The following is a 120,637-nucleotide window of genomic DNA, read 5'->3' as shown; positions in this document are numbered from 1 at the left end:
GAGGTGTGCTCCAGCCCCTGGAGCTGCAGAAAGGCAGTGCCAGCGTGGCATAGCAGGGGAGTCATAAGAAGGAGAAAGCAGGATAAAGGAGGCTGGTGTCACCGAGCCAGGGCAGGAGCAAACCCCCTGCCTGGATGAGCCCCATCCCATGGAGGGGTGGCTGGGGAGCCTGTGGGAGCTGTCACCTTGTGGTGGTGGGCATCAGGCCTCGAACCTTCCCTGACTGGTGTGACTTGTGGCTTTGGCTATGTGAAGGAGCTGGGACATTCCTACTAGGCTAACTCAGTTCTAAAATGACCAAGGTAATGCAATTGTAACCACTGGTAAATTTCTGGTGAACAGTAGTACTCATGGTCCACAAATCATCAGGCTACTAGGACAGTTTCAGTTAATTTCTTGGGGAACGAGTCTCCTTTCTGTTAAATCATTGTGGCTTTTCAAAAGTGGGTGCAGATCAAGACTATGGTCCCTCTGTGTAGCAAAGTCAGCTACTCTGCTGCATTCATAGCTTGGCGTAGCCACTTTCCCTCAAGGTTGCACCTCCTCCAAGCGTCTCTGCTGCTGCTAGGATTCACTTAACTTCTGTAAAGGTCACAGGTCTTGCTCTTCCTGTGCAAAGAAATAATATTGCACATTCAAAATAATTCTCTCAACCTCTATGGTAATAAGCCACCACACTTAACATATTGTTGTATTTTCCTTTGCTTATTGCACCTTCTGACAGAGTCTGGTGCTGGCTGTACCTGGAAACCCAGGGCTGCCTCTTGTCCAGTGTTTGTTCTCGGATACTCTAAATCATCCGTGATGTGAAGTTCAAGGACAGCATAAAGGCACAGAGATGTGTGGAAGGACTGATAATGAAATCATTGCTGGAAGTGTCATAGAAAGCAGGACAGAGAACAAATCCTTTGCTGTGATTTATTGTAATCTGGTTTTGTGGAGGTAAATAAACCCATCAGAAACTTGGGCTGGAATGCATATGAATAAATTAGGATTTAACTGTACAGCTGAGGGGGAAAAGGGATCTTCCTAAATCAAGGGACTGATACCCACTTGACCTTGGATCTGAAATACACTGTTTCATAACAACTTTTAGATGTTTTATGGCAAGTACAGTTCGAGTCTGACCTACCTGCACAGCTTGCTGGGTGAGTACTTTTAGTTAGTGGAAGTTTTGGGGTCACCTTTGGAAGCTACTCCTATGCTTATTAGCCTTGGAGTACAAGATAACCAAGGCCTAATGCAAACCTCTACCTTTCTTTTCTTTTGGTATTTTTTCCCCCCACCACCCAACCCAGTATTGATATTTTGTGGTGAGGGCAACTAGAGGTGGCAGGAGGCCTGTCACCCCTCATGGGGGGTGGCAGTGGCGAGCTGCATCTGCCAGGGAGAGAGGCAGCTTGCGCCCTTCCATAGGAACCACTGTGCTCCAAAATCACCCATGCCTGATGTGAGAAGCTGTGGTTGCTTGGGATCCTGAAATGAGGAGGGGTAGCTGTGACTACTGCTGAAAATGCCATCTGGGACCCCTCACTTGCAGTCAGGGGGTTACGGGGAAAAAAGTTTTGCCCCCACCATGTAAATTAAGTAAGGACTGACTGTGCAGGCTAACACAGTACATGGAAATGCAAGCACTAGGAGACCTTTCTCTCAGCTTTCCCTTAAAAATATACAAAAGCATCAGTTTTAGCACAAATATTACAAATACATATATCTAGTGTATGACTGGAAAAGGAAGAATAACAAGAGACAAGAGAAATGTTATTTAAAAAATCGTTGTCTGGAGACAAGTTTTGGTGCATGTTCGTAAGTCTCCTTCCAGGATCAGACTCTCCACATCCAAGAATGAGATAAGCTCCAAGAAGTATTGGACTACATGGATTTTATTGAAGTTTATGACTTCTTCAACTTCACACAGGCACAAAAATTAAATCCATATAGTTATGCCCCAGGGCAAAACATCTCTGGATGAAATAGCCAGCAGGATGACAACAGCAGAATGGAAATCTTTGCATTTTAAGGGACCGTATCTTCCTCTTTGGTACCTTTCCTGCAGCAGACGCATAGCTGCCTAACTTCTGAGACAGTCAGTCGGGGAGCTAGAGGTGAAAGAACTTTCTTTGCTTCCCTGTATTATTTATTTAAAAGTAAAATTACTTACTTGAAGTTCAAAAGTGGGGGGAAAAAGAAAAGTCAAGGAAAAAGAATCTGGTATTTTTCCCAGAATCTCAGAAAGAGAAAAATGGCCTGAACAGAGGAGATACTTGACAACATTCGAGAGAATTCATCACCTTAAAAATTGTTTTTTGTTGATGGTGGACTCCCTAGCAGCTCAGAGACTTTTTTTTTCTACTGGTAAGTAATCAAGGAGGGGTCAGATCGTAAGATGTGTTGCAAATCTACAGCACACATTCTTGGTCAGTGAGAATTAATATTGCTGTTCAGCTTCCTAAGGTTTGCTCTGGTTAGCTACAGTGTCAGTATATCATCATCAGATTTATATAACCTGTTCTGACATGGCCCAGTGTCAGGAAGGGAAAATATGATAGCTTAAAAAATGAGTGTACTAATTGCTACTCATATCTGCAGTGTATGAGCAATGCCAACAGGACATATTTTTTATAGCAGCATCCTACTTCAAGATACTGTATGGAAATACCTGCATCCAAGGATCAAGAAGAAATACATCAGCATGAAGAGCTTGGTCTTACAAGATTTTAGCACCTCCTCATTCTCATTCTTCAAGTAGATTTGGGCTTGTGCAGACTAATTTTCAATATTAAGTGGTCCGGTCCACCTGGGATTTGAGGCTTTGCTCCAATACTTATTAATGTAATAAGTACCTTATTGTGCAATATGATTAACATTATGCCCAGAGGCAATGTTTACCAACATAAAGCCAAAGACAACTAAATATACAAATGATGACATGTTCATTTTTTTGCTTCATTGTGTGTTCAGTATCAAGTTCAAACTGGCCGTAAAACATGACTATCTGCAATATCAAACAGTCAGACAGAAAGCTTATGAGGTGGAGACTCTGTTCACCATGACCACAGCCCAGTTTCAGTTTTTAGGGCTTGTATTTTGTGGGAGCTACAAGTGCACCCCTGAAAGTGGAAGTGGAAGCTTGGCTAAGCTGGGTACTGTCTCAAATAGCATGTGCAATTTCGTGTTACTGTCCATAAACACCTGCCTTCCCAAAGTCCCTCCAGGGTGGCTGTGGGATGCTGGCATCTGTGCTTGCGTGGGTGGATGATCCATCCTCTGACTCTACAGGCCACCATCAGTTGCTTGCACTTGGCTATAGTTTGGTATATTATAAGCTGACCATAGTGACCTCCCTTTTGTCTACATGGGTCTCTATCCATCCACTTTGGGACTTGGCTTACTTCATTTTGCAGAAGTGGCTTTTCAGCCTCCTAGTACCCATCCTCGTCCTTCAGCCACCCCTGGCGCTGGATGCATTGTGAAATCCCTTCCTCCCCTGGTTGCTGCGGGTCAGTCTTTTCCCAGTTCTCCACCCATGCTGCTAATCAGCCCGTTAGTCCGTAACACAAGGAACCTCACCAGCTCCGGGACCCCACCTTCCAGAGGGCTTTGGGAAAGAGAGAGAGATATCCTGCATCTCCTCTATGTCTGCAAATCCTTCCTGGATGTCCAATGCCTGGGTGTCCTAAGCCACCCTTGTGGCCAAAATGCCGGTGTAGACTTTAATATTCTACCTGTTATGACAATATCCTTCTCCTGGGCCTCGGCATTGTATCATGCATTGCCGATGTTTCACTGGACACTGACTTTAGGCCAATTTTCTCAGCTTTGTGCTTTAACCTTGTCATGTTTTCTAAAACACTTTTCTTGCTCTTACCCTAATCAGATGCAAGTGACTTGATTCCTGAAGCTCTCTGACCTTGTACGGCCTGACCTCTTCCACAGCACTTAAAGATTGGTCTATACTACCACATGCCCCACTGTGCCAGCAGGTTAACACTGCCCACATGTTATGATTGCAAGAAACTTTTATCTCAGTCTTAAGAAAAAGGGAAAAGCTCCCCTTGGAGGTCCAATGAAATCTCTCTTTTCTTTTTTCTCCTTTTTTTTTTTTGTAATACCCACAAGAGCATAGCTGATTTGAGTTGTGATGGTTGATGTCACGTATCAGGCTGAGCAGCAGGAGTGTATGTCTTCTTACATTCATATTGAGATTTTTAGAGTTACAGTGCATGCATCTACCTCTTAGCTTCTACGTGAAATGCAAAGCGTTGTAGTTCAGTCCCTTCACCTTTTATGCCAGACTCTTTTCTCCTGTTTTAACACAAATAGCAATAATAGTGCCGATGTTCCTCCATCTACCAGTACAAAGCTGTGAGGTAAGACAGCTTTATATTTTTCTTCTTCAAGCTTAGTATTTTTATCAAAGGAATGTCTTGCTAACGCCAAACACTGAAAAAAGTCCCTCGGTCCTCAGGTATTGTAAGATTTCTTAAGAAAATTAATTTCTAACTTTGGAAGTACTGGAATGCTATTGATCTTTTTAATTTTTTTTTTAAGGTTTTGTTTGGAAGGTACTAGGCTGAACATTTTCACTTTTTAATGAAGTCTGGCTAGCTGCATGATTGGGGTCTTCAAGAAAAACCCTGAATATTGTAAAGCCTGTGGTGTAAGAGCTGAATCTGATGCCTGCATGGAAAAATGAAAAAAGAGCTTCTCAGGTTATAGACAGGCAATGACACATTCAAAAGTCCCCTTTGAGGCATAAAGGTTTGCACTGGTAACTACCATGTACATTTTATTGGTAATGTTGTGGTGAGCAGACTTGGGAAGTTCCAGTACTTATTAATATATTTTTCATTATGACCCCTGTTAAAGCTGCCTGAAGCTGAAAGGGAAAAAATATATTATTTCCCTCCACCATTTGAGCATTCATGGTGGCAACACGTCTCCTTTATAAGTGCAGAAAACACTAATAGGAGTGTAAAAATGTGTGTTTTCAGTGAAAATGCTGCTTGGTTTTTTCCCCCTTGGTGTGTGGGCTGCGTCAAGAGAAATCTGGCATTTGTTACCATATTAGACTCAATTTTCAAATTTAACCTTGAAATAGGAGTGTGCAATGTTTGCCTCCTCTTCACTGAGGAGACTAACATCAACAAACGCTATGCAGCAAATAAAGCTCTCAGCTATCAGCCTGTCCTCGTAAGACAAAAATCCTGAAATATCAGGTTATGTTTCTTCCTCGCTTGTGCATTTTACTGAAGTAGCACAAGGTCCGTTGGAGGACCATTTGTTCAAACTTAAGTATGCAGAGAGCGCACACAAAGCCTTTCCCCTGCGGGCATAAAAAGGCAGCTGTCGTTAAGGATTTCTGTGAGTTAGGGGGAAAGGAGGAGAAACAAGTTTCTGTAATGTGTCAACTCAGGGGGATTTATAGGAGCACCGACCTGTTGCCCTTGAAGCTTCTGGGTGTTTTAGCTGGGAGCAAAGCTCAGGTGAGCTATGCATTTCTGAAAATCCTGGTTATTTTAAGTAAGAAATGCACGTGGCTATATGAGAGAGACAAATCTTGGGTGCAGGGCTTGCAGCTTCTGGGGTGATGGATGAAAAACCTGGTAAGAATAGCAAAGGGTTTGGGAGGACTGCAAGGAAGAGCATGCTCAAGTCAAAGGATAAACCACTGCTGTGGTTTGTTGGAGGGAGCTTGGCTGGTTGACTCGTGACAAAATTATCCCTTAAAATATATATGATTAGGTGAAAACATATTTTTATGTCAGCTCCAAAGTGCTGTTGGTAGCATCCTGATTAGTTCCTGGGGGACTGACCTTGAGAGGTGATTATGGTATACAACCCCAGCCTGGACAGGGTTCAGGGCCACACCTATTCCTGTTTGGGATGTAACCTTCTCCTTCCACCACAGTGGGGAGAAGAGTTTGAAGCTGTCAGCTAGGATTTCTTCTTTCCTGCCCTGTGTGTCTTCCATAACTATTTTGGACTTCATTGTCTTTGGCTGAAGGAGCTTATAAGCTGTTGGCACTAAAACTACTGTCCTTCTGCCCTCAAGACTCTAAACTGATGGCCTCAACTATTGACTGTGATGGGGCGTTTTGAGATAAAATACCAGTGCTTTATAAGCCAAGACTTTCTAAATTAGTTTCTGGGGCATTTGATTCTCTGCTTCTTCATTGGCAGTTTTATTTCCTGTTAGTAGCTGAGTGTGGGCAGTGTTATTTTTATTAGCTTTGTGATTAGTTACTGTCCTTTGCAATATGAGTTGTCTTCCTTAAAATCTGATTTGGTCTCTGGCAGTGCCAGGCCAAATCAGTCTCAAGTACTCCATCTGTTGATGTTTCCAGTTCATAAGAAGAAGCGACCTCATGTGGCCTATGAATTGGTGGTCTTTTCTGCTTTCTTACAATGAAAACGTACCATGCGCTTTCTCCAGGAATATTCTTGCATATAACAGGAATATCCTTGAATTTTGCAACAGCATTCTTCAGCGATCTGTTGCCATGGTGGAGTACATGGTAGCTTTTTGAGTATCAATGGACTGCAGAAATTTAGCAATATGCAGACTGAAGTCTGACCTCTCCAGTTTGACCGAAATATTTTCGGCACTAGGGGAAAAAAGAAAGCACTGCACTCCCAGGAGTTATTTCTCAGCCTTCCTCATGGATCAGACTATTGAAAGGGTTTCATTTTCCCCTTCTCTACAAAAATGTCTTTTTCTAAACTATATCAGCTAGAGGAATGAAAAATCCTGTGTCTTCCTGTAACCTTTGCCTTTCATTATATCCCTAGACGACCTTGGCTAAAATAGCAAATTTAATCTTAAGCCAGAAATACTGTTTCAAATGGAAACTAGAAACCACATGATTAAAAGCATATTCCTTTTTCCTATCAGACAGTCAATAAAAAAGACTCTTGCAGATTTTGCTTTCTCCCCGACAACAATTGATAAAGGTGGGATACCACAGAAGGTAAAAAGCTGGGGGTAGGTTTAAAATAGTATCAAGAGGGTTGAGGGACACAAGTACTCTTTGCTTTCTGCACATGTTTTCTTTCCTTATAATTCTTTTGGGAGTCTCTGAAAATTTTTCCTCTGTGCTTTATTTATATGGCCTGTCCACTGACAAGGACCGAAATTATAAATGTCAATAACTCTGTAGAGCAGTGGCCATTACATTTGTACCCAGTTAAGGATCTAAAATACAACTCCAGCATTCCTTGCAATTTGCATGGAAATTAGAGCACTAAAACTCACTCAGTGAAGTTTATTTCCTTAAGTGCTTTTGGTTATGAACCGATATTGTGTATTATCCAGAGAATGCCTGTGGAACACTATTTTATTCACTCTTCAGATGAAATAAACTTGGTTAATTTATTTTGGGTCCAGTACCGGTAATAGTCTTGCTAGAACGGGTAAAGCAATTTCATACTTGTTATCAAATAATTGTATCGTAATGATGCACTTTTCCTCCCCCTTTTTTGGCATGAGTATGTGTTTAGGACAACTTGGATGACCTTTTTAAGCTCCAGGCTCTTTCCTCTTCTTTCCTGTACAGTGTGTGGCAGGACAGTTCCCCCCAGCACCAAGAGGGTGACCCAGAAATAGCAGTGATGGGAGAGAGCAGTGCCACCACCTCCTGAGGCCACCCAGCTGTCCCCTCTGCCCTTCGTGGAGGAAGGGTGCAGGCAAGGGACTGAATTTGTTACAGCTTAGGCCAAAATGGTCAGTTTTGGGTTAGGCGTTAGAGGTCCGAGAAGCCTTCGGTTCCCCCTGTTTCGACAAGACAGGTGTATCGCTGCAGCCCCCGCGGATCCCGCGGGCTCTGGCTGGTGGGCGGCTGGACGGTGCCGCCCGCGCTTCGGCCGTCCCTGCTTGGCCCCACCAGAAGGACTTCTGCCGCCGAAGGGTAGCCTTCTCAGATAAAAAAGCAACCAGGTGAGCGAAGACTCGCCGAAGCAAGGGTGCAGGGGCCGCCTACGCAAACGGGGTGGAAGCCAGAGCTGGGGGGAGGGAGCTGCCTGCTGCTGGGGTGGGGGGTGGGGGGTGGGGGGGGAGGCCGGGGGGCTCCGGCACCCCTCCTGCGACGCTGCAGGGCTGCAAGCCTGTTCTTGCTCGGGCTTGTCCTTCAGGCAAGCCGACGCTAGGTGTCACACAGAGGAGGGTTATTGCATGGGGTCCTCCGCTCCCTGCTTTGGAGGGGCTCTCAGGCCAGACGCGGCGGGGGCAGCGGCGGGGCTGGGGGAGCAGCCTGACAGTGAGCGATTTTCTTTCTGTTTTATTTTATTTTTATGCCTTTCAGCTGCAGCTACGGGTTAACTCATAATAGACCAGCAGCTATACAAATGTCTGCTACTGTAGCAAATAGAATCAATGCATTTCATAAGTCATCTGAAGGAGAGTATGCTGAGGGTCTTTTCAAGTGGGTAGACCACCATTTGCAGGTCAAGATAACTTAAAATTGTGTTTTAAGGCATTTGGGATTGTTGGTGGAAGTTGCTATAAAAATGCAAGCTCCTGCTGCAGTTACTGGCAACGTGGAAAATTCAAATGAACCCAAAGCTGCACTAGATGTTTCAGATAAATCACATACATTTTATGTACACAGAGAGCTGTCTGACTGAATTTTGGCTGTTCATCTTCCCTTTTCATTAATATCTTCAGTTCTCATGCCACATTAAGTAATGAATAGAATAGTGAAAAGTTTGGATTTGTATATCACTCTTGACAACTTTCTTTTTTCTGGCTGTAAAGATCAGTAGCTTTATTAGTTAAAGTATGAGCCCTAAACTTTCCAGAAATTATGTAAAGTTCTACAAATCATGTTTGAAATCCTTTTATTACTTAAGCTTTGATGACTGTTTTGGGCAGGGGAGCAACTATACGCCTCTTCTATTAAAATCACTACAGTTGTGTAAGTTGTCCTGAAGTTCATTTGCAGACTTTGGCTGCTTTTGTTACTGAGTAATCATTTTCAGTGGTTAATTGATGCCTGGGACGTGGAGTCCAAAAATTTACAATCACATGCTTTGTTGCTTTAATCATCAACAGAGAAAAATATATACTGTTCTGATAGCTGCCATTGCCTGCTAAATTTTTAAGTTTTTGAGAAAGGAATTCATGTGTGATAAGGAAGAATCTGATCCAACCAACATAGATTTGCTGGTAAAAGTGTGTTAACTTGAAAGTGTAAGGAAAAAACACCCCATGGTGTAGGCTCAGCAAGTCCTCTCCATCTGCAGGCTTCTAAAATCTTTCAGGTAGGTTCCTCTGGTGAGCTAAAGCCGCCTCACTTTCTTTTTCAAGCCTCTGCAGCAGCCTATGTACATCTTGCCATGCCACTGTCCCCACCCCAGGTCTGTGAATCAGTACATGAAAAATACAAGCTTACAGTATTTGTGGAAACAGTGGAGTCACCCCAGCAAGGGAAAAAAACACAGGTATTCTAGGCTGGTCTATGGTACGGGCACCCTTGTTGTGAGTATAATGTTTGAAGTCTGTGCTCTTTCAACCCCTGCTTGTATGATGGATGCTCCTGTCCTTCAGCCACCTGTGTGGCTTGTTGCTGGACTCACTCTGGTATTTCCTTGTCTATAGTAATATATAGATAAATTTATATGTATATATGCATATACAAAGTGTTTGTGTGTGTATGTCATTAAACAATAGTGTTCATTAAATGTCATATCCTACTGTTGGTATCCTCAAGACACTTGCTGGGCTAATCAGTTTCTTTTCCCTTCACAGGGCATATATTCTTTACAGAGATGTCAGAGAGTCAATGTTGTATATACGATACATATCTAACATTGAGTGGGTACTTGCTATAAGAAGAAAGAAGTTCAAACTGAAGTGTATCCAGAATTTAAATTTTTTTCTTGTAGAACTGCAAAGGTCAGATGCAGATTAAGTAGGACTGGGAAGAATATTTGTTCCTACACAAATACTCCTAGATCAGAGAGAATGCGATTTTACAATGTTTAATATGGGCACGTGGTTTCAAATAGATTTACAATGTCTCAGCAAGTGACAAGTGCAAGAACCAAAGTATGAAAGAACAACCTGCTGAGCTGTATCACTGGCAGCAGTACCTGCGGTACAGGATTACGTGACTGAACATTGCAAAGGTTATTCATAAGTTACTATGCGATGTGAAAGAGCCAGGCAGTAATGACTTTTGCCCAAGTGCCCTGCCAAACTGTTTATATGTCAAGTAATATCAGCCTTTTCATCCAATAAACAATTCACGGCAGTGTTTGATGATACTAGCACCTGGGAACTGGACAATGTATGGAGTAAAATAAGGCTGTCAGCGTGAAAGGGCAGTCTTAGAGTCCAGGGCAGATCAATGGAAGCAGAAACAGCTTTCCATTTGGTTTATTACTAAGTGATCTTTTTTGGAAGCACTAATTTTGTAAAGCTATGCTTCAGTAATTGCCTTCTTCCATGATCAGCCAAGATTTGGGGTGTTTTGAGTAACCTGCAAATTATTGAGTTTTTTTAGTTAATTCAGTGACATTTTGAATGGGGTTGATTCATGTAGTCATAAAGCAATGAAACAAGCCCTATACAACCAGTGTTTAAAGGTTATTTTAATGTGACCTTGGAGTTAACAGTCTATCTAGCTGCTAATGACTCCCTGAAGGATTTAGAGTTAGCTCCTCACCTAGACACCGATTTTAGTCCTCAGCCCAGAAGAGACGATCCCCAGAAGCAGCACAGAGTGCCAACGGGGCTCCTCCTGCCGAAGCCAGGGGTGAGCATCTCCCTTCATTGTACGAAACTTTCCACAAAGCCATTGGCAACGAAACCGCAACGCGGTGGCCCTGGGCTCGCGTACTGAAGGCGAATGCCAACCAGATGGAGGTTATTTTCTCTTGTGCTTCCAACAAGAATCCGGCCTCGAATCAAGTACAGTCACAGTGTGATGGACCATTGCTGAGTTAGAAGAGAAACACTCTTTTCATAAGCTGTTGACAGCTGGCCAGTACTCTGACTTGTTTTGCATGTTTATGTTTGTGCCCTGTCAGCTGCTTTCATATGGGATCACTTGAGGATCAGGTTGTAACTCTATCACGCAGCAAATGTAACTCTTAGTGTGAGTAACTGCTTGGTTGTGCTTTGTTTTTTCCATGTTATGCTGAAGAAATAAAAGACATCTGGTCTTTTCTTTTTTTCTTGTTTTCCTTTTTCCTTTAGATCTAGAATTTTTTAAAAAAAAAATCCTAAAAGTTCTTGTTGGTTAACTCTCTGGTCACATGCTTAAAAACCCATCTGAGCTTGGATGCAACCCACTATTGACTGGTAATAAAATATTGCCCAATATTATGAACAAAATAATTTTTTTATTTTCCCTCTTCTCCAGAGTTATGCTTCAAATTTTTTCTTGACATTGGACTATTCATCATTTTTCTAAGACATTTTGTTTTTCAGAAGGCATATTTTTGCTTTACTGTTCTCTTCATGTCTTCTTTTTGCAATCCCCCAGCCTTGCCCCAGACTTATCTTAAAACCTTGATACCGACATTTTTGTTAGTATGGAAGTAAATTGGCCAAGTTGAAAACAAACCCTGATTTTAGAAATAGTGCAATATTTTGCCCAAATAAAGTGGCATGCAGGCAGCTTGGAGCAAAAGCTATACACAATGGTATCTGCACAGTTTCTTCTGTCAGTGATACAGACCTCTGCAACTTTCGCATGGGTTCTTATTTCTTCTAAAAACATATGCCTCCAGAGTCACTCTGCAAAACAAAAGCAGTGCTCGTATATAACTCAAAGTATTTCCATGGAAGGTGATGTTTTAGTCTACTTTTTGTTGTTTTTTCAGCAAGAAGCTAAACAGTGGAGATTCCATAGAGACCTGCCTGAAGACCCAAGCATGCTCTAAATTAAGAGCCATGGTATCACACGTGGGGAGGAACAACAGACCTAAGTGTAGCCTGGTTATACCACATTAGAGAGAGTTTATAATGGCTACAGCAGTTGTAGCAAGTAACATTAAACACACAAAAAGAACGCTGAGCAATAGTATTCAATACTTATTCTACACCCGTTGTCCGTCTCTTTCCCTAAACACCCTTTAAGGTCCATGGAATTTTTCCAAGTACACAGTACAGGGATCCTTTTTGTGAGCCGGTGCAGTCCAGTGACACAACACAGTCAAGCCTTGCTGTGTATGGTTAGGGTCAGCATGCAAAGTGGGATCAGAGGATGGTTTGCTGTATAAGTATTCTTCCCTTAATATGCTGGCTGCTGTGAGAATTGGCTTTTTGTTGTTTTAACTTCCAAGAGCACCAAAGTCGTAAGTCTGTGCAGCATTTCCAGAGCGCGGCCTCCTCAGTATCTCCACTCATAACTTGTCAAATAGTGTCAAAGAACAGGAAATGTAGAGTTATTTGCATATCTTCCGCAAGAGGAATGTCTTTGATGCAATCCAAGTCAGCTTTCCACCTACTTTTCAATGACCAAATAATGCGAAGGGTTGGAATAGTGCTAAAGATCAAACCCAAAATCTGGACGGGACAAATGCACCAGTCGTCCACAAACAAAGATTACTTTTGCTAGTTATAATCTCCTCCAGAGTAAAATTTGTTTATCTAAACTTTGTTTACTGTGAAAAGTCTGGAAGCTAATTTTATTAGATTTTGGGTTTTTTTGGTAATTTGATTAATACAAGCTCAGTTTCTTTTTCAGTCATGGAGTTAGTGAGTGAAACAGTTAACTTCAGTAGGGTTCAAATAGTAAAGAAGTGCATTTACTTTATATTTATTCAAAACTGGGCATTAAACAAAATGTACTAATTACTGTACAAGTACATGTAAAACAAAGCCCAAGTAATAAAGAGTATTAAATATTTTTTTATGAAAAAATGGAGGCAGGGAGTGGTAGTGGGAAGATCCTGGCAGTGCTCTGGTGTGCTTCTCTCCCCAGCCAGAGCCCCGCTCCTCCACAGGCCTGGCATTTGATCTCCGTGTTGAAAATAACAGCTTTCACCATCAATTAGGAGAGATCTGTACAAGCCTTCAGTGCTTTCATTTCCAAGACCTCTTGGGGGTCGCCCTGGAAAACTCCAGCTGCCCTGGAAGGCAAAAAGTGTGACCCCCTTGACATAAATTTGACCTCCCCCAGGACATCTCAATAAGAGCATATTTCTTCTTAGTCTCTGCAGATTTCCTTGCAGGGCAGCTGCTCACTTGTGCACAGACACTTGGAGGCAGTGGTCTCACAACCTTTTGCCTCAATGTCAAAAACAGGGTCCGGGGTCTAGAGCAAGCAATGCCACCATCACTTAGTTACTAGTGCCGTACTCTTTGAGCAGCCCCATTTAAATCGGCAAGCCTTCCCTTTCCAAAAGGAGTCACTCAGTTGCAACAGAAGTATGTGCTCCTCTGGTGTTTTATGACTTGCTTTCCCCAGGATTCGGTGAGCCCTTGAGATTTCAGCATCATGGCATGACCGTAGCAGAAGGGCTATGGACCACAGCTATTTCAAGTCCCATTTAACGGTAAAGGAAGTACAATTTGAAACACACTGACTGTTCAAAAGGATGAATGAGCAGACTGGCCAATTAAAGGTAATCCGCATTACTGCGCTGCAGTGCTGTATTGCAGCGGAGGGTAGCTGTGGCGGTGCGTGACGGAGGCTGGGCAGCAAAGGAGGCCTGCAAGTGTTGGACAAAGTGCTAAACCGTGAGACAAGAATTTGGATAAGACACTTTCATGACTTCGATGACCACAGCTGTGAACTCCAGCTGAAACGCAGACAAAACTTGCTGATTTCTTGGCGAGAGGCAGTAAGAAGCAGGGCTGTCTTTTCAAAAGATGTCTGGCAGTTTATCTCGAGATGTCCAGTCAATGCGACTAAATCAACATTTAAGACGAAGGGGTTAGTGATCTCTCTTTTCTCTCCTCTGCGGGCCCTAAGTCCCCTCCTGTCTGATTTATGAGTTCCTGCTGGTTTCCAAATGGCCCCTGATTCTCACTCTGAAATCTGAGACCCAGAGGACCCTTCTAAAGTTTCTCTTTTGTGCTCAAGGGGAAAAAAATCAATTTCCAAGTTTTCTGATGGATGTTTTGTGCCTATCACCCTTCTATCCTGATATATTTTTGCAGAGGAGAGTGGCTATGGATTATTACATATCAGCTATCTCCTCTAGTAGGCATCATTTGGGATAACCTATTGTGTTGCTCTTTAGTCAGATAATAGGGTTTATGCTTAACCTGTTGTGGGTGTTTTGTGACTCCTGCAACTGTAGTGTCTCTGTGCCTGGTAACAGTCCAGATGAGGCAGGGGAAAATTATTTTCATTTTACGTGTGACACACAGAGAAGCTACAGAAATGAGTTGTATAAAATGACACAGGGGATTTTGTGCTGCATAAAATGTTTGAATCGAGCCTGTACAAAACTGAAGCATCCTAACCGCCTACACTAACCTCTTTTCTTCACCTTAGCAGAGACCTCATTGCAAGGGGGAAGAAGACTTACTGATTGAGTGGCAGGCAGTCACAAAAATCAATCCCAAGTGAAGTGTTCATTGGATGGCTTCCAATGAAATTTATTGCTTGACATCTTCCTGACAGGTTTCTTGAGAGTGTTCAAAGCTTCAGAGGAATTGATGGCATTTGAAATTTTACAGCAGGAAGTATTAGTTGTTCGTGTTTTCGTCTTTTTTTTTTTTTTTTTTGTGTGTGTGTGTGTGTGTTTTTTTTTTAATAGAATGGTCCTTATTATGTCTTCTGTTACCTTGGTGCTGATCAAAGTACACTACTGTGACCTAACATGGAAATCTTTGGCTGCTGTTACATAGTGAGCAATGGCACTTTATGTTTTTGGCAGGAGGGGTGTGGATGCTGTGGCGGTACCATATGAGAGTATGCACTGTGTTTGAGACATCCCTCAACTTCCCAGTGAGGTCCTTTTCTTGAGTTTTGGAAGAGGTGTTTCAAGTCCCAGTATAAGGCAGGACAAAGAAAATAACCTTTCAGTAAAAGCCATGTGATGCTGGGGAACTTTGTGAAAAGCCTTTCTGAATCTCTGTGTCTTCCTTTTGGGAGAGGTGAGCTGGCTGGCTAGGACTGGGCCTAGAGTTCCTTCAGACCCATGGCCATAAAACAGCAAAGAATCTTGGAACTGTGTAGCTTTTAGAAAGTGTTTAGTTATATGTCATTACATCTTGAGGATATTTGTAAGGCAGCAACCTTACTTGAGACTCTGAGGCAAATCGTGACTCCTAAAGAGTTTAAAAGGTTTATTCAAAAAAACCAGCTTGTTGCTGCCCATCAAGACAAACTTTGGAGATGTGATGGGAACCTGATAGCTGGTGTCCCTTGCCCTCTGTTGCACACCAGTAACTCTGGCCAGACTAGTTGGACATATCCATTTTGGTGCTTGTGAGTATGAAAGAAATAGTGGCTGAAACCTGAAAGGGTGACTGAAAATAGATTTGTTTAAAGCAAATATCACATTCTACTTTGAAGAGCTTCAATTTAGTTTTCTTAAGCAAATTTATACCACGTCTTTGTGGGCCCTGTCAGCAGTGCTGTTAACACAGCATGAAGCAATAATATTTAAAAAAAGAGATTCCACCTTTCCTAGGACAGTGGTTGCTTTATCTCCTAACGGATGCTGTGCTGATCAAGAGGAGTACAATGATTTCTTTATCTTATTTTGTTGTGCAGTGCACTTGATACAAGATAAGGTACCTGCAGGCACTTATTTTGACAGTATGAGTAGTAGGAATTTGCTGAATTTTCAAGACTGTAAGTTTTCTTTCACAAATGGGTGGTCTTTGCTATCTTTCTTTTATAGGTGTCCAATTTCTGAACACTGCTGCATTTTTGAAGGTGGCATATCTCAGCAGCTAGCACTTCAGAATTAAGAGCTCTGTGGTTTTTAACCAAAAGATGTGAAAAATGCTGCGTTCCTTTGCTTTGCTCCTCATTTTCTTTGTTATGATCAGTCTGTGAGAAGACTTACCACTGTCCTTTTTCATTAAATAATCTACTGAGCCAAAACATCATTCAGCCAAATGTAGGTGCCAACAAAAACGGAGCCACATACACAGTGCAATGACTCATTTGAAGTTCAGCTGAGACCTTGGTCTGTAGTGCTTACAGCTGACATAGACGATTGTCCAGCACAATGACATGTTTTGCTGTGGTTTATGTTCAAGGGTGCTTACACACACTCTGTGCCAGAAAAATAATGTTTAGAGTACTTGCACTGTTCTGTATAAGGTAAATCTGAAGTAACACAGGTTTTGATGCCGTTTTCTTAACCCAAGTCTGCTGCATGTACTTGGGGCTTTCAGAAGTCTACAGTGGAGATACAGCTAGGCTAAATGCAAGCATATGCTGCCTGTGAGGCTTTGGGTAACCAGAAAGGGGATGACTCAGCCAGCAGAGCAAGCACTGGACCCAGAGTTTTTAAGGCAACTGAGCCTTAAAGGATCCAGGGAGGAGGTGCATCCCCAAGCTGCGGCAGAGAACCAAAGACTGGCCAAGACCAGAAGCCTGGAAGCACCTGTATCCACTTCTCTGAGAACCAGAATTTGCAGGCTCTATGCATCTGGTCAAGAAAATCCTGCTTCACTGAGTTTGCCTTTAAGGATGTTGTCATTAGGTAAATTGCTGACAAGTTGTCTCATTTAGCTTACGTTGTTTTTGTATTCTGCACTTCACCTGCATTAGGAGCAGCCCCTGGTTGTCCGATACAGAAAGAGGTTTGAGTGAGCACTGTATGGTGGACCCTTGGAGCCGAAGACAGAGCACTTTGTGATGGCGTAGTTCAGTTTGCAGTGGTGGTGACATTTCTTTTATTAGTGTAGGGTGCTCTACCACCGTCAATGAGCCCTGCCTTTCTGCAGACCAGCCCTCCTAGGTCTGAGGTTGTGCTGCTACGCAAAGGAATTTTTTCACAAAGATAGGTCCATTGTGCGGGAAAATATGCCCTTGAATATCCCCAGAAAATTATTTGTCTCTGTGTTTGTTCCTAATTCCAGGTAAAATTGATTAAATCAGACTTAAGGACAAGCATGAGACAAATGGGCATTTTAAAAGGAGCTGTGAGGGTACATCAGCTGTGCTCGCTGTGCTGTGAAATTCCCCCTGCTATCCCCTTTCTTCCTCCCTCCTTTCTTTGGCGCAGGCCTGGAGAGCGCTCAGCCTCCGTGCAGTCTGGAGCACAAACCTCTGCGTGAGCGGTCTCCTGGATGGTAACGAGAAAAATTGGCTGCAGCCAGGATGGATGAAACTGTGTACACTCTCTTCTCAGTTGTTTCAAGACTGTGCAAGAATCAGGACAACAAGTATGGAGATGCCATCAAACTGATTGTTTTGTAGTAAACCTATACTTTCCTAATGAACTGGAGAAGTTATGGAAATCCTTTCCCCCCCTTACAACAGATTCATAAAAAGGGAATGAGGAGAACAAGATACTTTGAGTTTGAAAAGTTCCATTATTCCTGAAGACAGGAATTGATTTTTTTTTTTAGAATAAAGCATGCTGACATGTGAACCTTCATCCACATCCCAGCCTGGTCTTTTTTCCATTTCAGACTGTGCTGGCTCAATTTCCCACATACAGCGGTACACGTGTGCTGCAGGTGCAATGCAAAGCCAGTGCAAAGAAGCACCGATTCCCAAATTTCCTCTACTAGGTATGGCCACATGGATACACCATGGCTGAATTAGGCTTGTATTATGGCACTTTTATGACAGTAATGAAGTTACACCACCTCTTCCACTCGGGACATTTTTCCCTGTAGGTACTCCATTGCAGACCTTACTTTTCATCAAAAGCCTTTATTTTGGCCCAATCCTGGTAGATTTCCACTATATTTTTCCCTTGGTCCTTGTAGATTCCTCACTCCATTGGAAAGCCCCCATGCTGGTCAGAAAGATATCCGCTGAGAAGTGCCTGCTGCATTCATAAACATTATTAGGGCTATGGGCCTATTTTTAAGATCAGAAGGGATGATTTCCATTAACTTTCATGTAGAATTTGCATTCCATGAAACCATAAAATTAATTGAGTGACTTCTATTTATATCCTAATTTTTTGTTAAGTGCTATAGGTTAAAAAGTATTCTAATCTTGATTTAAAGGCAAGGAAAATAATTTAAAATGATGGAGAATTTCCACAAATGACAAATTCCATCAAACTAATCAGTCTCCATCTGTATAAAACAATACTTTAGAATTTGTTTGGCATAATATTTATTCTTTTGGGGCATAAGGGAAGAATGAACAGGCTTTTTTTTGAAATATCTCTGTGAAACTACGGTTTCGTACTGCCAAGTTTTCATTGTAATTCTGTCACTAATTCAATATAAACAATGTAACGGGAGTTTCAAATATGTTCAAAGTGAAGTTCTTAAATACTGATCCCAACTCATTATGAACATGAACTGACATAGAGTTATAGCTGTGTGAGTTCAAAAATAAATTAAGCCAATAAATGAAGTGTGGGATTAAATAGCACATCCTGACTCAGTTTTCATTCATTCTTTTATTTATTAGCCTCGCTACAGATGTCTCCCCCTCTTCCCCTGAGTAAGTGCGCAGTGTTTGATAGGTCTCGTAGCACACAGAGATCAGACCAGTGCCTGGGACTCTGCTGTCCTTCAGGAAGGTCACAGGATTATATCATGGCTCTGTCCAACGGACAGTCAGAGTCTGACAAAAAAATATGTCTCAGCAAATTTACATTTCAGTGACAGATTCCAAAGATCATTAATTCAAAGCCATCCTGTGCAATGCAATGATAAGGGTGAAAAAGCTAACAGCATATGCAGGGCTTCAGAGTTACCCTGGGAGTTGGCAGCAGTCATTTACCTCTGTATTGTCATCTGGTAGTCACAAATATCAGACTTTCCTTCCCAAATTCCCCTTCCATAAGCAACAGAAGAGCAACAAAACCGATTTTGAGCCCACTTTGGAGGGTGTCATAGTGCTGAGCTCCACAGTGACCTTGCTTTGAAGGACTTGTGTTTATCTGCTGAGATCTTCTGGGACCTGAGTCTTTTTCCTGCTTGTCTGGTTGGGAACCAGAGTAAGCCCCATCTGAAGTCAGTCCAATGTAATGGTGTAAACTTAAAGAAATAAGAGGAAAAAAAAGGTTAGGAGTTAAGTATGGAGGTAGAAATGTCAGGATCCTGAACTCCCCAGACCTCAAGTAAAAAATGTGCAGAACTGGCCTCTGGTTTCTCCTCCCCTTCCAGAAACGATACCTGCTCAGCTCTGTGGCCCCTAACGATGAGCTGTCTCTCCTGGTGCTTTTCTGAGAAATCAGAGAGAAACAGGCAGTAAGGAATCCCTGCCTGCTGTAGCATGTTACAGAAACGGTCTGGTTTATTTGTTGGGTGTGGAAACATCATTAAAAGGCATTTTTCTGGTAATTGATTGGGGCAGTGTTTTACTGATGTCTACATCTGACTTCCTGAGCAGAAGTCGTACTTTTACAGACAGCCGTACATTTAAACTCAGAAAAATATTAAAGGGGTCAGGGAAAATATTTTCTCCTTTAGCTTCTCAAAAATATAATATTTTCTGTATTTTCTTATTTTGGCAAAGACTGAAGTGGATGCCAGCCAGCGAGCAAGTAAAATACAGTCAAAGACTGCCCTTGTCCACATGTTTAAAATGGACTACCAAAAATGCATCATTTTTTCCAACATTTTTGTTGGGTGGAGCACGGAAGGTGATTCCCCCTTCACACCCTTACATAAATATTTGTACAGAACAGCTTTAGCTTAACCTGAAAGGAAAATTCTGAGTGTGCTTCAGAAAGCCTTTGGTAGGAAATAAAAAATTAAAACAATTTCCATTAAACTGCTGGCTCTGAACATGATGTCGTGGGCTCGGCATACATCGTGGGTTTTGAGTCAAACAAACGGCCCTACAGAAAAGCCTGAAGTTTTAGACTACATCTTCACAAACTGTCTCTGTTACTCACGAACCGCTGGAAAAGGAGAGGAGGAAATGTTTTACTGCCTTGGGAGGGCACATTAAATAAGCCTGCTGTCCTTTTCTACCTCCTCACTGAAAAGCAGAAGAATAGTGAAAGGACACCCTATCCAAGGATAAATAAATGCATAGCATCATAAACACAAAGGGGATGTATAAAGGCTCATAGGACAAGCACCTTTTTTTAAAAAAATAAAGGGGTCTTTTGTACGAGGATTAAAGGTTTGGATTTGCTTCGTTTGTAACAGCCGAACCAGCTCTGGCAGTGCTCTCCTCTCCTAACTCAGCAAAGAGAAAAACCAGGAACAGGTCTAAATTCGGTACTTGGGGAATGGTTTTGAGCTAACTACTGAAATTAGACCTGTGCCTGGTTTTTCCCTTGCTGGTTAGGTTAAGCCGCATAATTATCGAGTGACCCATTCCCAAGTGCTGCAGTGAGAGTCTTCGATGCCTTGTAAAGACTAAGCTGAGACTGGAAAATGATCTCAGCCGGCCTCCCTACCCTGAATTTACCTTACTTACACTTCATGCTTGTGCACCAGCAATGGTAACGGGGTGTTTGGACGGTGGCTCCTGTGGACAGCTTTGGCTTTCTGGGCCAAATGAATGTCATTCAGCCTCATGCGTCCGGGTGAAGCTCCCCCTCTCTGGGCTGTGATGTGACGGCACCGGTCAGGTGTGTGCCCAGCGTCACTGGCCCACATTTGCCCATGTGCACTGGATATAGTCCTCCCAGTGCAGGTAGCCCCTGAGGCTCCCCTTCATCTTCCTTGCTGTGGGCCCCACCCACCCTGTCAAAAGCACAGAAATTAAAGGAAAGACAACTCTTTTGCGGGGAAGTGGAAGGGGGCCCTGCTGCCCTTCCAGTCTCATTTATGAAGCAAGGCAGATGTTTCCTTGGCTACGTACTTAAAATTATTTTGTCCCAGCTTGAAATAGAGAACACAAAGCTAATGCATTTTAACATGGAAGTTTAGAGACATCATTTTTAAACCCGTAACTTTTGTCTTTGTTGTGCCAGGAAACTGTTGTATTTCTCTGTATTCCCATAATGCTGGCAGTACATGTGGGGATGCTAGAGGGGTCCTCACAGCAAATTACCAAGGGGCCTCCACTCCTTGTTAAGCATCTCAGAAAGAGCTGAGCAACGGAGTACGGTCACCTCTTACCATTCTGTCACCACCATTATAATTGAAGTTGCTGTTTTGATGGTGGTGATACAAGTTGGACACATGTCACAGAAGAGTGTGGCCAAAAAATTTCATCAGCCTACGCCCCCTGCAAACTGGATTTAAATACTATTTTGTATATTTAATATAATGCCAAGAAATATAATGCCAAGAATTATAAAGCCTTATATAATTAAAGCAAAACTGTAAGGAAAGTTGTAATAAAACCCACAGCTTTATGAGATGTGAGGTGTTTTGCATGTGTGGGGAGGATGGGACAACACCAGTCTCCCTCCAAAGCCTCTGCTTGTGCTAATAATGTGTAGGCGAGTAATGCTTTGCAGTTATCTTGTTTATTCTTCCTATTAGGAAACCACAGTTCAGCATATCTGCTACTAGTCAGGCCTAAATTGTTTTGTGTAATTAGCCGATTAGCTGCTGTTAGCGAGCCTTAAAGCATGTGTCCCTATCAGTGCTCTCTGTAAGCTACTTAAATACTTGGATTCTCATAATGTTGTCCCAAAAGGAGGCAACACCTTTGACTTTGTTTGAATGTTTCTGATTTGCTGTTCTGTGCAGCCTGTGAAGCTGTACTGCAGTTATCGCAAGAAAAAAACCAAAGTTCCTCATCATAGTTCCTGGAAAAAGACTGAAATGTGATGTTATACAGGAATGGTTGTAAGGAGGGTACGTTTAGTTCAATATAGCTCATTAATATTACTTTTAGAAGACTTAAACCTTGAATACTTCATTTTCTGCCTCAAAAATCAGTGATCCATCCAGAACCTGGAGAAGCCTCCAGTAGGAGAGATTGAGGAGAAAAGTGTAACTCTGGGGCTGTTGCTGAACAACTGGGCTGCGCAGCACCTTCCCTGCAGGCCTGAACACCGTGCGGCAGCCTCCCGTGTCCCACGTGGCTTTGCTGGAGGTGCCACCCCCACATGAACACAAGCGTCGGGTGTATGCAGTGCACGTTGTCTGCTCACACCCTTATCTGGAGGGCACGGGCTGTACATCCCCCTTGGCCACACAAGGCGGTATTTGCAGAGCAGGGGAGGGAGCGGCGGTGGCTGCCTCCCTCTCCGGTTCGCTCCTGCCCCATTACCACGACAGCTATGCCTAGCCATGAAAAGCAGTGTCCCTCAGGTACGTCTGCTGACTTTCTCCAAGCCGGGTGGGCACTCACTCCTGTGCATCAGGGACACATGTCTGAGGAATTTGTGCAGGAATACAATTTGGCGGGGTGGAGACACCTCAGAGTCCTTGTCCTTGTGTTACTGAAATGCTGAGTTTGGCATTTTTCACTCAGTAAGTTAGGTCAGCTTCAGAGAAAGAAATAATGAAAAATGCATACTGCTTTGCATTCTTAATGCTTATAAATAGTAATTTACAAAATGGGCAGGGAGTCTTTAAGCAGCAGAACAAACGTAGCTTTATAACAAAACATTGCAACAAATTCTTACTAAAGAGTTCGGATTAATAAACCACTACTTGGCATTTAGGAAATGTGGTGGATTTATTAACGTGGACTTTTAATCCCTGCCATGATGGAAATATTCAGCAGTGCTGCTCAGATGCTTGATCTCAGAGTTCTCATTCATAAATCTAAGTCACATTTCCTAGATATAATTTTTAGTCCGGCTAAACACAGTTTCGGGGAAGACTTTTATAAAAGTGTTTGGTTTTGGATATGACTTAGATGGACGTTTGCTTCAAAGTTGGGCTGAAATGATTGCCTAATTTGTAATGGAAATGAGTTTAAAAAAACCATGCAAGAGTAGATATGAATTGCTAATTTGTTATGGCCTTGTCTTTCCACTGATGTGCATGAATTTTGTCCCCAGTGCAGTCACAAAGGAGGCTGTTATCATATACATGGAAATAATTATTTTGTGGGGTATGAATTTTCACAGTTTCTTCAGAAATACACCTCTGATCAGGGGTCTTTTCAGCTCATGTGCACACGGGAGGCTGAGGTGTGTGTGGCTTCACACATAACAAAGGGGTTGCCCCGCCAGCAGCTGCAAATAACAAAAGTCCTTTATATATCTTGCAGGCAGTGGGTGACACTTGGCAAGTCTAGCTGTAAGACCCTGCAATCTTTGTATTTTTGCTTTGCTCTCTTGCTTTCCTTCCATACATTTTCTAACAACTGGAATGGTCTATAATGTTTTGCACAATTTGTATAAATAGTGTTTAATTTTTTCTGGTCCTTATCTGCCACAATCTCACTGCTGCAATGCTTGCTCTACTTAGAAAATAGTAAAGCTGGACAGGCAAGCCAGACTTTTATCTTGCTTGGCAGGCAAAATTCAATGTAAGGGGATTGAGGGGAAGTAATTAGAAATTACCAGTGTCTCTGTCTGAGCATGTTTTCAGCATCTTTTAATGTGATTGGACATTTACTCGAAGCTCTCTTTTGGTATAGATGTGCTTCCCAAGGCCATGTCTTCAACCTTCTGTAACGGAGGAAGGTTATTCAGAGAAGTGTGGAGAAGGCTTTAGTAAATCTTTCTAAGACTTACACTGAAATCTGCTTCCAGCTGGGAGGCCAAGATAGAGATTGTGCTCATCTCTGGAAAAAACTCTCAAGGCAGCTCAAAGTCAACCTTCTAACCATTGGTCTCTTCTAACACTGAGAGCGATGGACAGGAAGAAGGGACATCCTCTCCAGAATAAACTGAACATGCTGCTGTGGAAGATCACAACTATCCTGAAAGTGCAGTGAGTATCTGGGATTTTGCTATAACACACCCCTGTGTCATTGCCAGACCTGTGAATCTTTAGCAGAGACTGAGGTACAAAAAACACTTACATGCCCCATGTTCCTAGATATCGAATGTGCAAGCTGGTCTGTTACAAACCAAGACGCTGTGCAGTGCAGTCGCGTGGAGGCTGTGCTTTTGCTCTGCTCTCCTGCTTGACAGCATTCCCCTACCTCTAAAGTGGCCCTTGCCCTTGGTTGAGAAGGGGACTTCTGCTGCCCTTCAGCATGACCACTGGGGAGTCAGCGAGGGACTTGGACTGCCCTGTGTGCTCAGCTGCTGGCATATTTTTACTGCTGAGCGTATATAAAATGAACCAAAACCTCAGAAAACTTTAAAACAAGGCCTTTTGTTCAGATACAGCCACGGGGGTGAGAGCCCTAGCACTGTCAATATGTGCATGCACACTTGCATGAGTCCATCCATCTCCATCCTTGCTCCCTTTTTCCTGATAATTCACTTTTTAGGAAAAAACAGAAAAATTAATTACATCTTAGCACCAAATCAGGTAATAGAGGCGTTTAAAAACAGGTATCTTGCATTGCAGGACCATTTGTGTGAGTGCCTGGCATTAATTCATTTACCTACTTATTTCTGAGAGGCTTGCAAATGTGCCTTGCTTGGTTCCCCAGTTTGGATTAGGTCTCACTTCTCCCACTCAGCATCTTCCAGGTTAGGCAGCTGCCTTCTTCAGGAGCATGTTGTTGAGCGATTCCTTTTCCAGGAATTGGGAGTAGGGTCTGGGAGAGCCTAACTCAGCACCAAGGAGCTCAAATGGGGAGAGCCTGCCTCCAAAGTACACGCCTAAGCTCAGCGTTGCAATGTCCAGTTTGACCATGAATTTAGCCTGGGCTTTCTCTCACAAAGGCAGGGTGATGGTGCGGGCTGCAGTGTCATACCAGCATGGCATAAACCAGTGGAAACGGGTGTCAGAGACGTGTATGCTCAGTTTGTATATTGCAATACATTTTGCGCTGCAAACTTTGACTCTTCCATGGGCTTCTGGCTGTCGTAATGGCCAATAGTCCTTATTTTCATGTTTGAGCAACAACAGGTGGGCAGATGACCTCAGGGGGTGTGAATCCTCCCATAGCGATCTGTGTTAATGAGATATTTAATCTGAATTTATGTAGAGCACTGATGTAAAGTATTGACACATCAGGGTATGATGCAAAGCCTTAAGTTATGGCCATGTGTTTAGGTTAAAGGACACTGATAATAGGCCTGTGTTCATAAAGGATCAAGTTTAAGCAACTCTAGCGGAGCAGTTTGTGGTAAAACCCACACAAGGGTTGCTCACCTACTGCCGCACAGGTCTGGAAATACCACCAAGTTGTCTGGGCTGAGTGGCTCAGACAAGGCTTTCTGTAATTTAGTCTCTGGTCGTCATTGGCTGTGAAAAAGTTTAGGGTGGAGAAATATTGCATCCTTCCTGCTGCAACCCCTCTTTCTTTAGCTGTATTTTAAGCAAAAACAGTGATTCAGCTATCTGTAGCCAAAGCAAATGCAAATGTTTATACTGGGTATTTTATTGTATTTCTTTGTTGATGAAGCTGTCTAAGAGCTCTGCTCTTCAGCGTTTGATAGCTGACATGTTTCCTGCTCTGTGCATGCAGTTACTGTAAGGCAGGTCTGAGCGACTGAGGTTCCCAATTAGAGGGTGTTTTGGTGTGTCTGTCCCACACCGGGCTCTTACCCCCCTGGCGCAGGAGAACTCACGTGGAAGTGCCCTGATCCCCACGTGACTCTTCATCCCCCATTTCTCAGCTGTTATACATTATACAGGATAATTTTTCTTTTTTTTTTTGAGGCCTAACAGCATTTTAGAAGTAAAGACGATCCAAACACAAATTTGCATTATTAATTATATTGCTCCCCCATGTTTCTGAAATCAGTGCTATTATACGTGTAATTTAAAAATCTGCTAGCCTTTGAGAAATACAAATTTCCTTCTGAAAAGTCTGATTGAATTCCCTGTACAGTTAAACTTGCACAGCTGATTACTGCATCGCTACTGCAGCTTACACACACCCGAGAAAAGCCTTTTTAAAGAATATATCATAGAACTGGCTGAAAATGTCCTAGTTCATTTGTACTGTGGATCAGTGGGGAAACTTCAGTGTTGAAAAATGTGTTGGAAAAATGAACATCTATTTAAGTAGTATAATTTATAATTGAGAACTATCATAAAGAAACAAGTGTTTTTCTTTTGTAGGGTGTTTATTTTTTTAGGATGTATGTACAAAAGATTTTCTTTTTTGCTGGAGCAGATCAAGATTTATATGCTATCTTCAGAAATTTTTGGATGTAGAAACAATTTTTCTGGAAGAATTCAGCCTTGAAGGTCATGTCTTAAAAATCAGAAGGACAGGCTTTTGTGGCGTAATCCTTGCTGCACTCCTTTTATGGTGATTATCTTTGAGACAATTTGAGGTTTGGAGAAGCTGTGGGAATTGAAAACCCTTTCAATTTCATAGCTCTGTGTTTTCTAGCTGAGTCCATTTTTGTGCATTAGGATGTCACCTCTTGGTATAACAAAGGTGAGCATGTTGCTACAGAGTGAAGAAGCAGAGAAATTGAAAGAAGGGTTAAAAATATCCTGAATGTTAGTTTTGTGCTGAGTACTGTATTTTCCAGAACTAAATATCCCAAGAAACTCCCCTGAGACAAGCTGATGCAGTAAAGCTCAGCTATACTTGATTGCAGTCAGTAACGGCATAAAATCTTATTTTAACTCGCTTTCCACACGAGCAACACTCGGTGCATGTTAATAACGTTGTGCTGCATTGATAACTAAACAAAGAAATTTTTTGTTAGTTTTCTGTAATGGATGGACAGAAACCAGATTACCTGGATCTTCTGGAGCTGATTAAGATAAAATGACTTGATGAAAGCAGTATGATTGCAGTTTAGCACTGTCAGCTTGGGACACAGTCCCAGATGGTCCTGATGAGCCTGAAAGCTACTCTCACCCCTTGGTTTTGTATTAGCATTTTGACAGGCTGTGCACAAACAATTTCAAAACATATTTTTGAAACTGCCTAGCTCTGAGAATGTGTTTGGGAGCTGTTTGCTTTAATGTCCGGCTTGGGAGAGGTTAGGCAAAGCCAGCTGCACCCACCATTCATACCTATGTACTTTGAGGCACACTCAGTGTCCAAGGCTGACCCCAATACTGCCACCATATTCCAACCCTGATACTTCCCTGCAGGAGAGCTTGCAAAAGGGAGAGTGGGGTCTGGAGGACAGTCTTATGATTGTGCTCCAGACTTCCACTGCCTGCACTGGAGTAACTGGGTCATCAGTTTTTACCATCGGATACTTGAGTGCTGGCCACTGCCAGCCACTTCTTCCACTCCATCCCTGGCATGAAAGACCCAGAGCAGAAGGCAGGAGTCAGCGTGTGTCTCCAGGTGGACACACCACCCAAATGCAGCAAATATGAGAAGTTTGTTCTTTTTATGACATTTAGAACAGAAAATGTTATTAATTTATGTAAACAAAGCACTTGTAGGTATAGAGATACAAGTCAAGCCAAAACCCTCCATCAGCATCACTGGATCTGATGGCAGCTATATTGACTCCTCCAGGACTTGGAGGAAGTCTCTGTTACAGGTACAAGGGTATCATATCCAATAGTCCTGGTGGCTGAGAACTAAAATGGTTATGAAATACTGTTGGGCCATTGTCTCTGTGGCCACATGCTTGTAAGCAGCACTCCAGGTTGTCCATCTGTGCTATGTCTGCATAGGCAAGTAATTCAGTGCAACAGCAGTGGTTCAGTAGGCTGGAGCAGTTAGTGACGAGATTCCTACATCCACAGAGCGTGAGTTATAGGGCTTTTTTTGTCAGGCTAGATTTTAGTTCATAGAATCATTAAGGTTGGAAAAGACCTCTAGGATCATCAAGTCCAACTGTCAACCCAACACTATCATGCGTCCTAAACCATGCCTTGAAGTGCCACATCTACACGTGTTTTAAATAAGTCCAGGGCTAGGGACTGCACCACCTCTCTGTGCAGCCTGTTCCAATGCCTGACAACTCTGTCAGTGAAGAATTTTTTCCTAAAAATTTGGGCCTAAAATTTCAGGTCCTGAGACAAAAACCCACACTATAGATGTGGTTTGAACATGTCTGAAGGATGAAGGATTGGTTCAGACCCCTATATCCCCCTTGTGGCTGGGATGCATTTCATGTCCACCACAGCCGGAACTTGCCATTTAGTTTCCTCCAAAGAGAACCTAATTCATGGACACCAAATATACCCTCTAAAATAAGGCAGAGGGCAAGAAGTGGAGATGATCAGAAGGGACACTTCAAAATCGCATAGCTGCCTTCAATTAATTGTACTGATTTTTTTAATGTATATGCAGACATACGTAACTGTGACCTTAGCCCATGTGCACAGCACTTAAACTGTCATCTAACTAGAGAAATCATTGTTATTTTCAGTATATTCACAGATTTAGAAACACTTAGCTAGCAGATGTTTAAGTTCAAGGAAGGGCTAAGCAGGGTCAAGTGAGCAGTTTAAGTATTTCTTGTAGTAGAGACCATTAATAATATAAATATGAAAGTCAACATGATAGAAATTGCCTGAGCATGTGGGACACCCTGGTGTGCAAGTAAGTGTCCCTGTCTCTGATGTTCACTCACAAAACCTTAGTAAATGGGCTTATTGGGGCATTACACAGGAGATGATGCTCTTCTAATCTACAGGCAAACAGTGAATTCAGAGTCCCTGCCAGCTGTGCTGTTCGCAACTTCACCCTGCCCACCACACAAGCACCCTGTTGTGTTACCCGATAGGCATTCCCATCCCTGCTCGCCTTCCCGGGGCTGGAGCAAGGTGCTGGGTGGAGAACAAAGTGGCATGAAGGCCATCGGCATGGGTCTACACCGAAGCTGCGAGGTGCTGGGTCTGCTGGCAAACGTTCAACAGAAGGAAGCCCTGTCACTCCCCGAGACTAGAAACTGTGACATTACCTCTTGTTACTACTCCTTTGTTTTTCATTCTTCAGTATCATTAAGATATTACTGTCATCCACTGTTTTTAGTTTGTTGTGTTCTTAGCTTGTTGGCTTCTTCCTGTGATCTTTGCCCTCTGGTTTTTGGTGTGTGTTTTCCAGGGTCATCGTTTTCTTGTTAATTTTAACTGCTGATGAAAAAGCCCTCCAAATCAGGAGTGCTAACAAAGAACTGAAACTGCCAAAAAAACATCCTTGAAAGTCAAGAAGAAGAATAGTCACAGATGACTCATGTTTGGTAACACAGAATATAAATCCATTTTATATTGGGATTTTGAAGTTTGCCATTGGAAGAAGTGGCCATTGATTCAAAAGGCAGTTCTGCTGAATTGAAGACTTCTGAATTTTTATATCTTGTGTTTGAGCTGGAACTTCAAAATTTTTAAATCTGATCTTTTTCTACATGAAAGAAAACCAGAAACTTATTTTTCTTCTCTATATTAAAGAAATTAGGATGAAATTCAGTTGAAAGCAAATGGCATCATGCATATAAGTGCAGTGAACAGCAGCGTAGGAAGTAAGGAGCTGAAATGCCTTACAATACATCTTTTTATAAGGGATAAAACCCAAACTGTTCTTATTCAACTAGTATCAAGGCTTACAATTTTTATTTTGTTTGGTGGCCTTTAAAAAAAATTAATCCATTAAATACCCACTGGACACATTGGAAAATATGCTAGTGCATAATTCATTAGCTGAGTCCCATGTTAGGGCTGTTGTTATTAGTCAAACAATTCGTTGCCTCTGGCTCAGTAGTGAAGAAATAGATGGCCTTTACATTTTACCCTGTTGTGGCTTTACACATTGAGACATTCTTAGACAAAAAGGGGAAAATATTAGACCCATAGGAGTTCTAATGAGAATATCCTACTTCCAGTTTGAGGCTTGATGAAGAAAAAGAAGAAATCCCTTCCGAACTCTTGGTCTATTATTAATGCGTTGGTTGTTTTTTTTTGTTTTGCCTTTTTTTAGTTATATATTTAAAATTGTGGTTTAATAATTATTGGGCAAAATGTAACAAAGGCAGACTCAGTGCAAAAGATCAGGAGCTAAAGTGTTGCTTTCTGTTGTTTTTCCTTTTTCTTCTTAAAGGATCTTTCATGTCACCCCTGTTTTAAAGGGACCACCCCTATTGAAGGTGTGGGAAGAGGAGTAATCATTTTTCACTAGCAATTATTAACTATTTTTCAGTAGTAATTATTTTTCTTCAATTCACCTTGCCTTTCTCTTAAAATTAACACCATTTGTTAGTTTTGTATTTTTGATTTGAAACGCAGAGAAAGCTTGTCTCATTTTATATAGTAAATTACCTGGCATTGGAAATTTACTGCTCTGTAATTGCTTCTGAAAAAGGGAGAAAATGGCTGACAAATGTGTAAGATTCGGCTTCTTAAACCTTCAAGAAGAACAGCAAGCTGTTGTTGAACAGAAAGCTGCTGGCATGCTTTGTGAGTAAATGAGAGAATGGCTAAATTAAATGGCAGCCTACTACCTCATTTACTGAGTCTTTAGGTGAAAATCTAGACATTTCTGGTTTTGTGGTAGTTCCATCAAGTCTTAAATCCAGCCACTTTCAAACATGAAGACAGTGTCTTTATTTTGAATAGTGAGATGTTATTCAATGAAAGATGCTAATTATTGAGGGATTGTTTCTACCAAAGGCAGTGTTAAGTTTACACTTAATGTTGTAAAGTGGAAATGTTACTAATTTTAAAATTGTTTTAACTAAATTGTTAGAAAATAAAGTATGTTTATCTCAATCATGTATTAAAGGTAATTGAGATTTCCCTTATTCTGAGTGACAACTTTTCCTAAGCTCATTTTAATCTATTTTAAAACACGGCTGATGTACTGAAAGCTTCTGGAAGATTGGTATTCCCAACCAAGTAGCGCAGTGTGGGTAACTTTCAGGGTTTACTGTCTGGCACAGACCAACAAAAAAGCAGAAATAGTGTGATTGCAGAAGCTGAAAAGCTGGCCCAGTACTTTGAATAACTAATTCTTTGTTTGACACTGGAAATCTTTCTTGTTGCACATTACAAAAAGATATTTTTGTTTGTTTTTAATTTCTAAGGCCATAGGATTACATAAATAATTTCATAAAATTTCCCATACATGAAACACTGTTCTACATCCAATTTCTAGTGATGCGTATGCAATGTAATGCCAACCATATTAAAAAAAAACCCTTCCTTATTTATGCTTAATTTTATTTTAAAAGATGGCAGAGAACACAAAGAAATCGGTACTTGCGTTTCTACTTTTAAAATGCTTCAAAGAAGCATAAAACAAAGGCTTTGGAATACAATTTTCTTTATTTCATATTCACAGAGTAGTCTTTTTTTTTTCGCCTTAGTCTTGTAATCACTTTGTTTACTGTGGCAAAGTAAATATTTTCATACTTTGATCTATTCTGTTCCTTTTGTGTTTTCTGGGACAGAAGTAGAAGAATAGCCAGTCAATAAGGAGAAATCATCATATTGAAAAGAACAACATGATTTAATTGTCGTCAATTCATGGGCATTAAAATTCAGATACATTGTGAAATACAAGATAATGACGGAGAAGATGAATTGATTCTAATGATAGAATATTCTTTCATGAACAGAAAATAGCAGACTTTTATCCAGTTCTTAAGCTGCTTCTTAAAGTTTTTATCCAAGCACCTAACTAGCTTAGTTGAAAATAAGAAAACATCCCGACATTTGACATTATAAAAGGAAATGGAGTCAGAAGCTGTAAAAATAAATAGAATTCGCATCTTTTTGTCTGTTTGTGCCCACTTCTCAGGTAATCACACACTATTTATGTTTTTTATACCTGCTTACATTAGAACTAGCTTTTTTCATACAAAGGCATTTTCATCAAACCATCCAATTAACTGTATGTTTTATAATAATACATAATGTTGTATATCAATACACTGATCTAAATATAGCCTGATCCCAAATAGACTATTGGGCTTTTCATAAGTAACACGATGAATGCAAATTCACATACTGCGACTCCGTTACATGAACATATGATTCCTAGCAAGCAATATCTTCAATGCGAACTTACAGGCATAACTGAACAATAAATTTGGCCATCTGTGATCATATGCCAGCTCAGCGTCTCTCTGGAGACCTAATTTTTGTTGTCCTGTGGTCTCTTTGTGCTGCCAAGCTGGGAGCTCAGGGGCTTTCCCTGGAGCTGAGGGATCACCTGGGTGGTGCAGAGCCTGCTCAGCCACCGGCCCGAGGTTTGGGTGATGCACAAAGCGGGGGGGGGGGGGGGGGGGTCGGGGGGATGCTACGCCCAGGCTGTCACAGCGGCAGCCCGGAGATAGGGATGCAGAAGGCATAAGCTAGCGCAAGCCTGAGATTGCTGTGATTTAGGACCTGACCAGCCATCTCCAGAGCGTTGCAAAGTTGGTGAAAGGCTGAATTCGCCTTTCCCGCAGTGCCTTTGGTCTAGCAGTGAGGGCACTTTAGCCAGCCCCACGAGTGGGTTGGATGTGTACATTTTTTATGCAGGCAAAATATAATCCCCATTCCTGCAAAAAAGATGTGTTTGGGTGAAACCCTGTGAAGGGTTTCCCTGGAGAGGTAAAAAAAAAAAAATTTCATGAGGGTCTCTTCACCTCTGTGCAATAGGAAAACCATGCAGCCTCCTCCAGACCTAGCAGGTCTTTGGGGAGGATAGAGCCAGCTGCATAAAAGGTTTCCCTCTTTACAGCAACTCTGGATCTAGCTGGGGTAACAACTGGGCTATTCCCTATAGCTTTTCCCATCCCACAACCTCCCTGTCCAACCTTCAGAAAAGACTATGAAATAGTCTGTCTCTATTTCCATGCTTCTGAAGGTTGGATGGGGGAATAACACATATTCCTCCTGGTCATGGTCCAGTCTTGCATACCCCATTCCTTATCCTGTACGGATATTTTCCATTTCTCTTTCCATTTCCATTTTTTCTCTAAAGGGTTCAGAAAAGGTTCTGAATGGCCTGAGAAAATGCGTGAAATGGACACTGATTTAAAAAATGGCTGTTTGGAAAATATTACATGGGTTTAGGGGCTTGACCTGTAATAACTCTCTGTTCATAGCTAAGTGCCAGAGTTTCAAGAAAATCCAGTTCCTAGTGGATTAAAAAAACCAGGGGTTTTGGCACCAAAATTACTTCATTTGTATAGTATGAGCAAATATCCACAGCGGATGGAAATTTGCCTCTGAGCTTGATGGGAATGAACTCCTGTACAATATCTTTTACACTATGGTATCTTTCCACCATATATTGTTCCTGGTTTGTTCACAGAGTTTTAAAACAGGACCACAACCACTCTGGGAAAGACATTTATTTACTCATGTCCATGGGAAAAATAACTACACCAAACTGTTCACGAAAGCATACCACTTGTGTCCTACTTGGATAAATACCACTATATTTCATTTAGATATGGAAACAATGGGAGGCTATAAAACTTTGCATAATACAAATATTGGTCCTCTGAAATCTTCATAGTCAGCAAGCGTAGAGTAGGAAAAAGAGTTCTCTATTTTTAAGTGGTAGAACCAATACTGGATAGTGAATGTCAAAACTGCCTAAGAGATTACTCAAGACCAAGATAATTTTAATCAGTGGCCTCTTTGTGTTTTGGATATCCAGCTTGAGACACCATAAATGTAGTAAATTTTCAGAAAGCCTTGAGCACCCGCTCTCTGAAAAACTGGTTGTGTTAAGGTATCTGAAGATGAGCACCAAGAATTGCTGCATCCAAAATAAGTTTGCATCAGAAATCCAAATTCCCTCAAACAGGTATTTAGGGAAAACCTAGTGCTTTAGGCAGCTCTGAAAATCCTAGGCACCACGCACAGTGCATGTTTATCTCTGACACTGGCAGATATAGGTAAACATCTTCCACCTAGACCACTGCACATTTACTGAAAATAACTATTTCAGTACTTTTTTCTGTTAACTCTAAGGAGGATTAACTAAATAATTCAGGGCTAGCAATATAATTTTTTCATCAGTAGGTTAAAAAACAGATGCAATTTTTAGATAAAAATGAGATGTAAGGAAATAAAGTTGTTGTTTTTTCTCTTCTAAACCTTAATAGCTGGTTTCAAATTTCATTTAATAATCTTGTTCTGAGACTTAATAATTTTAATGGGTTTTTTCCTAATTTTTCTTTCTTGTGATGTGTAAATAGGTAAGAAATATTAAATATTGTAACGTAGTTTCATTAAGACAATAATATTTCAAAGGCTAATGTAAAATCAAGCTGCTAAAGTTTACAGTTTCTCTGTCCAGCAGTTTATTTATACAACTGCCCTGAGTAGATGCTATATGCTGCTTAGCAAATGGCCTTTAAGAGTTTAAAAGTAACCCAGTAAAGCTACTCAAAGGTAACACAACACTTCTCAGGCATCTTTAATCAGAGTTAAGAAGAAAAAAATAGGTTTTTTTAATTATTTAATTAGTCATTCCCTCATCAATGACATATACAACAAAAACACAATTTAAATGTTCAGGAGAACTAATTGTGCTCGTTCCTATGCATGGGACGATGAGCTTATTTTTCAGAAAGGCAAGATTTTAAATCATAAAACTAGTCCTATTTTTGTGGACTGTTTTAGCTGCTTTTATTAAACTCTGTGTAGTTCCCATGTGAAACCAGTGAAAACAGTTATTTTCTAACCTACATTTTTTGTGAGTTTTTTTTGTAAAACCTCACTGATCCCCTTTAAAAAAAAAAGATTATCTTATTTCAAAATTCCTGATATAATCAATTTGCAGTGTTTCTCAAACTGATACAAATATGTAAAATTTGTGCTTTTAAAAGCTTCTGCTTTGAGTAGCCTTACATTCCATACTTGTGCCTTAGCAATCATCAAGCTCTATTGCATGCCCCATTCATGAAAAGTATATTTTGTTGGGATGATGTAGCCTAAAGAATTTGGCTCTAAAACTTTCTTACCTAGAGCTTCCATTAAATTATATTAATTTAAAATATCTATGGAATGATACTTTTACAAAAATATTTAAAAAAAAATTAATGGGTTGGGTTTATGAAAATGACTCTTTACAGTAAGTAAAAAAAGGTTTATCACAGTTTTGGTAACTTGTATGAGTTCATATCGAAAAGAAATCTTTCACATGTTCTTAATGGATTTAAAACTTTTGTGCTCTAGGTATTTTCAGTTGTATGCTCTGAAACAGTAGACACCATACAGCTTGTGCTTTTTATCGGGGAAGCCTACAAAGCGAACCGCTGCTTCGTTAGGACTGCAGCGTTTCCTTGGCCTGGAGATTGGGTAGCGGACGCTGCCGTCAGCGAGCCAGCCAGCATCACAGCGGTCGTACCCCAGGAGCTTCCAGGCGGCAAAGATCTGGCCGACTTTAGCAATCTGAGCTCCATCCTTCAAGCACGCCTGAACGGCTTCATCGTAGGTCAGCTTGGTCGGGTGAATTAGGTAGTAAAAACGACCTAGTGAAAGAAAGAAGGAAAAGGGTCATTAGCAACATGATTAAAATGGTGTGGTTAAAAAGGTGGTTTGAGGAGGAATGGGGATGTTTGACTGTAGAATCATATCCAACAGTGGTTGGTTGGGGCCTGTGCAATTTGTATGTTGTGCTGTTAAAAATATCTTAATTATTTGTATAGAGAGTTGATAAATACTGGGAGAAAAAAAAAAAAAGGCAAGCAAAGAAACAGACTACTGGAACAAAAAAAGGTAGCAGTATATTTATTTCTGCTGACTTCCCACAACATGGCATCCCCACCCTCACTTCCTTTCAGTGGTAACTGAACTGTTGCAATGCATAGTCATCCTCAGCAGGTAGAAAAACAGCAGGAAAAAGGCCGGGGGAGGGGGATGATGGAAGACACCCTGGGATTCGGAGGAGGGCACCTGCTCTGCATCTGACTTCATGGTGCCAGATGCATTTACAAACAAGGTGCCAATGTCAATCCAGTCAAATGTCTGAGGAAGCCCACAGATTTCAGGCAAAGCAGATCTCATGCAGCTGTAGCTTACTGTCAGAGAAGGGAAATCAAACATCCAAAGCAGTGCACTTCTACGCTATTTTCCCAGCATTAGCTTAAAACCCTTCCAAGTTTTCCTCTCAAAAGCATGCACAGCAAGATCTGGCCTTTTGATAGCATTTGGGTGAGGGTGGCTGGAGGTAACACATGCGGTTTTACTCTCTGACAAGGCGGTGACTTTGTTTCTGATTAAGTACAAGAACAATTATTTTTTTTTCTGTAAGAAACCTGAGATACTGCACAGCTTCTCAGAAGCAGAGCTTGAGCCTGTGGTAGATCAAAACCATGCCTGTTGTAAGTCTTCATTAGCAGTGTCAAAACCACGTGCAGCAGTTCTGCAGCTCTGTTTCTCTTTAGGCATCAAAGAGAATATCCTCAGCGTAAGACAGCATTGAACTGATAGTGCTACTAAGAAAAATGTGCGTCCGTCTCAGGGTAATGAAAACATATGCCAGCAAGTAAAGCTCAAAAAGGAAGTCCCCCCTACTAATCCATAAGCAGCGATAATAACATTAATTTCATTTATGAAGGCAATATAAATTCATCATAAGCCTTTCATTCATTACACTTAGGGTTATTTATCATCACTGATTTGACAATTAACCAAGTGTGAGTAGAAATAGATGGCAGAGGAATAACATTTATTTGCAGTAACAATAATTTTCAAATAAATTCACAACTTTTCAGCCTGACTGTCCTGTAAGAGGTGAGTTAGCTGAAAAAAAATTGAACTTATTCATGTGGGGATCTTCTAACTCCAGAGCACACTCTTTACTTCTTAATTAAGAATGTACTCCACAATAGCATCCTTTTTCTTCCTTATAAAAAGCAGGCAAACACACAAACAAAATTCTGCTCAGTGTCAGAATACTTTCTCAGTCAAGAAAAAGTGGTGAGCAAGATGCAGAGTTATACCAGCTCCTGATCCCTGCAAAAAACAGATAGCTTTTTCCTAAGTGAAGAAATGTCAGGTCAGATGAAAGTATAAAGATAATTGAATTAACTGTGTTCAAAGGTTGGAAATTGTATACCATGGCAAGAACATGAAAACAAAAAAGGCATTTACATTGCAGCTGTGGTGGAGAAGAAACTTTTAAAAAAATTTCATTGCTGTCAGAGACAATATCTCCAGAAATCCCAGAGAAAACTGGTGAGAGTGGGTAATCTATCCCTTTGTAAAATGCTAGCTTAACTCAATTTCAGCAAGTTGAGAGCATTTACAAGGTGTTGCTAAAAAGAATGTTTATTAAGTGGAAACCTCTTCCTATGTTATTAAGAGGTTTCCCCAAAACAAACATGATTTCAGACTCTGGGGAACAGAGATTTGGACTGATAGTATGTAAACTTCACCTAGCTTATTAGCTGCTCTTCCAACCATATGTCAATGGAATGTAATTTCCTAGGGATTTGCAGTAAGGTCAGACTTTTGACATCTGACATCAATAATAAAAACTCCTATAGCCTGTCCTTTCCTTAAATAGGACAACTTTAATAGTAAACCCCACAGGGGCACATTGTGTATCCAGAATGTCTGATTAAATAAAATTCTGGTAATAAACTCCATACAGATTTGGTGGTTTTCCCCTGCTAATAGGTTAGAAGGGTTCCTAACTATTCAATCTTAGCATTTATTAATTGATGTGGAAAGAGAAGGAAGTATTAACTCTCTGTCTCTCATTAATATCTGGTAGTTGGGTCACTCCCACAGAGGATGAGAGTGCTTGATTTGACTTCTTACATCCAAATCGTGGGGGAGGGGGTTTATGCAAATCTAATCATACCCCATCTACAATAGCTATTTTAAGCTTTTGCATGTAACAGAACAGCTTAAAGAGGAAAACTTGAGCACTTGTCCTAAATACCCGACACCCTTCTCTCAGTGGGAGTTTGAGGGATGCACCACCCTTGGAGATTTTTCCAAGCTCAGATCTAAATTGAGAGACTTAAGAGTAAGTTATATATTGCAGCTGGGTGTGCTAGACAGAGGGCCATCATCTTCAGAGGCACAGAAAGTCAGTACAACCCTGTTTACTATTTTATGCATGAAAGTATTAATGCAATGCTTCCAGAAGATGGTTCTTGATGGAATCCCTAGAGAGGATGCCTCCACGTGGAGCCAGCCGTCAAGTATCTGAGCACTTGGGCTCAGCCCTAAGGCTCCTGACAGGCTCCTGGCTCGCTGGGACAGCCTCTTGCTCAGCCTCGTGGCTTCGATGCTGTGAGGGGCAGCCGAGCAGCAAGCCCTGCCTGGTGGGTGGCAGCACACCACACAGGAGGGACGCTGAGTGCACGACTGCCTTTGCAGCCAGCTATCGACGCGTATGGTGAAAAGCTTACAGCCACAGAAATCAGTTAAGTTGTTTTACTGTGTAAAGACCAAACTGCTCTAATTTGTGGTTTCATACGGCGATAAAAGGCATTCTCAGCAGCCAGTGGGGTGTATCTGTATCTTGCACAATATGTAGACTGTCATCTGTTCAGCAGACTCTGTTCCGTATATCTTATAGCAGCGCTAAACGGTTGAGAGAGGCCATTGTTCCTCAAAATTGAAGAACATGTTAAAAATTTGTGATGTGGGAACAATTTTTTTAAAATCCACTTCCAGCTCCTCCCCAACATCAGCAGTGAATCTGGTGACTCAGAAGAAACCACTTCTAAGAAAGGTTATGAAATTTTCTTTTGGGGACGTTTGCTTCTCTTTTTGGAATTATGGCTCTGTGTTCCCAGTGATAAAATAGTCTGAAATGGTCAAATGAGACAACTTTCTATACCTTTCTCCCATTTAAGTGGCAACGGTGGTTAGCTTATCATATGCATTACTGTAATAAACAGGTAGTTTACAGCTGCACTTTTAACACGATCCCTAAAATGTAATATTTGTGGTTTTAACTTTGCTAATACAAGATTTTCACGTGATTCTGCTAGGGCTGATAACAAATCAATTATGCACTGTGGTTCTCTGTGCAAAGTACATAACAAAATGTTAACGAGCAGGAAGTGTGATACAAGCTCTACTTATACCTTTTTTTCTTTGGAAATGCTTAATTATAGAGGAGCTGATAGGTACGTTTATATATAGCTCACTTAACACTTTTCAGTGCAAAAGATTCCCATGACTTTTCTTCGAGAAACTCCAGAAAGCAGAACATTCTGGTTTCTCCAGAAACCCTTTGCAATTAAGCAAAGAATAACCACTCAGCTATACTGTGGTATGTTCTTTGTCCTGTGCCTTTTGGGCTCTGTGGGAAAGACTGCAACAAAAGGATTTAGCTGTGTTTGTTCCCCTGAACTGGTATGTAGAAGCCCAAACTGACCTTCAATAGGGAATACCTGAATGAGGAGCATCCCCATTCCTTGGGGCAGGGATGGAAGAGAAATCGGGGTGGTTTGCAGCCCTTGCAAACCTTTGGATCATGGCAGGTTGTCCCACCTGCCCACACGGGGCAGGAACCTTTCACTTTTCTAAAGTGAACATGTACTAAAGTGGCTGCTACTGTGAAGGAAAAGCAGAGGAGAAATCGGCTGTGAGGGAGCAGAGCTGAGCACACAGACGTCAGGAAATTCCAACATGGAATTTCCAAGTTCAGGTTAGTTACTTTCCACTTTCCACTTTCATTTTCATTATTCATTTTCATTAGTCTTTATCAACAAGAGGAATCTAAAAGCAGGTTAGGAAACATGCTGCCAACCAATAATTTTCTTTACGGAGGCAAAAATTTATGTTATTTCATAATATTTTTATGGATTTAATTGATAGCATTACATTAATGCTACACTTTGCATGGTTTTATGAGGCTAGTCACTACATATTCTTATAAACTGATAAATTGCTGGTGTTACTATTTACAAAGCATATGAAACATTCTCAGGTTTTTGTCTTTGCCCGCACAGACACAAAACATGATCAGTTCCTCTATGAACCAACCAAATTATTTGTCTATGAAGCAGTTATACAGGCAGAACAAAATGTTCAACAATTGCACTTATACTAGTCTAAGAAAAGAAACTGCAGAGAGTAATTTCATAAAATACTAAGATTATTTTATATTGCATTGCAGACAAACTTTGCTAAAAAAAATTCCCTGTGCAGGCAAGAGGACTGTAGGTAGAATTTTTCACTAATGGTATAAACCTCCCTTTTTTAACCAGTATTTTTTTGTGTATTTCTCCCATCACGGATGGGATCCAACAGTTCCCGAGTGAAAACACTGAACCTGGATTTGAACTCACTGCACTGCTGACTAAACTTTCATATTTCACTTTAATGGCTGAATGTAATTTTTCTGGTTTGGACCTTTCTTCTTCAGGTAAAAAACCCAGGCTTTGCGTGTGTTTTAGACAAAGACTTTTCAGCTTTGACTGCTGAACAATTTAAAATTGAGCTCCCTTTTTTTTTAATGATCCTTGATATCATGATTTATTTGGGGTATTTCTTTCCCTAAAAAGAGCCCACATAGAAAAATCTAAACCTCACTGGCTTTGTTTCTTCATAGCAGCTCCCACAACTGACGCTCTCTGAGATTTTTTTTTTATGCTTGCCTTATACTCCCCTGATTCTGGGGCCCTTGGCATTTTTCCAGCTCCCTGACATAAAGCTGAAGGCTTCTCTGTTTCATACTGTCAGGAGACTCCAGCAGTGACTGCCACCGCTGAAAATGCATGGTGTCCTAACCACTTCTCATTTTCCTTGGCTGTTTCTGAGGTGAGAGAATCAATATTGGGTGTTGCAGAAATAGCTCTTTGCCCATAGCCACTATCTTTGGCAGTTGCAACCTGGTGGCTAAATGGTGTATTATGAGCTTTTGCCTTTACAGTGAGAAAGCTAATGTATGCTGCTAAGCGTACATAAGCAATGTGAAGTGTTGAGCTGGAAATAGGAAGCTGGCATTCTGGGAGAGTGACTGGGTTTATTGTGGATGTTAAGGCAAGCTTGGGACATGAACAGTGGAAAACAAAGTAGGGACATGTGAGGATAACGTAACCTGGTGGGTTGCTGGTTAAGGAAACGGACACTGAGAGAAGCAGAAGTCCAAATTTTTTGCTGACACCTTGAGAGACTGACATGGCCCTGAGCTTTAGAGAACTAGAAAAGATGGTGCTCAGCTCTATATATCATCCTATTGCTGTGTAGTATTCTGTCTTGCAGGCCAGTTTAACAGACTCACCAAGGATGACATTCATTTTGGTGTCTTCTCTTTGATTTCTTTTCTACCTGGACACCTTATCCTCACCTTACCTCATTCCTCTTTCTCCCTCTTTCTCTATCTTGCTGTATCAATGCACAGACGGTGTTCACCTGTACTTTTTTTTTCAGAAATTGTTTTTCCCTTTCCTTAAGAGATACTGTCCAGCTACTCATGTGGAAAAGGGTGGTGATTAGTGACCAGAGTCACAAACATTCACTCTGCAAGCATTACAAATAGGGCAGCTATCACATCTTAATTCTTCTTCCTTGTTTAATTTATTCCTTGGTGCTATTTCTATTGTACAGGGTTAAACCTGCATATAAGAGATGAATTCATAGAGGATTTCAACTTGGATAAAAGAAGCAAGAAAAAGATGAGCCAGCATCTCATGGAATGATGCAGCATGATAAAAATCAACTGAACTTTTGCTTCAGACTACCTCCAGCCCAATTTAATATTGTTGGTTTGAGGATTTAGGATTTTCCTGAGAGGGTGGAGCAGACTTAGCACTAGAGCATCTCTTCTGAGAGCGAGTCTTATGTTTATTTTCTGGTGTGCTGTAGGACGAAAAAGCTTCATTGTGGATAAGCAATCTGTGCATAAACAAAAAAGGCCATGCTCCTTGGTCTGGGTGGGCTGCAAGCCAAACATGTGCAAAGTTGTGTAGGAATTACCCACACGTACGATGCTGTAGAGAATTGTAGACTCCTTTTGCACATGTTCACTTGCAGCATTCATCTCATTCGCAGCCATGCTTTCTAAATCCTGTTCAGCCACTAGATTAAATGTAAAATGATAGCAAGCTGAGATCAAGTAATTTCATACCTGAAGTAACATCTACTAATAGCAAAAAAGCGTGCAGTCACTGAAGTAAGGTTTAAAGCAAACCAAGCTCAGAGCAAACGTGAACAGGGTTTTGGCAGTGTACTAAGATTATGGTTCTAAATTATTAGGCATAAAAGCTAGAAATAGCTTTGCTGATAAGGAATTATTCATCATATTGGACCTGGTACATGAGCAGGAGCTGCTTGACACAACAGCATAGATGAAATGGTGATCAGAATTTTGTTTTGGTGATATATTTAAGTTGTAAAACATCATAATTATTATTGAATTCAACAGGAAAGCTCAATTAATGAATCGCAGGTTTCTTCGTCACTTTAACTGAAATAAACTGGGCATATATATATCAACACTAAAAGAGTACATATAAATTTTAATGGGGTGAAAGCAGAGATATTAGAAACTCCTGCCAATACAAGTTCTCAGTTGTAAAAACGATCTACGTGAACATTTGGCAAAGACAACTTTACTCTGTGCATGTGTCCTTGTAAATTCAACAATAACAATTTCCAAGCCTAACATAATCTTTGACAAATCAAATATCACTTGCTGCCATTGGAGTTTCTTTCCTAAGCACAGAAACAGTCATTTACAAGATAGTGGTGAAGAAGTCTCTTACCATTGAAATTCGAAGTAAAGCAGAAAACATCATATCGGCTTTTATCTTTATCCCAGAACCCGTAATTCCTGACCCCAGGCACTGTGTTCTTCCCTCCGCAGGGCTCCCTGGGCTTCGTGATGGGGTACTGCACAGAGCCGTCGCTGAGCCAGCCGGCGTTGCACCAGTCCAGCCCTGACCTCCAGGCATCGTAGAGCTGGTCAAAGGAGGCGATAACAGAGTCTTGGTCCAGACACGCTCGCTGAGCCTCATGGAAGTTTAAGTTGTAACGACCCAGCCGTGGAGAGTAAGGGAATACGACACCTGAAGTGGTGGAAAGAGGGTGAGTTACTGAACACCAAAGGACCAGAAGAAAGGGAACCAGCATTTACAGTCACCAGAAGGAGAAATAAAGGTTAACGCCACCATGTGCGTCAGACTGTTGTTTTATTTCTGGGGAAAAATGCATTGCCAGCACATCAGCCATTCGGTTTGAGAAGGGGATAGGGCTGCTGCCTTACCTAGACAGCTCCTCTCCCTGTAACCTCATCCCTTTCCCAACAGGAACTGTGCCAGGCCTGCTCGTTGCTCCCATCTGCATCTTTGCTGTCCCCACTGTGATCTCACCCTTCTCCAGTCTGAGAGTGCTTAAAGATGAGCAGAGCTGGCTGAAATTTTGCAACTACATGTTTTTCATCAGCAAATTCAAGTTTATCAGCTGTAAGATCAATTTCTCATTAAAAAAAGTAAATTAAAACCCAGCCCAGTACTAGTTTTTGCAGGATGGGATTTGGGGGTTTTCTGACAGTTAGGTAGAAAGAAGAAATTGTAGTACAGAGGCATATGAACTATTTCTTTTTATACATGGATATTAAAATGAAATATTTTGACTGACATAAAAGAATGCCATGTTCTTTGCATGGACCCTTGCCAAGATTTCCTGAGAGGTTCAAGGCAGTTGTTTTTTTTTGTTTTTATTTTATTTCACATTATCCTAGGAATGGGAAGGTATTTCATGCCCAGCTTAATAACATTTCAAGGCTAGACTGGAAGGAGGAATAATTTTAGTGTCCCAAGGTCTTAAAATAGGAAATCTATAGGGAAACAAAATCAGTGAAGTCATGTGTGATTTTAGGTGCTACCTTCCAGCTGGTTTTAGGCAGTTTGTCATCACTCAAGGAGGGAGCGCTCCTAACACAGGGCATCAGGGAGCATGGTTCCTTGAGCAGAAGACAGGTTTCCCCCGTTGCAGATGGTGAGCCATGTAGCACACAGCACGCAGCAATGCAAGATAGCCCTGATTGGAAGCCATGTGAGACACCAGCTTCCCTCACTACCCCTGTGGCTGCCAAAAGCACTGCTGGCTCAACCAAAGGATGCTTGCCGGAGAGCCACTGTGCAAGGAGCATAGACCAGTCAAATGCTTCCTTCCACCCCTGAGGACCAGCTGGCTGGTCCAACAGCTGTTGGGCTGGCCCAACACCTTGTCTGTTACTCATTGGTGGTGAGCCATTGCAGACAGGTATGGCAGAGAGACCTTCTCACAACAGAGGACATCCAAGTGGAGATGGGAAATGTGGGGACACCTCCAGAATTGTTTCAGCAGCAATATTTAATCAAAATCATTGCCCTTATCTGACAGATTTTTCCACAGTATATTTTCTGCTTGTTTTATGAAAAAGATCTGTAGTTAAAGATTACATCTTGGAGCATGAAAGATGTTTCAGAAAATGCTGAAGAACCACCTCCCCATGTGGCTCTGATAAAAGAGAAGGGAGAGACTTAAAACAAAAGTTTGGATCAGACCACCCTAATCTTTGGCAGGGTTTAGAAACTTAACCCAGATTTAGATTTTACAGTTGGCTTTAGCCCAGTCTCATAATAAGCTGAAATAAAACGGCATCAGGGAAGATCCAGCTCAGAGTGTTTATTCTCAGACATCTCTATAGAACTAAGTGCTGTAGGATGCAGAGGGACTGAAGACAAGATAACACATGACATGAGCCAAAAACTTTACAACTGGTATAAACAACCATCTTTCTTTTTACTTTCTCCCTGCTGATGAATTCCCCTGCCTAAAACAAGTTCCTTGTCTCTGGGGCAATGTAGCATGGGATAGAGAAATTACATTATGGTCATGCAAGACCGTCACCATGCACTGAAGCCATTCTTCTTTCTAAACACTCAAACCCACTTCGGTGTCTGTTCCATTGGTATCTTAACGTCCCCTTTCTTTCCCTTCTCTCCCTCGCCCATCTATGGTCCAAGAAGTGTTATTTCTGTTAAATAAAATCTTTGTTATTACTAAACCTCAGTGATTTGGTCCAAGAAAATAAAGCATGCAAATGTAGAATTGGCAGGGTAATAATAAACATTTTGCTATCCTTGAGCAATTAACCAGAGAATCTGCTGATGTTCTTTCCTTTCATAATTCTTTTGTTAAAGGGCTTTTCAGTTTTTAGCTGTTCTGAACTATAAAGCATGAATGAAATGTAACACAACATGTGTTGTTAACTGTAACTTCATAAACAAGAAGCTGTAGATGTTTCATGTTTTCCTGGATCTCTGTTTTTCCTTCCTCCCCCTCATCTCTTTTTAAAAAAATTATTCATTCCCCCTCAGTATTGATGGATAGAAATATCACTGGCTATAATAAAAATGTAGCAAATGTCAGAGAAGTCCAAGCTTTATTACTTTATTAGAAACCCAACACTTCCCCAGACAATCGACTCCTTCTCCAGTATATGTGTCTGATTTGCATATACATGTAAAAAAAAACCCTAAAAATATCAGAGGTAGGTATTTTTAAATCAAGATTTAAATTTACATAATTCTAAATTCTAAATTCTGAGCAACAATTAATTGGAAACTATTAAAACAGATTTGATTCCAAAATCACTTTTTAAAAGGGGTTAAATATGTATGTAAATTTGTTACAAATCTACCTGAGTTTGACAGTTTAAGAAACAACGTTTTAATGACATCAATATGCACAAAACTGTAATATTAGCTCTGGGCTATATTCGGGTACACTGCATAGAAGCTGATTTTTGTTTGAGTTCATCTGCAGTACAAGCCTGCAACTGATTAGCATTAATTTCATCCTGCAGATGGGGGTGGCCATTGGTGATTTTGTACAGCAGAATTGACTGGGTATGTGTTTTGTGCAGCTTTGCATTATCTTGCATCTTTGTTAATATAATTTTTTCCTATCAAACCTAACAGTGAAATTCATAGCTGGATCTTACTATTAACCTTCCTTTTGTTATAACTGAGCAGCACTGAACTTCAGTTAATTGCAAAGCATCTTCTTTGGTCTTGGATCTTATAACCCATCAAAAGATAATCCAGTCCATCTGTTCTTGAATGGATAAAAGCTGTCCTGAGGCTTGTAACTGTTTCCAAACTACAAACGAAATCTCAGCTCCTGACTCCAACACTGTGTTTTACCAGTAGACAAAACACTCTGTTCCAAACATTAAAAAATTCGGTTTAGGAAATGGAGGAAGAGAAAAACTTCCATTCTCAGATGGTTAAAAGCTGGTTATTTTGTGGGAAGGCTGAGTTGAGGAGCCTTAACTTTAGTGATTCAACATTTTACACTAAGGAAGCAGCTGAGACACTTGTGGAGCCTTCATGGGGAATATTAATTTACAACATAGACTTCACAGTGTAGACCCTCTCCCAAACACGCGGCTCTCTGGAATAGGTCCTACCCCCAGGAAAGGACCTCCTTTCCTATAAGCAAGAGAGGAATAATCCGAGACATATCAATTCAGTGGAGAATAAATCTGTTAGTGAAAGAAGAGGGCCGGTGGGGCTTGCCGTATGTACATGTGGCAACACAATCACAATCCTGAAAATGACTGTTGTAATGGAAATTAGGATTTCTACCAAATCAGAACATAAGAACCAGATGTGTAACATACCCTCACCATATGCACACCTGTATTTCCATGAATGCTTTACATTCAGTTCAGATAATGTACTTCTGTTACTGTGTTTTTTAGTGAATGCAAAAGATACTATATTTTTGTGTCCCTTGTAAGCTATTTGTATTTCAGACTCTGATATGCAAGTAATCCCTAAAATTCAGTGCAAGTGCTTTGCAACTACCCATTCACTACAGACACATTGTCAGTGCAAGGGGCTGTAATGGTTACCCAAGACAACAAGGTAAGAAAATAACCTTAGAAAGCTCGACTTCTGTAACAATTTATGGGTGTTTATTAAGCCAGCTCCATGCACAATTAGTAGTTTTAGAAGTATTTGCACATAGAACAAAATAACACAAATTTGTGTTGACTCATATGGGGAAAAAGGGCTTTTCACAGCCAGAGTAAAGAAACGGACTTCCTTGAGTTTTAGCCCAAAAAGAAAAGTAAGTTTTCTTGTAGCCAGTGCAAACACTGGGTAACAGTAGGGTTTGCTATATACTATACTGTAGGGTACAGTTTTATGCTGGCAGGTTCATACACTTAATGGCAAAATTTTCCATGCTGGATTTCTGAAATTCAGTGAAAAGTGGTAAGTCCCTCATTTTCCGTGACAGTCTGGCCCCGTTTCTCTGCCTGTCAGGTCTGTCAGATATCTAATCATTCAGCACAGACTCCATGGGTGGGCCATGAGCTGTCAGCAGGTATCAGGCTCCCTAGAATTTGAAACTGAAGCTTGAGATCGTGTCCCTCCAGCCCATGGCATCCCATAACCAAGCTGCCAGTGGGGTTGCTTTTTTCTGACAAATACAGGCATATAAACCAGAATAGCCTGGCCTGGGGCAGATTATTCCTTTATTTTTCTATGGCCTTTATCAAAATTTGAAGACTGTTATCTTTCTTTGCTCTCCTTAGGCTAACTAGTACCAATTCTTTTAACGTTTTCCTTTCAGGTCATAATTTCCAGATAATTTTTTGCTACTTTATTTTGAACTTTTTACTTCACCTGCATCTTTCAAGACACAGCTGTGCCTGCAAAGACCTTTTACTCTGTCACAGAAGGAATTACACTGGTCTGTCACGACTCTACTCTTGATGAACTCTGGTTGTCTTGTAAAAGACTTTTTGTTGTCTTCTAGGCACGCGCAAAGAGTGTGTCCTATAAAATCAGTTTTACAGCAGAGAGAACAACTGATTGTCATGCAGGGGATATTTAAAATAGCTTTTTGTGTATGAATGTGACACCAATACACAGAAGAAACAAATATGACATACATTATTAGGCTAAATCCTGCTGTTGAGAGCATGGAGTGGGTTTAATATTGGTTTCAGCTCTGAATTCCCCATTGCTCATATCCAATTTAATAGCAAATGACCAGATTAGAAAATGGTTGCTGTGACAATTTGGAAAAATATATTTGTATGGAGCTTATGGACTTGTTTGATGTATTTTGAACCATGAATTCTGTTTTTTAGAGAGATGCCTGTTCTTTCTCTAATGCTATCTTGGACATAAAGGCTAACATACTTCCAAGCAAGTCATAAAACCCAATGGGTTTTTTGGTTCATGTGGAGCCACCCAGAGAGTTAGCTTCTACCCAGAAGCAGCTTTCTACATAGATTTTTAATGGGCCTATCTAGATCTGCATATTTATGGTACTGTTGAATGTACAAAGTAATTATTTTACAGCCTGTATTGCAGAACTACTGTGCTCAGTTATCGCCTCTCCCTGAAGGCAGAAATCACAAAAAAACAAAAATCCTAATAGAGTGAAAATCTGCCTTTGGCAGTTTAGCCTTGTTCTGCTTTCTTTGTCTCCTGGCCTATGAAACTCACAAAGAAATAGTAGACAAAACCTGTGCCTGAGCAGTATAACCAAAGGCCAGTGGTGGAGCCTTTGCGTGCCTGGGAAGTCGCAGGACACAAACCTGATGTAGTGAGATTCATTACAGTGCCTAGTATTCCTAAGAAAGGAACACTGTAAAGCACTAACATAAAAAAGTTTAGTGTAGAACAGTAAAACACTAACATAAAAAAAATTAATGTAAGCTGACAATTCTTTCTTTGCTTATGATTCAGGCAACAATATCTACCTGCCATAGGAGGCCTCTTAATTTGTTAAGCTTTTGACTCTCAGGACATTTGACAAAGAATGTAAAACTCACAATCTACATTTTACATTCAGGAGAAGAGTAAGGCCAGTTCAGTTTGGTGACAAGGCCAACATAAGAACTGTCCTGCTCTCTGCAGTCCCTGACATTCTTTGCAGCCACTGTGCCCACCCCAACCCTCTTGCCCTTACACCAGTCCTTGTACTTAAGGCTACACACAGGATGATAATCATGACATGACTGAATAGTTCTTAATGCTGGTGGTTGTGAAACACTGCAGTGAATCCTAGTCCTGAGCTTTAGCTGTTAGACAGCACCGTCTCACTAGTTCAGGGGGAAAATGGTGTGGTTCTGTATTAAATAACAGTGAAGAAAACATGCAAAAACCGTGTAAGGCATGTAACAAATACAGATTTAATCTAATTCCACTGGTTTTTTTTCAAAGCTAAAAGTATCCAATTATTATGAACAGTTTATTGAATGGCAATCCCAGGAAGACTTTAAGTCTAATAAAAATAAAACACTACCACATTCAGAGAAGAAAAAAAGTCCATTGAGGTAGAGGTCAACTATTTTCATATTGACACATTAACTTGATTTCACCTAGCCAAAGCTATAGTGTTTGTACAGTGAACTCACATTGGAGCGATCAGCTGTTCTGCACTGCTAGCGGGCATTCCTGGATATAAATGGTTTTGTCTTGCTGCCAATTAACCTCCTTAGGGCCACCATCTCAGGACATCAGGCTATTGATGCAAATCCTTCTCACTCTGAGATTAACCTTATTATTTATAACAGATGTAGAATGTTAGGATGGGCTGAATTATTTTTATTTTTGTCCAAAGATTGATTTCTTTTTTCCTTAATCTGTTCCACATTACCCAAACACATGAAAGAGCGATTAAAGTCAGCACTGCATAAAGCTACAGATGAGATGAAAAAATAAGCAGAGGGGCATGCAAACAGAGGAATACCTTCCATCAGCTATGTATGTCCATTGTAAATTCAAGTGCATTGTCATTTTAGAAGGAAACTTAGACCCAGAATCATTGGCTTTAGTTGCTATAAGCAGAACTGACATTGACACACTTGCTAATCTTAACTTACTTCTTGAAAGGTTATGTTTTACCATGAAGTTTTGCAAGTGAAATTTTCTTGTATGCTTAGGAAACATCACTGTATAATGTCGGAAATTAACAGTTTGACACCTGTCCCATGCCTGACAAAAATAATTAAAAAGACATTTTTCCTTATGTTAGCCAGACCCTAGTTAAAATATACAAACTTCCCTTTGGGCAGAGATTGGAACATACATGGTTGAAGAAACAGGATTCCCCCTACCTTTATAAATTTCCTTATTTTGGAGGTGGGGGGAAACAGGAAGGAGTGGTGCTGTTGTGCAGGATGGGCTGGAGTTGACATGCTTCAGAGGAAGACAATGTTTAGAGGAACAGCAGTAAGCTAGAGAGGACAGTGTGTATCAGGAGGTGGGAGCCAGACCTCATATCCATTGGGATGGTGCTATATCACAAAACAGTCACAGTAAAAAAGGTAGAAAAATCCCCTTTTTTTCAGTTGTGTTACCATATGCAGCAATGAAAAGATTTCTCATTTCTTTCTTACTCTAGTATCAATAAAATGTTACTTTTCAAATGCAGATAACTGCATGTGCACAAGTATTTGTACCAAGCTTCAGGCCAAACTTCCTGATCTGTGGCTGCTGCCATCAGCATCTCCCCCTCCCCAAGCACTCCTGGCACAGCAAGGAACCTCCTTGCTTTTAATAGCAGAAAGGTAAGGAACTTTCGCTTCAGAGGTACAATGCTAAGTGGCACCAGATGAGTATCTGGTCCAGATGTGTGGTGTGATGAACACTTTAAAGATTTTACACTGGCTCTGACTTTGGCAGAAATACTATAATGCTCTAAAACGCAGGGAAAACCCAGTATCTGATGGGTAACAAGGTCTATAGCTATTTATCTGCAGTAGCTTGAAGCCTGATAGAGGTATGTACTTAGGATGTAAGGAGACTGTCAGAAGAATATTATTGAGTTGCTAAGCATCCTCGCAACCCAGGGGTGGTCTCCGGGACCATCTGCACAACGGCACGAAGAGAAGAGTTATGCCAGCGTCAAACACAAATAAACAGATGCTGCATGTTTTTGACCTGGTTTATGTGGTTAGTCCTCACGTGCAGTAAATAGGTGCACTTATTGAATTTTTATTTACATCCTTAATATCTGGAAACCACCCGGGGAGGTGGATCACTCTTGTCCCCTGGGGCTGTCCGCCTCCTAATGTGTCTTTTGATCACAGGGTCCATACCTGTGCCTGGGCAGCTGACCAGAGCCTTGCTTTCACTTTGGCAAAGCTGAGCATGCCGAGCAGAAACTGCTCTCCCTTCAGTGGCTCATCTCAATAACAGCAGCTGCAATGAGCAACCACTGCAGTGTCTGCCCGAGCAAAGAGGACATTGAACATGCGACAGCCTTTGACTAGTGGAGAAGAATAAAAGTAAATGCTTTTTCTTCCTACTTGTTTCTGTCTTTACTCAAAACTATTTTAGCCAACTTAAACTGGACATCTGTATTTCCAGTTCTCTTTATCTCCTGAGTTCTAAAAGAACAGTATGCATTCTTATTAAAGATAGATTATGTGAAGTGAAACAACCTAAACTGACTATCCTGCAAGCACAGAAACTGTGCAGTGCCTTTCTGTACCCAGAAATGGAAGGTTTCAGCAGCCTCCAACCAGGAATGGAAAAATAGATGTAAAGAAATAAGCTAAGCCCATGACATCTATTTGTTTCCAAAAACCACTCAGCCAGTCTCATTGTGCAGGGTAACTATGTAACCATCACAATGTACAATAAACCTCAGTGAAAGAGTTGTATATTTCACCTGATTACAGGTGTGAGAGCCAGGGGTTTGATTTTCTTCTTTTCTTTTCTTTTTGCTTCCTAACTACTTTTCACAAATAACTTGGCTTCAATCAAATTCTCTCTGGCATGCACTTGCTGGTAGGTATAAGGGTAAGGGTGACATCTTCATGTAATTTTTAGTTTACTGCTGAGTTCAGTGCAGTGCTTTGGGGGAAAAGGCCAAATGCTGGTATTGAATGTACTGAATTCAAATGTATTGAATCTCATAAAATTTATCAGAATTTCATAAGAGTAGAGGAAAGCTGAATTTGTGGTCCTCTTTAAACCTGTTTCACTAATTTTTGTTATGCTTTGTACTCTACTGTTTTCAAGAATATTGCTGAAGGAAATGGCTATGGACTACATGTAGTTGTCTTGGCAGGGAATATAGAGATCTATTTTATGTAATTATAAGGCTGGGAAACAAAACCATTGTCTCTGGAAAACTATTTTAAATTTTTTCCTCTGTAAGATTTATATTTGCTTGGTAATCTAAAATGTCCCAAAGTTCTGCAAAATGGCTATTAGGAGCTCTTCATACTATATTTGGTCATTCTTTTTTGGCTCCCCTCACACCAGGTCTCACTGGGAGCTGACAATGCCATAGGCTAACATAAGTCATAGAAGTCCTAGTGTTCTTCTAATTTATGATCACTGTCATGGGCTGTCAAACCAAGATCCCCAGAGTATGATGAATCCCACGTCTCAGCTTGCTGTGATCACTGATAATACAGTGTCAGCAGTATTAAGAGAAAAAAGCAGGCATTCCTTAACACTGCACAAATCTGAATTTAAGTGTAATTTAGGTGTTACCTACCTTCCAGATTCAGAGCTACCACTGCTGTATCATCCTCTAATCCTTCAATCACCTCGCACTTGTATCTCCCGTAATCCTCCAGTATTATATTCGTGATTACGAGAGAGGCATCGTTTTCGCTGCTTTCCCTCAGAAACACTCTGCCCTGGTAGTTTCCGTAGCTCTTTCTGTGCTGTCCCATTGCAACAAACACATCCACTTCTTTGAGGTAATCTGAGGTAAGTTTGGTCCACTTGACCCGGATTTTGTGGGTTCCTGAGCCAGCTGTTGATGTGTGTTCATGGTAAAATTTACATGGCAGTGTGACATTGCCACCCCGGTGTGAGAAGATTTTAGCTTGCTCTGCTACCACAAGTAGACGGGGTCCATTTTCTGCTAGGATTCAAGGAGAAAAGAAAAAAACAACAAGAATTAGTCTGCAATCTACCTTTTACAGAATGGATATGATCAGTACCATAACAACCATCAGCCATATTAATCATTAGGTCTCCAGAATCAGTTCCCTGCAATCATTTTGTACCTATGCAATAGTAAAGCATATAAACCAGTTATATACAATTATTTACTTAGCTGCAAGTATGTCTGTGTGTGCACCCCCCAGACAGGTAGAGGGGCAAACTCTTTCACAGCGCTGTCCCTTCGTATAGGCAGAGGCCATCCTATATACTCTATAGTCATGAAAGCAGAGTTGTATCTATATACTGACAGAGTTGTACAGCTGGTAGATGAAGGCCATCACCCATAAACGGCTCCACACAAAAATTCCACTTTTCCCTGTGGGTTGTTCCAGAGCTGTCCGTCAACGCTGCATGTTTTTTTTCATAATTCAGTTTTTATGTATGGACTCAGCTTATTCAGGTGGAAGTGTACAAACCCCCTCATGATCTGGGATGCAATGAATCATGCTCACAAAACAGAAAAACCATTACTGTATCAAGTAGCACTATTTATATTGACATGAAAAGTTTCAGCATATTTCTAAAATGTCTCATTTTCTATATGTATTCTCTTCTAACATTTGAGTTCAAGTTCGTCTTTTGACATGCTTCCACCAAACTGAAGAAGTCCAATTTATCTTCAAATGTAAAATTCAGTCCTCTCCTGGCCCCTTTCCTCACCATCTCAATCTGTTTTTTTCTCATCTGTATTCCTCATCTCCTTTAAACCCTTAAACTATTTTATCTTAGAAATTTTGATCTCGCTTTTCACACAAACCCATATTTAACTGGCTGGCTCATCTCCTCCTCACCCTCACCCAGACTCCCTGCTCTCTTTTCTATCTAGTATTTAACCACAGCTGATGTTGCCCTATGAAATATTTATCTTTAGGACGGTCAGCTTGAGCAGCTGCTCGCTTCCGACCTTAAGTCTCTGGGGCTTCTTTGACAAGCTCTGCTGCCTTGGGAAAACCCTGGAAAGCACAGATTTCATGGCGGCAGTCAACAGTTGTATCCAAAAGGGAGAATATTTCCTTTTTTCAGTTCCTTTTGCCTTTCCTCTCATGCGCAGTTTGCAAAATTGATTTAGCAAGCTCAGCACTTCTGTAGAGATTGCCATCCTCTATCACTCAGACACCAACCGAAGCTAGCAATGAATCACCAGTGCTCTGCTCACTGGGAAAGAATTACCGACCTCACTCTACATAACAGACTGCAAAGAAAGACTTCAAAACTCCCTATGTGTGTTCAGCAAGTCAATGCAACCACCCAGAAATGCGATTCCCATCTTTAAGGTTCAGTCTGCCTCTCTCTAACATCAGAAAAAGCCAAGGCTAAATTCCCAAATGTGGGGGCTGCTGAGATGCTGACCCTATGAAAGCTAGCAGCAATCTTCTGTTGGCGTCCATGGGGATGAATCTGGATTGATAGGATGAAACCACAGAAATGCACACAAAAATGTCATCAGCCAGAGAGGGGTGTGGATGACTGAAGGAGGGAAGGACTGGGATGGAGATTGCCTGACAGATGAGGTGCCAGTGATGAGCCCACCAGGGAGTATCCCACCCGGCCAGCTGTCTGTTCACAGCACTGCAAAAACCTACGCTGTGTCCGCAGCCACAGGGGGTGCAGGGAGATGATAGGATCTGCAGCTCATAAATGTCTCCAGACAGTCCTCAGCTTCTGAGCCTTGTTGACAGGTCTGCCAGCTGAATGATATATTCACCTAAACTGCAGTTTCAGCTTGACTTCACTATCTGTCTGCACTGGCTACACTAAGCAGCAGAAGAAACCCCAGGGTATGCAGTATTTTATAATTATGCAAACAGATTCAGGGGTGATAATTGCAAAGACAAACTTGCTGAGTGCAAAATTGCAACTGCAAGTTGTTTTACCAGGGTGAGAGACCATCCTACCTAGTGAAAAATCATTACTGCAGACTAGGTCACCTGCAGCGTCATACAACTGCTGTTCTTTTTCACTGCCCTTCTTCCCAGAGGCAAGAAGAGGCTTGGGACTGCTCCGATAATCCATCTCCCCCCTTTCAGAGGAGAGCATCCAAGGAGAGAGGTGATCTGAGGCAAAGCACCATGGAAAGTGTTGCTAACACTGTTTCCACAGAATGAGAAGAAGGAAGAAAGTGAAGGCAGCCAGGATGGTTGGTCTGCGAATTTCCCTGTTTCCTTCAGGGACAAAGACGTTCCACAGACTTCTGTCCACCTTGGGAGGAGAAATGTTATGCTTTGGGGTGGTTATTACCAAGAAATCTGAATCAGAGCTCAACTATGTTGGATCTTTAATACTGAAAGAGTCAAGTTAATAAATATTAGCAGAAAGGACTGGGGCAGGAGGGAGAGTCTGACTCAGGCTGCTAACGCTCGCTCCTTCTAACAACAGCTAGTCTGCGCCAGCAAGGCCTGGAGACTTGCCCAGACCACTGTCACCTCTGACTCCAGCATTAGCATCCTAATGTGGTGGTGTACCTCTCTCCTGGCTGCTTCCCACCTCCTCTGGCTCTTTGCAGAAGCCATTACCTGAGTTTTTATCTCAGTAAGGGTAAAGAACAGAGGCGATCACAACCTGGCAAAGGAAAGAAAAGCATGGCTTTTCTCAACCTGGACCGTCTCCTACATCCCTGGAGGTTCAAAGGGAGATGCAACATTTGAAATAAGCCTCCACACTCAAGTTTTCTAAAAGCCAATTCATTTTTACAGAAAAATAGATATACCCTTCTCTCTTGCAAGACAGTGGAGCAGAAAATTGCACCGCTGCTGCTCCCAGACCTAGGAGAGGAGGAAGGAAGAGTCCCTGGCTTTCAAGGAAAAGCATATTCCAGATTGGGGGCTGCTGCATAGTTTCTTTTTGGCCTAGAAGATGCACAAGACATGCAGGCAGCAGGGATTTGGGATTAAAAATTAGGTGACTGGGGTTTGGCAAGAGGCCAAGAGATCTTCATTATCCAGCAGTCAGCAAGAACCAGGGCTAAATTCACCTAACTGCATACTTTTGGGGGCATGGCAAAATGAATTGTCTTGGTCTCTCTGGAATCAACAGAAAAAGAGTTAAAAAGAAAACCCACAACAAACAAAAAAAAGTGCCCAACACAAAGCAAAACAGAATCCCTTCATTTATTATATGTTTAGCACTCTGGATGTAGCATTCTAGCTTACTGCTGTGAAAGTTAGCTTAAATGAGGAATGAATCCTGCTTCTTGGGTTACCTTAATGCAATGAGCAATGATGGGTTGTGAAACTGTAAGCTGATCACAGAAGATGGGGTAAACACTGTTTTAAAGGCTTGTCAGAGTTGCTCCCTGGCTCCCTGGTTTTCTCATGGGGTTTCTGACAAGGCTGCTACTTCTGAATACAATTATCTTTGTATCTAAGGGCAGGAATATCTAAAGATGAAGACAAAAACGAAAACGATGGGACACAAGAGCGTTATCACAGAGTCCAGCATGGTAATTGAAGAAGACAATACTTTTTCCCCAGAACTACTTTCTTCTGAAGTACAGAGAATTTGTAAGGTGAATGACCAAATAACTATAAACTCTACAAACCCCAGATAATCCCTCACTAAACAGTTGTTCTGCAAAAGGACAGTTTGGATGCTTTTTGGAGACAAGACAGACCATATGCATGGCCACTCAGGAGCCCCAGACAGTGGACTGATGGTGAGGAATGTGCTGGGCAACCTCCAGCTGCTCCTTCTGTTGGGAATAGAGATGGCAACAACCTGGTTATAGGCTCTGGTCTCAGCCCCAAGGTCAGAAATGACATGAGAAAGGTTTGCTATGTGGGGTTTTCACCCTTCAAGGTGTATTTTGCCTTGAAAGACAGTCAGCAGCTTAGCTATCAGTACAGGACCCAGCACCACTGGTGACTAATTTGCCATATTTTTTTCCACTCCTGCTTCCCTACTACGGATTCTGACAGGCTATGGCCTGTTGTTAATCCTCTTGGCACAATTATGTAGATGACAAAGACAACATAATGCAAAAACAGCTAAGCTAGCTAAAAATGAGTTTGTCCAAGTCGCAGAAGCTGTCCAGCTGCGTGGGATAGCACACAGCTCTGAGAGCTGCTTTTCCAAGCTGTAGGGAAAGACAGCCTGCCACAAATAAAAACTCACTTGGAAACTTGTTGTTCAGGTTGGCTCTGCTGTATGTTAGTGGTGCCAAATCAAGCAGGTATATACTGCAGGCAAAAGGGTATCTTGCTACCTTAAGTAATAAGGCAGGGGCAGTAGCATGCTACCCACCTCTGTTTTATTCTCCACTTCTCTTTCTCCCTCGTCTGAATGCTATGCAATTAACACTGCTGTTCTGGTTGTCATTACTTTGTACACTTCTAACCTTGACTTCAGTGTGATTTCCATTTGAAGGACAGTAACTGGACTTGTTCACACGCTGCCAGAGCTCTCAATTCAGTCTCACCTGCTGGCTTATTGGTTTAGTTCCAGATTTTACTGCTGGACATGTATTCAGATTTGTTTGTCTTTCTAGTTGTGGGATGTTTTATTCTTGGGGTTTTTTTTTTTGGTTTTTTTTGGGGGGGGGGGGGCATTCTCTTTTTGTTTTTTGATTTTGGATTTTTTCTCTCTCTTAACTGGCTTCTGCATTCAAGAGCAATGGCAAGACAGGTTTGGAAGGCCAGGAACATAGCATGGGGCAGAGAGGACAAGTCACGCCACAACTCTTGCCAAACAGCTTTATCCACTTTATCCATCAGAACTGTCCAGAAGCTTATGCTGACCTGTCTATGAAACTTGGTTATTCCCACATTTTAATGGACTAACTTACAGAGCAACTGTGGAGAAAAAAACATGCATTTTTAGAGGGGGAAAAATCATAAGCCAGGGATCAAATTGTAGATGTGTTTTGTCAGATAAACTCATGTATTGCATAAATGTTCCACATTGTTACAAGCCATTAGATTAATAACACTGTGTGCCATCCTACTTTAACACATAGTTGTTTTTTGCTTCCTGTAGTGTTACCAGGGGCAAAACTGTCATGGTAAAGCATCCTCACTTTTCTATAGCAGTGGCTTGTTTGGTTATCCTACCAAGTTTGTTTAAAAGTCAAAGTGCTTTCTGTGATAACAATAATTTCCACCTGCTATAATATGTAAGGAAGTGCATTATTGATGCATATGTGCATGTGTGTATTGCTCAGAGAAACTGAAGGGAAAACATGAGGAAGGGTTATGCACACACTTTTTTCCACATTCTTTTCCTACTACATTTTTTCTAAGTATGTTTCAACTAACTACCTTTTGCTTTGGGGGAAAAAAAAAAAGAAAAACTTTGTATATCAGCTGTAAGAGTAGGAAAAGCTGTTCTTGGCCCAAGTACTAATGTCGTTTTGTTTATGTCACAAGAAAGAAAATACAAGCATCAATCTCCCATGTTCCTGCCTCTAAACTGACAGGATAAAATACTCTTTACACATTAGTTTCAAGTTTTGACCTACAGCTGGCAAGGGAGATGCTAGATAAGTCTTGGCTAAAAGTTCAGGTACATGGTTCCAAATAACAGAAGAGCTAAAAATACCCATTTTATAAATGGCAGAGAAGAAATCTGTCTCTTCAACACAGAGATTACAAGACTGAGGTAAAACATTTTTCAGCTGATCCTATCTACTCTACCTGAGTAACACACTGGGGGGAATTGTTAAAGGGGCCATGTTGACTCAAGTTTAGGTTTCTAGGAGACCTAACAGCACATAAAACCATCACGGAAATAACAAACTTCAGCTCTTGTAAAATATTGCCACCTTTTGCATTAAATAAACTTTAAGTATGTGTTTACTTCAGTATAGATAAAGAAAATGCATGAAGTTCAGGCCTCATAGAGCAGAATAGAACAGAAATGTTGACAGTGTCTCTGCACTTCTGTACAGAAGTACATTTTCAAAGGTGGCATTGAGACTGTTTGACAAAACCAGGCCCAATGAGGAGATTTTCCAGTTCTTTAATTACATTTAAAGGCTATGTATATGGAATTAGACTGGTGTAGCAAGTAAAGGCAAATTAGTAATTTAAATTTATATTTAATATGAATCCTTCTGTTTCTGTAATAATTTTTTACAACCCAAATTTTCTGGTACCTATCATTTAAGGCCCATTCCAAAATACACATGAATGTTTTTAATGAAACCAACATGGCAACGGGAATCATAGAATCACGGAACACCCTGAGCTGGGAGGGACCCACGAGGGTGGCCGAGTCCAGCTCCTGTCCCTGCACAGGACAGCCCCAAATTCACACCGTGTCTCTGAGGGCGTTGGCCAAGTGCTTCTTGAATATCGCCGGGCTGGTGCCGTGATGCCTCCCTGGGGAGCCTGTTCCAGGGCTCCACCACCCTCTGGGGGAAGAACCTTTTCCTAATGCCCAGCCTAACCCTCCCCTGGCACAGCTCCCTGCCATCCCCTCGGGTCCTGGCGTTGGTCACCAGAGAGAAAAGACCAGCATCTGGGGTGAGGTTGCTCTTTGATAACATTTCTAATACATTCTGTTGCACCATGCCGTATGCTGAAGAGGAAAGCAAGTTGTGTTGATGTAAAAGAAGCAGCTCAATTATAAGAAAAGATTGCAAAATGGATCATGAGTAATCTAAAGTGTCCTGAATGACAACAAAACTAGTAAGAAATTTTAAGTGGAAAAGATAAATGCAAGAAAATGGAAAGAAATAACAGGTAACATCACTAAAAACGGGAAAATGCAGAAAGGTGGACCAAAGGAAGAAAGTCAAAAGGAAAGAGGAATAACATGAAATTTACAAAGATAAGAATTAGTATAAGAGGTCAAATCAGAAGTGTATCTAATTTCTTATCATATTTTTGGCAAGTCCAGCAAGTCTATGCAGCTTCTTTCTCTCTGTTGGTTCTGGGTTGTTTTGAAGAAAAGGATGTGGACTGTAAATAAAACCCATTACCATGCAGAACAAATTGGGCAAAGATTTCATCTGCTTTAGTTATTAATTGATTTAAATTTTTTTTTCAATAGGGCAATATCAAAAAGTTTTCTGCTTATTCTATGTTGACATATTTCTTGGTATGTATAAATAAATCTGTGCAGAGCTCTTGATAGGCAAATGGGTGCATTCCTGTATCAGAAAGGTAAAGAAATGATGTGTAATACAATTTGACTTATATCAAGGAAAAACTGAAAAGTTAAAGGTTGATCCTACACAAACCAAACTTCGTGTTCTCTTTGCTGGCTTTTCTTGTTGTATTTCTAAAACCTGAACAAACCGGAAGCATATGTTAAAGGCTCCTGCCACCCTTAAGTAATTAACTTAGCAATTACTATAATGGATTAGTCAACTTTGTTTATTTTGCAGAACAGGAAACACAGCTACACACAGAAAAATGTTCTTTTGTCTGAAGGGTACTCTGCTTCTTCGAATAATTGGTCAGCAACTAGCACTGTGAATAGATTAGACGGGTATACAAAGCTGAGCACTAAAAAGAATCATCTTCCTCTCTCATGGGTCACACAGTCCTTTGCAGATCTTGACTTCAGAGAAAAATCTGAGTCTTTAATTACATTGATGTGCTTAAAGTAGCATTGTTTTCCCTTTGTGGACACTTATACGGCTAGGGTATACTTTTGTCCCATTTTCACATTCACAGATGATTTCATTTAAGATTATGATTTTTCTAAAGAGTGAAACTGGTATCCCCTAAGGCACACACAGTTTATGGGGGTGGAAGGGTGAGGGAGGGCAACACATCTTGTTTAACTGTAGTTCTCTCATTTGCTTTTATCCACAAAAGTTAAAGTGGATGACTTTTATATACAGACAAACTACCAGAAAGGAAGGTGATATGGTCCACCAGTCCGGGATAATACAGCAGCCTGACCAGAACTGTGAAATCCACCACAGGCTTCAGGAAAGGAAATAAAGTAACAGAAGACGTAAAATGCAGCTTTAGATATATTATAAATTTTGTTCATAAATATTGCAATAAAACCAAAGAAGAAAAGGTATAAACAAAAGAAGTGGGGCAGAGGAAAGAAGCAGAAAGGAATACTCGTGAAGGTATGGAAGTAAAACTGTCAAGCAGGTAAGAAATTTGACTGAGGTCGAGTTTCACTCTATTAAACAACACGGGGAGAATCAGGGACTAGAGCTGACACTGACAGCAGGAACAGGGATATTCACAAAGCCAGAAACTAATTTCTATGAAAAACTGAAAGATTTAGGAGAAAACATACCTATGCCTATTGCAATGTTAAAGAGGTTGGCAAGTGTTTGGTAAAGCTGAAGGAATCCACAGTTTCAAGAAAGTGGACATTTGAAAGACAGAGCTCTGTGTTGTTCATAAAAGCAATGACCTGTCAGTATAATCAGAGAACAATACAATATATGAAATACTGATCATTCTGGTTACCAAATGCTGAGTGCGAGAGAGTTGGCATGAGGTTTTCTACTAATGGAGGGGCATCAAAGTGGGGTAGCTAGGTCTGGTTCCTGACACAGAGTTGTGAAGGGAGTCAGAAGCACTCTGAAATAGCCGTCAGACTGTAACAGAGTGAGTAGGTGGCTGCTCTCTAGGCAGGCCAAATGAAAGACAAAGGTGATGAGGTGGCACTGCACATTAGTGCTTTGGCAGGTTGTGAAGAAGTAAGAAATGATAGCGAGGACAAAACAGAGCATGGATCAAAAGCACCCCAGGAACGACTGTAAAAGCTCTTTCTGAAGCAGCAAAAAAAAAAGACTTTTAAATCAACACAGGTTCATTTTGTAGTATGGGGAAACTGCACAGACAAAGGTGGATGACAATAGAGAAATGACCCAAGTACTATACTAACAAATCCTCTCTTTTAGATGTCGTTGGTTTTGATGTTCTGAAAGCATGATGTTGTTTAAAGTACTACTGCATTGATATTAAATGGATTTATAAAGATTAAAGCTGAGCTCAGAAAATACAGCCTGCACAATGAAAAGGGTAGAAAACATCACAGTCTGAAGTACCGATGTTACTACTCACACTTGATATGGCAAACATAGTGGCACAGGTATTAGCTTGTCTTTCACTTTAAGAATGGTACCATGTGTTTCTGGACAGCAGCAAAATAACAGATATATGTAAGGAAATTTAACCATTAACAAGCTGACTAGTCTGTCCTCAACAGTAAACAGGACCTTAGAACAATTTTTGAAAAATTGTTGAAGAACAGAAATAGACTAAAACACTAGAAAGATGGATAAAATGCAGTAGATACCAAAGGGTGTCAGACTAATTTGATATCAACTATATAATAAAAATAAATATATAAGGCCAGGGAAATGTGATGTATCAATTGCTTAGAGCTCAGTGAATCAAGTCATATAGGAAATATATGAAATGAGACAGGATGGAGAAAACAGGTGTGTTGGCAGAAACTTTGCTAAGTGTCTAAGGACTAGACACAGAGGAGACTGCAATTGGTTGGGCTGAAACATAAATTATTAGCCTAGAGAAAAGCCAGTGAACTGTCTTCAGTATAATTTTTGAGACTTTCTAATATTTCCACTAATTTTATCTTATAAAGTATATGTGACTATTGAATTAATAATTTTTTCACATGGAATCTAGATTATTAAGGCCTAGCATGAAGAACTATTGATATAAACCTGGTACTTGTTAATTGCAAGTGATTATGAGGGAGAATGGCTGCAAAAACTTTTTATCACAATAGACTATAAATCAGCACTGCAGCATGGCAGGGAAGAGTAGAAATTTGATCCAAGGTCTGAAAAGCAAAGCAATGCTAGCTAGAAAACAAAAATACTAATGCCAGCCTAAGGTCTTATCTGGAATAAAATCCTGGCTGGATGCAATCAAGAAGTATGAATTCAAACAAGAATCAGCATAGAGATGAACTGCTAACATCATCAGGTAACTGGAGATTATACACTTAGAGAAGAATTTGAAAAAGATTGCTCAAATGATAGCTGTGAGGATATGGTGTTATCTTAGCAATGATTTAAAGTGAACATGAAAGTAGAAGAATTGTTATTTGAACCTACGGAATAACAGTAGGAGAAGCATAAGGCCACACAAAGGCTGTGAATAAACATGGAGAATTAGCAGAGTGTTTTTCCTATCATAAAAATAGGGTCCAAAACGACCTGTAGTAATGAGCCTTGAAACCCAGCTTTTTAAAAAATGAAACTAAACCTACAGGAGATTACCTGATGCAAAGAATAGAGGACAGTTTAGTTCATTGCCTCAGGAGATCCTTTTCAGCCCTGTGCACTTTACTACACAACATCTATCTGCACCTTTTGTCATTCTAAGGCATTCCAAAGCATGCAGTCCAGGAGGAGTTTAGTTACAGATCTCTTGGATTTCAGCTGGGGGGGGGGTGTGCTACACTCCTTAATGTAATATAAAATACCTTTTGTATGAAGCTATAACACATGTGTTCCACAGGCTTCCCTGATTTCCAGCTCATTTCCAGGTGTAAATCATTGTATGTGTTTATGCAGCATTGGGCAGAGCAGAATCCTAACCCTGACAGGATTCCAAAATGCAGAGAGAAATGAAACAAATTAATAGTAAAAACACCATGTTCCAAGCAGTTTTATTCTTTCTGATTTGTGGTCTGTGTATTTCAGAGCCTGAATCTGCTGATGTACAAAGCTCTTGGAAGTGCTCAATTTTAAGCTTTATCTAGCTTTCCTTGAAGGAATAACTCTCAAAGTTCAGGTGAGTTTTCATGGGTGGGGAGAATGGTCCAACTTGAAACTTTTATCAGCTTTGAACAATTTGGCACTTGAAGACTGCACTGTACCCATGCTGAAGGACTAGTAATAAGTGACATGTATGACTTCACAAATTACACTAAATGGAGGACTAAGCAAGTTTAACATAAGGAAAAATAATTTTTATTTGGTTTAATTATTTCCATTAATTTAATCTTCCAAAAAGCTAAATAAAGTTCAGAGATAAGAAACTGCATTATACAAGGGAAGGCAAACAATATGTTTAATAGATGTTGGTGTCAAATCTGAAATGTACCCTGAGGATCAAATGTTCATCGTCTCACAACAGTGATATGTCTTCAGTTTGATATAACACATTAGTTTGACCTTCATCCTGTGAGTTTCCTTAGAGTGACACCAGCTATCTGTTATTCCTTATTTGACCTTGACAATCTGAGTGCCTCTTTCAATAGGTGCAGGGTACCTTTGGCTTCTGTGACTTTCCTGTGAACTTCTAAATGTTCAGGCTTTCTTAGTAACCTGCCCTAATTTGGCAATTCACATTTACACAAACATTCACATATCCCACTTTAAAGAGACAGAGAGAACAATAATGCTGCATTCCTTAATTTTGTAAGATTAATTTTAGCCAGCCTCAAGAAACATATAAAGGAAAGCAGGAAAATCCCTGTTAGTTCTGCCTGTCCTTACTGCATAAATCCCCTGTTTTTCTTACACAGTATGACCCTCAACGACTGAAGCTGGGACTGAAAAAACAGCTGCATTGTACTGCAGACTCAAATCCTGCTACAGCTGTAGGCTCTAGGATTCAAACATGAACCAAACAGGATTATGCAGAAGGCCAGTATAATACTTAGTGTGAATTAAAGGTATGAGGCAAGACACATTTCTTTTGGGGTAAGCTACTTTTTTTTTTTCTGGTTTAAATTGCCCAATTATGATCTCATATATGCTGAGCCTTTTAAAATAATAAACAGCCATAAATATCTGTAATGTGAAGAACTATGTATGACAGTCTTCTTAAAATTAAAGATATTCCACAACAAACTAAAGGTATTTCAACGCACTGCAGTTGCTTATTACTTTAGGGTGCATGCTTTTTTTTTTTACCTTAAATCAAGCTGTACCTGAGTCACTAATCTTTGCAAGGTTGTGACTATGTGCTGTTAAATAGTGCAACTTTCATTGTTTTACTTTCCTTGGGAGTAATCATAATGCAACAGAACCAGAAAAGAAAAGGTTTTGTCACCAGTAATAATAGTATTTTAAAAAACTGCGCAGCAAAATAAAAAATTAAGGATCATTAAGCACATTATTCTGTTTCTCTCAGCAATCTGAAGATACTGGTATTTTCTCATGTATTTCCTTACCTTGAATGTGAATAATTCTTTCATGCTCCAGACTTGAGTTGTCAGGGTGAGGTTCAGCCCAGCAGACAGAAATCAGCACCAGAAAAAGTAGACTCTTCATCTTTACAGTCAAAAGAATCTTCTTCACTGTAAGGGCATCACGTACAAAGAGGCTTGTGAATTTTTGGAAACCTTTACAGTGTTGCACTGCACAACTTGTTACAGCAATGATTACAGCAATGATCTTATGAGGGATCTATAACACATTTAACCCACTCAGCTGAAAAAGTTACAACAGCTACTAATCTTTTAGGCATGAAGACTGGACCTTTTTGTCATGGACTTTCATTAAAGGAAACTGGCAATCTGTATTTAACTCTGCCTATGCAGAAATGCAACATGAAAAAATAAAAGCACGCACACAAATATCCATAAACCAAACTCTTTGCAGGACCATATGTAAGCAATACCTGTGTTTCAGAAAGGGTTCTAGTGTACTTTTTCTTTTCCAGACCTACTGGAGACCTGGTCTGTAAATACAGTTGAAACAATCACTATATCTGTATCCACTGCATGATGCAATCTGCTGTTGATAGATTTTCAAGATTAAAACAATCTAGTAGGTCTTGGCATTTCAGTCAAGACTGCAAGTTAACTTAGCAGTCAGGGTGGTAAGTTTGCTTGAGCTAAGCAGTAAAGATGACAAAACATTTCTTAGTCTGACTGGAAAGATCTATTTTATTTCAGACCCACTTACCATTTTAAAAGATGCCTAAATACACAATGAAATGTTTGAAAGCATGCACAAAGTAGGTTAGAGTTGTATATGCTACCACTGCAGTTGCCCTGATTGATTTTTCATTCATTTCTACCTAGAATGCTGACGCACTAACTTAGTGTGCCAGGTAGGTTCTCTGCAGTCAGCAGAGCTGAGCGCTGCAGGGAAAATCTCTGCCAGCCTCTGAGTAGTAATTAGACAAATGAAGACATGAAATAGGAAAGGAGGCATAAAATACAAGAGGTTTTATGTAGAGGGTTCAGGCTGCTATGACTTTTAGAGCTATAATTTTTACGACCCTGATTTCTTGAAATAAAAGATAACTATTTCCCCACTTTGCCTTTCAAGAGACTAGGACTTCTTTCCCAATCATCGAATAGCAGCCGCATTATTAATATTCTTTCTCTCTAATGCAGACATAAATTTATTTTTTCCCCTTTTTCTCTATCAGAGCTAGAAACACATCAAAGTTGCAGGGTACTCTCAGTCAGAACCTGGGTCAAGGTCCAAGCTTTGCAAACAATCACTGTCCCCAAATAGACTCAAACACCTATGTGTTTCAAGTCTAGATCTTAATATTGTAATCCAAGCCAACCTCTATTACACACTAAAATGCAGAAATGCTATTGCTATTTTTTCATAACAGAACATGCATGTTACTTGCCTGCCCTTCCATCTCTTCAAACCGAGTTTGGGTGGGAGTTCAGAGCCAATTCAGCATCCCTTACTCCTTACCATGGAGTGTCTAGAGGTAGGGCAAGTGCTCGCTGCACACTATTTTCCAGGTGGTCCACACTCAGTAACTCGACTCTCCGGCCACTCCCTCTTTCCTGGAAAGCTTGGCAGGCTGATGACCTCCATTCTGGAGAGCAAGGACAGATGTGGCTCCCCCTAGAGCACATCAGCCTGAGCCTGGGCTGGCCGGAGGGGTCACACAAGTGCAGCCGGGCATTCCTCCTGCGCGATGGGGCTGCTGGCCTGGCTGCCTGACAAAGCAGGGCACGCTTCTGTAAAACCACACTGCTCTTTCCCTCACAAATCCCAGACTAGGCACCTGATTTATTTCCTCTAAGAATGAAAAATGCTTCAGGTTTGGGGTTTGGGGTTTTTGGCTGTTAACTAACAACTGAAAATCATTTTTCTTTATTGGTGGGCAAGAGAGTTAGTGATTTAGAAATAGTCTGGTTAAAAAGAAGCTTTGATTTTGAAGGCAAAGTTTATGGGGGTATTTCCATCTCCATCTGCATCTTGGAGTGTACTCTGGGTGCAAGACCTCCTAGACCCAGTGAGTTGGGGTAAAGCCCACAAGGGCTCTAGAGACCTCCTCTGGGAGCACCTTACCTGCTCATTAACACTTTGCCTCTACATCTTGCCATAAACCTGCTTTCTTCCGTGGCGCTTGTAAAAAGAAACAACCATGTAACCAGATGACAGGTAGAACTACCTTTTCTGGGGACAGCATCCCCCTCTCCATCAAACTATGTGCACACAGACTGGGGATCTACTGTGGAACAAGAAGGATTTACCTTCTGGTTACACGGAGGAAGAAGTCCACACATGCCTTCCCTTCCTTGTCAAGGTCTGCCTAATATGATGGGGGAAAGTCCTCTGTGTAGCACCATCAGGTGGCGATTGTCAGAACAACTAGTTTCAGGATTAGCCTGGGGCACTGAGGGGGCAGGATATACCTTTTAGAGATATTTGCCTGTACCTTCAGATAAACAACATGTTCCTCTATAGAGTTTATGTGATAGCATCACACAAGCAGGATGAAAGGCAGGTTAGTGATGACTTGGAGATCTGCTCTTCCTTTTCCTTGGTTTCCTGGATGGAGCTGAGCAATTTCATATGTCACTTTGCACAGATATGGTACAAAAGCCAACCTTGCGGTTACAGACAGACACATGTTTTGGAGGGGTATACCCAAGATGGTGGTACTTTAGCTTTGTTAATAAACAAAGTTTGCAGCGGCTATGTTTCTGTTTTTCCCTAATTGCCATGGACAGAAAGAACAGCCTAAAGTGTTCATTTTTTGTGCAGGAGCACACACACAGGTAGCATGTGTGTACATGTCTGTGCTTTCTTTGACTCTGGTAAAGTTCATCTGCACTGCTAAGGTGGGTTTGCCAGACTGCACAAAACTAGGAAGAACCCAAAAACTATTTCCCAGGGGAGCAAATGCTTGATCAACGTTTTAGAAAATGTACCCATCGCATATCTTTGCTGAAGTCACCAGATGCTTTATACTTGAGGTTGATCGACTGAGAGTAGTTTTAACTGGGTAGAAGCATCCTGTTGGGGCCCATTTTAACCCTCCATTTAAGTCTGAGCAGCTTGAAGGCTGCTCCCTTTTATTGCCATGTACGGCAGCAGCTGAGAAAATGTGGGTGTCTGAAATCAGGAATACCCCAACCTCATACCACTCTCCTCCTGGGATTCTCTGTGATGGGAGCTGCAGCATCGAGCCAGAGCAGTACAAAGCAATGTTAACAGGCCAAAAACCTGACCCCTGGTGTTTTGTAGGATATCAAAAAAGCAGTTAGCCAGAGGAATTCACATCCTCAACTCTAGCCAAAGTAACAGAAGTCAGAGTCCATTTCTGCAGCAGCCTAGGAAGACCTCAGGGGAGAAATGATAGGTGTGGATGTTTTCATATTAAAATTAATAAAACCTTGGCTGGGAGAGTTTGTGAATTTTCGGTAAGAAATGGTAATGATTAGTCATACTCAAGAAATTTGCACTGTTTCAATTACTGCAGTTCATGAAGCTGTTATCTCCCTGGACAGGAACAAAAAGAAGCTGAAAAGTATTTTTTGTTGGGAGACCTCAAGGCTCAGGGAAGTGGTCAAGGTGACTACCTGTGGTTTTTAAATTCTCAAAAACTGTTCATTCTTAGATAAAATTTGAAATTCTGATACTAATCACCATTTTGTCATATTTACCCAGCCATAATTCATCTGCTACTGGCATATCTAAGAGACTGCAATGTTTGTATTTTAAAATAATATTCTGAAAATTAACAGAATGCCTTCAAGTAATTCAAGTGCATAAGTAACCAGTATTTCTCTGAAGAACAGAGCACTGAAAAATAATGTTACATACTAATCTCTGTTTTTAATAAAGTAACATATTTCTTATTTACTACTGCAACTACTTTCTGGCTACAGAACATGAGGGCATCCACTGTGAGAGGCCAAAGGTCCACCCAACTCAGTATTCTCTGACAGTAGTTAAAAGCCTGGGGAATGCCTTTGTTCACAGGAGTTAATTTTTGTTTTATATTAAGACATGATGATGTCTTATATCAAATGCTTGTTTCCTTGAGAAAAAAAGACCTGTGGAAGCTGAACTCACAATGGTTCAAGAGCATATGGTAATGCAACCACTGTCTCCTGTGATCCATCTGCTGACACTGTCATCCTAGTAAGATAGGTGCTTGAACTAGATTTTACCTAACACATGCAAAAATCTGGCTGCTTCTGTGGAAGCACCTCTGCTGCTTTGGATCTTTCAGGATTGTGATTCTCTCACAGCACCCAGGTATCCACAGGACCCTCAGAGAAGAGGGTATTGTAAAAACATGCTATGCCATCTCCTCATGTGTGTAACTTCATGGTACAATGAAGGTTCAGGAGGAGAGAAGCAGATGCCTGTGGAAGAAGGAGACGAGGTACCAGCGCACAGGGACAGAGACAAAACCAAACTCAGGGGACTTCTTCCTAAGAGGCTCTGTCATTCTGTGGAGTTTTCTATATTTAATACAGTGAGACCCAGCAAGTAAAGGCAGTAATCAATGATATCTAAACCAGGTAACAGAATCAGTAAAATCAGTCTCAATAATGTGGGGCTGAAATAGTCCCAAAATCTGTGGACTATTCGCAACCATGCACAAACCTAGTGTATAATATAAGCATTTACAGGCCCCCTCTATGTGGTGCTCTCCTTTATATGGGAATTGGTGCTAAGCACTAGAAAAGTACTTATTAATGAAACAAAATTTATGTATTTTCAGGGAAGAGTGTCAGCTGCAGTAACTGAGAATCTCTTATCCTTAGACACTGGTGGTAGATAATAGAATAGGATGAAGATTGGTCTAGGCAGTACTCTTACACTCTCTTCAGTAGCCTTTCCTGAAACTGAGAAGTTGGAGACAATATGTCAATCTAGCTGATCAGAGAGATTTCTGGTATCAGATGACTGGCCCAAGTCTCCTAAAGATCACACCTTTTATATATATATATGTATAGACACCTAGGTTTAGGCAACTGAGTCAAGCCATAAGGGTGGAATTCAGCTCCAGATTGTGGATACCTATGTTAGTGTGGCTGTATTTAAAATGTTTACATTCCACTTAGGAGTCCAAGCTATTGTTACAGACAGTTTATACCTAACCAATGTGGCCAGTGGAAGGCAGATGTCTGTTTAGTTAACCTAGCATGCCTTCCATGTATTCACTTTTGTCTTTGAATAACTTCCTCTATATGCACTGTGGCCTCTCTGGAGAAGTGGGAATTGAGGGTTTGAAACTTGCACACTGCCGTGGAGGGCACACCTTGCACTTATTGACTGAATGGTCTAACATAAGGCTGTTTTGCAGTCACGGTACTGATGCAAATTTGTTTAGTGAAGGACTCGTCACTCAGGATTAAAGGGACAGGACTGGACAAAGGTGCCTGAAGTGCAGATCGGACTCAGGGTCTCCTTACAAGCAAGGATTCAATAACTCCCGTAATTAGCGTTTCTTTTGGCTAGCTCTAGTCAGCTTCCCACTCAGCACTGTAAGAAACACTTTAAGAAACAAATACTCATCTCTCTATTGACTGCAGGAGGAGGGTGAGTGTTCTGACTCATCCTGGTAGCACTGACACAATCATTTTAGATGTCCTGATGTCAAAAGTGGGCATCTAAAGTAAGCAACAGCAAAGTCAACCTTACTCTTGAAGGGCACCTAGCTTTTTCATAGAATCATAGAAGTGTAGAATCATATAATAATTACAGGTTGGAATAGACCTCTAGGATCATCAAGTCCAACCATCAACCCAACACTACCATGCGTCCTAAACCAAGCCTTGAAGTGCTGTGTCTACACATCTTCTAAATACATCCAGGGATGGGGACTCCACCACCTCTCTGGGCAGCCTCTTCTAACGCCTGACCACTCTTTCAATAAAGAAATTTTTCCTAATATCCAGTCTAAACCTCCCCTGATGCAGCTTGAAGCTGTTTCCTCTCATTCTATCGCTAGTAACTTGGGAGAAGAGACCAATCCCCACCTCACTACAGCCCCTCTCAGGCAGTGGCAGAGAGCGAGAAGGTCTCCCCTCAGCCCCCTCTTCTCCAGGCTAAACACCCCCAGCTCCCTCAACCACTCCTCATCAGACCTGCTCTCCAGACCCTGCCCCAGCCCCGCTGCCCTTCTCTGGACACGCTCCAGCCCCTCAAGGCCCTTCTTGTCCCGAGGGGCCCAAACCTGAGCCCAGCGTTCGAGGTGGGGCCTCCCCAGTGCCGAGCACAGGGGCCCCATCCCTGCCTGGCTCCTGCTGGCCACACCAGTGCTGACACAAGCCCGGGTGCTGGTGGCCTCCTTGGCCTCCTGGGCACTGCTGGCTCATGCCCAGCTGGCTGTCAGCCAGCACCCCAAGGGCCTTCTCCGCCGGGCACTTCCCAGCCCCTCTGCCCCAGGCCTGCAGCGTTGCCTGGGGTTGGAGTGATCCAAGGGCAGGACCCAGCACGTGGCCATGTTAAACCTCATACAAATGACCTCAGCCCATCAATGCAGCCCGTCCAGATCCATCTGCAGACCCTTCTTATCCTTGAGCAGATCGACACTCCTGCCCAACTTGGTGTCATCTGCAAACTCACTGAGGGCACACTTGATCCCCTCATCCAGATCATTGATAAAGGTATTATACAAGACTGGCCCCAACACTGAGCCCTGGGGAACCCCGCTTTTGACTGGCCACCAACTGGATTTAGCTCCCTTCACCACAAAGTATTTACCTTGTAAGTATATATAGCCTCCTTCAAAGAGCTTCCATTCTCCAAAGGCAACAGTAAAATACTCAGTTCCAGCTACAGGCCTAAGAACCCAGTTAGTAAAATCAAATGAAAATCCACTTCTTGCCCTGATATGCCCTTACACCATCTAATCTTGAGTCTACTTTTCACTTATTTTGCTAAGACGACAGTTTCTTCTCAGTGAAAAAGCCCCCCAGGCTGATGGAATTAAGGCAAGACAGATTCAGGAGACTGGTCCCCAAGCTAAACTGTTCCCGTAAAAGAAATTTTGCCAATGCCATGGTAAAAAGAAAGAATAATTGAAGGCGTAAGAATGATAATGTTTACATGCTCTATTGGAATGACTTAGAGCAAGCTTTCCAAGACCTCCTCCCATGCTACTTCATTAGTTAAGCCAATTTGGAAATTTGTGAGACTGTGTGAGTCTTGGGGCCATCTAAAGCGCCAGACGGTCAATGTCTGGAGAACAGGTTGTCATAGCAGTTCCCTAACCACAGGCAGAACAGTTCAGTGTGAAAGCAGCATGACCATTCAAAGACATCTGGAATCCCCTTGAGTCTATTACTTCCCTGGGAAGAATGCTGATAAATTGCTTGCAGGGAGAAAGAAAATATCTTTACAGTCTTTGAAGTATCTGCCTTGTGTTAGATACAAAATTTATTCCAGATACACAGGGTACCAATGGTAACAATACTTTTGACATTATTCATAGAGTATAGCCAAGGTCATGTGGTCTGGCTTTATGACTAGAAGTTAAAAAAATTTGGTACTCTAAGTATAATGCAAACAGGGATAAAGGCAAATGCGCTGCAGTTAGGGTCTATCATTGATGGAATACTGGCCACTCAGTGCTTTGGGTAGTTTTCTTGTTCTTTATGATGGACTACATAAATATGCTTTTAGTTCAGGAATCTGGATGTTTTTGCCTGAGGTACAGCGATGGGATGTTTTTTGACAACACATAGGGCAATGCCATAGAAAAGTAGCTCTGCTTTTTGCTTTATAAAGCAGATCCACTTGTTTGCAATCCTTTCCTTTAAAGTACTTACTACAAGCACCACATCTCAGTGGACGTCAAAGAATTTCTGCAATCCAGCGCAAGAGCTGGCTCTCCAGCCAGACTGTGCTTGTATTTTGACATCTTCTTCATCAAAAAGCCTCTTTTAGCCTTGAGCATGCGAGCCTGGAGGTCACTGGAGGTCAGTAAGAAAACTTGATCTCTCTCACTCATTTTTCTTGCCTCTTGGTCATATTTACAAAGCTAGCTTTTCATCAGGCCCTCACTGCTTCCCAGTTCCCTCCTGTAACCTACTTGGTTGCAGCTATACCTACCCATTGTCTGCATAACCTCTGCAAGGCCAGTTACTTTGGGAAGTTCTGCCAGAGTTTTTTCAGCTTCTTTAACCTTAACCTTATTAATGCTTCCTGTTCTGCCAGTCCTTTTCTGGATGCTTGGATTTTTACAGGGGCATAAATGACTTAAGTTTCTAGTGTTCTATTCCCCTACCAAAGGTGGATGAAAGCTAGAATTATAGAATCATAGAATCACAGAATGGTTTGGGATGGAAGGGACCTTTAAAGCTCATCTAGTCCAACCCCCCTGCCGTGAGCAGGGACATGTTCAATTCGATCAGGTCGCTCAGAGCCCTGTCCAACCTGGCCTCGAATGTTTCCAGGGATGGGGCATCGACCACCTCTCTGGGCAACCTGGGCCAGGGTTTCATCACCCTCATTGTAAAAAGTTTTTTCCTTATTTCCAGTCTAAATCTACCCTCCTTTAGTTTAAAACCATCACCCCTTGTCCTGTCAAGATGATAGATGCCTATCATCTTTGGGTCATTAAAAAATCTCATACGCGACATATCATTAGACAGGTTCGTACAAACTGTTCTATTGACCTGTTTATAATAGTAAATAATAATATGATTATTAGTTATTATTATAACTGCAGTCTTTGGGAATTTGAACTGCCTCTCTGTATGTAAAGTTGCCGTGCTAGATCTCGTGCTTTAAAGTGAATGTTTAGTTCAAACCATGGACCATTTCTAAGCAGTTGGACAGAATTTTGGAGGGTTTTTTTTTACAGTGAAAAGGCAAAGCATTTTACTGAATGCTAGTTCAAGAGAGTGGACATTCTAATATTTAGTTAGTTAGCATTAGATTGCGACATTTGAGTAGGGAGACCCTGGGACTGTTAGTCCGCATTGGTGATGTTCAGGATACTGAGCATCCAAGCTGCACTACCAATTGTTGCCTGGGCACTAAGGTCTGCCAGACACAGGATCCAGGATGACAGGAAACAGGTTTTCTAAATACTAGTCTCATTTCATAGTTTTCTGTTGTGAATTGTTGCTTATCCATCCTACAACCCATGCCATGTCTCCCCCAAGAGTCCTCCTGTGCTATCAGCCACCTAAAAACTGCTGATGTTTTGAAAAAGACCTAGAAGATGTATTTACATGACCTAAGTCTTCTCCGGTTTCCACAAAGCACCAGTGTAAACTTGGTGGAAAAGTTCTTATCACACATAAAAACCGAAAGGAACCCCAAACAGAACCCCCATATAAGGATAAAGAAAAGAAGTAAGTTTCCTTTCTGGAAATAGGTCTAAAAGGAGTGAATTCAAGAGAAATTTCAGGGCATGGTTTAGGACGCATGGTAGTGTTGGTTTGATGGTCGGGCTTGATGATCCTAGAGGTCTTTTCCAACCTCAATGGTTCTATAATTCTATGATTCTATGAAACCAGAAAAGTCACACAATGATACTCTATGCAGAAATTCTGTGTCATTGTAGATAGCAGCTTTCTAAACTCATTCAAACTCTTTGATGAGTCACTCAAGACAAATGATCTAAGCACAACTTAAAACTTAGTCTTATACTTTTTCCTTAGGAAATATTGTGAAAGTTGTCAGAATGGTAATGATAGAAAAGAGTCTATGTAATGATAATACCTCGAGATGTGCAGATAGGCCAGACCCTATCTGTTTTATCTAAGTGACATGCAACATCTTTGTTCTGACTGTCCCACATTTAATTCAGTGGAGTTCTCATTCCTTTTCCCTAGCTAAGATGGCTGCACCAGCAACAAAAATATAAAAACTAAAAACATTAACAGTGCTTTCACATCCCTGAAGGATCCCACTATGTGAGAGAACAGATGCGCCGCCAGACTTACGGATTAGGAGCACGGTGCCAGCCTGCTGTAAGGAATTACTAGCAGTATACCATTTCTGGCATGGATCCTGGTGCAAAGCATAAAACGGGACTCCTTGTCCAGCAAACCATGAGTGCTTCGTCCTGTCCTCCCTCTTTTTTGTGGTTTGAGAATTGCAGTGTCTGCAGTCTCAATGTCATTGCGAATGACTACTTTAACAAGCCACTCAGTTTCCCAAAGAAATAACAACAGTGATATAATGCTCTGCATATTTTTTAAATTGCTGTTACACATTGCCAGTGCAAGTCCCCATTGAATCACTACTTCTAAGAAGGTAAACACTTTAATTTTACAACAGCACTGTTTTCATCAAACATCTGTTTCTTACTGCAATGATACATAAGTTCTCTTTTGATATTTGGTCACGAAGAATTAGTTGTGGGTGCAGCCAGATCAAAGCCATATGGGGATCACTTGTAAAAGCACAATTCTTTCAACAATATTTTAATTGAATTAATAGCAATTGATGGCAAAACATACTTTTTACTGAGATCAGTTATTCTAAAGAGGAGGAATGTCTAGAGGTTAGGGCATGAGTTCAGACTTTGGGGGATATGAGTTCAACTCTGCCCTCTATACCCTTCATGTGGGATCTTGGGGTGTGTGGAAGTGGTGGGGTGGATTAGTTTTCATTATTTTAGCTCGCTATCCATGACACAGCGTAACAGTATTTTCTGTTGCTCAGAGGGCATTGTGGAAGTGAATATATTTAGTTAGAAGGAGCTCTCACATTGCTGCAATGAGACGTATCAGTATCTAGAAAAGGGGACTTCTTTGTAAGGAGACCACTTACAGACACTACACACCTTCACATGCTGAAGCACTGTGTGATAGCTAACCGTATGCATACATGCAGACACAGATGCAGACGTCTACTTGTACCAGGTTTCTCCCTACTTTTCTTAAATATTTTTCATTGCAATATCTTAAGCCTGAGAGCACCAGAAAAACACAAGTCATATGACTGTTTAGTTAACTTCACGTTAGATAAATTATATTGAAAATAAATAATAAACATTTTTAAGATCATGGATGTTTGTAAGACAATTTATCTAAATAAAGGCAATTTGAAAAAAGATAGATGGCATTATAGCTGTGCTGAAACTCAAAGTTTTGCTACACGGCATCACCAGATGAGGTCAAGGAACAATCTCAGGACCAGACTTATTACATGGAGTATTTTCGTTAATGAGCTGGCACAGAAAGTAATACATACTGATTTAACCTGTGGATGAAAAAATGTCAAAGGCTTTTTCTGTATGGAGCAGAATCAGCACGTGGTACCGGATTAAGTGGTTGGTTAACTAGATGAGTGCTGCAATAGAAACTGGAAGTTTTGGCAATGGAGCTGCCAGAGCTGGACTGACCACTTGGCAGCACTATCACCTTGGCAATCTCTTTTCCAACTCCATACCACTGGCAACAACTCCAGACATACTGCCTGCATCCCTCGTCCTACGGGATTAGGAGGAAGCAGCTTAAAATGGGCCACATACAGGCAAGGGTTTACTGGGGCAATTGGAGGAAAGGAAAGCCTGTTTTATAAAAGGAGACCAAAAGAGCTTGTCTTGGTTAGTCTGGCAAAACACAGCTGAGCAATGATATAATTGCTCTCTATAAATATATCACAGAGTAAATGCCAGAGAAGAAAAAGGATATTTCAGCTAAAATTTAGGACCAGAACAAGTGGGCCCATAAATAAGTTTAAACTGGAAATTAAATTATTTTAAGCTGTAGAAAAACACCACAGTCTTCCTAAAGATGTTTTAGCAGGGAGGAAAGAAACACAGCTAGTTTTAAATCAGAACTAACTTGCTCTATGAAAAACTGCCTGGGATGAAAGGCAACTTGGATAGAAGAGGACTAGGTTATGACACAGGGGATCCCTTTTGTTTGTTCTTGTATATCTAGCTTTTGGCAAAGGCCTCAGTTTAGGTAGGTTAATCAATTCTTATTTCAAGCAGAATTGTTTTCTTTCCTTTTATGGCAGGTACAAACTCTTCTGGCTACTGCTATTAATGATATGATCCAATATATAGACAGGGCTTCCTATTGCTCCAAATGCAGCTACAGATATGCTCTCAGTAATAGCACTGGCATCAAAGCACCTTTCTCATCCTCAGGACTTCTGCGAGATATCTCAAAACAGCTTTTAATATTCTGCCTTGGTATCTGACTACTGTAATTTCCTAAGTAGATTCCATGCTTTATGTAACAACGCTGTTGTCCTTGATACAGATCATTAAATATCTGCAAATGAAATGGAGACACATGTGGCTGGCTTAATGGCCTGACTTTTGCAATGCTCAGTCATATGGAAGGTTTGGCTCTGTCTGCTGCAGCCGTTATGTGCAAAACGTGAAGAAGACAGCTCTTATGTTCCAGAGGTGTGGTAGGGCAATGCAAACTTTCCCCAACGCATTTTAGTTGTGGTGCTTTTGAGATTTAGGATGAAGTAAAAATAAAGGAAAATGGCAGTTCCAATTCCACTCCGGACCACTAAGAGGAATGACTCAGGATATGTAGTTGAGAAAATAAAGAGAATTTCAACACACACTTGTAAATCAAAGACATAATATGAAAAGAATACAGGAGCTCCTCCAAACACACTATCCCGGTTTAACATCCTCATAAGGAAATAGTAGAATAGTTTGAGTAAATTTCAGAAAATGTAAAATATAAAATTAAGATTAACTGAATAATTTATGACTGTTTGATAAATCATAATGCAGAACGTCTCATGGTAAATAAAACTCTCTTAGGCTGTGTAAGCAAAAGAGCTTGCAGAGTATGCAGTTTGGTGCACCTCATATGAAAACAAAAGTACATAATATTTTAGATTCAGATACATTCAGATATAGGAAGATGTGACTGAAGAATCTATATCCAGGAAACACCTACATTCTGCATTACAAAATTAAGTAACATATAAGCATATATTAAGGAAAAGAATGTGTTGAAAGCTGGACAGCACAGAGTTGAGTTTAGTATACACAAAGGCAGAGGTGGTGAGAACAAAAGACTAAGGAAGGGTTTTAATTTGTTGAAATATGACATGAAGCAGAAGTAATTTTTAAAAAATCATTGTCATTGTTGAATTGTTCTGACATTTATTTTGGCTGCCAGCAATATCCATTGGCTTTTGGTCAGTCCTGCAGGTAATGTAAACCTGTGCAGATTTCAGAAAGAACCCATAGACCCAACAGCAGGTTTTCTTGACAATCTCTGAATTGTAAAATTCAGTTAACAAAGAAATTGTATTGATTTGAATTATGCCAGACAAGGCCATATCCTTGCTTAGTCAATAACAAGAATACCCACAACACTGGTAGGCTGAAAAATGAATGGTGTTTCAAAGACACATGAGTAGGCTATCCAATTTAAATAAATGTCAGATAGAATTCACATACCTTTTGCAAGTGCCACTCAGTCAAGTTAATTGCAGGGATCAGCATTTCTACATTTATTCAGAATAAATGCACAGCTTTTGTTTGTGCTTTAATGTCCTCAGGATTATGCAGGCTGTTTCAACTTCACAGACATAATTCCCAGTTCTAGAATAGCACTTGTCAAGGCTTTGAAGACCCTCCAGCCAGTGTTACCCAATCCACATCCTCACATGTGAATATGAAGAGAAGCTCTGCTTATGAAGCAGGGTTTGTCACACTGTGAAGGATTGTGGGAATCCTAGGAACAGTCATTATGCTACAGATAGGGATCTCTTACAAAGATCTTGGAAACATGAGCCAGAGAAGATCTGCACTATTTCCCACCCATTTTTTGGAATATATATTCTTTCCCTAAGGAATTACTGCAGGTGATCATTGGGCACTGAGCAAAGTTGACTTTTGCCTTGACACAGTATGGCTCTTCTCATGATCTTTTCAGTTACCAAAGCTTCACAGATACTTTCACATTAAGTACCTGTCCCAGGGACTAAAGTGACAAACAGCTTGTGAGGACAACAGGAAAATTTCCATAGTAAGCTCGCTCACTGCGAACAGGAGTATTAAAACTGTGGCCTGGGGTAAAGAACTGGAAAGCTGTGGAAACAATGCATTGCTCCTCTCCAAAAGTCTCTGAGTGGAGACTCCCTGCCCCAAAGTGCTGCTAGTGGAAAAAGGATGGTTTTCCCTGTAGTGTGCTAATGGCAGGGGTTGTTGCTGCTAGCCTTCATTGCCCCATAGGGAAGAGAAGAAAACAGGAGGATCTACTAAGGATTTCCCTGGAAAAAGGTATTTCTGCTCATTTATTCTCAGATGCTCCACAGTGTATACTATGGAATAACTGTAATTTTTCTCCACACCGCATGTAACATCACCTGCCTTAAGTATTTGTCAGACCTGAAGAGATCTGTGCCAAATGTCAGCATTTATTGCATTTAGAAGTTAGGACCATAAATTAGCAAATAAAATAACAGAGATACTGGCTTCTATTTAAGCCAGCTTTCATCCCAGTGACTGTAGAAATTTCCCAAGCTACATAAACTGCAGAGGACATTGGGCATGGAGCACTGTTCTAGGATCTCTCACTTACCAGTAGTTTCAATCTGGTAGGGTCAGCTCAGTTTCATTTCTTTCTCAGAGGCCAAATGCACAGATTCATTTACATCCAAATGTTAGGGTTTGCAGTCTAAATGCCATTGTCCAGGCTGTTTTGCCAGGGCAGGGTTTTCAAAGAGTCAAATAGCAGGGGTTAAAAAAAAAAAGCCGAAAACACCCAAACCTATCCCTGTGAAGGCCTCCATAAACTAACCTTAACAAAGCTCCACCTTCCAGCCTGAGGGCTGCCAAACAAGAGACTGGGAGCTGTGCTAATCCCTAATTAAATTTAATCTACAGTAGAGAAGATTTGTTGATTTAGCTAGATAGGCGGACCAATGCTGACAGGCCTAATGTAGGCATAGCTGTAAGAGGTAAAAAGGCCTCCAAGTGCATAATTGATAGCAGTTGGGGGGCAAAGAGAACTCTATTATAGAAAGCACAGGTTTCTTACGCTTGTGCAACTGTGCCAGTGGTACATCTCGCAGTGGACAAGTGACCTATGGAGCAACTACAGACCTAGAGTCCTGCTCTCCTGTGCCCATGGCTGCCTTGCAGAAAGCCTATGATTTGCATGCTTGAACCAGCTCAGCAACTTGCCCCTGCTTTGGCCATGATGGGGTATTGCTGCTGCAGTAGCTGCTACTACTGTGAACTGGAGGGCAGATGCTCTGCCTGAGCCACAACAGGAAAGAAGGTGAAAACCGTCTTAGGTCCCCCACTGCACATACACAATGCTGCATATATCTATATACACATATCTACGTATGTGTATATACGTATGTGTACAAGTACAAGTATATGTACATATGTGTGGATGACCATTCAAACTTTGGCTGCTCAATTTACTCCGATAAAGCAAGATATGTTTCTGGCTGATGTGATTGCTCCAGTAAAAGCTGGTGAGATAAACCAACATGCAGGAATTTTGTCATCCTCTTTCTAGAGTTGCCTACATGAGGCAAGGGGAGAAATTACCAAACACAAAGTCTGCAGTAAAATAATCTCTTTTTTATTCTTGAAGCATCAAGACACATTATTATCTGCTCTGAAAAAATGAATGACTACTTATGCAGTTATTATGGATCCCAGGCAGAAAGTGAATATTTATTCATAAACTATGAATTTGCTGTTCTCTGGGACTGGAAACTCATGGGATGGACTTGGACAGGTCCCAGATGCAACCTCCATGCTCACCAGTCCTTCATGCTAGTGTAATGATTAATCTGTTTCTAAAATGGGTTTTTCATGTACAGTAACTATTTCAACATTCTCACGGGGACTGCACATCCAAAGGGAGAAGAGTTAGTAATTTTAGGGGCCATAGCTAGTACTATAGCAAAGAGTAGTAAAGAAAATGTCACTGAAATTAGCAGAAGATTAAAAAATGTCGTTGAATTGGCTGACACATGATAATAATCTTATAAAATAGCCTATTCTTTTGGTCAGTTTGAGGAATTGATAGTATTTAAAAAGTACTTTCATGAGCCTCAGAATGAAATAATCTGAAAAGCATAAATATAATAAATGAGCATTTTAATAATCTAGTCTCACTGGAAACACTGTAGATAGTAGAAATCTGTTTCTACAAAATCAGGTCATTCCTCCAATTAAATCTGACATAGACATAAAAGCATGCACATAAAGTCTGCATTTAATGAAGAACAATTTCACACCTCCAACATGCCACTAAAAGATTACACTACATAGAATTAATGCCTTTGAACCCTGCTATTTTGATCTGAAATTTACATGACACATCTTTTGAGGTATAGTCATGGATCTGTTTTATATAAATGTAGAGTAAGGACCGTTTTCCTTGCACTTCTAGACTAACTTGCATCATTTAACTTTGATCTTTGTTGGTGTCAAGATGGAACAATCCATGCCGTTAGGTACCAGAGGCATTTTACTCTCGGGAAGTCATGGTGGCTCAGATGTGCTTGCAAGGAAAAACAATTAAGGAAATGTGATACTTTCTTTTCTATTGGAAGGGAAGAGAAATTGCAGCAAAACCCCCCCAGGTTTTTCTCCAAGAATGTGGGCAAGGAGCTGAGGGAGAGGAGAGGAACAATTTTCGGCTAAGCAGCTGATTGGGACTTCGGTTCTAGGTGTGCTTTACATGTATCACCCAAGGGAAGACAGCTCTTCCTCCACTGTAACGCAGCTCTAAATGCATAAATGCTATAATAAGCAAAGCAGATTGTAGTCTAGACTTTGGCAGTAAGGGCAAAAATATGACTGCAAGAAGGACTGCAGGTTCCCTGCTGAAACAAGTGGGGGAAGAGGAATAGAGACTGGGTCAAGGTAACATTCATATCCACAAGTCACCAGCCGACAGACCATTCTGCATGAAGCAGAGGGTGGTTGCAACAGATCGCAGCTCTTGGGAGCAGAATGAGAGCAAAAGGAGAAAATCAAAATCAGAGAAAGAACTGAGAATGTGCTGTGCTATGTGAGTTAGTGGGTGACCTCTATTTTATAACTGGGACATCAAAGGCTGTAAAGCCAGATGCTATTTAAGAGCCAAGAAATTCCCTTCATTTTTACTATAAAAGGACTGGCACACATATATTATGAAGGATTTCAAATTGGTCATAAGAAAAGAAAAAAAAAAAAAAGCCTTCAACACTAGTCTTCTACTGCAAACACCTCTGTTTAAATATCTCAAATTAGACTTTGTTGGAAAAAAAGATACTGGCACACTCATAACCTGACATACTTTCCATTATAAACTCATTTCTTGTGTAAACTCTGAACGTATGAGCTATAAATAGCACCTTGACTACAACATAGACTTTCACTGTGTACTCTGAATTCAGAAACAATATTTAGACTTTAGCTGATTTCTTTCTTTATAATTCTTCATCGCTTCTACCATTTATTTACTATTTATTTACCTTTTAATAAAATTTTATAAGAAACTTTTTCCATATTATTCAGGCAGGAAATAAAAGATGTATTGGCAGGGAAAGGCCTCACAGTTGCTGCTCAGTGAGCAATACAGTGCAGTTCCTTGCTGTGCCATGGCATAACAAGCAGTAAACTCCAGGAAGAAAGAACACCCAGGACTATGGTGCAGTATCTTTTGATTTAATATCTAACCTCCCGGTGCTCACTTCAAAGGTTTGTGGCTGTTAAGCACCTCACTTTATTAGTCATCTGTGATTTTAGCCAAAGTAATTTTTTTTTACCTTTCCTCAGAAGCTTTGTTTCCCTTCATGAAAACTTTTTAACCGTTTTCCACTGTGCTTCCACTTGCATGTTCACCTCCAGCTTAAAAATTCTCTCTTCTTGTGTTTACATGGTAAAAAAATAAGGGAATAAAATCTAACTACCTAGCATTTCCTAGGATATCTAGAAATAGATCCTCTGGATGTTCTAAAACACCTAAAACAATGCTACTATCTGGGAAAAAGAAATATCTATGAAAAAATTAACTAACCAAACAAAAAAACCTATGGTAAACTTTTCTAAAGTATATCAAGGTATTTGAGACCGCAGGTTTTTAATGTTTTACAAGGATAAAGATGATAATCATCATAGAATCATAGAATCACAGAATGGTTTAGGTTGGAAGGGACCTTTCCAGGGCATCTAGTCCAACCCCCCTACAGTGAGCAGGGACATCTTCAGCTGGATCAGGTTGCTCAGAGCCCTGTTCCTAATATCTGTACACACAGCGTCCATTTTGCAGGCCATCAGAAAAAAGGAAAAGTGATCTAACTTTTTGGGGTTGGCAAAACAGAGTAGTGAGTACTGTCAAATACAGATGTTTGGGTTTTAGCATGCAAGAGGAGTGGATAAACAACACTGTCTATATGTCTTGGTCACTAAAGCAAAGGTTATTAATTTCAAAAGAGACATCCACAGATTACTGTAGTGATAGGCTATAAAACCAGTGAACATTTTCAGCAGTGCAATATCCTGACCTGAAAATGTTTTCTGGCAAACTGTTCCATGCTGTTCTGTTATTTGAGTCTCACGGTGACTTTGTACAATATCTCTGAGCAGTGCACAGGATGCAGTTATTGCATAGACGCTGTAAACGGAATTAGTCCCCATCTGTATATATTGGCGTATTTAAGATTCTCTGCCTAATGGATGTGTACAAACAACAAGAGCCATAAGATTTCTTTTGAATTAACTTGAATTAACAATCCTCCAATGCTTTGACACAGAGAAGATCACATACTCTGATAAATTAATCCTTCCTTCAGCACATGGAGAAATAAAACCTTTATGACAGTAGCAACCCATCTAACTCAAGGAGCTAGGATGGAATACAAGATATATTGACATGACAGATGATGTTGTTGGCCAGCATATGAAATAATTTTACCTGCTTTGAATATGCAGTAAGAAATACCTAAAAGTATTCCCATTAAGTCTATGAATTTATAAATTAATCATACCAGAAGCTATATATATTTTAAAGGGAGGATAAAGTCAGAAAATCAAAATGAACATTATTGGCCTCTGAGTCAATGAACCAGAAGACATTAGCATATGCAATCTTTACAGTAATTATTTAACATTTTCAATCTGCTGTATTAACCTTTGAAGAAGTAAACAATGGAAAGTTACATGACTATTTTCAACAAAGCGTGAGCCAAACCTGCCTTTTTTGTCTTCTTCATATGCAACAATAACCCCATTGCTCAAAGCACTTGGACCAGATTTTTATTTGCCTTCTACCTGTGTAGACATTTACGTCTTTGTAAAGCAAATGCATAGCATTCACATACAATATATCTTAAACAAGGTGAATAATGGGGGTTCCCTTGCATTGAAAAAGGTGTACAAATTTCCATATATAAATTCTATTACTATATGTATTCTTTTAGTTTTAACTTTGGTCACTAAACTGTGTATAGATATAAGTGACAAGCTGAATTTTTTGTAGGTTCTTGTGTTGTTTCCACATCTTCTACACTCTGTGTAGTTTGTTGTATTTTTTCTAGAAGCAAATAGAAAAGTTTTGGGGGCAGAATATGACTTGTTTTTTAAACTATGCAATTCCCAGTACCCTCAGGCTATCTAAATTCTTTTCTTTACCTACATTCCTGTTTTCATCCTCTTACTTTCTTGTAGTCTTTAACATGCAGGCATCTCTTCTTTATTTGGAATAATGACTATTTGAAGTACTACAGAAGATGACAGCCCCAAGCAATATGAATGCTGAGATCTGCTCCAGCTTCTGGAGGAATTCTTGTTTTGGGCTAGCCTGCTGTGATTCAGTGTTGCGCAAAAGCTCATAAACCCCTTTGGAAGCATGAGCTTAGCATAAAAACAATGACATGGTATCACCTGAGCAACAGTTGATGATATAGATGCACTCTCTGTTTGATTCCTCTGGATTTCCTTTATTATAATCCCTCCCAAAGCCATTGGAGATGGTCAGGATTAGACTGGCTTTCATGAAGGCAACTATACACTTTCTGGGATGGTGTCACAAGATGAAATATATATGGCACTGAGCTGGAGGTAATAATATGCTTCACTTGACTGAACGGGTTGCACAGCCACATTTTATAGCTGGCTCTATACCACTAGCAGATAAAGTAATGAGTTTGCCTACATGAATACCTGTACCTTTATACCATCCCCGTGAAGAGGGGAAGTTTTATCATCCAATTTTTATAGATGGAGGAATGAAGGACTAAGAGCTCCCAACTTAGTCAAGGTCATGCCAGGATTTAAGTCTGAGCAGGGAACTGAAACTATGCTTCTCAACCAACAGTAAAATACCTTTACTGTAAAACATCTTAACTACTCAGTAATACTTTCTTCCCTGTTGCAAGTAATGCATAATTAAAAGATAACAATTAATATCTGTTTTCAGATGCTTGAATCTCAAACTGATATTGTGTTACGTCCTCTCTGCTAGTACAGCAACCACAGTTTGTCCCTTCAAACAGCAAGGAGTTAAGATGGCAATAAAGATTCCCTGTAAGTCTTTTGTGGGCACTCCATTATGCACCAAGAAATTCTCAGTCTCCATGGCAGGGAGATATAAGCTGTTAGGTGCTGGTCTTCAGATTTTCAATAAAGTTGACTGACTTGTAATCATTCTAGAATTCCTGCAGCAGTGAAATGATCAACACTATTAAAAGGATACAGCAAGCACTAACTTATCCCTAATGGTCTATTTTGTGCCTATGGACCTTTGGCTATCCTCAACTCTGATTTTATTTCAGAAGGGGGAAAGCAAAGGTCAGAATCATAGGCAAATCAGTTTGTTCATTCCTCACTGTCCAAGCAATACACTATATGGAATATATTTGAAGTCAATTTGAGATAAAAGATAACACTTCAAAAGGCCCTTTAGCACTGAATCAACCATGAAGTACCCATAGCTTGATGAGTCAATCTAGAGATGCTGATCAGTTTAGTGCTAGAGAATTGCATTAAAGGTCAAAGACAAGAGCAATTAAGGGCTGCATGATAGGAAACTGAAGAGGCAACTGGGAAACACAGTGTAAATGAGCCTCATGTTTTCTGTTCCCTGTCTCTCTTTGCTTCCTTTGCTAGATTCAGCTAAACAGTTTTAGGGACTATTCAACATTTGACAGCAGTAGTTACCATGCACAGAAGTGGCAAGTTTTCTCCTCACCCCTCCCTGTTCTTGTCTGAGAAAAAACAATTTTGCAATTTTGATATTTTTTACTCTTTCTTTCCTGTTACTTTTGCCCTTCCTCTTTCCTTGAATGGCGTTGGAAAATGCTGCTAGAGTGGAGGTTTGACACTGTTTGGTAATATCATGTCCTTCTTTGTTCTTGTGTTTTTGTATATCCGAGCAGCCAAGAAAGAATCCACAGCCCTTTTTAGCTAAAATCAATGACTCCTTTTCAGTACAGTGAGTCTAGGTGATACATGAGCAAATATGAGTTTGACTGTAGGAGTCTAGTCCGGCCACGCTGCACACAGCAGGGTCAGGTAGAGCTGGCTGCTCAGGGCTGTGTCCTGTTGGGTTTGGACTGTCTCCAAGAATGGAGCTGCTTCCACCATCTCAGGGCAACCTGTTGCAGTGATCAGTCACCTTAACAGTTTTCTCTTATGCTTAAACAGCATTTCTGATATTTTTGTGTGGGCCCCTTGCCTTGTGTTCATATCATTGGGCATCACTGAAGATGAGAATGCCCCTTCCAGTCTCACTGAACCCAGTGATACAAAGAATTGCTAGACCAAATCATGAGGTTAGGACTCTCTATTTTAATTCTGCAGCTTATATGTTCAAGCTTTCCATTGTAAGCACAAAGACCAAAAAGATTTCTTTTTTGTGAGAGTCAAGACTCTCATCTAATACTATGACTTTAAAACTGGTGACCTAATAAAACAAACTTATAAAATGTTGTGAGAATTGCAAGAGTCGACTGTTATGATTTCTAGGCCATCTGCCATATTTAAGCTTCCATGACAGAGGAATATGAACCAAATTCTCCTTGAGGTAAGCCCGCATGTATTTCCCTCGTGCTATATTGTCCTTACTGAAGTCTGGGAAGAGCTTATAGAGAATCAGAATTGCCTTTTAAAATTTTTTCAGATCTGCAAGATCTCCTCAAATGACAATATGCATCCTAAAAACATAGGAAGAAAATGTTACAGCTGTCGACAAGCAGAGTGTTTAATTTGTCCTTTTGTTCATATTTATTTGCACATTGCACGGTAACTTGCAAACCTTTAATTGCAAAAGAAGAGGCGTATTCTTACTTCTGGTTTTCCTCTAAACTACAAAGACTATCTATAAATTTCCCTGAAGTAGACACAATGGGACTGTGAATCCATTGCCAAAAGAGCCATTGCTAATAGGTGGCATTTCTGTGAACTTAGAAGAAAGCCAAAATTTATTGAACCAAGACCCTGGATTTCTAAGGACTTTGGGTGATAGTTTAGGCCATGTTCAAGCCTGGTATAAGAAATATGCTAAATGGGCTATTTGATGTCAAAGGAAGTCAAAGACAGTGTGCTTCACATTGGAGACCCCCATCTCCCTCTCTTTAGAGATATTTGTTAGGGTGAGCTCTTGCCCTCCAACATATGGGCTCCATTATTACACTACATCTGTAAGATTTTATATAACTTTTATGTGAGAAACTCAATATAAACTGGACAGTTGGTACTAATATATATTTTTTAAAAACCCATAAAAACTGTAAATCATAGTTCCCTGGCAGTTTCTGGAGTAATAAGAAAATAAATAAAAATGATTCAATGAATATAATTGTCCGCAGAAGGAGAGTTGTTTTCTGAGATGACTATTTTGCAAAATGCAAGTCACAGATGTAAATATAGATTTGCTCAAACTCATCATCAACTAGAAACAAAAAGTCACATTTCCCCACTATAATGTCAGAATAAGGCTGAAGTCCAAACAAACAAATTGCAGTAATTCAGTAATGGTGCAGTCCTGAACCATCATTCCTCAGATAAAATAATAGAATCTGCATCAGTCATCAAATGCACCAAAAATAAGTCACCCTTACAACATGACTTGACAGGATCTATGTCTCCTGGTCTGGAAATAAATGTTTGTGCTTTCCCTTGACACTTACAGTGTTTTCCATAAATGCGGTAGCTTTAGTTTTCTGATAGACGACCATTATTCCTTGGCAATGTTCTTTTTCAGTGACATTATCTCATAATTCTCTGTGAATTTTTTCCTGCTTGATGCTTCTTGAAAAAAGTAAATCTAAAAGTTCTATGAACCTGATACCTAAAATGAATCACCCTGTCCAGCGATATGCATAGATAAGGACACTTCTTTCATCTCAGATTTGCAGTACATGATTAAAAATAAGTAATTCTCAAGCTCCATTTACCCAGATGATATTTGAAACCAGACTGGACTCAACCGTATCTGCAAAGATCGTGTATTTGAGTTACTACATTCAAGAACAGAGAGTTATGTTCATGAGCCACAAACTGAAAATTCATTAACCTCTTTAGGTTTTGTTAGTCTCCTGCTTGTTTAGATGCGGGAGCAAGTAATAATATTCAAAAGTTTTTCTCCCAGACAAAACTATCTAATTCAGTAGAATGGTAGAAAAGTTGTCCAACAGAGAATCAAAGGGACTCAACACCTTCATAGTTCCATCCATTTTGTCTAAAAGGTTATTGAAAACTGAAACAATGGGACTACACAGGCTTTCCCGGCAACCTATGCCTGAGCAGTCTTAACATTCAGAAATCTCTTTTTCCAGTCTTTCTTCCTGCAATATGCACCCAGTACTTCTCCTTTTCTCTGCTATAGACATAGGGAGCGGATGATTTACTCTATCTTTGTAGCACCTTTTTATGACTTAAAGACTATTATCATGCTTGTCCTTCAGTGCATTCATCTTTAGGCTAGGCTAGGCTAGGTTAGTTTTTCAGTTGGTTCTTCCAACTCATCCTTTCTAAAACGTCGTTTTTATTATTTTCCTTATGCTTTTCTTTAGCTGGTCTATACAGCTCTCAAGATGCAGTACCTAGCACCAGAACAAGCTCAAATGAATCCTTAAACTGTACTCATCTTTGTAGATTGTTTTCTTTTTGCCTCAGTTTACCACATTCTATTTACTAAAAAGATTTTTTTTTCGGATTTTTTTTCCAGTTAGTCAAGAACATTTTAACTTCAAAGCATAGCTTCCAAAACAATGCAATCTCTCCCTATTTTGTGTTTTTTAAAAACTTAAGCATATTTTCTATTCCATTATCCAAGTTACTAATAAAAATATTGAAGAGTACCAAAGCCGACTAGCCCTGGCAAAATCCCATTTGATGTGTGCTTCTATTTTCACAGTGAGCTATTGATTTCCTAACCAGTTTTGAAAATGTGTCACACTAGCTTTATCATGACAATATCTTCCTAGCTTGCTTATGAAGATCTTATACATGCCACTATCATTCTCCCATCCTACTGGGGAATGCCTTACTGGATTTGAAGGTTTTTTCTTATTGTCTGATTTGATCAGAGTGGAACATACATTAAAATGCAGATGCAATCAGATATGAAGATTGCTTTGGAAAAAGGTAATGGTTGCATCCTTCTTTTAGCCTGCTCATGGGGAAAAACAGAATGAAATGCTTGGAAACTGGATGCAACAACGTATTATTGGCTAAAAGACCAGATGTTGGTATTAAAAAGAACCATTCAGACACATAGACAAATGTTTTATTATTCTTTTGATCTAGTCTGAGAGATTCTTGGTTAAAAATTGCCTTTTTGTTTTTTTTCCTGCTGGATTTCCCAGGGCATATCACTGTTTATTTAATTGCACAGCACCTTTGGCTCCTGTACATACATTCTACTTCTACCTGCTCTTTCCTGCTTTTCATATTTTTTGTTGTCAGCATGAGACCAGCATGTCACACATCTGGAGTGCAACTGGTTTTTCTCTGGCACATGGTTTACAGGCTCAAGGGACCTGTGTTGAAAGACATATAACTCCTGCAGCAGCTAAGCGCTTCTATCATCTGTCTCGTACTATGTTCTCCCTTAAGTGTGGGGCGTAAGGGACCAGGTGACTTCAAACCAGCTCAGGGAACAGTCACATCAGTGTGCCATACCAGGCACCAGCCCCTAGGCAAATGACTCTGAATATGGTGCCTCTTACCCTGGCACTAAAACGCGTCGATAGCCTATCTTTTTAGCAAAAGTTACAGCTAATCTATTGATTTCTGTGCCTTTTCTCATACACAACCACATGTGAGAGAACAGATGTGCAATATAATGTGGCCAGATTATAATCTGGTTTACCAAACCCATAATCAATATTGAAGAGCAAAAACATAGTTTTCTGTAGTTATCTTTATAAATAACAGCTGAATTACCATCCTCTCTACTCACTGTTTCAGCTGGCCAAAATCTGGAAAAAAATTGAGAGATCAGCATCTTTACTGTCTCTTGGCACAAAGAAATGACCATTAAGTCCCCAAAGTACATCAGAACAGCATGACATGGTATACGTGACCACCACATGCACAATGAATACACAGTCACTGCATTAATACAGTTTTTTTAATCATTTAGGTTGGAAAAGCCCTTTAAGATCATCAAGTTCAACCATAGTTTATTTCAGTACACCAGTGAAAATGTGTTCTAATCATACCAATCAAAGAAAAAAACACAGTAATATCTGAACATAAAACCAAAACAAACAAAAAAACCTGCCTGCCTGCTTGAATTGCTAATAAAAGCTGAAGCACACTTAATACAAATATTTTAAATCTATACAATCAATGCTGTTAAGTAAGTTACAAAGACTCAGCAATACTTGACATTTTGCTTCAGACATTTGGAAATCTGGAAACAGTTTATCTGAAAATAACAATGTGCCCATTAATCCTTCAGGTTATGCACAAAATTAAAACCGCAGAGCTTCACTACTGCATGTACAGCATCTCAGGTGTTAGAAAATGGGAGCAAATTACCTTAGACAATAAGCAGCGTGTATCAGAAGGTGGCAGCACCATTATTGTCTGCTATAGTTGCAACACGTGAATCACTGCAATTTCAGTAAAAGAACTACTGCACCTACTGTAACACTATTTTTCTCTGTTACAGTTCTTATGTATCTCTTGGTTGGACCCCATACTATAATGTTTTCACAGCCATTACATAAGAGGAAAATTTGCAATGTACTTTTCCCATTTCTAGGCAGTATTTTTCTATGTGACTCGGCTGGGTTTTTCTTTAGCTTGAAAGTATGTTTATGGAAAAAGACAACTACTGCATAGATATTTTGGGGTGTAGCATGTATTTTCTCAAATATTAATAAATAGATGAGTAGTTATTCAGTTCAGTTGGATAGCTTGGGAAGTTATTTTAGAAATGGAAGTTTTTTCCCTGCATTAAACATGTACTACTTCTACAGAGAGATACCATAGGTGCAGGTCCTAATTCCTCTACTCTTTGTAAATGTGCACAGTTTTACTTAACACTTTACTGACATCACTGCAGTACTCATGCCTGTAAAGCTAAACAGATTTGCAGGTTAGGAGCTTTATGTACTGCTTTTTGATCAGCCATGTGTTATGGATGCCATTCTGCAAATAGATGAATAGTTATATTCACTGAGCCCTGTCTGAGTTTCTATTGATTTCACTGAATTACTAATGTAAGTAAAGTTGCTTATAGATTGTTTTGGTGGATCAGAATCCCACAGCACAGTGGTATAGTACCATGCTTTTTGTGTATATGATATTCCAAACGCAAGTGTTGAGCAGTGATAGCCACTAACTAGAGGAACAATGAATCACCAGTTTTAAAACAATGGAGAGTAATAGCCTGTATGCTAAAAACTACATATCAACAGCAGTGTGCCATTCTACACAATCAATTTTCAATCACCAGGCTCCAAAAAATCGATCATGCATTCTAACAGGGCATATGAGCATGTATATATATTTATATGCACGCATACACAGGCATAGATGCACACAGACCACCTCTTCTCTGTGTGCATAGGCATTATTGTAGGCAAGGAATTCTGAATGTAAAAAAATGTTAATCACAATATATGGCCATATACCTCATGGTGCAATGCACTGATACTTATTGATAACACCTCAGATGATGAGTTACCAGGTACCATAACATAAGCAGTGTAAATGAACATGATACAGCATACAAAAAAATCCCAAACAAACCCAAACTTAATACATCTACTTGCAAAAGTATGGACCAAAATTGGTCAAACCCAAAATTGAACTACCTCTAAGTAACTTTTAATTCTTTTTCCCATGGAGTAGTTTCAAACATTTGTTTTCTACTCCTTAGATTTCTGCCAAACACATTTCTAATCTAACCTGTCTCCATTTTCCATATGTTCCTTGTAGGCTGCAAGCATTTAAAGTAATTAGGAGATATTATTAATGGCAAGCTGTCTCAAGATAATGGTCCTCTGCTATTAGACAAATGCCAAGATGACATTTTTTGAAGCAAGAGGGATATATTCAGGGACATTCTTCTGGTCTCATGGTTTTATTTCTGTTATGCCAGACAATTAACAATGTAGATCCTGCTGTAATATCTGATGTGCCCTGCTCTAGGAAATGGCAGTGACTCTGTGCTGGTGACACTAGCGGAAAGCTTTGTCTGGGAGATACTCTGTGGCCTTGCAAAGACTCTCATTAATACAGCTTGGTTCTGATTCCATTAGCAGCCTTTGTGATTCACAGTACTAGGCCAGGTAGAGCTAAAAAGAAAGGTAGCCACCTATGAAGCATAGCATCAAATCAATTAGCCCATTTCCTGCTCTGGTATTTTATCTTCCTCGACTTTTATTTGTAAACTTTGCCTGATCAATGGAAAGGCAGATTTCCTTCTCCCTTTAGCCATTAACTCATGCATCATGTTAACAACCTTCTATGGCAATATTTCGTATAACTCCTGAGAAAAGTTTTCAAAGTAGTCAGTGCAGATTACTGCTCTGTGCCTTCTTAATGCATGCTTTAAATGTTTGTTTTCAGAGCCACTGACCATGTTGACGACTTCCACTCTGTTGTACTCATTAAAAGGAAACAAAAAAAATGTGTTTTCAAAGCTAAGTGAATGAGAAGGACACAGAAATTTTTTGTTCTGCTCAGTATGATGTTGCCATTTGATTTGCTGCTCAGACAGTGATGAAAATCAGGAGGAAGTGAAGCTGAGGGAGCTTGGCTTTGCCAAGTATTTTAGCACTTCTTTGCTCCAGTAGCCATTGTGGCACTTACTTGAAAAATGTAGGATCAGAACCATAGATTCATCACTTGGTTTAGGGGCCTAGGAGATGAATGCAGTGGAAGCTGTGGTCATGGTGAAATTTTAAAAAAAGCTTAGGAAATGGCAGCAGTGAGTGTGTCATGTAGCATAAAGACAGTCACAAAGTATATCTGGATTGATGTATGCCTGCTTAAAACTTTGTGTTTCTTGGGGTCCTTTAGACATATGAGAATTGACAGCACCTGAACCTCTACTGCTGAATAAACAATCCAGTGGACCAAAAAGCAATCTTCCCTTCCCTGATAAAGATAAAGGACAGTCCAAGCAACAAGTGTGTGTGAGGTCTGAGGAAGGCGGAGAAAAATGATATACACAGAAAAAGAAGATGGAGAGGGTTTGTGACCTTTTATTAGCCATCAGAAATGATGCGACATTTTCTTTGTCTATGCCCATCATTGACAAAATATTCAGGGACAAAACAAAAGGGGGTTTAACAAAAGCACATCCTACATTTCCCCAGGGAGGCATCACGGCACCAAGCCTGACGATATTCAAGAAGCACTTGGCCAACGCCCTCAGAGACATGCTGTGTATTTGGGGCTGCCCTGTGCTGGGACAGGAGCTGGACTCGGTGATCCCTGCGGGGCCCTCCCAGCTCAGGACATTATGTGACTCTATGATTCTACATAATAAAGGAGTCTTGGAAGGAGCTTTGAAATCCTTACTGCGGAACATAGCTTCTCCTGCCACAATATTTGTACAGAAATCTCTTCACTTTTACAGTAACAGCTCAGTGTGTCAATCCAAGTGTTAACTTGTGGTTATTTGTAACTGAATGATTTAACAGTTATTTGGAAATAGATATTAGTGGCAAATTACATTAAATAAAAGCTGAATTGATTTTTATCAGATCTAACAGGCACTTGAAAAGCATAAAGAACCTCCCCAAAATATCTGTGAAAGAAAAAAAGTGCTAGCTGGTCGTTTTTACTGGTAAAACCGAATAAAACTAACTGCTTACTCTTAAATTGCCCCTGGATTAGTTACAGACGTTCTCAGAGATCTTTTGAAAGACTATTTGCAATATCCACTAGGTGGCATACAGTGACCACGTTTAGGTCGTCTTATCTCCACAAAACCTCCCATTCATAGAGCAGATAAAGAACTGCATTATTAATTTATACTGCTGCATCCACTCTACTCCTAATATTTGTTTAGCCAGCTGTTTCCTCTAATCCTCCTTAAACACCATTGATTGAAATCCTAAGTATGTTCAGGCTTTTTTTTTTACCCCAAAGAACATTTTGTTACCTACAAGTTACAAGCTACCTTTTCAAGTGCAGTACTGTATGCTACAGTTACTAACAGTGCAGACAGAATGTCTAATACTTCCTCACAAGCAACAGAAGCAGCTTGTCATATGAAAATAGTTTTTTTTTTCTCCCAAACATTTCATTTTCAGAGAGTTTTAAGTAATGAAATACACTGTCAGGTCTACAACGAAACAGAAATGCAAAGTATTCCAACTTCCAAGGATAGCTTAACTACCGCTTCAGTGAAAAGGCAAATGAAAGGCAGAAAAATATTAATTTCAGTTCTCACATTTTAATCCTTGCAGTGAATTGGAAAACTTCGAATATATTTAAATATAAGTAATTGCAAAGTCACTCTGCACCTGAAGATCTCAAAACGCTTTTTAAAGGTTGGTCAATATTATTTCCAGATTTTTACTGAGGGGCAAGAAGGTTAAGTGACTTGATTAAGTAAGTATTGATAACAGTTCTTTTGGCTCCAGACTGTGACCAATAGTGGACAAAAGTATTTGTTTTAGTCACACAGCAGCATAAAATCAGAGATGCTCAGGACATGCAGTACAAAATGCGCTTCTCGTACTTTTACAAACTGTAAAAACAAAGGTGCACTGCGGCATGCCACAGAAACCCTCCATGCTTTTCTGAAACCTCTCCCCCCACAGCCCCAGGCCTTTGTACTACTTCAGGGTTTTTTAGTAGCTGCTGGTTGTTTAACCATGCTAACTGAAAATGAGAGGAAACTGAACCCGCTAGGTTTATAATGAAAGGATGCTTTGCTGTGAATTACACTGTCAGTCACATCTCTGGAGAAGACATTGCTGTGGATAATACTTTTCTTCATAATGACACAGGGTTTTTTTCTCTTTCTTATTGGAATCTGCTTATACATTCAGGAATCTTATTAGGAAGACAGGCCTTCTGGCACAATTTCAGTGCAGACCAGCAGTGCCTTGATTATTACATTGACATTTTTTTATTTAACTTGAAAAAGCTGCTCTCTACAAAATTATTTTTCCCATTTTGCTTTAACTGTTGTGTTGAAAAGTATCTCAACTTTTTCTCTTTTTCTGTTTCTTCCCGCGTTCTTCCTTCTTTCCCCTTTCCCCTTGTCACTGAATGTAATACAGGTAAGCATGTACCAGTTAGAGTCTCAGATAATGCATTCAGAGCAACTCCACTTAGCTATGCTTTACTGGAGTTGAAGATCTGCCTCCATTAGATATGAAAAACCAAGGAAGCATGAACTGCCTCTTTGTAGCACGAGGATTTGGCATTCTGCATGACACGCCTTGGTGTAAGACTGCTGACTCCTGGTTCCCTCTCCATAGGAGCTGATAATAATTTTCCTGTTTATGATGCATTTCTGTACCATGCTGAAAATACTCTCTCTCTCGAAACAGTGTTTATTGAGAGGGTGTGTATCCAGTTACACTGCATCTATGTTTTCAACTACCACATCATACAATGTTTTCCTAACAAAACAATAGGAATCTTTCCAGACTACTTCTTTCGACATTGAGGCATTAAAACAGTCTTGTGAGCCATACAAGCTCACTGCTGTTAAAAATCTACGATTCCCTTGTTCACATTGCCAGGTTCCCAGAGTCTCCTGAAGGTGTTGTATCAGTTACATGACATCACACAGCAACGTATATGGCAACATTTTCTGCCCTGAAAGATCCCAGCAGTAATAAATCCCCTTTCTAATGATATAATTAGCAATAAACGTCCTTAACTTGAACATGCAAATGCTTTCCAACCCTTTAAATGTAAACCTACCGCAGAAGTAGTTTTGCCATGAAAAACATTTTGAATTACACCTTTGTATGTATTTGACCCCCAGAATCAAATAAACAGCCAGTAAAATGATACAGTTATTATAGCCATGTACCAGTTAATATGCAGCTACACATTGAAAATTCTGTGGCATCCTAACTTTCTTGGTGAGTGGAGACAATACAGAAACCTGTGCCAAATGTTATTTGAGCTTTCTGTGACAATAAATGGCCAAAAATGACATCAATATGTTATTTATCACATCTTATCAAAATCTTTTTCCTTCTAACTGGATGGTCAGTACTTTATGCAAATCTACTTCCAGCCCTTGAAATTCTTGCTTAGTCTATCACCCTCCTTTTCCTACATCTTAAAAACTTCCAAAAGCATCTGACTGGATGGAGAAATCCCTCAAGAAAGACAAATCTCTGTGAAATGTATAAGCCCATAGGAGGAAGCCACAGAGCAGAAGCATAGAACTTTTGTCTTTCAGACAGAATCTACAGTTGCAATATGATCTCTCCTTTGGTAACGCAGAGCACTTAAAGTCAAACACATCGAAGTTAGCCAGTTTCAATCCGTCTTTCGCTCTCACCCCCCACCTCAGCTGCCAAGTTAGATCGTTTGAAAATCCCTTCAGTGCAGCCCTGGAGATGATGCCACAGACATTGCTTACTGGATCCCCATCCAACTTAGAGAAATAAAAGAGTAAAAAACTTTCCCAAAAGTTTGATTTTTTTTTACCTTGCGCAGAGCTCCTGAGTTGAGATGCTCTCAGAACTCTCCAGCAGTTTGAAACAGAGGACAGCGAAGTGCAGAGGAAGTTTTTGGTGCTCACCTTAAGCCAGTGTGTGCGTGTGTGTGTCTATGTCCCGAATGTCTCTTTGTGGCTCTGGGTGGCAGAGGACCTGATTCAGGGGAGAGCCACTTTCTCACCGAGAGGAAAAGAAAAGCAACACGTCATGAGTTAAGTACGCCTCCAAGATGTCTTAATTACAGCTCAACATGCTTTCCATTCAGACCCCAGGAATGAGAGGAAAAAATAAACCCACACACGCGGTTTCTCTCTCTCACACACACCCACACCCACCCACTCTGTCCCAGCACGCTGCCCTGTCCCTCCAGGTCCCTGTCCTCGCCCCTTAGGTCCTGCCCTCCCAGATCCGCACCTAAAAAAGCCTCTCACAACGCACACAAGTCCCGAGCTAAAAACTACACGGGCTTAAAAAAAAAAAAAAAAGTGAAAAAAAAAAAAAGTTGGTACTGTTCCTCATGAAGGGATCATTGAATTTAGGGTTTTAAGGTGTGTGACACCCTGAGAAACATGATACTTCTGACCACTTGCCTCCGCTCACTCCCAGCCCCCACTTATTTACCCCCCACCCTACCATTAACTCCAAGGGTGGGAACGTGGTTTCAGACAGGGAGAAAGTGATGCATGGAAGGCGGGGGGTGTGTAGTGGGGTGGAAACAGCTGGACCTAACAGGATGCTGTTGTGTTTTTGTTTTAGCCCCAACTTCCAATCGAATTATTAATCCAGGAAACAAGCCCAACTTCCGTTATTGCACCCCACAGACAGAACATGCCTTGCTTGCAGCACTGGCATCACAAAACCCTAAAGTCAGGCAACTTGGCCCCAAGTCTTTAAGCAATTTCTAAACACCTCCTGGGGCCAAAGTGCTCCACCAGCACCAAAAATCTCTGGATTATGGTTCATTTCACATCAGGAGACACACAAACCCAAAGGATTCTGCTAAAATCCGTGCTTTAACCCCCTAAATCCCGTGGCATGAAAAGCATACACACACTAAACCTTGCCTTTTACAGCTGCAGACAAAAGGTGCTGCCACTGTTGTACCTCTAAATGGTTCTGTTGTTTAAAAAAAAAAAACAGTCAAACAAAACCAAAACCCCAAATCAAACAAGAAAAGAAGGAAAAAAGAATAAGAAAAGGCCATACCTTGATGATGCACTACAGGTTGGCAAATTGGGGCCCAGATAATAGTATTTGAATAGAAACCAGGTGTAGTTGCTCTTCCTTCACATGAAAAAAACAATAGGGCACTTGATGCATGACCTCCCAACAGTGGTAGGAAATGTACACCTGAACCCTCAACCTATAAATTCTGCTAAATTAGAAAAAACAGGTAACATAGGCAACTTAGCCTTGCTGATTCATGTTATCCTCTTTTTTCCCCTTTCTCCAATGCTAAACAGAAGAATGTAATTGTGTCACATCCACTGCAACTCTCCAGCATCATTTTTCAGCCTGGACCCTGCTCAGCTTTTATCATTGTGGGGTGTCAAACTCTCAGCCTGCACCATCAAAAGAGGCTGCAGCTCATCAATCCTACTTGATCAGGAAATGCCAGAACCTAACACATCCTGGTGCCAAAGCTCGCCTGAAGACACCGGTTTACCAGAGTCCCCAGGCAGGGCTCACCCACTGCTGTGTCCCATCAGCTCCCTCACAGCGGATCCCAGTGGAAGGGGGAAAAAAATAACTGCAAACAGATGGACAGGGCTGCGCCCGCAAGTGCCGGGGTGCCGGTTTGTGGTGGTGGAGGCGCAATGCTTTTCTCGGATGCCAGACAACGACGTTCAGGCGGCCACAAGTGAGGCATTTCGGGTGCCAAGGACGGACCTGGCGGCTGCGTCCCCTCCGGGGTCTGCTCCGGGTACGGCCCGGCCTGAGGCGGCCCCCGGGGACGGCGGGACCCGCGCCCCCTTCGTCCCGGGGCACCCCGGGCGTGCGGCCGGGGCCGCCCGCACCCTCTTGGGGCCGGGGTCGAGGCCGAGGGGGGACCCTCGGAGGCCCGGGTGGGGCGGCCGGGGGTGCCCCGCCCCGAGGCGAGGCGGGACGGGGACGGGGACGGGGACGGGGACGGGGACGGGACCAGCCCCTCCCGCCCGAACAAAGAGACGTTTCTTCAGGGCAGCGGGTGACCGTACCGCTCGGCCCATCCCCGCCTCCCGCCAGCGGCCTCCGCCGCGGAGGAAGCGGCCTCATATTTCAATAACAGAGCCAGCTTTGATGGGGCACTGCGCGAAAACACACCTCCGGCGGCGGCGGGGCGAGGGGGGCCCGGGACCGGGACCGGGGCGCGGAGGGATACGGGGTCCGCGGTGTGTGGTGGTGGGGCCGCGGAGGCATCCCCGGTGCGGCGCGTGGTCTGTCGGTCTGAGGCGGCGGGGCGTGAGCGGCCTCGGCGGTGTCCCCAGCCTGTCCGCCACCGTCCCCCGCCTCGGGGCCCTTCTCGCCTCGGTTCCTCCCGTTCCGCCCCTGCCCACCGGGGAGAGGGGCGGCCCCGCGGGCCCACGGCCCCGGCTGTCCTGTGGCGGGACGTGAGGCGAGGCGCGGGTTCCCGCCGCTCCCCGCGCCGGGCAGCGCTGCGAAAGTGACCCGAGGCGGGCTTTCGCCGAGTTTTTACGCTGCCGTTATTTGTGAAGACGTTTCCTTCCCCGGCCCTCTCCTTCGGGTTGTTTGTGTTATTTGTAGGGGCGTTGGGGTTGTTTGTTGTTTTCTTCTTGAAGTGCTCAGCAGCGGCCTTTTTCCCCCTCTCTTTTTTCCTCTTAAGAATAGTTAAAATACTTTGAATGCTGGAAAGGGTCGTGCCGGCTGTAGCGCGGGAAGAGCTGGCTGAGAAATGGCCGTGCCTGGGGAAAGCTGCTGCACTTAGACGGGGCTGGCTGCCGGGAGCTGACGGACTCCAGCTAATCGACACCACCGGCGCCTCGACCTAATGCTTACGCTGTGGGGTTTGTGTTAGTGAGTCTTTTAGGGGCCCTATGTTTGGTTTATGAGACAGTCATAAACCTAAAGAAACAACAGGTATGTCCCAGAAAGTGAACCTGTATGGATTTTCACTGTATTTTCCAGCTATAAATCAGGTGCAGGTAACTAGAGAATGAAACACCACAAGGTCTTAACATAAAGCCTTCTAGTATATCTTAAAATTAATTCTGGCACAGTATGTCACTGAAGACTTGCTAATAGAATGGTGTTAAATGTTACCTACACAACATGGGTTTTTATAAATTACAGAGGCAGCAAGATCTTCTTGTACCGACTGTGGGCCAAGTGGGGGTGAAATGCTGTTTCTGGGCATCTAAAAGCATATGAAAGGAATGCTGGGATATTGTGTAAAGCCGCAAGCAGCATGAGTGAAATACCTACCCCTTCTTTTGCTAATGGATGGAGAAGCGGAAAGAAAGCAGTGGCATGTGGAAATTCCTCCCAGCTCCACTGTTATGAGAGTCCACAGCACTCCCTGAGTAGGTACAAAATGAAGGTAGTCTTTCCCCCCCCCCCCCCCAGATCATTGATGAAGAAGTATCATCTCAGTACATTTGAAACAAATGGAAATGAAACTGAATTAGCTCATAAAATTCTGTTGTTCTGTCTTATTTTATGCCATTTTTTAAACTCTGAAATCCATATGCATACTGGGTTTAGGGGCTTTATAATCACAGCTAAATGTGTAGCTGGAAGCCTAGTGTGGAGTATTTGCTTAGAAACAATCCATGATTGAGGAAGTCCCTAAGCTGCTCATTGCTGGATACCAGGAGGATGCATCGGTGGAAGGGTCATTTTTTCTTTGCTCTTTTTTTCATAGCTGTCCTTCGGGCCCGCACTACAAGATGTTGCTGAACAAAATGCTGGGATATATGAACACTGTTTTGAGGCAGTATGAATGCTCCCGTGTATTAAGTTCTAGCAAAATGTTGTCATCTTGCTGAGCAAAGATGGAGGTTCAAAACAAGCATGATGGTATTATAAGCTTCACTGAGGAAGACATGGTATTGCAGGAGTCTTGGGTTAAAAAAGAAAGCTCTGCACAGCGCAGCATGAGCTGTGCACTGTAGTGCACTGTTTCAGAGGTACGTACCTGGTTAGCACTCAACAAAGGTGGAAAAAGGCAATTTCATATTGTTTTGTCACATTTGGAGGCCTCATCTGCATGTCTTGATATGATGTTTCTGTGTAAATACTGTAGAGGGTTTTACAGGGATGTGCAGTTCATAGAATCATAGAATTATTAAGGTTGGAAAGGACCTCTAGGATCATCAAGTCCAACCATCAACCCAACACTACCATGCATCCTAAACCATGCCCGGAAGTGGCACATATACACATTTTTTTAAGACCTCCAGGGATGGGGACTCCACCACCTCTCTGGGCAGCCTGTTCCAGTGCCTGACCACTCTTTCAATAAAGAAATTTTTCCTAATACCCAATCTAAACCTCCCCTGATGCATCTTGAAGCTGTTTCTTCTCATTCTATCGCTAGTAACTTGGGAGAAGAGACGAAGCGCCACCTCACTACACCCTCCTTTCAGGCAGCGGCAGAGAGCGAGAAGGTCTCCCCTCAGCCCCCTCTTCTCCAGGCTAAACCCCCCAGCTCCCTCAGCCGCCCCCCAGCACACTTGTGCTCCAGACCCTGCCCCAGCCCCGCTGCCCTTCTCTGGACACGCTCCAGCCCCTCAAGGCCCTTCTTGTCCCGAGGGGCCCAAACCTGAGCCCAGCATTCGAGGTGGGGCCTCCCCAGGGCCGAGCACAGGGGCCCCATCCCTGCCCGGCTCCTGCTGGTCACACCAGTGCTGATATAAGCCAGTTAACTCCAGCTGAAGAGCAGTTCCACATGCAGATCACTGCTCCACTCACCATCTTTGGGAAGTGTAAGTAACCGCAGGATTGTACCTACAGTTGTGATGAAGAATGTTGCATTGCCTTTCTTCTGAGCGAGGTTTAGATTTTTCTTTTCCTAGCGTCTGGCCGTGAAAGCATGCAGAATGAAAGCCATTTGCTTAAATGCAGCCCAGGTAACATGAATGGATAGTATGTTTGCTTTTACCTAAGAGCGCTGTCGCGACGGGCAACTTCATAGGCCTGCTGATTATTATTCCTAGCACCATAGACCATGGCAACAGCTCAAAAAAATGAAAGTTCAGTGTCATTGTCCCAAAGATTGTGAATTTTCCTTGTCAATATGGATGCAAAGGCGGTGGATGTAAAAATGAATATTGTGATACACGCTACATCAGACCATTTTTGTAAATAATTTGGAAATTCACACTGCTATCAGTTAAAATGGGTTATTTTTTGGGATTTGACGAGAAGCATAATGGGGAAACAGCAGCTAAAAGACCTTCTTATAAAGGAAAAGAGCAAGAGAGGAAGAGTTTCACGGCTTTGGTTTTTCCTGTTTTTTTTTTTCTATTTAGTTGGTTTATTTGGTTGGTTGGTTGGGTTTGGTTTTTTTAAGAGGTTTATCACTTCTTAATCTTGATTTTGGGTTGATGAATTCTTGAGTTACCCACTTTTAGAGCATGTAAAAGTCCTGCCATCCTGAAATTCTTCTCAAAAGTTTTCAAATCACAGTAGTTGGTGCCTGTCTTGTTCTTTTTCAAGGAGTGGGGGTTGCAACTATAAATGTACAGAGCTGATATAAAAATTAGTGTTCCTTAGGGATGCAATGAAGTCTGTTTAGGATTTGCCAAAATATCAGGTGTTAGCAAACAGTGCCAGGCACGTGTGGTGAATGAACTGCCTGCAGGAAGGTTATTGTCCTATGAGAAATGTATAGTCTGTTCTTTTTATGCAACTGTTTTTTGTTCTTAGTGCTCCTTTATTTACAGTCTTCTTCAAATGTCATTATCAGTCTTCTTACATATATCTTCCTGATCATTTACGGGTCTGCTAAATGACACTGGTCCCAAAGGCACTGCAGACACCACCGCCTTCAGACACTCCCTCAGTTCTGTTTACTGCCACTCACCATGATTTTCATTTGCAGTCATTCACTCACCTTCCAATTCATGTGACAGTGATCTTCCTTTGCTAGACACTCTTAATAACTGTGAATCACTTTCTCTAAAGAATAATAAACAGCTAGCTGAAACTCCAGGGCTCTGGCAACTAATGGTATGCTACAGTACTCAGTGGAGTAACATGACAAGATTTACGTGATCTTTGTGTGCTTAAAAATATCTGTTTACCTTAGCTATTGTCCTCAATCCTCATTGAGTTCAAAGCTATTGGCTGTAACTGCGCAGTTTTAGCTTAACAGTGATTATCTTTTGATAATATATTCACATACAGTGAGAGATGTTCAGTCTTAAGCCAGAAGAGGAGAAAGCTGCTAAGGAGCCTGCTTGACAGCAAAATGAAGCACACTTGATCCTACTGAGGAAGAAAACATAAGGTAAAAGCTAATAATATGGTTATGCACTTCCTCTGTTTGGAAAATTCAGCAGGATGGACGCTATGACTCACTGGTATAAAGCTACAGAAATCTACAGGAAAAAAGCCAGGAGAACATATTCTTTTTAAAACTAATCCTATGTATTTATGAAAATTTATTACTGAAAAAAATAAAAAGCTCTGAGGAGAAATACAAACATGGGGAGAAATCAAGCAACATCCATAAAAATTAAAACTATAATCAAAAGGCAACATATTAAAACATTAGTTTTCAAAACTGACTGAAAAAAAAGAAAATTATTTAACTCCAGTTGAACAGCCAGCTTTCCATTTGAGGTTATTTATAGTTTCTCAGACTATAGTGTTTTGTCTTTCTTTTCACAAGTTAGGCTTTTTACAGAGTGAGGTTGTTTTCTTCAGACTAATTGTCAGGTGTTAATGAGGGTGAGGTTTGGACATTCATAGCTGTTTAATACTCCTAGCTACATAACCTTTCCTTTTTTACAATATTCTCATTTCTGCAGCTTAAGAAACAGGGCAGCAAAAAAAGGTTCATTAAAAAAAAAGAGATTATATCACTTTTAACATCAGTTTCTCTGGAGATGGTTATATGGGCTCCGTAAAAGGAATTTGCGTGGCCTTCATTTTGCCTGATAATATCAGGAGAATCATTTTCATATAAATACACTTTTGACTTACCACTTCATCACACAATCTTTACACATTTCCCTCCAGAATATTCATTGATTTTTGTCTTCTGGTCTATGTTATCTTTGCCTTGGAATTTGCTTGGACCTATTATAAACTTGGGCCAGCTCCAGGGTTTTCTGAGAACTCTTTTAGTGTTAATGCTGTATCTGACAAGTAGTTGTGCCTCTTCAACACACCAGACCGGTTATGTTTTTTTTTCTTCTCATCTTCTGTAAGCTCTGTATGTTTAGTTCTTTATTGTTTCTGTTTTCCAGGGAGACCCTGAAGATGAATTGGTGAGATGGAAATAGAGTGTGACCAAGAAGCAAAGAAGGAAGACAAGAAAAAAGACCTTTTAATGCTGTGTATAAGCAGAAGCAGGCAACTTTCTCCTATCAGCATGCAAGTTAGCAAAATACCTTGCACTTACACTTTGCCTTCTGCAGATCTCAGGCATCTCATGAGCGTTCATGCACTGCACACCCCAGAAATAAGCAGGTTTTATTTCATTAGATAGACAAAAACCAACCCTTGAAATATGCCTTAGGAAGTGGTAAGGAAAATGTTGGAGGTAATCTTTGAATTGAAGTTCAGTAGCAAATAAGATACTTGTTAAGTTACTACCTTCAGTTGTCTTAAATGCTGATTGTTCAGATAGCCATTAAAATTAAAAAAGTCATCAGTTCCTGTACATTCCTTGATTTGCTCTTACCACACTTGTTTGTTAGAAGTAGTACATATGACTGCAGTGTCAATTGACTCTCAGTCGATGAACATCCACTGTGACTGTTGGAAAGTCAGTGATTTCTCTGTGTGTGATAAATGTATCATGCCAGAAAGATCACAGATATTCCCCCCACAGAGACTAGATAACATTTTTCAAACCATATGAATATGACTGATCTTTGGTATTTGATACCATGAAAGAGATGATTTCAGGCAATTGTGGTGCTCTCAAAACTAAAAAAAGTGAGTCCAACAAGTGGCCTTCTCACATGGAAAACTAAGGCAGTTTTCACTCTGTGTTGGGCCAATATCAACAAAATGTTGCTAAACTGAAGCACCGTTCCTGATTGTGCTGTCATCTTTCAAGCCATTCAGACAGGAAAAACCACTATTTATTACTGAGTTAGTATGCAGTCCAAGCTGCTAGGAATAGGGTTTTTTTGCTTGCTGTTGCGTGTCCTTACAAATTATCAGAATTGAAGGGGCGAAGAGAAGATTTTGTCCAGTCTCCAAAACGTCCATGGAGCAATCTTAATACTGCTTTTAACCAGCCAGTTGTACCAGTATAAAAAGAGATTTTCCAGTGGTGTGTTTTCAAGTGTCTGTTTCTGCAGGTAGAGAGCAAGGTAGTGAGCTTGGGTAACTGGTGTCTAGTCCTGACTTGTGTTGTGACCTGCTCTGTACCTCTGTGTGAGGATTGTGCTGCAGTGGTTGCAACTTTGCCATGCATTTGTCTCAAGCTAAGTGATGTTTCCTGAGGCATTTGGAAATGTGGGAAATTGTACTTAACTTCAAACAATAGTGCCTCAAAAAATGTTAGTGTTAGAAGCGTTCGGATCGTGAAGTCCATGTGGGAGCCAGCAGCCATAACCATTTGGCTGTGAAAGAGGGAGTGGATGTGGCACACTGCGTTTGCCTGCGGACACCAGGGCAAAAGAGCAGATGCTATCCGAGGCAGAGCTAAGCCTTCAAGCTGGCTTGCTCACACTCTGAGTCCAGCTGGCCTGGAAATATGTGTGACTGAAACTGTGTCACACAGATTTGGGTCACTTTTTATTTGCACATATTGTTGCCTGGATTTGCAGATGCAGTCTGAGGTTTGGATGGGCGGATGTTTTTGTCGTTCAATACTGCACAGGCTCAGATGTCTGCCTTTACAAGTTGCTGTCACTAACTGACCCAAAAAGTTCATTTTTAAAGAATGTATTGAAGCTTATTTTACAGCTTCCGTGCTATGTAAGGGCTATTGTGTTACACTTAAAACATACAAAACCCATTCCTTCTGCATCTGACTGAAACAAGAGACAGATATGGTGTACTACTTACTCTGGGAAATCATTAACACTTGTGCAGGTCGGCTGTTCCATTGAAGTGGGATTTCTAGTGTGAGGAAAGGAGCATACTATCTAGTCCCAATTATTATTGCTATTTTATCTGAATATTTCATGTAGGTAGATGAGGTAATATGAACTGTAATGCTGTCAGTGTGTGACTAGCACACCTCTTACATCTCTAAGCAAGGCAATTCATTATTTTTGCTTCCCAGGGGTTGTGAACAAAATTAAAATTTCTGTAAGAACAGATTCCCTGAAGGTCCAGGGTGACCTCTTTTCTCATTTTGCATGATAGGGCCTTAAATCAAATGCAACAGTTTTCAGTTAATATGTTTCATTTGCTGACAGCATGACATCGTTGGTATTTAGGCTTAAATTCATATTCTGTCAAATCTCATTAGTTTATTTTAATAAGGATCATCTTGATTGTAGCTCCCTGGCTTCAGTAATAGCTAGGATATCTTTTAATAACCATGCGAAGCTCCGATAGCACTTTCGTTATTTCTTTAAGTACTGCTTTGTGGCTTCTTATGGGACATGTCTCAAATGAGAGGTGTTAATATTTGAAAAATATTCTATGAGAGATAATGCTATTTGAGAGGTTTCACCATTTGTGTATTTCAAAAGGCTCTACTTCTGATTAGTGTCTTGAAGTCTACTAATGTTTTTGTGTCCTAGCTATCAAGGAATATTTTCTCCAAACAGTTTGATGGGTAGTCATGAACTGGTGAAAGAGAAGAATGTGACAGCCATTTGCTTCTCTGTTTTAAAGAATTGTCTTGGGGCAGTTTGTATAGGCAACCGTTCTGGGGTAATAATATAACAATGACTTGTTGAGCTTTTGAGGCAATTCAGTATCAGCTGTCATGCACAGCGGTCTGTGGAAGTTATTTGTGGTGCTATTGGAAAGTTATGGATTGTATGATTCTCTACAAAGAAAGTACTCTGTCTTTTGAGTCTATTGAATCATTTTCTGCAGGAAGTTTTCAGTCCTGCTGTTTTGTTGTAACAGAATACTCCTTTTTGATAGCAGTATTTTTACCTTTATATATGGCTTTCATGGTATTTTTTGAAAATGCTAGAATGAATACTTATTATTTCAGTAAGCGTATGCCCACACAGATAATTTTACTAGGCCTCTGTGCAGGACCTTGTCAGTGTAGCTGTACCTACTGATGGAAGATGGAAAGCTGGCTGTAGTTATTCTCATTTCCTGTTTACTTACCCTTGGAGAAGTTGCCACGAGGGACAAAAACCTCGTCTAACTTGTGGCAAGATCCAGTGAATCCAGTGAATTTATGATATGGTCTCTTGACTCCTATCTGGGTGGAGCATTTTGAAGTGGAATCTCTGTCAGTGTAAATATATTGCACATATAAGCACATAAGATATGGCTGCCAAGAACATAATAATTTAATATATTTAGAAGTGCAGCATTTGTACATTGGAGTGTATTCCCAACATGATTTTAAACGTTACAGACTTATTTTTCATTTGCTGAATGATTCAATCTGGAAAATACTCATCAGGTTATAAAAATGTGTTGACTTTGATCCTTCTTTTTTCTTCTTAGGAGGACTGAAAATCCTTGCAGTTACTCTAAGTGGAAAATCAATATAACAAGAAAGCGTTGATTTAACTTTTCATATGGAAATACGTCTTCTGAGTGTAGTTAGAAAGAGTGTCTTAAAGAGACCAGATTCAAAGATTATTTTCTTTTTAAATGAAGATGGTTATTTAAGAAAAACAATTTAAATGGGAGAAAAATCTTATTCACCAGGATTGAAATTAACTTCACCTGCATAAATTCTGAGTAATAATCTATGAAACCATTCATACGAGAAGGAGAGCCAAATGTTTTTGGAATGCTGAAGTTTTATAGTTGTCAGCTATGCCACATTACTAAAAATCAAGCCCTGCATAGTAACAGTCTTTCATTTCAGCCCAGCTTTCCCCATACTTTTGCAACAAATGCAAATATATTCTTAGCAGCATAGGAATATATCTGATTTAAAAGGTACATCACTGCTAGTGGTAGAGGAGCTAGAAGGGAAGGAGAGTTAAAGACATGAAAAATAGTAAAAGAAATAAATCTGATGAAGCCTTGCTGGCCAGAAGATGGAATGAAAAGAGGGTTTATATCATTTGTAGAGGATTTAAACTAAAATAGCAATTCAGGATATAACCCTGCAGAACGCCAGTCATAGGGACCCTTACCCCGATCTATAAAGAGGATCAGGGTATTTGAAAAGGGTTTCCTATCTTCAGAGCCTTTCCTCTTTTCAGGCTTAACCACTAACCATTCACCACAAGCAGCAGGCAAATAACTGGCTTAACTGACCAGCAAGGATAAGCTATAATAACTGCTTAGATTAAAAAAAAGTTTAAAAAAGGTTGGTCTTATACTATTTTATGTCAAAAAGTGCAATGAATAATCATGGTGGTGTTTTCATAGCTTCACAAATATTTTGCACTCCTAAAATACCTGAAAAGGTGTTTTTTGGTTTTGTTTCACTTGTCCTTTAAAAAAAAAATTACTTTGTATAATGTATATGTGTGTGCATCTCTTTTTTTAATTCTGACAGTATTTCTGTCCTCACCAATGAAGAATTTCAAACATGCCATAGTCAATAAAAGAAATTTCCTTAGACCTTTCCTGTGTCACATACTAATTTTCAGATGAAACTAATATTATCTTTTTGTCCAATTCCTTGTGCATGAAAATATTATATTATTTTTAAGTATTTTGTAAATGTCATTTAAATTATGTTACTTTCTTCATATCAGCAGACTTTTGAGCCATGCAGATTAAGGCGTCGTTGCAATCCACTGGACAGAAACTCAGTTTGAAAGAAGTAGTTTCTAGATATTGAATTTTGAATTCCTTTGATATAACAATAAAATAAAAAGAATTTTCTCTTGCCTTCCTTAGGCAGAATACCTACTGATCTTAGCGGCAGCTTTCCGATATTAAGAACTACAAGAAAAGAAACTTAATGAAAAAAAATTCTAGGTTACCGAGGAAGTTGTTTATTATTTTCCATTTCAGAGAACCAGAAAATTATGTCATTTAACAAAGAGGTGTTTATGAGGTATTGGGTGCATCAGTGTTATTGGAGTGTATAGGCAGATCATATCCCAAACAGTGAAAAAATTCAGTATTTTTACATACATAATCTAAAATTTCTGTATTTCCTGCAGATTGAGGTAACTATTTCTTCATTAAAAATACTTATACATCTGAAGCCAGTTAACTTCTTTTACAGTATACTTAGAAAGGTGTAACATAGAACATACCAGAAAGTGTACCTGTCTATTCATAGTATGATGCTTATTCTGGAGAGAGTACAGCAGAGAACTACGAAGATGCTCAGTGGGCTGGAGCATCTCCCTTATGAGGAAAGGCTGAGAGACTTGGGTTTGTTCAGCCTGGAGAAGAGAAGACTGAGGGGGGATCTCATCAATGCCTTTAAATGTCTACAGGGCGGGTGTCAGGAGGATGGGACTGGGCTCTTTTCAGTGGTGCCCAATGACAGGACAAAGGCAATGGGCACAGGTTGGAACATGGGAAGTTCCACCTCAATATGAGAAAATACTCCTTCCCTGTGCGGGTGCCAGAGCAGGGGCACAGGCTGCCCAGGGAGGCTGTGGAGTCCCTTTCCTGGAGACGTTCACACCCCGCCTGGACGCGGCCCTGTGCCCCTGCTCTGGGGGTGCCTGCTGACGCAGGGGGTTGGACAGGATGATCTCCAGAGGGCCCTTCAAACCCCTACCACTCTGTGATTCTGTGATTCACAGTAAAGTGAGAGGTAGCCATTTCTGCTGCCAAGTGGAAACCTGAGAATACACAACTAGTGAAATACACCCTAAATAGATGTAATGATATGTTATGTGGCATGATCCAGAGAGGGATCCTTCAGGCTACTTAAATTAGGCAACAGAAAGTCCGAATGAGGGTACTGGCTTGAGCATGGTGGTACGAGAAAATAAAATTAGGCATCTAGGACATCTGGTTTTGAATTCGGCTACCTACATTTAACCTGTATTTTATTTTTGGACCTACAGTCTTGATTTGGATCTTGCCTTTACCATCTAATCCTGAACAAAGTATCCCCTAGTCATGTGTTGGGGTTTTTTTTAAGGTGATGGGCAAACTGCTGTTGTTATTTTTAAATGTCTGATAAATATTATGCAACCTAAGTTTATGAAGAAGTTGCAATTTTGGTGCCAGGCTTTCAAAACAAGAAGAGCAATTGGCACAGGATGGCTAAGATTAGATTGGTATTGACATTACTTGGTAGCATCTACCTTTCTTGCTAGATATATATGTTCACATTCTGAAAATTGTATTGATGCCAAAAGACCTTAATTCACAATCAAATTAATCTAGTGGCTTCACAGAATAAGACAAACTTAGTTTGCAATAATAGTTGCATGCACTTAAAAAAAATGTACCAAATCTACACATTTCTTAAAAAAACATGATATCTAATATCTGCAGATCAGAAAATATTTGTCCTACTGAAATTATCTGGTCTTGACCATGTGCTATGAGAAATTTATGCACTATAGGTAAGAAATTAAAGAGTTACTTGATTTAAAAAAAGAAGGATCAAAAGTGGGCTGGATGCTACAGGTGAAAGCCAATAGATTTCTAATAGGATTGATTTTTTCTCAATAAATAAACTTTGCCTGAAGGTGAATTTTCTTAATGAATGGTGAGATATACCTACTGTTAAGCAGAATTTCCAGTTGTATTTCAGTTACATGACTTTCTTTTGGTGGACATCAGTGGAGTTAATTTTTATGAAATGATGCATTGTGAAAAATTCAAAAGGAAGCAAGAAGCAAATTAGAATCTCTCACTGAAAGGTGAAGGTCTTCATTTGCAATGAATAAAATTAAGTACAGCTTTCTGAACTTGTGAGCATTGATGGATATGAAGGTGCAGCCACACAGCAGTTCAGCGGGAAGTTTGTTGAGCTAGTCCTTCTAAGAAGTCATTGTGAGTTGAGCCAGTCGTTAACTAGCAAAAAGCTATCTATCTCAGCAATCTCTAAGTTGCTGAGGTAGCTATACTTTGGAGGGAGCTCTGTGTTTAGACTTCTTCCAGCATCTGAACGAGTGCATTCTGAGACAGTGCGTAGGTAAGTACGGTGCGTGGACGACGTCTGGGGGGATGTAAGTTGAACAAGACGCATAATTTCCCTGTAGCAAGTGTGTAATTCCAGTGCCTGACTTGCTGATGACCTGTGAGAAATTCCAAGCTGCAGTTAAGCTCCTGCTTTGTGTTAAATAGCAAACTTTAGACAATAAAGTTTAAGGCTTTTCCAAGTTTGGGTGCTGGCTTAGGTTCACCCTGAAGGGCATGCTGAGAAATGAGTGAGCAACCTGATGCATCTCACTGTCAGTCAGAATGATGTTCCTACCCTCTCCTTTCCTGTTTTGTTCCCTTAAGCAGTTACTCCTCTTCCTCTTGGGACATAAGTTCACTTCAAATATATGTGTGGCCTCTCTGGGTCACCAGTCTTAATCTTCTTTCCTGGGCCATTTACCTCTGTGCTGATTTCCCTCCAAAGTAGTAAAGTCCTGGTTTGTTACGGTGCTGAAGTTTACAGAAATAAATGAAGGTTTTTTTCAGGCAGAGCGTTACTGGAATTACCAAACACACACATACTCATTTCCCCTTCACTAACATTTTGTGTCCAAATTGAACAGAAGTAGCACTTCTTGTATATTGCAGTTAAAAAATGGTATTTAATGTTTTGCATACATTGAGGCTTTTCACAGGCATTATCCATGACCTTTTCTGCAGTTCCTGGAATTCTGCTTTGCAATTACTCAAAATGGTTTTCACACAGGGCCCTCTTTTTCCCCTTACTCTGTCAGCTGAACTCACAGCATTCTCTGATGCCCTGTGTTGTTCATCTGCTTCATGTGGATAGAATGAAGCCTAAAAAGTGTTTTATTTGGCTACCTTGCATCACTTAAAACTTATTGTTTGATTGTAAATTATATGGCAGAGATGTTAGCAGATTTTAGTTTTTAATAATAGCTCTGGAGCCAGTTTTGTCAGTTTAATGGGGGAAGGTGGAAGAGGAATGAGCAGTGGCAGGGTTAAATTTGACTTCTGAGATGGGTATCTGAGCAAAAAAACAAGTAATGGTGAATGAAACCATCATTTGTCCCGTGTTTCCTGGAGAAAACAGCTCCAACCTCCCAAAATAATTTTATTCAGTACAAACATTACTTACAAAAATAAGAAACTAAATGTGGGTTGAAGTCAACAGGTGGAGATGCCACTTTTTACCCAAGTGCTGCTGGGTTAGAACAACTGCTTAAATAGAGTTCTCTTATCTCCTGAAGGACGTGAACCTGCATTTCTCTAATGAATGTCTGTAGGGTGCTTTGGAGAGAGAGGGAAGAGGTGGGCGAAGAGTATTCTCAGGTCTCCCATTGAAACTCTCCTGCTTTGAATAAATAATTAAGCTTTCACACCTCTCAGGCAATCTTCTCCCCACTGTGGACAGAGTCACTTGTCTGTTCTCAATAGCTGTTTAAGTATTTTATTGAAAAGAGAAGCATTACAGCATCAGAGCAGTCACAGTGCATTGATAAAACCAGCGGCACCGATGCACACAGCATGCAACCAGGTGTGACTCTGCCTCTGTTTTTCAGTTGTATTGTTTATAAAGTAGAGAGAGGAAACTTGTCTAACTCACCTAGTATTTGGGTGAAACATCTACACGCTGGTATTTGTCCTGATGGATGTTTAACTATTTATGCAGCATGGAGTGGGTATGGCAAGAAGGACAGAGCTCCAGTTACAGCACAGTGGTTCATCTCTCACAAGCATAGGAGGAAGCTGAATTGTTTTAACCTGTAGCTTAGATGAAAGCACCAGCCACTGAACTGTTGAATGAATTTGGGTTGTGAAAGCTTTGTGAATTGAGGCCATATTTTTTTACAGGACACTATATGCTAGTCCAGGTTTCACTGAGCACCAATCTCAACGTCTTTCTCCACTCCACAAGATAAGAGTTAATCTATCAGCCAAGAAATCGCTTCCCAGTCTGTTGAGCTCTCCTGGGGGTGCCCATTGCTGCCTGCCTGTCAGGTCCCATCTTCCAAACTCTGAATTTGGTGTTGCACATGCTCATCAGCTCTCCTGAAACCATTTCTGGCAGTACTTCTTCCATATACTGATTCAAATAACATTTTTTAAAAATACAAAACTAATAACAGTAATCATGTCTTTTTTGAAAATGAAACACTTCCAGACAACTGTCTATGTTCATGGAGATGACTGTGTATTTCATAAATACGTCTTTTTCTGTTCATGAATCTAGAAGAATCCTGTGGGACACCATATGGTTTATGCTGCAGCTTCCAATATTTTCCTAATAGCTGGACTTCAAGATATTTGTGATTTACCAGAAACTAAATACTTCCGTTTCTTTCTTCAGAATGAGTTAAAATTTATTTACAGGACTGTTGGCAGTTTTAGTTTTTCTCTGTAGATAGCTACTGAAGTGACATCAGTCCAGTAATAGATTGAACAGATCCTATGGGAGAATGACTAACCTTGAGAAATTAAAAAAAGCAAAATATAAGTCTATGTAATTAGAAGAGCAAAGTGTAAACCTGCTGCCCTAGTGAGGGCAAATGGAATATATGAAAATATTAAACAGCTGCTGGCAACGTGGTACCCAAATACCGGATAATCATCCAGTTCTGATCTCAGAAGAATTCCAAAGGCATTGCTTCTGGAAGCTCTCTTATCACTGGGAGGAACCATCTGAATTTTTCATATACCTTGATGGGTTATAAATTAGCTGTAATCACTCTGGAGAAAGACCTGTGCCTCACAGGGGAAAGCTCAATAAGAACATCTGCTCAATGTGCCATGGTGGTCAAAGAAGCAAAGAATTTAGCAGGTTGTATTAGGGAAAATATATAGAATGATAGTGAGATTGCAGTATTACTATTACATGTATAGATGCATTATCTTTATTTCTGTGCTTAATGCTTCAGGAATTTTAATGCTTCAGGAATTCCAGTATTTCAGGAAATAGAGGTATACAAGCTTGGTATTGACTATCTTTTGTTTGGTTTTAAGGTGAGAAATGACAGCTAGTTTTATTTTTATTTATACCCTTGTTTTTATTACCTAAAATAGTGCTTAAAGCTTGAACAGGTATTAACTTCCATAGCACTATCATAAATAAAAGTGAGAGAAAATCTATATATTAAGGTCATCCTTTCTTAAATAAAGATTCAAGAACAAAGCACATTATTTGAAATGTAAGACGATTTTTCTTATGTTTCAACAACGGGAAAGTTTGCATTATTGAACGTGCAGAGGAGTTGTGGCCATAGTGAAAAAAAAACAGAAGATGGAGCAACGAAGGGAGCTCAGATTCTTTCCTAACCTCTTAGGAGGACTGAGGGCTGATCAGTGAAATGAAAAGACAATAAACGCCAGAACAATATAGGAAGCCCTTTTACACACCCTCCCCACCATTTTGGCCTTTGGAACTCACCTGCCACAGTGTTGGCAGGCAGTGGTGAAGTGGCACTTGTGGCAGTCAAGGTGGTCCTCCAGGTTTTCGTAAAGAGCCTGCAGAAAGGCTAAAGACGTTAACGCTGCTAGCCTGCCCAGGACTCTGTAATTCCTCCCTGGGTTTTGGGGCTGTCCGGAGATCTCAGTGCATGGGACTACTGGAGCGAACATCAGCCTGGAGTACTCCAGAATGGCATTTGCTCATGAACCAGTCTTCTCTTTTGCTTTTTTCATTTTTTTTAAGAAGAAAGTTTTTATAATGCACACAGGAAAATACATCAATGAAAACAGAAACAGCCGGTGTTTGCCTAAAATGAAAGAAGAGCTTTTTCTTGGTAAATGTCTTACTTTCCTCAGAGCAGGGAAATCAGAATGACCTGACATTTGACTGATGACATTGTTGTCCACATGAAAGGGAAAAAGTCAGCTCTCCTCATGCTAAAACTCTCTGCTGTCTCTCGTTTCCTGTTAACTCTGTACACACTGTTTAGTCTTTCAGGGAATACAGCTCCCCTCCTGCTGTTTTTGTAGTGGTGAATGTCTCAGAAAAAGTAGAAGAGATTCAGATTAATAAGGCTCTTGCCACTGTTAAAAAGTGATGTCAAACCGAGGGATAATGAGAAATATTTATACTGCTTTTCAGAATGTTTGTGAGGATTATCCGTCCTCAGCCATAACAAGGCTGAATGTTACAGTATTTAAGTATATGGTGCAGGATGTTTTCCATGGTGCCTATTACTAAGTGTTTGTTTTGAAGCTATTTCTTAGTATATGCTTATGTCTTTATCTTAATATATGTCTTCTTGTCAGCATATTACCTGGAATATTGGCAAGGGGATTAAGAGGGAGATTTGAGCAAAGACTACTCTGTTGCTCAGACCTTCTGCATCACATACAATTAATTCCTTGGAGAACACTCACCTGCGTCACCAAGAGTTGGTCACTGAATGACACTAAATACTTCACTCTGGGGCCTGTGCTAGCAAGGGGAGGAAGAGTAACGTTGCAGAGAAGAGGTGTGGCAGAACTATGTACTCATATACTGAGGATAAAAGCTAAATTTGTAAGTAATTGTTTCTTAATAATGAGAGGAAAAGTGTAAACTGTTCCCTTCTGTATCATTCAGAAGCATCCTATGATGGTGGAAATGACTGTCTATAATCATGAGCCTTTTTCATCTGGCCAAGGAGAGCTTTGTTCTTTCCTTTAAATTTGTTAATTTCTGCCATTCCAGTAAGAATTGGCAAGGGTGAGAGGTGGCAACTGCACATCCCTTGGGAACTGAATCCACCTCAGCTGATTGTAGTTTTGGACTTGCTCCATCTTAACTGCAGAAGGAACCAAAAGCTAGATATCCAGTGTTGCTGATATTTCTGGAACACTTAATCTTACACAAATTCCTTTCATTGCACTTATCTTGGTAGGGCGGAGGGGGAGAGAAGGTTGCTTTCTGCTGTTTCTCCTAATCTGGTGATTTTCAGTGACCTGCTGTTGTGAAGATAGTGTAGTTTCTTTCTGAAAGACTTCTGACTAACATGCAGCTGAAATTCTTCCATGGTCTCAGTTTCCCAAGTGAAAAAAGATAAGAAGCTCACTGGAGACTTTCCAGTTTAGCTTTGCATCCTCACAATGTACGTGATACTCTCTAGAAGACCTCGTAAAGTAGTGGCAATGTATCTTTTCTTGCCAGTGCTGTCAGAAACCAAAGAGATCCTAATGAAGATAACAGATGAAGACCTGGGGGTGGGGAGGAGGTCAGGAAGGGGCAAGAACATGCTGGTTTACGGAAGAAGTGGCGAGTGCTAGAGGCAAAATATTTCTTTGATATTTCAAAATTACTAAAGAAATCAACATTAAGTGATCACACCGAGACAAGTTTGTTATACCTTTACGTACTTTAAACAAGCAGTTTTGTGTCCTTAACAAAGCAATGATGCAATTAGTATTCGTAAATGTTTATTGGATTATACATGGTAGGTTGTGCATGAAAGGCAATCGTATCAACAGTAAGAAGCAGCTACAGTAATCTGAAGATCAGAAGCTCTCCTGGGCATTTGCCAAGATAGTGCTGACACATCACGGCAAATGGGGTATCATGCTAACTGTCAGTTGCAACAAATTCAATTATTTTGAATTTGTCATGCCAGGATGACATTAAAAGTGCTGCTAGCCAGGAAGTCTGAACATGTTTACATTGAAAAATTGATATTCAAAAAAGTTAGACAAATCGTATGAAATGAAGTCACTAAGCTCCTCTGTATATGAAGGCTGATTTTCAATGAAAGAGTGTTGTTTTCAATTTATAAAAGGAACATTGCATATTAGGAAGGTTTAAGTGTTACAGCGGAAGAAACTAAATAAAAGTACTATTTCAAAGGCAAAAAATTGTATTTTAAAATTGAGTCAATTAAAAAAGTCGTATATGCAGTAAATTAACTGCCCAAACTATTAACCAAAAAAAGTATGATATTAATATTGCCTCAATTCAGGTGAAAGCAAAAGCTTACTTTGGACCCTTGAATTAGGAACAAAGGTGAGAGATTGCAAATAGTCAGTATGCCTGAACTTTTGCAGGAAAAAAGAGTTCAGGAAATGTAAGTAACAATTGATGAGTGCTGTTTTTTTGTAATAGCAAAGGAATCTAGTTGATATGTTCTCTTCAAGACCCCCTGATGTTACCTGCTCATTATTTAATCAAGATCTGAACAGAAAGGCCAAAATTCTCCAGACCTGTGGAAGCTTCCAGCTCCAGCATGTCAGAGATGCACACTCCAGATGTGCTGCATAACTAAGCTTTAATTTCATCCAGAATTGACTGATTGCTCAGCTTCACGTGCAGCAACCCAGCTGTCAGTATACAGGAAGATCACTGAAGTCACCTCAGAAATAATCTCGGTTCACTCAGCCAGACTAGATATCAGCTGTGTTCTGAAGTGAGAAGTTAATAAAATGATTTCAGTGGTACCTGAAGCAGTGCTTTCGGTGCACACAGATTCATTGGTTCCTGCAAGGCTCAGGCAGGTTTGCTCCACAATGGAGCAATCGCAGCTCAGCGAGCATATGACAAATATACAAGGGCAATAGTTAAGGAATATCATCTCAGATGTTGCAAAATACAGTAAACTGAATATAAAAAATGTTCAGGTTTTATTCAGATCTGTGTCTTCTCCATTTGGTGATTTTAGTCGGTATGTTTTTACAGTTAATGTATGTGTACTTCTAATACAGAGACTAACATGCTTCCATTCTAAAATCAGTGTTTCTTTAATTAAGAAATATTTGCATTATTATTGATCTCTGTTTCTGAGGGAGAAATGAACATGCTGTGGTCCCATTTGTTCTGTAGCTAAGTTATTGATGCTGTGATTAAGATGGTAATTCATTTGGTGTGGCAGCGGGCACAGAAGGCAGAGGTACTAAATGCTGCCTTTGCCTCAGTTCTCCCCAGCTAGACCACTCTGCTTGGAGAGATGGGTCAAAGAGAGAAATAACCAGCACTGGGTGAGCATCAGGTTGGAGTGGCTGGAGGCAACCTCACTGACGGATGAAGACAGACTGAAGCTGAGGATGCTGAGAGCTGGCCAGTGTCCTTGCAGGGAGAGACATCTATATGCTCTGGGAGGTTATGGAGATCTGGGGAGGTCCCCAGTAACTAAAGAAAAGCAAATGTTGCATCCATCTTCCAAAAAGACGGGAAGGATGATCTGGGAAACAGCACTGGTTAGCCTTGCTTCAGCCCCTGGGAAAACTGTGGAACATATTTCTGGGCATACGGAGGAGAAGGCAATTGGGAGCTGTCACCATGGGTTTACTGGGGGTAAATCACACCTGACCCACCTGATGGCCTTCTGGGAAGAAATGACTGGTGTGTGGATGAGGGGAGAGCGGGGGATGCCATGCACCCAGGCTAGAGCAAGGCTTTTGACACTGTCTCTGTTCTCACATCCAAATTGGGCCATGATGATCTGGATGGATGGACAACACCACAGATAAAAGACCATTTGGATGGTGGGACTCAGAGGGCTGTAGTTGATGGGTCATATTGGCCTGGTAACAAGTGTGGCATTGCTGGGTCTGTCTGGAACCTCTCTTGTTTAACATCTGTCGTGGCTTAACCCCAGCCAGCAGCTCAGCCCAACTCAGCTGCTCGCTCACTCCCCGTGGAGGGATGGGGGAGAGAATTGGCGGGTAAAAATGAGAAAACCCATGGGTTGAGATAAAGACAGTTTAACAGGTAAGGCAAAAGCCACGCACACAAGTGAAGCAAAACAAGGAATCCATTCCCTCCTTCCCACGGGCAGGCAGGTGCTCAGCCATCTCCAGGAATGCAGGGCTCCATCATGCCTAACAGTTACTTGGGAGGACAAACGCCATCACTCCAAACATCCCCCCTTTTTCATTCTTCCTTCCAGCTTTTATTGCTGAGCATGACGCCCTATGGTGTGGGACATCCCTTGGGTCAGTTAGGGTCAGCTGTCCCAGCCGTGTCCCCTCCCAGTTCATGTACACCCCTAGCTTGCTTGCGGGCAGGACAGCTTGAGAAATAGAAAAGGCCCTGACAATGTATAATCATGTTCATCAATATCTAAAACATCCCTGTGTTATCAACACTCTCTTCATCACAAATCCAAAACATAGCTACATACAGAAGGTACTAAGCTATACAAGGTACTATGAAGAAAATTGACTTTATCCCAACCCAAACCAGCGCACATCTTTATCAGAGGCTTGGGAGAGATGACAGAGTTCTTGCACATCAAATTTTCAGATGGCATCGAACAAGGGTGGATGAGGAGATATAAAATCTGTGAGTCCCTAAAATAGCAATAAAGGTCACAACTGAGAAGTTTTTTTTCTCCCTTTTTTCTAACTCTGCTAGTTTAACTGAGGTATTTAATACACTGGAATTGATGTGATTTTTCCTGGGAGTAGATATTTGAGTTTATTTACAGGATATCAACCAATAATTCCAAATGGAAGCAGACATGAAAATAGCCCTCTGTGGGTTGTTCTTCACAGAAACCTTAGAAAGTAAGCTTAGGCCTTGTCTCTACTTTGAAAATCTTAATTAAAAAAAAATAAAAATCAAAGCAAGGCTATCTTTTGTAGCTGATAATTTCCTCTTTCAGCAAGAGATCAGTGCCATAACATGATGGCAAATGACCCTGTGCCATTAGCAGTATCATCTTTTTCTTATTATCAGGCCAATTCCTGTAAGAATAGAGAGAAAGCGTCATTTCGTCTGTATTCTGTACTATAGCAAAAGATACTCTATGTGCACTTTCAGCTACTTAGTTGTGGGTGTCAGCTAAGTGTTGAATCCTGTACTTTCTAATCTGAACGATGCTTTATGTGTTTCAAAGCTTTCCACCTTTCCTTCAGAGTGTCACTTTTTAAGAGACAGGTGAGAGGGGCATAACTGGGAGTCTGATCAGCCAGCCTGATAGGAATAGACTTCAGGAACGTAAGTGCACAAGGACCAAACGTTTAAATTGTAATCTATACTGAACATGTAAAATTTTAGTTAATTTGTTGGTCTTTGCAGGATCTAATTACCTTTTTTTCTGCCTTTTGCTTTGGGATAGGCTTCTTTTGAATAATTTTGTCTCCATGGGAAGTTTGCAGGACTCTGCACTTTCTCTTAACTTTCCTCTTGTTGGGTTCTGCTTTGAAGCTGCGAACAGATCTCAGTATCTGAGATACCGAAGGCAAACTCTGTTAACATGCCAGTAAGGCTGATTAAAATGCCTGTAGGTTGCACAAAGTGCCATTAATGGGGCAATCTCTTGGATGCCCTAGCACTGAAAAATCTTGGATGGACTATTTATCTGTCAGACCGAAACCTTCGGAATAGATCTTCATTTGGCAAATCATCCAGTACTGGTACCAGCTCTCGAGTGGGAGCACAGATGCCATATTTCATCC

The 120,637-nt window shown here is 40.8% G+C and overlaps 1 protein-coding gene and 1 long non-coding RNA gene across 5 annotated transcripts; one reads left to right on the top strand and one right to left on the bottom strand.

Annotated features, from left to right (window-relative positions):
- The first annotated feature begins 7,813 nt into the window (after nt 1-7,813).
- LOC142050134 (uncharacterized) lies at nt 7,814-11,165 on the top strand. The gene is made up of 3 exons (XR_012657929.1): nt 7,814-7,936; nt 8,301-8,442; nt 9,746-11,165. It is a non-coding gene; the product is annotated as an uncharacterized LOC142050134 (long non-coding RNA).
- Nucleotides 11,166-31,405: 20,240 nt separating this feature from the next.
- Nucleotides 31,406-99,442, bottom strand: HAPLN1 (hyaluronan and proteoglycan link protein 1). Of its 4 annotated transcripts, XM_075078917.1 has the most exons (6): nt 99,254-99,442; nt 96,939-97,121; nt 64,888-65,013; nt 52,361-52,735; nt 42,598-42,900; nt 31,406-35,391 (listed from the first exon to the last, which is right to left on the bottom strand). In XM_075078917.1, exons 3-6 carry the CDS (start codon nt 64,985-64,987, stop codon nt 35,102-35,104), a joined length of 1,068 nt encoding a protein of 355 aa, XP_074935018.1. In that variant the 5' UTR covers nt 64,988-65,013; nt 96,939-97,121; nt 99,254-99,442; the 3' UTR covers nt 31,406-35,101. The 4 variants fall into 4 exon arrangements, with proteins under 4 accessions (XP_074935018.1, XP_074935017.1, XP_074935019.1 ...); XM_075078916.1 differs by lacking the exon at nt 99,254-99,442 and having other exon boundaries at nt 96,939-97,707; XM_075078918.1 differs by lacking the exon at nt 99,254-99,442 and having other exon boundaries at nt 97,033-97,707.
- Between the last annotated feature and the right edge of the window lie 21,195 nt (nt 99,443-120,637).

Source organism: Phalacrocorax aristotelis, chromosome Z (genome assembly GCF_949628215.1).
Source record: "Phalacrocorax aristotelis chromosome Z, bGulAri2.1, whole genome shotgun sequence".
Lineage (NCBI taxonomy): Eukaryota > Metazoa > Chordata > Aves > Suliformes > Phalacrocoracidae > Phalacrocorax > Phalacrocorax aristotelis.
Note: the sequence above shows the minus strand (reverse complement) of the source record. Positions and strands in the feature narration are given on the sequence as shown.

Coding starts and splice junctions, on each gene's coding strand:
- HAPLN1 (XM_075078917.1), bottom strand. CDS start 64,987: ATGAAGAGTCTACTTTTTCTGGTGCTGATTTCTGTCTGCTGGGCTGAA. Junction 52,736..64,887: donor AAGAATTATTCACATTCAAG/GTAAGGAAATAC, acceptor CTTGAATCCTAG/CAGAAAATGGACCCCGTCTA. Junction 35,392..42,597: donor CTTTACTTCGAATTTCAATG/GTAAGAGACTTC, acceptor TTCTTTCACTAG/GTCGTTTTTACTACCTAATT.